Source organism: Oncorhynchus clarkii, chromosome 4 (genome assembly GCF_045791955.1).
Source record: "Oncorhynchus clarkii lewisi isolate Uvic-CL-2024 chromosome 4, UVic_Ocla_1.0, whole genome shotgun sequence".
NCBI lineage: Eukaryota > Metazoa > Chordata > Actinopteri > Salmoniformes > Salmonidae > Oncorhynchus > Oncorhynchus clarkii.
The window spans coordinates 18,700,459-18,831,112 of NC_092150.1; the positions used below are offsets into that span (position 1 = coordinate 18,700,459).

General features: G+C 43.2%; 7 protein-coding genes across 14 annotated transcripts; 4 read left to right on the forward strand and 3 right to left on the reverse strand.

The window, feature by feature from the left end:
• Positions 1-362: 362 nt before the first annotated feature.
• LOC139406536 (transmembrane protein 59-like) lies at positions 363-23,836 on the reverse strand. The gene is made up of 8 exons (XM_071149220.1): positions 23,463-23,836; positions 21,773-21,878; positions 21,272-21,366; positions 18,087-18,239; positions 5,496-5,601; positions 4,783-4,903; positions 4,545-4,662; positions 363-2,805 (listed from the first exon to the last, which is right to left on the reverse strand). Exons 1-8 carry the CDS (start codon positions 23,625-23,627, stop codon positions 2,647-2,649), a joined length of 1,023 nt encoding a protein of 340 aa, XP_071005321.1. The 5' UTR covers positions 23,628-23,836; the 3' UTR covers positions 363-2,646.
• Positions 23,837-25,170: 1,334 nt separating this feature from the next.
• Positions 25,171-44,681, forward strand: LOC139406537 (cytokine receptor-like factor 1). Of its 3 annotated transcripts, none has more exons than XM_071149221.1 (8): positions 25,171-25,484; positions 27,354-27,629; positions 28,503-28,632; positions 28,967-29,136; positions 36,097-36,254; positions 36,598-36,766; positions 37,818-38,003; positions 43,759-44,681. In XM_071149221.1, the coding sequence occupies exons 1-8, from the start codon at positions 25,427-25,429 to the stop codon at positions 43,914-43,916; spliced, it is 1,305 nt and encodes a 434-aa protein (XP_071005322.1). In that variant the 5' UTR covers positions 25,171-25,426; the 3' UTR covers positions 43,917-44,681. The 3 variants fall into 3 exon arrangements, with proteins under 3 accessions (XP_071005322.1, XP_071005324.1, XP_071005323.1); XM_071149223.1 differs by lacking the exon at positions 43,759-44,681 and adding an exon at positions 40,024-42,030 and having other exon boundaries at positions 27,351-27,629; XM_071149222.1 differs by lacking the exon at positions 43,759-44,681 and adding an exon at positions 40,024-42,030 and having other exon boundaries at positions 27,351-27,629; positions 37,818-37,999.
• Positions 42,027-57,488, reverse strand: LOC139406540 (required for excision 1-B domain containing). 4 transcript variants are annotated; one of them, XM_071149227.1, is made up of 5 exons: positions 57,223-57,267; positions 56,053-56,135; positions 55,744-55,948; positions 42,745-42,833; positions 42,027-42,310 (listed from the first exon to the last, which is right to left on the reverse strand). In XM_071149227.1, the coding sequence occupies exons 1-5, from the start codon at positions 57,250-57,252 to the stop codon at positions 42,238-42,240; spliced, it is 480 nt and encodes a 159-aa protein (XP_071005328.1). In that variant the 5' UTR covers positions 57,253-57,267; the 3' UTR covers positions 42,027-42,237. The 4 variants fall into 4 exon arrangements, with proteins under 4 accessions (XP_071005328.1, XP_071005329.1, XP_071005330.1 ...); XM_071149228.1 differs by lacking the exon at positions 57,223-57,267 and adding an exon at positions 56,802-56,922 and having other exon boundaries at positions 56,053-56,136; XM_071149229.1 differs by lacking the exon at positions 57,223-57,267 and adding an exon at positions 56,783-56,921.
• On the forward strand, positions 56,059-60,117 carry LOC139406539 (HAUS augmin-like complex subunit 8). 2 transcript variants are annotated; one of them, XM_071149225.1, is made up of 10 exons: positions 56,059-56,172; positions 57,505-57,605; positions 57,688-57,749; positions 57,856-57,988; positions 58,140-58,250; positions 58,340-58,446; positions 58,559-58,717; positions 58,916-59,057; positions 59,199-59,340; positions 59,585-60,117. In XM_071149225.1, the coding sequence occupies exons 1-10, from the start codon at positions 56,114-56,116 to the stop codon at positions 59,709-59,711; spliced, it is 1,143 nt and encodes a 380-aa protein (XP_071005326.1). In that variant the 5' UTR covers positions 56,059-56,113; the 3' UTR covers positions 59,712-60,117. The 2 variants fall into 2 exon arrangements, with proteins under 2 accessions (XP_071005326.1, XP_071005325.1); XM_071149224.1 differs by lacking the exon at positions 56,059-56,172 and adding an exon at positions 57,109-57,240.
• A 6,148-nt stretch (positions 60,118-66,265) lies between these two features.
• Positions 66,266-119,819, forward strand: LOC139406541 (C3 and PZP-like alpha-2-macroglobulin domain-containing protein 8). Of its 2 annotated transcripts, XM_071149231.1 has the most exons (43): positions 66,266-66,572; positions 75,346-75,497; positions 76,318-76,340; positions 76,849-77,014; positions 77,261-77,313; positions 77,866-77,883; positions 78,569-78,623; positions 78,724-78,837; positions 81,112-81,196; positions 81,327-81,435; positions 81,568-81,795; positions 81,940-82,110; positions 82,483-82,611; positions 87,274-87,466; positions 87,685-87,860; positions 90,078-90,227; positions 90,329-90,490; positions 90,582-90,724; positions 90,968-91,030; positions 91,819-92,050; positions 92,647-92,800; positions 93,567-93,706; positions 93,837-93,888; positions 94,044-94,342; positions 95,768-95,993; positions 96,338-96,514; positions 96,730-96,811; positions 103,386-103,542; positions 103,702-103,776; positions 105,296-105,461; positions 105,617-105,703; positions 105,853-105,989; positions 106,213-106,368; positions 108,463-108,525; positions 111,486-111,739; positions 111,988-112,075; positions 113,932-114,006; positions 114,119-114,224; positions 114,443-114,553; positions 115,342-115,554; positions 116,625-116,699; positions 118,277-118,460; positions 118,899-119,819. In XM_071149231.1, coding segments are annotated over exons 1-43 (5,577 nt in total). In that variant the 5' UTR covers positions 66,266-66,495; the 3' UTR covers positions 118,900-119,819. The 2 variants fall into 2 exon arrangements, 1 of the variants encoding a protein (XP_071005332.1); XR_011634002.1 differs by lacking the exons at positions 111,486-111,739; positions 111,988-112,075; positions 113,932-114,006; ... (4 more) ...; positions 118,277-118,460; positions 118,899-119,819 and adding an exon at positions 109,678-110,328 and having other exon boundaries at positions 108,463-109,603.
• A 1,304-nt stretch (positions 119,820-121,123) lies between these two features.
• LOC139407604 (CIMAP1 family member D) lies at positions 121,124-123,963 on the forward strand. Its single transcript, XM_071151430.1, has 5 exons — positions 121,124-121,237; positions 121,338-121,418; positions 122,200-122,310; positions 122,866-123,003; positions 123,376-123,963. The coding sequence occupies exons 2-5, from the start codon at positions 121,370-121,372 to the stop codon at positions 123,858-123,860; spliced, it is 783 nt and encodes a 260-aa protein (XP_071007531.1). The 5' UTR covers positions 121,124-121,237; positions 121,338-121,369; the 3' UTR covers positions 123,861-123,963.
• Positions 123,964-124,062: 99 nt separating this feature from the next.
• Positions 124,063-125,830, reverse strand: LOC139407606 (CDC28 protein kinase regulatory subunit 2). Its single transcript, XM_071151432.1, has 3 exons — positions 125,619-125,830; positions 125,048-125,175; positions 124,063-124,647 (listed from the first exon to the last, which is right to left on the reverse strand). Exons 1-3 carry the CDS (start codon positions 125,675-125,677, stop codon positions 124,604-124,606), a joined length of 231 nt encoding a protein of 76 aa, XP_071007533.1. The 5' UTR covers positions 125,678-125,830; the 3' UTR covers positions 124,063-124,603.
• Positions 125,831-130,654: the final 4,824 nt, after the last annotated feature.

Consider the following 130,654-nt stretch of genomic DNA (forward strand, 5'->3'; position numbering starts at 1 on the left):
TCTCTCATGGGAGTGCAGAGACTGAAATAACACACAAACACAATGACAGTCTGGGGAGATCTTGTACATGAAGCGTTTAGTAGGTTTTTACAACCAAAAAAGAACAATAGTGAATTAACAAATCGAAAATACTAGTGGTGTATGACCTACAAGTATGTGATTATATTGATCTCTTGTTGATATTTAATATCCTTCATGAACTATTTGAATCTATGGAAGGAAGTGGAAAGATGTTTCTTACATTAATATGGTATAAGAACATCTTCAATCTTAATGCAACTACCAGTACAAGTCATTCCATAATTGATCATGCATAGATGAGATACATGTGTACTGACATAAAACCCACAAAGTAATCTCCATTATGTTTAACATGAAAACACTTTATTCGTCATGTCGTATATCATTTCGTTGAAAACAAATCGATAAAAAGGAACCGTTACAGTTTGAAACTCCTATCACTAGCTACATGAACTTTCACTTGAACCAGGACTGATATTGAATGGTTTATAGATATATCCATCTTGTTTCTTTCCCAAACTTAAATCAAGAGATTATTATAACATTCTATACAACATTTAAATAGAAACACAAAAACCACAAGTCTATATTAGTTTCCTGCTACTGAGATGGGTGGTTTAATGTAATGTGTTGTAGCATACTGCATGCACTGTGACTAGGCAAAATCAAAATATAGCTCATTGACTGTGTAACTTGAAAACAAAGGTCTATTCTAAAAGCCTTGCATTGCGCATCACATTGGTCATCCCTTCATTATGAGCTCGTATAGAATACAGAACCATCAACTCCTAGAAAGTGCATGACACATTTCAGAGCTAATAGGTGTAACTCTTGAGGAGATACAATAATAACACAATAATATTAGTCTTAATATTAGTCTCTTTTCAAATCTGGAAAAAGGGCTACAATGTTTTATTACAGTCATAACAATAGGAAACATTTGGATAGATGAGCATTTACATAGCACTTCAATTACACTATCAAACAGGTACTTTATGCTATTGGTTCTGAATAAATACACAAAGGCATAAATAAATAAATACACCAAGTACTGTTTTGATTTTCCTCAAACACACGCAAATGCGCGCAAATACACACACACACACGCGCTAATAGACACACACACACACACACACACACACACACACACACACACACACACACACACACACACACACACACACTTAGCTGTGGGTGACCCAGCCAACATAATTTGAGCACAATTCCTTTGTCTGCCAAATGTCTGAATTCAATGAAATGGAGTGTTCAAAACTTCTTCAGGATTGGTGGGTCCCCTGCGGGATGGTTGAACTAATGTAGGCTAGTGCGAGAAAATGTTCAAGGACATAGACATATCTGATATTGGCAGAAAGCTTATATTCTTGTTAATCTAACTGCACTGTCCAATTTACAGTAGCTATTACAGTGAAATAATCCCATGTTATTGTTTGAGGAGAGTGCACAGTTTTGAACATGAAAAGTTATTAATAAACAAATTAGGCACATTTGGGCAGTCTTGATACAACATTTTGAACAGAAATGCAATGGTTCCTTGGATCAGTCTAATACTTTGCGCACACACTGCTCCCATTTAGTGGCCAAAATCTAAATTGCACCTGGGCTGGAATAATACATTATGGCCTTTCTCTTGCATTTCAAAGATGATGGTACAAAAGGTTTTTTTTCTTTCTTTGTATTATCTTTTACGAGATCTAATGTTATATTCTCCTACATTCCTTTAACATTTCCACAAACTTCCTTTTGTGTGTTTCCTTTCAAATGGTACCAAGAATATGCACATGCTTGATTCAGGGCCTGAGCTACAGGCAGTTAGATATTGGCATGTCATTGTAGGCAAAACATTTTAAAAAGTGGCCAATTCATAAGAGGTTTTAATCTGATATGAGAATTCTCTTTCATTCAGTGTGAGGAAAAGAAGATGTATTATGTATACTTGCTTCTCACAGTTGACGTCAGTCAAACTCAAACACATCAAACACAGCATCAAAGGTGAACACTGGTAGCTATTGTCTCCTGCAGCGTTCACAAGATACCTTTCAAAGCATTTTGAACATCTCAATTGCTTTTATTTCTCTGCAAGTCACAAATTCATTCCAAAAGTATGTAAGAGCATGAGGAAAACAGTTATTCACCTTCAATTTGAATCCCTGTGTTCTTTCTCTATCCCCTTGTACATCAAAAGCTTGGAAGGCTTTCAGCGCTCATTCACCTGTTCTCCTTAACTCTCTCACAGGCAGATCTAAGTAGTTACATTTAATAGTTAAACTGTCTATTAAATAAGCCTTAAGCAATTGCAGTGTCAAGTATAAAATGATAGGTACAAAAAGGTGGTGACAATTTGATCTTGAAGCTCTTAGTGAGGTTTAACAATGGACAGCATGAATCTACAAAATCAGTATTCTACACAGACAAGCACAACAGGGTAACATCTGATGGGCAGACTCGCTAGAGAAAGACAAGACAAACCTGTTGTGAAGGGATGGTGCCATGCATGTATAGAAAATCTGGTGTGAGTGTTGGTGTGTTTCTGTTCTCCATCTTTTACTGAGGGAGGTTTTACGAAAACGTTACCCCAGAAAGCACTGATCCTATCCCATTGGTCCCCTAGAGAGATGTCTTGTTGATGTCAACCTTGACTGGAAGTGGTCCTGCCTCCTCGCTCTCCTCTGGTTGGTCGATGGCTACAGCAATCACAGGGGTCAGATGGTAGGGGTTGACCTTCTGGACGTCATCAAGAAACTCCTTGTCTCCGTTGATGCTCAGCTGGAAAAAGGAATCAGTTATTCATTCAAATCTATAGAAATGTTCCCATTGTCTCTAGGAGTAATTCCCGCACAGGTAAACACATGTCAATTAAGATAACACTTGAGTGAGTTAACAATTAAAGATGCAGTCCGGGATCTTAAGCACTAACATATCATAAAATGTTTTTTGTTTTTTTGCGAGACAACATACAGTGGCAAGAAAAAGTAACTGAACCCATTAGAATTATCTGGATTTCTGCATAAATTGGTCATAACATTTCATCTGATCTTCATCTAAGTCGCAACAACAGACAAACACAGTCTGCTTAAACTAATAACACACAAATTATTGGATTTGTCTTGTCTATATTGAATACAAAATTTAAACATTCACAGTGTACGTAGGTTGGAAAAAGTATGTGAACCCCCAGGCTAATGACCTCTCCAAAAGCTATTTGGAGTCAGAAGTCAGCTAACCTGGAGTCCAATCAATGAGATGAGATTGGAGTTGGTTAGAGCTGCCTTGCCCTAGAAAAAACACTCACCAAATTTGAGTTTGCTAGAAGAAGCATTGCCTGATGTGAACCATGCCTTGAACAAAAGAGATCTCAGAAGACCTTAGATTAAGAATTGTTGACTTGCATAAAGCTGAAAAGGGTTACAAAAGTATCTTTAAAAGCCTTGATGTTCATCAGTCCACGGTAAGACAAATTGTCTATAAATGGAGAAAGTTCAGCACTGTTGCAACTCTCCCTAGGAGTGGCCGTCCTGCAAAGATGACTGCAAGAGCACAGTGCAGAATGCTCAATGAGGTTAAGAAGAATCCTAGAGTGTTAGCTAAAGACTTACAGAAATCTCTGGATCATGCTAACATCTCTGTTGACAAGTCTACGATACGTAAAACACTAATGAAGAATGGTGGTCATGAGAGGACACCACGGAAGAAGCCACTGCTGTCCAAAAAAAACATTGCTGCGCGTCTGAAGTTCGCAAATAAGCATCTGGATGTTCCACAGTGTTACTGGCAAAATATTCTATGGACAGATTAAACTAAAGTTGAGTTTTTTGGAAGGAACACACCACACTATGTGTGGAGAAAAAATGGCACAGCACACCAACATCAAAACCTCATCAAACTGTAAAGTATGGTGGAGGGAGCATCATGGTTTGGAGCTGCTTTGCTACCTCAGGGCCTGGACAGTTTGCGATCATCTACGGAAAAATGAATTTCCAAGTTTAGCCTGACATTTTGCAGGAGAATGTAAGGCTATCTATCCGCCAATTGAAGCTCAACAGAAGTTGGGTGATGCAACAGGACAACGACCCAAAACACAGAATGAAATCACCAACAGAAGAAAATACACCTACTGGAGTGGCGCAGTCCTGACCTCAACCTAATTGAGATGCTGTGGCATGACCTCAAGAGAGCGGTTCACACCAGGCATCCCAAGAACATTGTTGAACTGAAACAGTTTTGTAAAGAGGAATGATCAAAAATTCCTCATGACCATTGTGCAGGTCTGATCCGCAACTACAGAAAACGTTTGGTTGAGGTTATTTAATGGAGGGTCAACCAGTTACTAAATCCAAGGGTTCACATACTTTTCCCACCCTGCACTATGAATGTTTCCACGGTGTGTTCAATAAAGAGACAAAAACATATAATTGTTTGTGTGTTATTAGTTTAAGCAGACTGTGTTTGTCTATTGTTGTGACTTAGATGAAAATCAAATAAAATTGTATGACCAATGTGTTTACCTGTGTTTTGATGTGCTGTTCAGGTGCAGTGACAAGGCTGGCACAGCTCAGCCACAACATCACCATGATGGACAGGAAGAGACAGGCAGCCAAGATCCAACGAGGCAGCCCAGAGCGCCTGAGAGAAAGGGGAGGATTAGGTAATGACACAGGCAATACAACTCAGAGGACCTCTAAATCAGAGGGCCCAAATGGGTTGATATGGGCAGATGACTATTCTTGTTCAATATCTCTTCACCTTGACATGCATCCCAGGAAGTCATGTTCAGCGGTTAGGTCTTCCGTATGTTGCTGGACTGATGGGTGCTTGCCCTTGCCTCCCGCCTTGGCTGCTACCTTCTCCCCATGTCCTTTCACACCTGCACAGAGGTGAATACTAATGAGCAGCAGACTTTATGAGGAAGTGTAACAAATGTAACCTAATTTCACCCCTCTGGAGATCAATAAAGCATAATCAATTCAATGTAATCATCCTTTAATGCATTGTATACTATATATTCTACAGCAGGGGTCCCCAACTACATTCAGCTGCGGGCCCATTTGTCTTCAGCAGATGATCCGGGGGCCGGAACATAATTTTCAAATCATTTGTACACTGCAAATTGACTGCAAGAAGCACAAACGGATATAGTATTTGACAAAAACATTATACTTTCAAACGTTGTTTACATTGGGATACGATCACGTCTCTATTTCTGAGTGGAAATACTTGAGAACAGATTTCCAAAGTTAAAATAACTTGGAGCTGATTTCCTGGTGTTTTGACAGTCTTTTATGTCCAACAATGACAAACGAGTTTTGTTTTGGCAAATTAAACAAATAAATTCACCCCAGGGCCAAATTCGGCTCACAGGCCACAAGTTGGGGAACCCTGTCCTACAGGTCTTATGATGTTTTGTACATTATGGGTGTCAGTGTGTGACAGAGCTGCATGCCACCATGGGGTCTCACCGTGGGGTCTCTGTGTGTGGGAGTGAATCTGTGGCCAGGGCTTGTCTGCCACATTGGAGCGGGGGGCCTGCAGCTCCGGCAGAGTGTACTCGATCTCCGGCTGGCTCTGGGAGGAACAACAAACAAAGTCAATTCAGGAACTAGTAATTACATGCAGTAATTTCACTGAGAAAGAGACAGAAAATGATCTGTTTAACACAGAGAGGTTAAACCATAAAGAAGCCTGGACTAAGAATACTAAATGAACAGCTAAACGACAGAGAGAAATAGACATACCTATAGACTTAGGTATAGAGAATACTGCCAAATTAACTCAAACAAAAAAGGGGACTTGCTCATTATAGGAGAACATTGTATTTTCACATAATGTGTTCTGTTGCAAGCCAGGCACTGTATACCTCAGCCATCTGTAAAATGAAGACAGATGAACTTCCAAACGGTACAAAACTGTAATAATCTATTCACACCTTATAATGGCAGTTCAGGTGTAGATTCTAATGAGCAGATTGTATTGATTGTTCTTTGGCACACCAGTGGAGTTTTAAATCAGTATTTCTCTCTCTCATTAAAGGACACCCTTGTTGCCCATTGCAGAGTCTGCCGGTTGGCTGCTCAAGAGCACCACCATTTACCCTCTCTGAGGGGAGTGAAAAGGCCACTTGACTGGAGAAAGTGTCTGAAAAGAGGCCTTAAAAACAGTGTCCTACAGTACGTGAGCGAATATGCATCCCTTGTGTGAAGACAGACTTAATCCCTGTGTGTACACACACAACTCTCTCGGCAGAGGCATTATTGTGCCTTTCATTATGGGGACAGTGTTTTTGGCTTACCCTGGAGAACTCATTAAAATCGGATTTTGGTTACCCTCTACTGAACCTTTCCCAACAACAAGACACAGGCAGCATCAGCGCTCAGCGCTCTCAGCAGAAGGAGGACTGCAAGGGGATCGATGTATGCATCGGCGGCTTGATGTTGTTTTCTTCTAAACGGACGAAGAAGGCGTTTAGCTGGTCCAGGAGCGAAGTGTCGGTGTCTGGCCTTCCCTTTATAATCCGTGATTGTCTGGAGTCCCTGCCACATACTTCTTGTGTCTGAGCCGTTGAATGGTGACCCCACTTCGTTCTTGTACTGCCGTTTTGCCTCTTTGATTGCCTTACAGAGGTCGTAGCTGCACTTCCATGTTCCCAGTCACCTTGAATGCGGTGATTCACACTTTCAGTTTTGTGCGAATTCTGCCATCTATCCACGTTTTTTGGTTTTGATAAATTCTAATCGGCAGAGTGGGAACAACATCCTCTATGGAATTCCAGATAAACCCAGTTACCGAGTCAGTGTAGAGATTAGAGGTCGACCGATTATGATTTTTCAACGCAGATACCGGTTATTGGAGGACCAAAAAATGACGATACCGTTTAAATCGGCCAATTTTTTTAAATGTATTTGTAATAATGACAATTACAACAATACTGAATGAACACTTATTTTAACTTAATATAATACATCACTAAAATCAATTTAGCCTCAAATAAATAATGAAATATGTTACATTTGGGTTAAATAATGCAAAAACAAAGTGTTGGAGAAGAAAGTAAAAGTGCAAAATGTGCCATGTAAGAAAGCTAACGTTTAAGTTCCTTGCTCAGAACATGAGAACATATGAAAGCTGGTGGTTCCTTTTAACATGAGTCTTCAATATTCCCAGGTAAGAAGTTTTAGGTTGTAGTTATTATAGGAATTATAGGACTATTTCTCTCTATACCATTTGTATTTCATTAACCTTTGACTATTGGATGTTCTTATAGGCACTTTAGTATTGCCAGTGTAACAGTATAGCTTCCGTCCCTCTCCTCGCTCCTCCCTGGGCTCGAACCAGCAACACAACGACAACAGCCACCCTCGAACCAGCGTTACCCATGCAGAGCAAGGGGAACAACTACTCCAAGTCTCAGAGCGAGTGACGTTTGAAACGCTATTAGCGCGCTAACTAGCTAGCTATTTCACATCGGTTACACCAGCCTCATCTCGGGAGTTGACAGGCTTGAAGTCACAAACAGCGCAATACTTGACGCACACCGAAGAGCTGCTGGCAAAACACACTAAAGTGCTGTTTGAATGAATGCTTACGAGCCTGCTGCTGCCTACCACCGCTCAGTCAAATACTTGTATGCTTGTATGCTTGTATGCTCAGTCAGATTATATGCAACGCAGGACACGCTAGATAAACTAGTAATGTCATCAAGCATGTGTAGTTAACTAGTGATTATGATTGATTGTTTTTTTAAAGATAAGTTTAATGCTAGATAGCAACTTACCTTGGCTTACTGCATTCGCGTAACAGGCAGTCTCCTTGTGGAGTGCAACGAGAGGCAGGTGGTTATTGCGTTGGACTAGTTAACTGTAAGGTTGCAAGATTGAATCTCCCGAGCTGACAAGGTGAAAATCTGTCGTTCTGCCCCTGAACGAGGCAGTTCACCCACCGTTCCTAGGCCGTCATTGAAAATAAGAATGTGTTCTTAACGGACTTGCCTAGTTAAATAAAGATTAAATAAAGGTGTTACAATATATATATATATATTTTTTTTAAAGTCGGCCAAATCGGTGTCCAAAAATACCGATTTCCGATTGTTATGAAAACTTGAAATAGGCCCTAATTAATCGTCCATTCCAGACCTCTAGTAGAGATGGGTTAGCTGACAAAGTCACGAAAACGATGCGCAAAAGTTGTTTTCTGGAGGACTAGATAGCTAGCAACAATGACAATAAACTGCCATGTGGGGAATCGCAAGTGACTCGTTTCATCTTGTTTTGAGGTGTTTTGACTGATTTCATGTCAGTGCTAATATGTCAAAAACCACTAGCTCGCTAATTAACAACTGTAAAGATGTATTTGAGACAAGTGCTCATTGTGCAAATGTCTTTATGTTTTCAATAAACATTGGAGACAATGTTAATGAACAAAAATAGAAACACAACATGGAACAATTTCAAAGATTTTACTGAGTTAAAGTTCAAGTAAGGAAATCAGTCAATTTAAATAAATTCATTAGGCCCTAATCTATAGATTTCACATGACTGGGAATACATGCACCTGTTGGTCACAGACACCTGAAAACCTGAAAACTAATGTAGGAGCTTGAATCAGAAAACCAGTCAGTGTGACACATCTCGTTCACATAGAGTTGATCAGGCTGTTGTGGAATTTGGAACGTTGTCCCACTCCTCTTCAATCGCTGTACGAAGTTGCTGGATACTGGCGTGAACTGGAACACGCTGTCATACACATCCATCCAGAGCATCCCAAACATGTTCAATGGGTGACATGTCTGGTGAGTATGCAGGCCATGGAAGAACTGGGACATTTTCAGCTTCCAGGAATTGTGTACAGATCCTTGCGACATGAGACTATGTATTATCATGCTAAAACATGGCACGACAATGGGCCTCAGGATCTTGTCATGGTCTCTCTGTGCATTAATATTGTCATAGATAAAATGCAATTGTGTTCATTGTCCGTAGCTTATGCCTGCACATACCATAATCCCACCACCACCATGGGGCACTCTGTTCACAACAGCACACTGCTCACCCACACGACGCCATACGCCATCTGCCTGGTACAGTTGAAACCGGGATTCATCCGTGAAGAACACACTTTTCCAGCGTGCTAGTGGCCATCAAAGGTGAGCATTTGCCCACTAAAGTCAGTTACAAAGCCTAACTGCAGTCAGGTCAAGACCCTGTTGAGGATGACAACCATGCAGATGAGCTTCCCTGAGACAGTGTCTGACAGTTTGTGCAGAAATTCTTCAGTTGTGCAAATGTTTCATCAGCTGTCAGGGTCTCAGATGATCCCGCAGGTGAAGAACCCGGATGCGGAGGTTCTTGGCTGGCGTTGTTACACGTGTTCTGCGGTTGTGAGGCCGGTAGGATGTACTGCCAAATTCTTTAAAATGACGTTGGAGGCGGCTTATGGAAAATTAAATGAACATTAGATTCTCTGGACGTTCCTGCAGCCGGCATGTCAATTGCACACTCCCTCAAAACTTGAGACATCTGTAGCATTGTGTTGTGTGACAAAACTGCACATTTTAGAGTGGCCTTTTATTGTCCCCTGCACAAGGTGGACCTGTGTAATGATCATGCTGTTTAATCAGCTTCTTGATATGCCACACCTTTCAGGTGGATGGATTATCTTGGCAAAGGAGAAATGCTCACTAACAGGGAAGTAAACACATTTGTGCATAAAATGTGAAAGAAATAAGCTTTTTGTGCATGTGGAAATGTTCTGGGATATTTTATTTAAGCTCATGAAATATGGTACCAACACTTTACATGTTGCGTTTATATTTTTGTTCAGTGTAGTTTACATGTTGTCAACAATCTAAGCCAAGGGTGTCTGTTTTGCCCCATAGTTGCATGCTCCGTTGATACTATTCTCAGAGGCGACCTGGAACATTTCCCAGTCCGCATGATGAAAACAATCTTGAAGCATAGATTCCGATTGGTCAGACCAACGTTAAACAGTCCTTACCACAGGAGCTTCCTGTTTAAGTTTCTGCCTATAGGTGGGGAGGAGCAGAATGGAGACGTGATCTGTTTTGCCGAAGGAAAGGCGGGGGAGGGCAATGATCCAGTAAGGCTGCCGGCCCAGAAGGCATCCCAAGCCGTGTCCTCAGAGCATGTGCAGACCAGCTGGCTAAAGTGTTTACGGACATATTCAATCTCTCCATATCCAAGTCTGTTGTCACCACTTGCGTACCCAAGAAAGCAAAGGTGTCACGTCCTGACCATTGAAAACCTGTATTTTCTATGGTAGAGTAGGTCAGGGCGTGACTAGGAGTTTTTGTTCTAGTTTATATTTTCTGTGGGGTTCTAGGTTTGATTTTATATGTTATATGTTCTTCATTAAAAGATGTGGAACTATACTCACGCTGCGCCTTGGTCCGATCATTATTACGAACGACGGGACAGAAGGTAACTGAACTAAATTACTATTGCCCAGTAGCTCTCACTTCTGTCATCATGAAGTGCTTTGAGAGGCTAGTTAAGGACTATATAATCTCCACCTTACCTGACACCCTAGACCACTACAAATCGCATATCGCTCCAACAGATCCGCGTACAACAGTCACTATTGCATTGCACTGCCCTATGTAAGAATGCTGTTCATCAACTACAGCTCAGCCTTCAAAACCATAGTGCCCTCCCAGCTCATCATTAATCTCAGGGCCTTTGGTCTGAACCCCTCCCTGTGCAACTGGGTCCTGGACTTCCTGACGGGCTGACCCCAAGTGGTGAAGGCAGGTAACAACACCACCACACTGATCCTTGACACATGGGCCCCCCATGACTGCGTGGCCATGCACGTCTCCAACTCAATCATCAAGTTTGCTGAACAGACTGGTCACAAGAAAGAACCGTCGATTTCGGACGTTTGAAAAGGTTATGAGGATGTCAATATATGGCTCCCCCCAACCCCCAAAAATGATGGCAGAGCACTAGGCTCAGAGCCAGAGTGCGCTGCTTAGACGATTACGCCACAGCAGTTTACAATTCTCTAGCAAGCAGGGAGAGTACTTGATGTTTTAAGCCTTCCCCAAACCATAGCCCTAACCTTAACCACTCAGAATTAATACCTAAACTTAACCCTTTGAGTTGTTTCTGTAACCACGCAGAATTAACACTGTAACCAAGCTGAATTAAAGTGTAAAAAGAAAAGGCAAGTGCCTAAGTGAAACTAGAAGATCAGGTTGTGGTGACGACAGTGGTAGGCCTGATTGTAGCTCCCTCCAGTAACCAATACCTCATTGGCTGATTATTACAGAAGGGAGGGAATCAAACTTCACACTTCTTATTCCTGGCATAAATTCACACTTCATATTTAAATGATTATAACGTTACCATCCTAACATACACGTTTCAACCATTAGGAACTACACCGAAGACACGAAAAACCTAGCTAACACAGCGTGGGATTGCCTTCACTCCAAAAGTGTGTTCCTACGATAATAATCCCTGTTACAACAGTTCTTAGCAAGTTCAGCTTGTCTTACCATTTCCCCCGCATAGCGAACACAGAAACAATTCAAACAAAAACAATGACAGACTGACAGGTTAACTGTTTGTTACACTGACTACCAACAACGATGAGACAGCCTACTGGGAGGAGGTGAGATCCCTGGTGAAGTGGTGCCAGGAAAATAACTTATCCCGCAACGTCAATAAAACGAAGGAGCTAATTGTGGACTACAGGAGACCGCAGAGAGAGCACACCCCCATCCACATGGGGCCGCAGTGGAGACGGTCAAAAGCTCCAAGTTCCTAGGACTCACATCACTGACAACCTGAAATGATCCCTTAACACAGCGTGGTGAAGAAGGCGCAACAACTCTTCTTCAATCTCAGGAGGCTGAAGAAATTTGTCTTGGACCCTAAAACCTCAAACTTCTACAGATGCACCATTGAGAGCAGCCTGTTGGGCTGTATCACCGCCTAGTACAGCAATTGCACCATCCACAATCGCAGGGCTCTCCACCTCTATATCAGGAATCAGAGGAAGGCCCAAAAAATTGCTGAAGACCCCAGCCACCCAAGTATAGACTGTTCACTTTGCTACCGTCTGGCAAACAGGCTCCAAGACCGCTTCAAGCCATAAGACTGATAAATAGTCAGACTGGTAAAAATAGTAAATTAATGGAACTCGAACTAGAGTAAATCAGTGCAGCTATCTTGCACTGACCCTACACACACTCACTAGCGCAGGGCTATCCAACCCTGTTTATGGAGAGCTACCCTAATGTAGGTTTTTGCTCCAACCTCAACTGTAACTAACCTCATTCAACTAATCAACCAAGTAATTATTAGAATCAGGTGTGCTAGATTAGAGTTGGAGCGAAAACCTACAGGATGGTAGCTCTCCAGGAACAGGGTTGGAGAGCCCTTCACTAGATTATATATACACACACCATATACACACTCACTCACACACATTAAATTGACACTCCCACACAAACCCACACACATTTACATACACATACACACACTCATCATTTCACACACATTAAATTGACACTCCCACACAAACCCACACACATTTACATACACATACACACACACACACATAACACACACACACTTTTACACTCATCATTTGCTGATGCTACTCTGTTCTTTGTTTTACTCTTATTATTCTCTATCCTGATGCCCAGTCACTGTACCCTGGGCAGTGACTGGCTCGTGGTAATTCTATTTGCTCTGTTCTAGCCATTATTATGAGCCGCTCTCCCTTCAGTAGCCTCCTGTGATATCTACCTGAAATACCTCGTTCCTCTGCACATTGATCTGCTACTGGTACTCCCTCTATATAGCTCCACATTGATCTGGTACTGGTACTCCCTGTATATAGCTCCACATTGATCTGGTACTGGTACTCCCTGTATATAGCTCCACACTGATCTGGTACTGGTACTCCTTGTATATAGCTCCACATTGATCTGGTACTGGTACTCCTTGTATATAGCTCCACATTGATCTGGTACTGGTACTCCCTGTATATAGCTCTACATTGATCTGGTACTGGTACTCCCTGTATATAGCTCCACATTGATCTGGTACTGGTACTCCCTGTATATAGCTCCACATTGATCTGGTACTGGTACTCCTTGTATACAGCTCCACATTGATCTGGTACTCCCTGTATATAGCTCCACATTGATCTGGTACTGGTACTCCCTGTATATAGCTCCACATTGATCTGGTACTGGTACTCCTTGTATACAGCTCCACATTGATCTGGTACTCCCTGTATATAGCTCCACATTGATCTGGTACTGGTACTCCCTGTATATAGCTCCACATTGATCTGGTACTGGTACTCCCTGTATATAGCTCCACATTGTTCTGGTACTCCCTGTATATATCTCCACATTGATCTGGTACTGGTAGTCCCTGTATATAGCTCCACATTGATCTGGTACTGGTACTCCCTGTATATAGCTCCACATTGTTCTGGTAGTCCCTGTATATAGCTCCACATTGATCTGGTACTGGTACTCCCTGTATATAGCTCCACATTGATCTGGTACTGGTACTCCCTGTATATAGCTCCACATTGTTCTGGTACTCCCTGTATATATCTCCACATTGATCTGGTACTGGTAGTCCCTGTATATAGCTCCACATTGATCTGGTACTGGTACTCCCTGTATATAGCTCCACATTGTACTGGTACTCCTTGTATACAGCTCCACATTGATCTGGTACTCCCTGTATATAGCTACACATTGATCTGGTACTGGTACTCCCTGTATATAGCTCCACATTGATCTGGTACTGGTACTCCCTGTATATAGCTCCACATTGATCTGGTACTGGTACTCCCTGTATATAGCTCCACATTGATCTGGTAGTCCCTGTATATAGCTCCACATTGATCTGGTACTGGTACTCCCTGTATATAGCTCCACACTGATCTGGTACTGGTACTCCTTGTATATAGCTCCACATTGATCTGGTACTGGTACTCCCTGTATATAGCTCCACATTGATCTGGTAGTCCCTGTATATAGCTCCACATTGATCTGGTACTGGTACTCCCTGTATATAGCTCCACATTGATCTGGTACTGGTACTCCCTGTATATAGCTCCACATTGATCTGGTACTGGTACTCCCTGTATATAGCTCTACACTGATCTGGTACTGGTACTCCTTGTATATAGCTCCACATTGATCTGGTACTGGTACTCCTTGTATATAGCTCCACATTGATCTGGTACTGGTACTCCCTGTATATAGCTCCACATTGATATGGTACTGGTACTCCTTGTATATAGCTCCACATTGATCTGGTACTGGTACTCCTTGTATATAGCTCCACATTGATCTGGTACTGGTACTCCCTGTATATAGCTCCACATTGATCTGGTACTGGTACTCCCTGTATATAGCTCCACATTGATCTGCTACTGGTACTCCCTGTATATAGCTCCACATTGATCTGGTACAGGTACTCCTTGTATATAGCTCCACATTGATCTGGTACTGGTACTCTCTGTATATAGCTCCACATTGATCTGGTACTGGTACTCCCTGTATATAGCTCCACATTGATCTGGTACTGGTACTCCCTGTATATAGCTCCACATTGATCTGGTACTGGTACTCCTTGTATATAGCTCCATTCTTGTGTATTTTCTTTTATTCCATTCTTGTGTTACTTTTATTTTTAAACTCTGCATCGTTGGGAAGGGCACGTAAGCAAGCATTTCAGGGTAAAGTCTACACCAGTTGTATTCGGCGCATGTGACAAGTCAAATTTAATTTGATTTAATTTGACACTTTCTGCACTCCAGGACATCTACAGCAGCAGGAAGGCCAAGAAGATTATCAAGGACCTCAGGCACCCGACCCACGGCCTGTTCACCCCACTACCTTCTAGAAAGCGGATACAGTACAGGTGCGACAAAGCTGGCACCGAGAGACTGAGAAACAGCTTCTATCTCCAAGCCATCAGACTGTTAAAAAGTCACCACTAGCCGGCCTCCACCCAGTACCCTGCCCTGAACAGTTCTAGCCGGCCTCCACCTAGTACCCTGCCCTGATCTTTATACGACACCAATAAACATTTATTTTATTTTATTTGTATTGGAGTTAAGAGGAGACTCTTTGCAGGTGAGTGATTCTGACATATCAGCTGATCAATAGAAATAGCCTTTAAGAAGTTGTAATGTCTCACTGTAGCACCAAAACAAATCAGCAAAGTATCTGATCAGCCTATCATCTCTTCATTGATGGAAAATAGATCAGATTTAATGACATAAGTCAATAGTTATGAAAACTGAAAAGAAAAATTACCAGTTTGACTAGTCTACAGGTCAATGAAATTGAGTTCATTAGAGTCAAAACACATCTCAAACAAAAAAGAGAAAACGAAACAAGCAGAAAATAAATTACACCCGATGTAGTTATTTAACGATGACATGCAGTAAGTATGTCATCCCTTTTGCCATCAGAACAGCCTAAATTTGTTGGAGCATGGTGTCGAAAGCATTCCGCAGGGATGGATGCTGGCCCATGTTGACTCCAGTGCTTCCCACAGTTGTGTCAAGTTAGCTGGATGTCCTTTGGGTGGTGGACATTCTTGATACTACGGGAAACTGTTGAGCATGAAAAACCCAGCAGCGTTGCAGTTCTTGACACAAACCGTTGCGCCTAGCACCTACTACCATACCCCGTTCAAAGGCACTTCCCATGTTTTCTTTTAACCTTTTGTGTCTTGCCCATTCACCCTCTGAATGGCACACATACACAATCCATGTCTCAATTGTCCCCAGACTTAAACATCCTTATTTAACCTGTCTCCTCCCCTTCATCTACAATGATTGAAGTGGATTTAACAAGTGACATCAATAAAGGATCATACAGTAGCTTTCACCTGGATTCACCTGGTCAGTCTATGTCATGGAAAGAGCAGGTGTTGCTAATGTTTTGAACACTCAGTGGATGTGTTTTGTACACTCAGTGGATGTGGTAGACAATAAGGCTTGGTCTTACAAAAGGTCATAGATATTCAGACAAAACTATTGTTATTTTCACAACCAGTTTTATCTGTTGGATCCAGATGTAACATTGGGAGGAAAGGCAAAAGGAAGAGAAGAGTGAACATCTAAGAATGTTAGTAATTATTGGCTGCCGACTGGGGAGATCTTGCCATCAGTAAAAGTAGGCCTGCCTCCTGATATACATCTGTCATGCATTATGGCACAGAATGTCAAAGGTGCTCTGGTTATAGAGACACAGAAAGCAACAGGGAGGAGGGATCCTTTTCCAAATGAACAATCTCCCTTCCCTTATTTGGCATTTTTGGGTTATTTGGGGGCACTTTTTTTTAGGAAGGGGGATTTCATAGATTTACATTTCTCCCTGTTTCCTTCAAGGGGGGACCCTGCATAGTGTGCATATTGGACACTGAAAGAATTTAAACAAGACTCCAACCCCATTTCCAAACAAGCGCTCTTCCCCAATCAGTGATGAGAGGGCCACATCGGCTGTGTTTACTCCCGCTCAGCCCAGAGGAAACCGCTTGATTCTCCCTGATTACCTTGGAGGAGCACTCCTGAAACACTCGGAGGCTGGGATGGCATGAATAAGTGTGATTAAGAAGGAGGCTGCCACTTAACCCAAGTCAAATGTGGGCAGGAGAGGGATGGATGTTCCCAGAGCTGGAACTCAGCCCACTCTCTGAGAGACAGCTAAAGGGAGCTGAGGAAGGGAGAATCTGCCGCTTGCGGGACTGGGACTCAGACTGCCTCCCTCAGACACAGGTGGCTTGCCTGGAGCAATCAGAGAAGCTGCTCTTATCACAGTTGCATCCAAATGCACAAACGTTTTGGAAATATGAGTGTTTATCCCACATTGATATAGAACCCAGATGGTCTTTGTGTGCTATGTTAGCCCTCGGAGCTAATTCCTAAAAGTAATAGACCAGGTATCAATCTCCAGACGTTTGTGTGACTCAATACCACATTAGCCCTGTATGCTAAAGCCTAGATAACTCTTGGAAATAGTGTTATTTTGGGTATTACCTTAGCAAAATACACCTACATTTGCTGCTTAATGAAGTAAAAGTCATATTTTCTCAAATGACTGATTAACTTAAGGAGAGCACAAGTAATTCCACTGTGAACTAATTCAAATAGAAATCCCTTTGCCCAAATAAACTTCATACTGAACACTGCATCAAGCGCCATTCATTCCACAAGGTGGCTCTCTAACCAACTCTTAAACTCAGAGGAACTTGATAATCAATTTGTTTTGGTCCGATTCACTTCAGCTCCAGTAGTGCACTGTGTTGCCTTGTATGGCCCTCTTTGGGAACGTACTAAAACTGCTACATAACGTGGATAAACTGCTACCACAGTGGGTCTCTTAACTTTTTCCTGTTTGTTTTGTATCACGCCTAAGGCTACGAGTCACCGTGGTCCTCTTAACTGAGTCCATACACCCTGACTTCCTACCCAGCCCTCTGCTCTGCAGAACCCACTCGTTCTGAACATCTGCAGTAGTGATTAGTATTGCAGCGGTGGCTTGGCTTCTCTTTCAGCTGTCCCTCAGCCTTTTTTGGTTTCTTTACCCCCAGTTAATCTGTCAAGAGGGTGGCAGTCAGCCAGATGCCCACTAAACGCAGGCCTGTGGCAGCCAGCTCAGAGCCTGTGATGCCCACTAAACACACGCATCCATCCATCACCCCTAAGGCTAAAGAAAAATAATCATGAAGACTGTTGTTTTCATCATTTCATGTTGTCTCACCACGTCTCTTTTTATGACTGGATTTACAGATCTCTGTAGTCCTTCTATATTCAGCCAGCCTGTCTTGACTTAGCCGTCACCGATAAAGTAAATATGTAGAGTACTGATCCCACACCCTTTCCCCCTAATGCCTGAGGCAAGTTCACCTTTGTAGCCCCCGAAGTTTGAGTTACAGCTGTACCCTGGAGTGAAAGACACTCCCAAAACTAATCCCAGCACCCCTAAGAGTCACTGAGTTGTGTGTAACTTGAGTCCTGTCTGCCGAACCCTGACAGTGTCTTACCTGGAAGACGAGCACCTTGCCATCATCGGCCTGCAGGTAGAAGGTCCAGGTAGAGGAGATGAAGCTCTGAGCAGAGCTGACAATGTCGTTACACCAGCTGGACACGGTGTCCATGACGGAGGGGGGCATGGGACGGTGGGCCATGGCCTTCAACTGCAGGTAATAAAAGGTGGAACTGTTGAGTTTAGGTGCATTTATTTAATATGGCAAAGTCATGTGAAGTGAGAGTGTGAAGGTGTGTGGGGGGCAAAGGGGAGCGTGTAAAAGTGGATGTGAAAGAGAGAGACCGTGTAAATCCAATGCACATTCCTCGTCGTTTGAGGGGTGCAAAATCCATTTGTCACTTAAATCTCGCTAGATGAATTACTTACATTTTATTGTTGAGACTCTTTCATACTCTTGTTTGTGCCTGTCGTTTTTTCCCGTTAACCTTACGACCGTGTAAATGTTTCTAAATAACCTATCAAACACACCACAGTAATGGCTGAAATAGGCTCAGTGGAATACATTGTCTTTCTGTTGAATCTATAAGAACGCTGGGATTTAACGTACCGTCTCAACACTTACATTACAAGAAAGAGAAGATCACTTTATTTTGATGAGTGTTAATTTTTTGTGGGATTTAAAAAAGTAATAATTTAACAGTTGAAATGTTTACAAATTAAATGCAATGAAATAAAAAGCAATTTCCAAAAATGAACACACATATTATAGTGATATTATGTCTGATCTTGCAAACAATGTAACGTATGTTTAGATACAGTGCATTCGAAAGAATTCAAACCCCTTGACTTTATCCACATTTTGTTACAGACAATTCTAAAATTGGTTAAATAAATAATGTCCTCATCAAACTACACACAATACCCCATAATGACAAAGCAAAAACAGGTTTTGAGAAATGTTTGCTTATTTATTCAGACCATTTGCTATGAGACTCAAAATTGAGCTCAGGTGCATCCTGTTTCCATTGATCATCCTTGAGATGTTTCTACAACTTGATTGGAGTCCACCTGTGGTAAGTTCAATTGATTGGAAATTATTTGGAAAGGCAAACACCTGTCTATATACAGTGGTGTAAAGTACTAAAGAACAAATACTTTAAAGTACTACTTAAGTAGCTTTTTGGGATATCTGTACTAAACTTTACTATTTATATTTTTGACAACTTTTACTTTTACTTCACTACATTCCTAAAGAAAACCATGCGCTTTTTACTGCATACATTTTCCCTGACACACAAAAGTACGCATTACATTTTGAATGCTTAGCAGGACAGAAAAGTGGTCCAATTCAAGCACTTATCAAGAGCACATTGCTGGTCATCCCTACTGCATTGGATCTGGTGGACTCTAAACCTAAACACACATGCTTAGTTTGTAGATGATGTCTAAGTGTTGGAGTGTGCCCCTGGCTATAAGTACATTTAAAAAACAAGAAAATTGTGCCATCTGGTTTGCTTAATCTAAGGAATTTTAAATGATTTATACTCTTACTTTTACTTTTGATACTTAAGTACATTTTAGCAATTACATAGACTTTTGATACTTAAGTACATTTAAAACCAAATACTTTTAGACTTTTACTCAAATAGCATTTTACTGGTTGACTTTCATTTTTACTTGAGTCATTTTCTATTAACTATATTTACATTTACTCCAGTATGACAATTGGGTACTTTTTCCACCATTGTCTATATAAGGTCCCACAGTTGACGGCGCATGTCAGAGCAAAAACCAAGCCATGAGGTCGATGGAATTGTCCGTAGAGCACCGAGACAGTATTCTGTTGAGGCACAGATCTGGGAAAGGGTACCAAAAAATATCTGCAGCATTGAAGGTCCTCAAGAACACAGTGGCCTCCATCATTCTTAAATGGAAGAAGTTTGGAACCACCAAGATTCTTCCTAGAGCTGTCCGCCCGGCCAAACTGAGCAATCTGGGGAGAAGGGCCTTTGTCAGGGAGGTGACCAAGAACCCGATGGTCGCTCTGACAGAGCTCCATAGTTCCTCTGTGGAGATGGGAGAACCTTCTAGAAGGACAACCATCTCTGCAGCACTACACAAATCTGGTAGAGTGGCCAGACAAAAGCCACTCCTCAATAAAAGGCACATGAAGGCACACTTGGAGTTTGCCAAAAGGAACCTAAAGACTCTCAGACCATGAGAAACAAGATTCTCTGGTCTGATGAAACCAAATTGAACTTTTTGGTCTGAATGCCAAGTGTCACGTCTGGAGGAAACCTGGGACCATCCCTTAGGTCATGGCCCAGCCAGTTCCCGGACTTGAACTCAATCGAACATCTCTGGAGAGACCTGAAAATAGCTGTGCAGTGAAGCTCCCCATCCAACCTGACAGAGATTGAGAGGATCTGCAGAGAACAATGGGAGAAACTCCCCAAATACAGGTATGCGAAGCTTGTAGCATCACACCCAAGAAGACTCAATGTTGTAATCGCTGCCAAAGGTGCTTAAACAAAGTGCTGAGTAAAGGGTTTGAATACTTATGTAAATGTGATATTTACGGGGGGTTACATAGACAGGTGTGTGCCTTTCCAAATCATGTCCAATCAATTTAATTTGAACTCCAATCAAGTTGTAGAAACATCTGAAGGATGATCAATGGAAACAGGATGCACCTGAGCTCAATTTCGAGTCTCATAGCAAAGGGTCTGAATACTTATGTCATTAAGGTATTTCTGTTTTTTATTTTGTAATAAATATGCAAACATTTCTCAACCTGTTCGACCTATCAATTTTGAGATGTGTTGGTATTTTGGTCCATTATTAGTATTAGTATTTTCTAAACGTAAAAACAAAAATGTCAAAATCTTGATAAATGTATATTTTCTTTAGTTTACCATACTACCGTCATCAAAATATTTATGAATTTTAACCACTTTAAAATGGACATGCATCAATAATGAGACATCGCCACATTTGCATACTTTAATTCAATGTTTCAGAAACATTTTAATATAAAAACGTATATTATTTGTGTCTACATTCAACTGGTAAAAGCTGATTGTGATATAATTAAGATTTTTTTTTTATTATCCCTATTAGTGTGTGGTACCTGGCCTTAAAACCGTCTAACAATTTTGATGACCGTTGCTAGTGTGAATGTATGAGGGTGTATACGGGTGTGTGTGTGCGTTTTACTGAATTCCTAGTGACCATGCTCACCTTCCTCCTCTTGATCTCAGGTTCAGAAGGCTGGCTGGCACAGCCGGTGCTGCAGGCCTCCTGCTCCAGCAGCTTGCTGTACGCTTCCTGGCAGGCTACAGAGAAAGAGAGGCGGAGAGAGATAGGGGGAGAGAGATGGGAGGGCACAGGAGAGAAAGGACAGAGAGACAAGATAAACAGATAGGGAGAGAGAAAATACAGCATCTGTCATTGCATCCCTATTCACCCCTCCCTACAGTCATCCATATCAGAACATTTGGGCAACTGCTGCCACATGGCACATGAAACGCCTACTAGCAAATTAGGCGTGTTTTCTGGCTTTGAAGCACAGCTTGGGATAGTTCTCTGCAAAGATAAAACCCAGGGTCAAAGTTATGTAACAGTACTATAACAACATCTTGAAGTGGATCACAGGTAGGACCTCTGCTCTTGGTGATAGGCTGCCCTGTAGTATCTACCTGGCTTCATTGAGACCCCGCCCTGTGAGTCAGGCTGCCTTACCTCCTTGACACTCCTCTCTGCTGGTGTTGAAGCCGGCATTTCCATTCACAAACTGGCAGATGGAGTAAAGACGGCAACCACGGTGACAGGCATTCAGAATGGAGTCCTTCAGGATAACAATAAAAACATAGCAGCTAAATATGCTATGACCACAGAAATATTTATATTGTCCATGACAATGTACTTTAAGCAAATGTATAACTTGATACAGGGATTTTAATTGGATTTCAGTTTTTCTCATATATATGTCAAATGAGTTAAGGTGTTATAAGGCACAAGTTGAGGCACAAGATGGACTGAGAAATGTGGTTGTCTCATCTAAGCTATGAATGCACTAACTCTAAGTTGTGTCTGCTAAATAACTAAAATGTAAATGTAAAATATTGCAAATGCCTGGGAATGTGATGAGTGAAGAATTACAATCACTTGGTCACTGTTTTCTACAAGCCTGGTTCTAATACAGAAGAACTAAACAGCGTCCCCAAGCGACTGACACGGGAACGTGATAGACAAAGAGATCCCCCTGTCCGACGATTTACTTTACAGGCGTATTTACAGTATCATGCGAATAATCGTTTCAATTAACTGCTTTATTCCGTGTTCATTGTATGTCTAGCGGGACATTATTCTGACCAAGGATTTACGGTTCCTTTGTATAGGTATTTATTTGCTTACTCCACAGTGGCAATTACAGTCCCATCATGAATAAAATAAACATCTGTTCAAGCACTATTTGTCACTACGGTTCTTATCTGTTCCAATAATATGCGCACATCAAAGGCATACATTAGGGCCTATAGGCTGGTGCAGTGTTCTGAAAACAGGTCATTCCGCATAGTTCATGGTGATCCATTTTGCTGCTCTGCTCTGCTCCGCCCTGCATGATGTCTGAACCACACCTGAGCAGAGCTGAGGCGATGAGTAGGTGGGAAAATAACAACCTTGCCAAGAGACAGACACTAATCCATTACTAAGCTACAATCATTTTTCAAAATGCACATAATTTAAGTTGTTTTAAACATGGATATTGTAATAATTTAGCTATTATTTACATATCCTGCATATTGTGGTTCATGGACAAATACATATTTCAGCTCACAATGAGGCAACCAGGAAATCATGCGAGTGCAATAGACTCTATTAGAGAATAGGCTACCATCTGCTTGGTCGGGTGCCCTCACAGCGATTTTATGACTTGATTTAATATAAACATCCAGGCATTATCTAATGAATAGACATTTGTGTAAATAAATCCTGATGAAGTAGGTGGAGTAGCCATGCTATTTTGATAGTGGAGGACCAGAGCTGTGAGAATGCGTCATAAAACGATCATTTCGGCCTAACTGTCCAAGATAATTTCCACTCAGTTCTTGAAATGAAGATAGGTAGCGTTGCGTACTGATGTTGCAATATTAGGATAAGCATGCCAATTAGTAAAATGATGGGCCTTCGTTACGGATAGGCCATATTACATTTACAAGTGATTGCCAGAATTGAAAGATTAAAGGGACATCTATCGATATTCAATATACCGTATTCAATTTCGTATACAGTCGTCGAAATGTAAGCACTTACTATGGCAGTTATTCAAGCACGAAAATATACTTTTCTGTCACATTTATATTTAACCTAATATATTCTGCTATTCATGAATTATGTATTTAGCCTATAGTTTCCAAGTATCACTTACTTTAGCTGGGCTTTTGTTTTTGACGGTGATCTGGCATTGCTTTTTGCAGTAATTGATGTCGCCTAGTTGATTGTCAAATAGATCAGAAGACGCAGCTGCCAGCCCCGCCAGAAGCAGCGAGACGACAGCGGAGACACCGCACACCCTGCAGCCGAACTGAACCATTTTAAAGCCGGATTTGATCACCACAGTCTGGGCGAACACTGGCGCTTTTAGTGGACTCTGAGCTTCTCAGTTGGATGACGCTTCAACCCGATTTCTATCTGCTTCCGTAGGTAATATTGTGCTATGGTTTTGTGGTGTCGTCACTCCAAAAATCATCACGCTCACGCTGCTGCGCGCCCCCTCTTTGTGCGCTCTGCACTCCACAGTGCAAATTCACTGCAGCGCATAGGCCCACTGCTAGCATTCATACATTGTATGATGGAATGTCTATATCATGGGAAAATAAAAATATACAGTAGCCTATTTTCACTTAGATATAGTCTATCTGTTATTTAACCAGTCTGTAAGATAATCGTTATCATTCCTTCCCCTTTTTTTACAAGGCCTCAGTAAATACGAGAAGGCGATTCAATTATTGCAGTAATGATCCTATTGTCTAATGACATGGAAAATAGGCCTAACAATGTTTAATGTAGGCAAAACATCACAATTCAACTGGTAACTAAAACATCACAATTCAACTGGTAACTAATTAATGCACGAGGGGGTGTGGTATCTGGCCAATATAAGATGGCTAAGGGCTGTTCTTTGGCATGACTCAACATGGAGTGCCTGGATACAGCCCTTAGCTGTGGTATATTGGCCATATTTCACAAAACCCCGAGGTGCTTTATTGCTATTATGAACTGGTTACCAACGCAATTAGAGCCAAATCAGTATTCAGGGCTCAAACCACCCTATTTATAAATACAATTATAAACTGGATGGTTCCAGCCCAGAATGCTGATTGGCTGACCGCTGTGGTACATGAAACCTTATACCATGTGTATGACAAAACATTTGTTTTAACTGCTCTAATTACTTCATTAACCAGTTTATAATAGCAATACGGCACTTCTGGGGTTTGTGGTATATGGCCAATGTACCACAGCTAATGGCTGTATCCAGGCACTCTGCGGTCCAGGCACTCTGCGATGCGTTGTGCATAGTTAGGCCTACTAATATGGCCTAACTATGTAGGCCTACAACTTTTATAAGTTTGAATAACACAGTAAAGTTATTAACTTAATGTAAGAAACCCCTTACAATTTAATGTGATTTTGTCAGTGAACAGTGAACAATAACACTTCTGCATAACAGCTTAACACTTTGCTTTTATATAAAACATCAAAATAGCATCTCTTTCTATTCCATGTTTCTAATGAGTGCTTGATAGGCTAAATCTTGTACATAAGAATGTGCCAGGTGGCCTGTATGAATTAATCTTCTATTTTGAGTATAGGGACTTTCGAGAACTCTAACCTGTCCCTATGCTGTTTTAATGAATCAATTCAGTCACTTGCCTTGACGATAACCATGAAGTAGACCCAACTATACAATTAGAGATGGAATGTTATAGAATATACGTTTTTTTCTTATTCTTTGGAATGGATGAAACGTATACAAAATGAAGAGCAATAATGACTTGAGACCGTGTGGGAAGACAAGGGAGGGGCTTATAAAGTATCAACTTCAATGTTTTAGCTTTTGAGGCGTGCACCGAAGCAAACCCTCACTAAACCCTTAGGTTACTTTCATACAACCACTATTTATAAGCTCATCCGCATTTTTAGCCTACACACGGAGATCTGACGTTCTTCGTTGGAATTAGACTGTTGATTCAACGTTGTTGGAGAGCTGGGTTTCAATTCCTGCATTTTCTCCCGCAAGATTGTGTTTGAACCTTTACTGTTCCCGAACCCACAAGTCTCGGAGCCAGAACGTAGGAGGGAAAGGACAAGAAAAAGGCTATCTGAAACATGCTCTCATTGTTGTGCCTCATGCTGTTTGTTCCACGTGTGTTCTCCTCATCGACACGTAAGTAGCCTACAAAAAGAGTGATATTGTGAGAAGCCGACTACCAAGTTTGTCATAAACCTGTTTCGACAGATTTGAATGGGAGGGACGCTCACCCTCTATTAGTCAACAAAAAAGTTACATTTTATGTACATGTTACAATTCTCAACAATGTGTTAGATACATTGTATGTAAAGGTAAAGGTACAAAATACAAAACTCACTGTCTGATTCACAGGTGTCCAGACTGTCCACATGTGTACTTGCCAGATTATTATAAAATACCTGTATTATGAACTGGGTGATTTGAGCCCTGAATGCTGATTGGCTGAAAGCTGTGGTATAACAAAATGTATAAACTGGGTGGTTCGAGCCCTGAATGCTGACTAGGTGACAGCCATGGTATATCAGACCAAATACCACGGGTATGACAAAACATTTATTTTTACTGCTCTAATTATGTTGGTAACCAGTTTATAATAGCAATATGGCACCTCTGGGGTTTGTGATATATGGCCAATATAACACAGCTAAGGGCTGTCTCCAGGCATTCCATGTTGCGTTGTGCCTAAGAACAGCCCTTAGCTGTGGTATATTGGCCATATACCACACCTCCTCGGGCTATATTGCTTAAGTATACCATGAGTATGACCCCAAAATATATTTTACGGTTCTAATTAGATTAGTAACCAGTTTATAATAGCAATAAGGCACCTTGGGGGTTTGTGATATATGGCCATGTATCCAGGCACTCCGTGTGGCTTCGTGCATAAGAACAGCCCTTAGCCGTGGTATATTGGTCATATACCACACCCACTCGGGCCTAAATTCTTAAATAAAGCTCACATAATACAATAATACATGAACAGATTATGAGTTATATTTCAAGATGTCTGTTTTTTTTAATGTCCAAAATATGGGCATAATGTTTGGTGGATTTGAAGATTAATTGTAAGTAAATTCGTAATAACTACTTACTTATAATGCAACAAGTCTGCATAGGAGATTATGGCATTGTACACATTTGTGCATGAGTAATTGTAAACTATTCTTCATATACATTTCACCTATTGAAACCAATATCCTGTGAGAATGTTCCAAAGCCTGTTGGATCATTTTATTTTATGGTAATAATATCCTATGAAAACCGTAACCATGTGCCTAACAGCTAAATTGGATTTCTTTGTAGTGCATTGTTGAACTAACAGAGAAATAGGCCACAGAGGTGATTAAGTTCAAAATTCAAAAATTCATCTGAAATTCCCAAGTTGAAAATTGATGCAATGTTGCTGTGAAGCAAACAATTAATTTACCCTATTTGTGTATACGTAAAGTGAAAATATCAGTGGACACACTGGGTTCGGCACATCTCACACCAAGTCCTCTTTAGTCCGGTCAGACTCATAGCGCGTAGCATATGGCCACATATGTTAGATAGCTTGTCTACCGCCCACCAACAGCACACTTAATAAACCTCCTCACATTAACCCTTGAATCTCCCCCAAAGGAGCCAAGTGCTAACACATTCAAACAGGAACGCTTCTCAGGGCATTTCTAATGAAGCATCCATCATAAGATGAGTCAGAAGAGTAAAGGAATAGTGGGGATGGAAAAGCATTCAGGAATTTGACCAACAACCTTGTCGGACCTCTCCAAGTGATCTCCCAACAGTTTCAGCACAGGACCCATAAATCCACTTCATAACTCTCAGGTTCCCCTGAGTGTTTGCACTCAGAAAGATTCAGTATCTATTAACTCTGAACATATTAATATCAAGAACAAAAATGTTCAATCAAATCAAAGTTTATTGCCGTACGTGTTAAGCCATCATCAACTCCAGGAGTGAAGCCCATTTAAAGTAGTGTGTTTCAGTATGTCTCTCCCCCAGCAGTGGCTGGAATCTTCCCCCAGGACCCGGCGTTGCGGATGGGCTCCAGCCTGACGGCCACGTGCACAGTGAGCCCCGAGCGGGGGCTGCATGCCAACACTATGTACTGGACCATGAACGGGAAGAGACTCCCTAGTAGCACGTACGACCTGCTGAGCCCCAACTGCCTCAGTGTCACTCTGCACCACCTCAATGGCTCCCAGCAACAGTCTGGGGACAACCTGGTGTGTCACAGCGGAGATGGACATGTCCTGGCTGGCTCCTGTCTCTACGTGGGCAGTAAGTGTCAGACTGGCCCTGGAGGCCTCAACCACTTCTTCTGGGGACAGGTTTTCAGAACATTGAATCCAAATCCAAATGTATTTCCTCCTTGAATTTGGGTGAAAATGACAAAAACTTCTCGGATGTTCTGAAAACTAGATTGTGGTCCTTAAACTGTCTGTGCTCAAAAGGACAGCGCTGGGGTGTAACAAGCAGCTCAGGACAGTGCATTTACAAAATATTGTTTTTTTGTTTGTTTAAAAGCATTTTGATGATAAGCTGTGTGTTTGCTATGATTTTAAAGCCTGATATATTACTGCACTCTAATATCTAGTGTCTCCCAGCAGTGGCTTAAGTACAGGGGATAATTTATTATACATTACATGTATTGACAGAAGCAATGTTTCACTCATGCAGAAATCTTTGCAAACAAAGAAGAGAGCCCATATGAAAATAATAGTTATTCTATTAAAATTGTAACGTACAGAGCCTATTCTGTCTGTCTTTGAATCATACAGCCAGAGCCTCAGTTTAGCTGCTCAGTGGGTTGTAATCAGCATCACTACTTTGCTTCTGTGTCGAACTATATCTGTGTTTGATAGTCTATCATGGAGAGGAAATGAGAGAGGAGCTGAATCCTCTAGCCTGCTGTCTGAGGTTAAGCAATGTGCCAGTTTGTCATTATGAGATTGAGTGATCATTATTACCCATTGTGAAATAGGAACTACTATACTGATGTATTTGTTTGTGGTACATAAGCACTTTGTTTAATGCATCATTTTAATGTCCATTGTGATACTAAGGTGTTTATAACAGCTTTGTATAATACACATTGCACAACCACTCTTGTAGCCATTAAGATAACCATATATTTTCACTGTTAATGTGCAGTGCCCCCGGAGAAGCCGGTCAACCTAACCTGCTGGTCCCGAAACACAAAGGACCTGAGCTGCAAGTGGACCCCTGGGGGTCGGGGCGAAACCTTCATCAAAACCAAATACACCCTCAAGTACAAATTGAGGTGAGAGCCACAGATGTCCAGCATCTCCCAGGTGATCACCCAACCCACCATAATTTCTGCCTAGAAACAATGATCGATGCATCACCTGGAACACAATTACTTTCTTTTACTCACTAAATGTCTATGTAATTCTGATGATACATTGCAAAGACTGTAACTTCTGCTTTGTTGTACTGCAGGCATTCATTTGACTCTTAATGCTGTTTACACTGTTAACATTTCAAGGTCCAGTGCACAGTGAAAATGTTCCGCTTTACTGGTTGTTGGCAGTACATTATATTGAGAATTTTGTTACAGATATGAGTGACTTTATGTTGCTGTGTGTTCTGTGCAGGTGGTACGGGCGAGAGAGGGAATGTGAGGACTACAGCACGGGGCAACACTACACGTGTTATATCCCCCGGGACTTGGCCCTCTTTACTCCCTACGAGATCTGGGTGGAGGCGTCCAATCAGCTGGGGACTGCCACCTCTGATGTCATCACTCTGGATATCCTGGATGTGGGTAAGTAGAGTGAGCCTTTTGTCCAGTCTCCCTCCTGCTCCCCACCCCGCTCCAGACCTGCTAGGGTGGTTATGCCATGAAAATGTCCCGTCACGACGGTAGGACGTGCTAAATGCTTCCTCTCTCCTGTGTTACATGAGTCCATCGTGATCTCATCCTTTCCTTTTCTCTCTTCCTCGCCTCACTTCACTCACTAACTCACCGCCTGATCTCCTGCATATGGCTAACACACTTTCATATGAGAAAGGAATTTTATGGATTCCCAATCAATCCCAATAACAATATAATGGATTATGGCTGTGATTATTAAAGATAAACTGAACTGTACTAAATGTTCACCGAACTTCAAGAATTTGGAAAAAGTGATACACTTACAAAACACAATGAGGATGGGTAGATAATGTTGAGGACATGAAACTAAATATCACAAAATGTCAACATTTAGCTTGGCCTACATATTGGTCTTGTATTACAATGTTGCAATATGCCAGTTTACCAGACTAGTTTATGATAAAACTATAATCATCAGTCATATGTTGTATGCCCCTCCCTACCTTCAGGCTATGCTCAAACCCGACACCCCAATCCCTCCCTATCTTCAGGCTATGCTCAAACCCGACACCCCAATCACTCCCTACCTTCAGGCTATGCTCAAACCCGACACCCCAATCCCTCCCTACCTTCAGGCTATGCTCAAACCCTACACCCCAATCCCTCCCTATCTTCAGGCTATGCTCAAACCCGACACCCCAATCCCTCCCTACCTTCAGGCTATGCTCAAACCCTACACCCCAATCCCTCCCTACCTTCAGGCTATGCTCAAACCCTACACCCCAATCCCTCCCTACCTTCAGGCTATGCTCAAACCCTACACCCCAATCCCTCCCTACCTTCAGGCTATGCTCAAACCTTACACCCCAATCCCTCCCTACCTTCAGGCTATGCTCAAACCCTACACCCCAATCCCTCCCTACCTTCAGGCTATGCTCAAACCCTACACCCCAATCCCTCCCTACCTTCAGGCTATGCTCAAACCCGACACCCCAATCCCTCCCTATCTTCAGGCTATGCTCAATCCCGACACCCCAATCCCTCCCTACCTTCAGGCTATGCTCAAACCCTACACCCCAATCCCTCCCTACCTTCAGGCTATGCTCAAACCCGACACCCCAATTACTCCCTACCTTCAGGCTATGCTCAAACCCTACACCCCAATCCCTCCCTACCTTCAGGCTATGCTCAAACCCTACACCCCAATCCCTCCCTACCTTCAGGCTATGCTCAATCCCGACACCCCAATCCAAGCACTCTGTTCTGCCACCTCTGGTCTCTTGGCCCTCCCACCCCTACAGGAGGGCAGCTCCTGCTCATTCCAGTCCAAGCTCTTCTCTGTCCTGGCACCCCAATGGTGGAACCAGCTTCCTTAAGCTTGGACAGCAAAGTCCATGCCCATACTCCGAAAGCACCTGAAACCCTACCTCTTCAAAGAGTATCTTAAATAATGGCCAGGTCGCAGTTGTAAATGAGAACTTGTTCTCAACTAGCTTACCTGGTTAAATAAAGATGAAATAAATAAATAAATAATAATAATAATAATCCACCTCGACCCCCCCTCCCCCCAAAAAACACTTGCTCTTCACTCCCTCCCCTTTCTAAATCAAATCAAATCAAATTTATTTATATAGCCCTTCGTACATCAGCTGATATCTCAAAGTGCTGTACAGAAACCCAGCCTAAAACCCCAAACAGCAAGCAATGCAGGTGTAGAAGCACGGTGGCTAGGAAAAACTCCCTAGAAAGGCCAAAACCTAGGAAGAAACCTAGAGAGGAACCAGGCTATGTGGGGTGGCCAGTCCTCTTCTGGCTGTGCCGGGTGGAGATTATAACAAAACATGGTCAAGATGTTCAAATGTTCATAGATGACCAGCATGGTCGAATAATAATAAGGCAGAATAGTTGAAACTGGAGCAGCAGCACAGTCAGGTGGACTGGGGACAGCAAGGAGTCATCATGTCAGGTATTCCTGGGGCATGGTCCTAGGGCTCAGGTCCTCCGAGAGAGAGAAAGAAAGAGAGAATTAGAGAGAGCATATGTGGGATGGCCAGTCCTCTTCTGGCTGTGCCGGGTGGAGATTATAACAGAACATGGCCAAGATGTTTAAATGTTCATAAATGACCAGCATGGTCGAATAATAATAAGGCAGAACAGTTGAAACTGGAGCAGCAGCACAGCCAGGTGGACTGGGGACAGCAAGGAGTCATCATGTCAGGTAGTCCTGGGGCATGGTCCTAGGGCTCAGGTCCTCCGAGAGAGAGAAAGAGAGAAGGAGAGAATTAGAGAACGCACACTTAGATTCACACAGGACACCGAATAGGACAGGAGAAGTACTCCAGATATAACAAACTGACCCTAGCCCCCCGACACATAAACTACTGCAGCATAAATACTGGAGGCTGAGACAGGAGGGGTCAGGAGACACTGTGGCCCACTCCGAGGACACCCCCGGACAGGGCCAAACAGGAAGGATATAACCCCACCCACTTTGCCAAAGCACAGCCCCCACACCACTAGAGGGATATCTTCAACCACCAACTTACCATCCTGAGACAAGGCTGAGTATAGCGCACAAAGACCTCCGCCACGGCACAACCCAAGGGGGGGGCGCCAACCCAGACAGGATGACCACATCAGTGACTCAACCCACTCAGGTGACGCACCCCCTCCAGGGACGGCATGAGAGAGCCCCAGTAAAGCCAGTGACTCAGCCCCTGTAATAGGGTTAGAGGCAGAGAATCCCAGTGGAAAGAGGGGAACCGGCCAGGCAGAGACAGCAAGGGCGGTTCGTTGCTCCAGAGCCTTTCCGTTCACCCTCCCACTCCTGGGCCAGACTACACTCAATCATATGACCCACTGAAGAGATGAGTCTTCAGTAGAGACTTAAAGGTTGAGACCGAGTTTGCGTCTCTGACATGGGTAGGCAGACCGTTCCATAAAAATGGAGCTCTATAGAAGAAAGCCCTGCCTCCAGCTGTTTGCTTAAAAATTCTAGGGACAATTAGGAGGCCTGCGTCTTGTGACCGTAGCGTACGTGTAGGTATGTACGGCAGGACCAAATCAGAGAGATAGGTAGGAGCAAGCCCATGTAATGCTTTGTAGGTTAGCAGTAAAACCTTGAAATCAGCCCTTGCTTTGACAGGAAGCCAGTGTAGAGAGGCTAGCACTGGAGTAATATGATCAAATTTTTTGGTTCTAGTCAGGATTCTAGCAGCCGTATTTAGCACTAACTGAAGTTTATTTAGTGCTTTATCCGGGTAGCCGGAAAGTAGAGCATTGCAGTAGTCTAACCTGGAAGTGACAAAAGCATGGATTAATTTTTCTGCATCATTTTTGGACAGAAAGTTTCTGATTTTTGCAATGTTACGTAGATGGGAAAAAAGCTGTCCTTGAAATGGTCTTGATATGTTCTTCAAAAGAGAGATCGGGGTCCAGAGTAACGCCGAGGTCCTTCACAGTTTTATTTGAGACGACTGTACAACCATTAAGATTAATTGTCAGATTCAACAGAAGATCTCTTTGTTTCTTGGGACCTAGAACAAGCATCTCTGTTTTGTCCGAGTTTAAAAGTAGAAAGTTTGCAGCCATCCACTTCCTTATGTCTGAAACACATTCTTCTAGCAAGGGCAATTTTGGGGCTTCACCATGTTTAATTGAAATGTACAGCTGTGTGTCATCCGCATAGCAGTGAAAGTTAACATTATGTTTTCGAATAACATCCCCAAGAGGTAAAATATATAGTGAAAACAATAGTGGTCCTAAAACGGAACCTTGAGGAACACCGAAATTTACAGTTGATTTGTCAGAGGACAAACCATTCACAGAGACAAACTGATATCTTTCCGACAGATAAGATCTAAACCAGGCCAGAACATGTCCGTGTAGACCAATTTGGGTTTCCAATCTCTCCAAAAGAATGTGGTGATCGATGGTATCAAAAGCAGCACTAAGGTCTAGGAGCACGAGGACAGATGCAGAGCCTCGGTCCGATGCCATTAAAATGTCATTTACCACCTTCACAAGTGCCGTCTCAGTGCTATGATGGGGTCTAAAACCAGACTGAAGCATTTCGTATACATTGTTTGTCTTCAGGAAGGCAGTGAGTTGTTGCGCAACAGCCTTTTCTAAAAATTTTGAGAGGAATGGAAGATTCGATATAGGCCGATAGTTTTTTATATTTTCTGGGTCAAGGTTTGGCTTTTTCAAGAGAGGCTTTATTACTGCCACTTTTAGTGAGTTTGGTACACATCCGGTGGATAGAGAGCCGTTTATTATGTTCAACATAGGAGGGCCAAGCACAGGAAGCAGCTCTTTCAGTAGTTTAGTTGGAATAGGGTCCAGTATGCAGCTTGAAGGTTTAGAAGCCATGATTATTTTCATCATTGTGTCAAGAGATATAGTACTAAAACACTTGAGCGTCTCTCTTGATCCTAGGTCCTGGCAGAGTTGTGCAGACTCAGGACAACTGAGCTTTGAAGGAATACGCAGATTTAAGGAGGAGTCCGTAATTTGCTTTCTAATAATCATAATCTTTTCCTCAAAGAAGTTCATGAATTTATCACTGCTAAAGTGAAAGTCATCCTCTCTTGGGGAATGCTGCTTTTTAGTTAGCTTTGCGACAGTATCAAAAAGGAATTTCGGATTGTTCTTATTTTCCTCAATTAAGTTAGAAAAATAGGATGATCGAGCAGCAGTAAGGGCTCTTCGGTACTGCACAGTACTGTCTTTCCAAGCTAGTCGGAAGACTTCCAGTTTGGTGTGGCGCCATTTCCGTTCCAATTTTCTGGAAGCTTGCTTCAGAGCTCGGGTATTTTCTGTGTACCAGGGAGCTAGTTTCTTATGAGAAATGTTTTTAGTTTTTAGGGGTGCAACTGCATCTAGGGTATTGCGCAAGGTTAAGTTGAGTTCCTCAGTTAGGTGGTTAACTGATTTTTGTCCTCTGGCGTCCTTGGGTAGACAAGCTCCTCTAGCTCTGACTTTGCTGATAACTACTTTATTGAGGAAAAGTTGACTTACTATGCCTGTGATATGTGGTTGTCCCACCTAGCTATCTTTAAGATTAATACACTAACTGTAAACTGCTTTGGATAAGAGCGTCTGCTAAATGCCTCAAATGTTAATGTAATGTATAGCCTAAGGATTGAGGTGTGTCCCTGTGGTTAAAAGGGAAAGCGATTGACCTTTGTGTTGCTCTGCTATGTCCCTCCCTACTATACTGGACACACCTAGAGACTACCGGTAGGTTGGTCTGAAGGGAGAGGAGACTGGTCGGCAGGAGGGAGGATGCCTATCACATGACGCATCAAATAACCTTATATTTCTTCAACTCCGCAGCGGAAAACACAAGCTGTGGAATTTTTCTGTGGAATCTTCCTTGATTTTCTGCTCCCCTGGGGGGGACGAACTTGATGAAACCAATAAAGTGCATCAGCACACAAACAACAAGTCAAACAGGAAATTAATGGAGCAAAAGACTTCTCAAGAAGAAAATCACAAACTGTCTTCTGACATTTTTATATGATTCTCTCTCTCTCTTTCCCCCTCTATCAGCAGCATCAAAGTACTTGACTTCTTTGAGAGCCTTACTGCAGTGGGAAACATGTTTTTTTAATGCTGGAGCGTGTGCCTAAATCATCAGACTGGGGAGAGAAAGCAGAAACAGACACTGACCTGCTTACCCTGCGTCCATAACTACACTCATTCTCAGGACTGGGAGAGAAGGAGAGCGTCAGAGAAAATGAGAGGGGGGGTGGAGAAAGAGGAGAGAGAGGAGGGGAAGGAGATCGAGCATGAGACAGGAAGAGAGAAAGAGAGGGAGAGAAAGAAAGAAAGAAAGAGAGAATGAGACCGGGAGTGAGAGCAAGAGTATAAAATGTGGAGGATACTGTGAAATAAAGTGAACTTAAGGAGAGAAGCAAAGTGTTCTGTCAGAGTAGATTAGATAGACAGCATTGGTGCTGGACAACAGTACAGCCCAGGCCCGACACTGAACATTCATGACCGTGTTTTATTCAAGCATGGAGGCTGTGATATCTAGATATAGCTGTAGTGTCTGTACAGTGTGGTACAATATTTACCAAGGGGTTTCTCAGAGTGGAGAGTGTGGATGCTGCCTCATCTCAGTCCGCTACTTGTTCAGGGCAGAAATATAGAACATAATAATGTACTGCAAAACCTTCAACAACAAAGAGAACTATTTTTATATATTTTTGTGCTCATGAAGCATTGCTAAGGGTATACTCTATTTACTGAAATTAGCAGTGATGGAAAAAGTACCCAATTGTCATACTTGAGTAAAGGTACCTTAATAAAAAAGTCACCCAGTAAAATACTGAGAAAAAGTCAGAAAAAAAATGTTTTAAATTTACTGTAATTGCTCAAATATAATTACTGTAAGTATTAAAAGTAAAAGTATAAATCACTTCACATTTCTTGTATTAAGCGAATCAGACGGCGCCATTTCCTTGTTATTTGAATTTACAGATAGCCAGGGGCAAACTCCAACAATCGAAGCCTTTGTGTTTAGTGAGTCCACCAGATCAGAAGCAGTAGGGATGACCAGGGATGTTCTCTTGAGAGGTGAATAAATTGGACCACTTTCCTGTCCTGAGTATATTAGGTGTCAGGTAAAATGTATGGAGTAAAAGGTACATTATTTTATTTAGGAATGTAGTGAAGTAAAAGTAGTCAAAAAATATAAATAGTAAATACAGATACCCCAAAAAACAACTTAAGTAGTACATTAAATTATTTTAACTTAAGTACTTTACCACTGGAAATTTGTATTGAGTTTTTTGTTCCGTAGGCTTAGCACACGTAGGCTTAGCACACGTAGGCTTAGCACACGTAGGCTTAGTCATTACACAGCTTTGTGACCAACCGGTGTCTACATCCCTGTTGTTTCAGTGACCACAGACCCTCCAGACAATGTCCATGTGAGTCGTGTGGGGGAGCTTGAGGACCAGCTGACAGTGCATTGGGGCAGCCCCCCGGCACTCAAAGACTTCCTCTTCCAGGCCAAATACCAGATACGCTACCGACTGGAGGACAGCACTGAATGGAAGGTAGAGCAGTAACGTTACTCCAGCTTTGTTTCAACATTCATTCACATTTTTCTCTCTCTCCCCAATCTCTCTTTCTGAGGTACAGTGCCACGTCTATGGCATCTTATATCTGTGTAAATATTTGAGATGTATGAGTGTCAGGTACTCTCGAGGGATTACAGAGCTGTATTTTGGCTTTCAAACCAAGCTTGTGCAAGCCGAACTTCTGTTTTTACTGAAAGATAGGTGTGAACGTCTGATTTCTGCTACTTAACGTGTTTTTGTCAGGAATGTGTGCATGTGTGTGTGGTTAATAGATTCAATATGAGAGCATTTTAAAAATATTTTCTTTGATGTCTCTCAGGTGGTGGACGATGTAGGTAACCAGACATCGTGCCGGCTAGCGGGGCTTAGGGCAGGGACGGTGTACTTTGTCCAGGTGAGGTGCAACCCAGTGGGGATCTACGGCTCCAGGAAGGCTGGGATTTGGAGTGACTGGAGCCACCCTTCAGCTGCCTCCACACCCCACAGTGGTGAGTAAAGATTTACATAGCACTTTAAGAGGAAGGATAGGTTTCATAAGGTGTTATAACACTGCATTAGGATTTATTTACAACAGACATAAGCTTCCTGGGGCATTTATGACATTCGTGAGCACTTGTTGATCTTCAATAGTGCACATTGAAGATTTTATGGGAAATCTTGTAAAGTTTAATATTATTATGGCTCATGATGAGCCATGGGACATTAAATTGTCCTCTAATAATCAACCTTTTATTGCCAATTAAACCAAAGAAACAATAACCTCATCCCAGATTAGTCTTCAACATCCTGGGAAAATGAGATTCAAACCGTATGTGACCACAGAACGCCAAACATCAAATTACACGATAGAAATCTTTCATCTGAGGATTAAAATAACTCAAGCTGAGATGGCAAAGAGCTGAGGGAGACATCAGATAGATACACTTTTTTTTCTCTTTCGTTAGGCAACTTGAAATGCAGTCTGTCAGTTGCACACAGGGCATTAACACCGAGTGAAAACAGATTTGGGGAGTACAATGGCAGATAATGGGTTACAAAGGTTATGTGGTATTTACTTAGAAGGGGGAGGAAGTTGGTATCAGACTCTGTTTGCCATGGGATATTGGTTGTGGCCAGCTTTATATTGGGAGTGCACCAAATCAATTTTGTGAATGCAGTCATATCGAATCTATTGTAATCAAATAATCTCAATACTCAAGAGAATGACCTTGCACATTAGCCAGAGCCCAGAGGTCATGCAGAGTTCCTAGCCCGTGTGAGCCACTGACCGCTCGTCTCCAGCTGATTTAGTTGTAGGAGAATATTAGGTTCCATTCAATCAAACCTGCATTGCAGTTATGCGACAGCGCTTTTCCACATGGTCAAATAAAATAAAAAAATGACTACGGGGTACTGCAGGAAGTGTGTGGACGGGGAGGAGTTTGTACACAAAGGCACTGCGTAAACACGGCTGTGGCAGGTTCAATTGAATTGGAGCCAGTGTTCCTCTGAGCAGTCCTCTCTGACTAACCTTGTTCACACTGTCTTCTCCCTGGGCAGAGCGGCTGCAGAGTGGGTCATGTGAGCCCAAGCCAGGCGAACAGAACTCCACCCTGCGACGGGAGCTCAAGCAGTTCTTTGGCTGGGTTCGCAAACACGCCTATGGCTGCAGCGGAATGTCAATCAAACTCTACGACCAGTGGCGGGTGTGGCTGCAGAAATCGCATAAAACACGCAACCAGGTAGGTAAGAATAATATCCCCTTTATTTCTGTTCCAACTCAGTCATGGTACATAACTGTGAAGCCTATGCCATGTACCACTAGGCTACTGTAGCTCCTTATCACAACATCCTCTGTTGTCAAAGTGTTGAACTCTGCATACACCCTGATTTTCTGACCCTCTTTGTCCTGAATTTAACTTTTGCGATGTGTTCAGTGTTGTGGAAGCACACAGAACCATCATTGCCCTAGAACTTGTTAGATTTCTGATGTCTTTGTCCGTTTTATGCTCAGGTATGTGTGCGGTTTCCACTTTATCAGCACAGAGTACAGCTTAATGTTGATATCCACTCAGTTTTCTGAGTCATGCAATGTCATTTTATTATTTTAATGGCACAGATTTGATTTTCAGTCGATTACCACAACAAAGAGAAATGAGCATGTTAATATAATTAACAACCACTTTAATGTGTTGCTTTTGTGTTCTCTCTGTGACGTGAGGAGCTTGTTTCACAACATTACTCACCCCAAATGGCAGCCAGGAGGACTGAGCTCACCGCTAAGCCACATCCTCTGTACGCCCCCTGAACCTAATCGTTGGTTGTTATGCTACTGAGGACAAGAGAACTGACTGACATGTTTAGCTCACCTGATTAGTGTGGCGTATCCTGAATAGTGTCTGTGTTTAACTGCTCTGAGAAAAAAGGGCAGTTCAACTGGATGTTACCAATACAATATTCAACTTACAGCTCAGACACCCATACATACCCCACAAGACATACCACTAGGGGTCTCTTCACAGTCCAAGTCCAAAGAAAATTCACGGCAACTCTCAGTATTATATATGATCGCATGGAACTCCCTTCTCCAGTTTCTAAAGTAAACAGCAAAATGACCTTAGACAAAACAGATTAAAACTGCTACGGGATCGTTGTCTCCTCCGCGGGACGGTTGAGCTAACGTAGGCTAATGTGATAAGCATGAGGTTGTAAGTAACAACAAAAAAATTCTCATGACAGACATATCTGATATGGCAGAAAGCTTCAATTCTTGTTAGTCTGCACTGTCCAAATTACAGTAGCTATTACAGTGAAATAATACCATGCTATTGTTTGAGTGCACACTTATGAACTTGAAAATGTATTAATAAACCAATTAGTCACATTTGGGCAGTCTTGATACAACATTTTGAACAGATATGCAATGGTCCATTGGATCAGTCGGAAACTTTGCACATGCACTGCTGCCATCTAGTGGTCAAAATCGAAATTGCACCTGGGCTGGAATAATACATTACGTAATTTCTTGTATTTCAAAGACGAAAAAAAACAAACTTTGAAAACACATGTTTTTTTTCTTTGTATTATCTTTTACCAGAACTAATGTGTTATATTCTCCTACATTCATTTCCCATTTCCCAAAACTTCAAAGTGTTTCCCTTCAAATGGTATCAAGAATACACATATCCTTGCTTCAGGCCCTGAGCTACAAGCAGTTAGATATGGGTATGTCATTTTAGGCGAAAATTGAAAAAAAGGGTCAGATCCTTAATAGGTTTTAAACACCTTAAAGGCACAATAGTGACTGTGAAATGACACACACACACAAATAGGCACACTAACACACAGTATTTAGTTGTATATCGTTGTATTTTACATTTGTGTGACTGTCTATCAGTGTAGCAGTGTTTTGTTACTTGTGATGTTTTATATTTTTTCGTGGACTCCAGGAAGAATAGTTGCTGCTTCGGCAAAAGTTAATGGGGATCCAAATAAACTAAAAACCAATACGCAATTAGTGTCAGTATGATAAGGAATAGGAATTACCGTTCAATTGAATTACCCCAATATTAAACATTTGTTTTCCCTTTCAGATTCTATAAGGCGATAAATCATAACACATCCTAAAACATCATTGAAATATTTAAGCAACATTCACAACAGCAACTGAGAAACTGTCAGAAGGCCACTTTGAGGCCTCTCGGTGAAAGCGATCCAACACTGGATATTCCAGCATTTGGTCACACACAACAACTCTTCTTTGTAGGAATCCATGTGGAACAGAAAAAGAACTGACGCAAGACGCCAGCGTGTTACATTGCTGTCTGCAGCCCTGGATTAAAATAGAGTGGAATCCCATCTCTAAGAACTTCTCCTCTCCATCCCCTCCTCTCCACACAAACACACTCTTACACTCACATCTCCTGGGAGTGCCAAAGTGGAGAGCCTTTTTCTGAGCACATTTCAGACCATCGCTGAGTGGGAGCATGGAAAAGTTTCTTAATGCAGCATTAGTATGTGCTCGACTCAGATGGCCATAAATCATCTTACAGACTACCGTCAGATCAGACACATAGTGGCCACCATCACAGGCTTTTACCACAGACACAAGGGCATTATGCAATCTTGCTGGAATGTCATATACAATATAAAGAACTTCACTAATTCAGCTCCTGTTCTGGAAACTCAATCACAGAACATGTCAGAATTCAATAAGATGAAGTTATTTTCATAATGTATTTCCATTCTAACAACTTTAATAGCCACACAGTTGTCTAAGCCACACTATATATAAACAAAAGTATGTGGACACCCCTTCAAATGAGTGGATTTGGATATTTCAGCCACACAGGTATAAAATGGAGCACACCGCCATGCAATCTCCATAGACAAACATTGCCAGTAGAATTGCCTTAGTGAAGAGCTCAGTGACTTTCAAAGTGGCACCTTTCATTTGGTCAAATGTCTGCCCTGCTAGAGCTTCCCCGGTCAATTGTAAGTGATGTTATTGTGACATGGAAACATCTAGGAGCAACAACATCTCAGGTGCAAAGTGGTAGGACACACAAGCTCACAGAACGGGAACACCGAGTGCTGAAGTGGGTAGCACGTAAAAAAATTGTCTGTCCACTACAGAGTTCCAAACTACATCTGGAAGCAACGTCAGCACAAGATCTGGCCGTTGGGAGCATCATGAAATGGGTTTCCATGGCCGAGCAGCCGCACACAAGCCTGAGATCACCATGCGCAATGCCAAGTGTCGGCTGGAGTGGTGGAAAGCTCACCGCCATTAGACTCTGGAGCAGTGGAAACGCATCCTCTGGAGTGATGTATCACGTGTCACCATCTGGCAGTCCGACTGGGTTTGGCGGATGCCAGGAAAACGCTACCTGCTCCAATTCATAGTGCCAATTGTAAAGTTAGGTGGAGGAGGAATAATGGTCTGGGGCTGTTTTTCATGGTTCAGGCCCTTTAGTTTCAGTGAAGGGAAATCTTAGCACTAGAGCATACAATGACAATCTAGACGATTCTGTGCTTCCAACTTTGTGGTAACAGTTTGGGGAAGGCCCTTTCCTGTTCAGCATGACAAATCCTTTGTGCACAAAACAAGGTCCATACAGGAATGGTTTGTCGAGATCGGTGTGGAACGCTGACTGCGAGCCTGGCCTAATTGCCCAACATCAGTGCCCATCCTCACAGCTGAATTGAACCAAGTCCCTGCAGCAATGTTCCAACATCTAGTGGCAAGCCTTCCCAGAAGAGTGGAGGCTGTTATAGCAGCAGAGGAGGGGGACCAACTCCATATTAATGCCCATGATTTTAGAATTAAATATTTGACAAGGAGGTGTCCACATACTTTTGGTCATGTAGTGTATGCATTAATGAATGTAATTGCATAGGTCTTTTAATTACAAAAACTTGGTTGGTATGCTCATACACCATTTTGTAGATCGGCTGGTGTATACAGTCATAGCAATTGAACTTCAGATATTTCTGCAGTTTGTTGGTCATGTGGAAGTGTTCTGGTTCTTTGGGTTTGTACTACTATGGATTCGTTTTGTTGAAATAAGTGGCATAAATGTTTAAGTGTATATACTGTGTCTGAGTGACTGTGCAGATGAGGACATTTTTATATTGCTTATATTTTTGTATATGAATATTTAAGAAATTCTAATTAATAATTTCCCTCATTAAGTTATGTTCAGTTATCAATGATAAATATAACTGTCAAATAGTTTGTCTATAAAACAATAAAGGAATAACATTTGCCTTGGAATGTTTTTTTTATTAAAAGAGCAAATTATCAAACAGGCGCACATGCAGAGATAAGCAGGGTACGGAATGACCCTGGGCAGACACTGCCGCAGTCAGGTGGAGCCAAGGAAGGATCAATAACTTAGGCAAATGAATAAAAAGGGGGAAGTTGCAGCAGAGGAGTCCATCAATCCCTGTCTGGGCGGCAACCTCCTGGGAGTCCCCATCACACAGACTCCTCAGAGTCGTATTTAAAGTCCTGCAGGATGTCACTCAGGGCCTCCTTATTCTTTATGATGCTGCAGCAGGGAAGACAGATGGAGGCATTAGAGCAGGGCTCTCCAACCTTGTCCCTGGAGAGCTACCGTCATGTAGGTTCACTCCAACCCTAATCTAGCACACCTGATTCTAATAACTAGCTGGTTGATAAGTTGAACCAGGTTTGGAGCGAAAACCGAACTGGGGTTGGAGCGAATACCTACAGGAGGGTAGCTCTCCAGGAACAGGGTTGGAGAACCCTGCATGCATTCCCTGTGAGTAGTCTGCATGCAAACAGCAGGTTGGTCTAATGAGAAATGACATCAGAGATTGCACACAGCAATGGAGCAACTTAACAAGACACTGAGCTGCCCCTGCAGCTTCAACACTCAGCAGTTTGAGTCAGCACATAGAGGGAATGAGTTGGTTAATGGGGAGACAAAGCCCTGAAAGGAAGAGTGAAATCTGCTCTTACTCCTGCTTGACCTCCTGGATCTTCTCCTGACAGCCCTCGTCTTCTGGGTGATCCTGAGCCTTCTGCTTTGCCAGCTGCAGCTTAGCCGTCTGTGGACAATGAGACATGTGTAAACCATTTATCAGACGTGGAGCTGGAGCAATCAAATGTTAACAGCAGCCTGGACCAGACTAGAGACCAATCCTCAAAAAGGGCTTTAGTTTTTGAGAAACCCCTCCCCCACGTAGAACAAAACACAACCATATTTTTTCACATCTCTTATGTCTCCAATTTATGAATTGGATGGTTGTGTAAAAATATCTGTCTGCAAAGTGGTTAATTTGATAGATATTGTGACTTAAACTTTTTAAAAACTGCAGAATAATGCCTGGCTGGAGTGGGGGGGGGCACATAAGCTCATGTAACGCAATATTGCAAGCTCTGATATTGCTCAAATTTGGAACAGAAGTAGTCTGTAATCGGTCCTTCATATACCCACAAACATAAGGATAGCATAATGCATCTTAGACCTGTAAACACAGAGATACAATAGGCGGAAATATATATGTAAATAAATATATTTATGATGCATGTAAGCCTTCCTTTTTTAGTAGCTGATTAAAAGGACAGCTTTCCAAATAAAATCTACTCTTATTCAGTGCTGTATGGTTCTGCCTGACACAAACACAGTTACAAGTGTTTTGATGTTGTGGCTATTGTAATCTAATCAGCTCCAAATAAGACAAGTGGGCTCAGACACTGAAAACTGTATTTTTATTTGTTCAGCCCCTACTCTTGCAGTTACATTAGGGACACCCCTAGATGTGCCTCCTTTTCCAATATGGCGGCCAAAATTCCATTAAATGGTGGTTAAATCACTTGTATATAGAGATATTTTAATTTAGACATATTTCAGATGTGTACTGTTCTTATGACCTGTACTGAAGACTATTTTGGTGCAATTCAACTTAGTTGGGAATTCAATATGCCTTCCATAATTACTCAAATCTTTGTCTGGATATTTTTTTTTTAAAGGCTACAGACTGCTCGGCATGGCAACACCAAATATTCCAAGTTACAAGCCTCTGAGGATCAATGAGACAACTGGGACCTCCAACGAAAGGGAAGAAAATCCAACCCTGGACTCAGACACCCTCTCCCTAACTCTAAAACGTGCCCCTGCTGTTTGTTAAATTGCCCCTCCAGGATTGGGCTCTTAATTAAGTCACCTCCTTATCATTTAGAAGTGAGCTTTGATTCATTGATAATCCAATACGGCTGCCTGAATCGAACATGACCTTACGCTGGCTCACTGCATTCGTGATCCACATTAGGATGTACAGGTGCACTCTGAAACTGTTCAGGTTAAGCTGACTCATACATTGTCTGGGAAACTTTGCAGTAATCCCAACATCTGTTTAAGGATATATGCCATCTATGGCAAACAAGAGGCCCCTTAGAATGGTCAAATATAAACAAAGATGCTGTATGTCATCGTTTACAGTAGCTGGGGATTGACTTCGTGGCCTTTGCGCACTTTGCTTAACAAGCTCCACCTCCTCTGCAAACCCTCTACAGTCCAGGGATCATCTTCAAATGTATATGGAGCTGTGCTACATCCCACATAATGCTTCTTAGTCAGTCTATGACCTACAAAAGTAACCTCTAACCTGAGGCCGCCTCACCGGTTCAGTTACTCTCATCTCCTTCTGGGCCTGCCTCAGACCGCAATCACAGCCAACTACTCGGTTAATATCAGCCAAATTATCATCCAAACCGACTTCCAAAGGACTATGTAGGACAGAACTGCAGGACTTTTTGCCACATTCCACATAAAATAAAACTCACCCACAGGCTAATTAGGCATGAAAAATCAACTTAAATACCCTCCTCACCCAATGTGGTGTGGATCTGTTTTTTTCTAAAGTATTTTTATTTACCTCAGAACTGGAATCCCCCAACAGAGGCAGGCCACCTCACTAGCTAGTAGTCAGCTAACCACTGCTAGCGGTCATCAACTGACCTTTAGCTCGGAAAGCTCTCGCCAGTTCGTACAACGCGACTCAAACCAGAGCATACCATACCTATTTTCTCTCCATTTCCCAGGTTCCTACTGCAAGCTCTGAACCTTTTCACCTGGATCGTCGCAGCTAGCTAGCTGCAATCAGAGTTGCTACTCCTGGTTAACTGTTAGGAATTTTATGAATAATGACTAAACAACATCTACATTTTAAATAGAACTATAACTAATGAAACTTACTCTTAAATCTGATTAACAATATTAATTCATAAGGAAGGGATTGTGGAGCATGAAACGGGGTAATTAAATAAAATAAATACCATTCCAGCCAGGTTGGAGAGGACTGGAATTGTGGGTTTTTAAGTTAGCAAAAAGGGTTGTTAACCTATGGTTGAACCGACTCAACTTAGCTCTGGGATGTTTAGATAAGGCAGAGAGTGTTTTCCTGGGTTTTCCATTATCTGGAACTGTCTTCTAAATAGTGATGGATGAAGGTGAAGATTCCAGAAGTTAATCTAGATAAGTGTGTGTCTGGGGTGAGCGAGCTAGTGGGTTGGAATAAACGCTTGAACTTCTCTGGTCCTGGTTGATAGGAGGAAGGACGTTTTATAACCTATGACGTCATATTTTGTATTTAAACTGTTGTTCGTGGTTACATGGCAGAGAATAAATACTATTATCTAAGACTGGTCTGTATATTTTATGCAAATAGGCATCTTAATTCTTATAAAATAGACTGAGTGATTTAATTAATGAAAACATATTGGAATTATGAAATTCCAGTGACACTAACGTCTGTCACAAAACAAAGCACCAATTAGCCTAGAGCTGAAGAGGCCCATCAGCCCCTCCTGGGCTACAATACCCGGACCCCTTCTACTGCCAGTACAGGGCACGGAACCCCGCCGATCCTTCACGACTTGACTACGACGTAATCTGCTCGAGGGGGTACTCAACTGGCCCCTACATTGCAACGTCGCCTGAATGCCCATCTGCTATCCGCAGCCCGCTAGCTGTCTAGAGCATATTGGACTGTTAGCTGAATATAATAATTCATCACGACTGGTCTTTCAACGTCACCGCACGTGGAGGCTAAAACAGACTTTCCTTCGTTGAGACCTCCCTAAGGCCCTTCTGCTAGCTGTCTGAATCGCCGTGTCTCCAGCCAGCCCAACCACTCACTGGACCCCTATGATCACCCGGCTACGCATGCCTCTCCCTAATATCAATATGCGTTGTCCATTACTGTCCTGGTTAGTGGTGGTCTTATTTCACTGTAGAGCCTCAAGCCCTGCTCAATATGCCTTACCATTTAGTTCCACCTCCCACATATGCGGTGACATCACCTGGTCTCAAGAGACAATCTCTCATCATTACTCAATGCGTAGATTTACCTCCAATGTACTCACATCCTACCATACGTTTGTCTGTACATTTTGCCTTGAATCTATTCTATCGCACCCAGAACCTGCTCCTTTTACTCTCTGTTACAAACGTACTAGACAACCAGTTCTGATAGCCTTTAGCCGTACCCTTCTGTTCCTCTGGTGATGTAGAGGTCACTCTGCAGTGCCTAGCTCCACTCCTACTCTCCAGGTGCTCTCATTTGTTGACTTCTGTAATCGTAAAAGCCTTGGTTTCATGCATGTTAATATTAGAAGCCTCCTCCCTAAGTTTGTTTTATTCAATGCCTTAGCACACTCTGCCAACCCGAATGTGCTACCACCAAAAACCCTGAAGTTTCCATCCCTAACTATAACATTTTTTTCCGACAAGATAGAACTGCCAAAGGGTGCGGTGTTGCAGTCTACTGCAGAGATAGAACTCTGCAGGCTGTCTTACTATCCAGGCCTGTACTAGAGGTCAACCAATTATGATTTTTCAACACCAATACCGATAATTGGAGGACCAAAAAAAGCTGATACCGATTTTTATTTGATTTATAATAATGACAATAACAATACTGAATGAACACTTATTTTAACTTAATATAATACATCAATAAAATCAATTTAGCCTCATAAATAATGAAACATGTTAAATTTGGTTTAAATAATGCAAAAACAAAGTGTTGAAGAAAGTAAAAGTGCAATATGTGCTATGTAAGAAAGCTAACGTTTCAGTTCCTTGCTCAGAACATGAGAACATATGAAAGCTAGTGGTTCCTTTTAACATGAGTCTTCAATATTCACAGGTAAGAAGTTTTAGGTTGTAGTTATAGGAATTATAGGACTATTTCCCTCTATACCATTTGTATTTCTTTAACCGTTGACTATTGGATGTTCTTAAAGGCACTTTAGTATTGCCAGTGTAACAGTACAGCTTCCGTCCCTCTCCTCGTTCCTCCCTGGGCTCGAACCGCAACACAACGACAACAGCCACCATCGAAGCAGCGTTACCCATGCAGAGCAAGGGGAACAACTACTAGATGCCTCAGAGCGAGTGACGTTTGAAACGCTATTAGCGCGCGCTAACTAGCTAGCCATTTCACTTCGGTTACACCAGCCTCATCTCGGGAGTTGAAAGGCTTGAAGTCATAAACAGCGCAATGCTTGAGACACAACGAAGAGCTGCTGGCAAAACGCAAAGAAAGTGCTGTTTGAATGAATGTTTATGCGCCTGCTTCTGCCTACAACCGCTCAGTCAGATACTTGTATGCTCAGTCAGATTATATGCAACGCAGGACACGCTAGATAATATCTAGTAATATCAACCATGTGTAGTTAACTAGTGGTTATGATTGATTGTTTTTTATAAGATAAGTTTAATGCTAGCTAGCAACTTACCTTGGCTTACTGCATTTGCGTAACAGTCTCCTTGTGGAGTGCAACGAGAGAGAGGCAGGTCGTTATTGCGTTGCACTAGTAACTAAGGTTGCAAGATTGGATCTCCCGAGCGGACAAAGGTGAAAATCTGTCATTCTGCCCCTGAACGAGGCAGTTAACCCACCGTTCCTAGGCCGTCATCGAAAATAAGAATGTGTTCTTAACTGACTGACGTGTATATATAAAACATTTAAAAAACGATCCACCTTTCCAGAAACAAGTCTCTCATCGTTGCCGCTTGCTATAGACCACCCTCTGCCCCCAGCTGTGCCCTGAACACCATATGTGAATTGATTGCCCCCCCATCCATCTTCAGAGCTCGTGCTGATAGGTGACCTAAACCGGGACATGCTTAACACCCCGGCCATCCTACAATCTAAGCTTGATGCCCTCAATCTCACACAAATGATCAATGAACCTACCAGCTACAAACTCAAATCCATAAACACGGGCACCCTCATAGATATCATCCTAACCAACTTGGCCTCCAAACACACCTCTGCTGTTTTCAACCAATATCTCAGCGATCTCTGCCTGCATCCGTAATGGGTCTGCGGTCAAACGGCCATCCCTCATCACTGTCAAACACTCCATAAAACTCTTCAGCGAGCAGGACTTTCGAATCGACCTGGCACGGGTATCCTGGAAGGATACTGACCTCATCCCTTCAGCAGAGGATGCCTGGTTATTCTTTAAAAGTGCCTTCCTGGGCCTCCCGGGTGGCGCAGTGGTTAAGGGCGCTGTACTGCAGCGCCAGCTGTGCCATCAGAGTCCTGGGTTCGCGCCCAGGCTCTGTCGTAACCGGCGACGCACAATTGGCCTAGCGTCGCCCGGGTTAGGGAGGGCTTGGTCGGTAGGGGTGTCCTTGTCTCATCGCGCACCAGCGACTCCTGTGGCGGGCTGGGCGCAGTGTACGCTAGCCAAGGTGGCCAGGTGCACTGTGTTTCCTCAGGCGCATTGGTGCGGCTGGCTTCCGGGTTGGATGTGCGCTGTGTTAAAGAAGCAGCGGCTTGGTTGGTTGTGTATCGGAGGACGCATGACTTTCAACCTTCGTCTCTCCCGAGCCCGTACGGGAGTTGTAGCGATGAGACAAGATAGTAGCTACTACAACAATTGGATACTACGAAATTGGGGAGAAAAAGGGGTAAAATTCAACAAAAAAAAACAAAAAAAAAAGTGCCTTCCTCACCATCTTAAATAAGCATGCCCCATTCAAAAAATGAGGAACCAGGAACAGATATAGTCCTTGGTTCTCTCCAGACCTGACTGCCCTTGACCAGCACAAAAACATCCTGTGGCGTTCTAGATTAGCATTGAATAGCCCCCGTGATATGCAACTTTTCAGGGAAGTTTGGAACCAATATACACAGGCAGTTAGGAAAGCTAAGGCTACCTTTTCAAGCAGAAATGTACATCCTGTAGCAAACTCTGGGACACTGTAAAGTCCATGGAAAATAAGAGCACCTCCTCCCAGCTGCCCACTGCACTGAGGCTAGGAAACACTGTCACCACCGATAAATCAAGTATAATTGAGGATTTCAATAAGCATTTTCTACGGCTGGCCATGCTTTCCACCTGGCTACCCCTACCCCGATCAACAGCCCTCCTCCCCCCACGGCAACTCACCCAAGCCTCCCCATTTCTCCTTCATCCAAATCCAGATAGCTGACTTTCTGAAAGAGCTGCAAAATCTGGACCCCTACAAATCAGCAGGGCTAGACAATCTGGACCCTCTTTCTAAAATGCTCTGCCAAAATTGTTGCAACCCCTATTACTAGCCTGTTCAACCTCTTTCGTATTGTCTGAGATTCCAAAAGATTGGAAAGCTACCGCGGTCATCCCCCTCTTCAAAGGGGGAGACACTCTAGACCCAAATTGCTACAGATCTTTCCTACCCTGCCTTTCTAAGGTCTTTGAAAGCAAAGTCAACAAACAGTTTACCGACCATTTAGAATCCAACCGTACCTTCTCCGCTATGCAATCTGGTTTCAGAGCTGGTCATGGGTGCACCTCAGCCATGCTCAAAGTCCTAAACAATATAACTGCCATCGATAAGAGACAATACTGCCGTATTCATCGACCTGGCCAAGTCTTTCGACTCTGTCAATCACCACATTCTTATTGGGAGACTCAACAACCTTGGTTTCTCAAATGATTGCCTCGCCTGGTTCACCAACTACTTCTCTGATAGAGTTCAGTGTGTCAAATCAGAGGGCCTGTTGTCCGGACCTCTGGCAGTCTCTATGGGGGCGCCACAGTATTCAATTCTCAGACCGACTCTCTATGATGTTGCTCTTGCTGCTGGTGATTCTCTGATCCACCTCTACACAGATGACACCATTCTGTATACTTCTGGCCCCTTCTTGGACACTGTTAACTAACCTCCAGACGAGCTTCAATGCCATACAACTCTCCTTCCGTGGCCTCCAACTGCTAATAAATGCAAGTAAAACTAAATGCATGCTCTTCAACCGATTGTTGCCCGCACGTCCAGCATCACTACTCTGGACGGTTCGGACTTAGGTATTTGTAGTTGTCCACATATTCTAGGTGTCAGCTAAACTCTCCTTCCAGAATCACATTAAGAATCTCCAATCCAAAATGTAATCTAGAATCTGCTTCCTATTTCGCAACAAAGCATCTTTCACCCATGCTGCCAAATATACCCTCGTAAAACTGACCATCCTACTGATCCTCGACAATGTAATTTACAAAATAGCCTCCAGCATTCTGCTCAACAAATTGGATGCAGTCTATCACAGTGCCATCCGTTTTGTCACCAAAGCCCCATACACTACCCACCACTGCGACCTGTACACTCTCATTGGCTGGCACTCACTTCATACTCTTCATAACCTACTGGCTCCAGGTCATTTACAAGTTTCTGCTAGGTAAAGCCCCGCCTTATCTCAGCTCATTGGTCACCAATGTGGTCACCAATCTGGAGCACCCACCTGTGGCACGCGCTCCAGCAGTTATATCTCACTGGTCACCCCCAAAGCCAATTCTTTCTTTGGCCGCCTTTCCTTCCAGTTCTCTGCTGCCAATGACTGGAATTAACTGCAAAAATCACTGAAGCTGGAGACTCATATCTCCCTCACTAACTTTAAGCATCAGCTGTCAGAGCAGCTCACATATCACTACACCTGTAAATAGCCCATCCAACTACCTCATCCCCATACTGTATTTATTTTGCTGCTTTGCACCCCAGTATCTCTACTTGCACATTCATCTTTTGCATATCTACCATTCTTGTTTAATAGCTATATTGTAATTACTTTGCCACCATGGCCAATTTATGACCTTACCTCCCTTATTTGCACATACAGAATATACTTTTTTTACTATATGTTTGTTTATTCCACGTGTAACGCAGTTGTTGTGTGTCAAACTGCTTTACTTTACCTTGGCCAGGTAGCAGTTGCAAATGAGAACTTGCTCTCAACTATCCTACCTGGTTAAATAAAGGTGGGGAAAAAATTAGATCATCCAGGGTCCGGTTTCCCAAAAGCATCTTAAGGCTAAGTTTATCATTAGAACCTTTGTAGGCACATTGTTAAGTCGCTGAGTTGTTTCCCAAAACCATCATTAGTAAAGTTGCACTGAAAACGCTTGTTATTTACCAACTGACTCAGACCACTCGTGGATCAGCTAAGTGCGTTAGATTTTTTGCTGTTCCGCATCACTTTACACACAGAAGATCTCTGATAAACATACAGTTGGAGTCAGACGTTTACATACACTTAGATTGGGGTAATTAAAACTCATTTTTCAACCACTCGACAAATGTCTTGTTGACAAACTATAGTTTTGGCAAGTTGGTTAGGACATCTACTTTGTGCATGACAAGTAATTATCCCAACAATTGCTTACAGACAGATTATTTCACTGTATCACAATTCCAGTGGGTCAGAAGTTTACATACACTAAGTTGACTGTGCCTTTAAACGGCTTGGAAAATTCCAGAAAACGATGTCATGGCTTTAGAAACTTCTGATAGGCTAATTGACATCATTTGAGTCAGGTGTACCTGTGGATGTATTTCAAGGCCTACCTTCAAACTCAGTGCCTATTTGCTAAAAATCATGGGAAAAATCAAAAGAAATCAGCCAAGACCTCAGAAAAATAATTCTAGACCTCCACAAGTCTGGTTCATCCTTGGGAGCAATTTCCAAACTCCTGAAGGTACCCGGTTCATCTGTACAAACAATAGTACGCAAGTATAAACACCATGGGACCACGCAGCCGTCATACCGCTCAGGAAGGAGACGCGTTCTGTCTCCAAGAGACGAACATACTTTGATGCGAAAAGTGCAAATCAATCCCAGAACAGGAGCAAAGGACCTTGTGAAGATGCTGGAGGAAACCGGTACAAAATGATTTATATCCACAGTAAAACGAGTCCTATATCGACATCACCTGAAAGGCGGCTCAGCAAGGAAGAAGCCACTGCTCCAAAACCACCATAAAAAAGGCAGACTACGATTTGCAACTGCACATGGAGACAAAGATCGTAGTTTTTGGAGAAATGTCCTCTGGTCTGATGAAACAAAAATAGAACTGTTTGGCCAAAATGACCATTGTTATGTTTGGAGGAAAAAGGGGGAGGCTTGCAAGCCGAATAACGCCATCCCAACCGTGAAGCACGGGGGTGGCAGCATCATGTTGTGGGGGGTGCTTTGCTGCAGGAGGGACTGGTGCACTTCACAAAATAGATGGCATCATGGGGAAAGAAAATTATGTGGATATATTGAAGCAACATCTCAAGACATCAGTCAGAAAGTTGAAGCATGGTCACAAATGGGTCTTTCAAATGGACAATGACCCCAAGTACACTTCCAAAGTTGTGGCAAAATGGCTTAAGGACAACAAAGTCAAGGTATTAGAGTGGCCATCACAAAGCCCTGACCTCAATCCTATAGAACATTTGTGGGCAGAACTGAAAAAGCGTGTGCCAGCAAGGAGGCCTACAAACCTGACTCAGTTACTTCAGCTCTGTCAGGAGGAATGGGCCAAAATTCACCCAACTTATTGTGGGAAGCTTGTGGAAGGCTACCCAAAATGTTTGATCCAAGTTATACAATTTAAAAGCAATGCTACCAAATACTAATTGAGTGCATGTAAACTGACCCACTGGGAATGTGATGAAATAAATAAAAGCTTAAATAAATAATTCTATACTATTATTCTGACATCACATTCTTAAAATAAAGTATTTTTACTAGGATTAAATGTCAGGAATTGTGAAAAACTGAGTTTAAATATATTTGGCTACGGTGTATGTAAACTTCCAACTTCAACTGTACAGTCAAGCTGTTTATCCGTCTCACTCTGAACACCGATAACTAAGTTGACTACAAATACAAAGTTCCCTATAGAGTACCACATTATAATACTAATAAAACCTAGCATCAAACAAGGAAATGGTTCCAATCGTTTTTCCACCATTCATTTTTCCCATAGGGGACTTTAGAAACACTTAAAAATAAGGTCTGGTTCAGGTAGCCATACCCTGGAGCAACATTTTGATATCAGTGTAAATCTCTTGGACAAGAAGACATTTTTTTTTCTTGACAAAAGTAGTAGTCCGGTATTAGCAGATCGATATAGCTGTCTGTAGCGCGGACATAAAATGTTTTCCCAGCGTCGCCCCCATGACTGTCAGAGGGGCATCACGGTCTTTGGTGGAATGGTCAAAGATGATCCATTATATTGACAAGATGGTAGAGTGACCACTAACAATGGAAATACATATCCTGAAAGATGGCAGGCGGGACGAGGCGAAATCAGGTGGGACCAGTCTAACCAGATACGCGTGAATAACAAGCACAACTCTGATATAAAGATGAGCTTGGTTGTCTTCAACCTCCTGCATTTTATAGCGAAGGTATTTCAAGTTCGTCGACCTCATGAATATGCATAGTTCATCTTGAATTTCAATGGATTCAGCTCGACGTTTATCCCACTCTAGAAACATTTAAACATAACATTAACCTCAGGAACATAAGAGGGTGTTCAGTACACGTCCCGGTTTGGTGCAGTATAACCTTTATATTAAAAAAAAGGTATTTTTATGTCCATTAGGGCACTTTATAAAAAGGGTTTTATTTGGTTCTGATAGCATGTTATCCATGAGAAGTTCAATGACCACAATGGGACGTCGCATGATGGTCCCAAGGGAACATTCTCTGGGTGACCTTTGCCTAGTTCCCTGTAAGCTTCCAGGACGTAACGGAGGACCTTTTAAGGACGTTCTCAGGACTTCAACATAACTAGTCATTAGGACGTTGCATGATGTTCCCAAGGGAACGTCCCTGCAAACAATGAGTCATAAGGACGTCCCCGGAACGTCACAAAATGGTCGCCTGCTAAAGTGGTTCGTACGCTGTGTCATGGTCCCCTGGAGGTTTTGTCTAGTCCCTGGTATATTCCAAAGGACATTCTTGAGATGTGGTGTCATGGTCCCCAGGATGTTTACACGTTATTTAACCTCCATAAAAATGGTACTATGGCAGCCATATTGGATTTGACGGCATATTGGAATTAAGGTCAAATCCATCGTGGCCCCAAAGACAATCTGTGACTTAATCACAAGAGTAGGGGCTAAAGTAACAAAATCCAAGGAACCTTGGACCCCCAATAATCTAATTCTGATTTCTGAGCCCACTTTTTTTCCTTAGAGCAGATTACAATAGCCACATCAAAATCCATGTGTCCCTGTATGTATTCTTGTCAGGCAGGACCATACAGCACCGAATTAGAGCAAATTTCACTAATCAGCTACCAAAAAGCAAAGCTTACATTCATCATAAATACTCATAGTTGACATTGTATCTTTGTGTTTACAGGTGTATATTCCCAAGATGCATTAAGATTGTTCATGTAGGACAGACAAGTGCCTACTTGTATTACATTTGAGCAATATCAGCTCTTGCAATAGTGGGTTACATAAGCTTATACAGCCCCCCCCCCCCCCCCCCCCCCCCCAGCCAGGCATTATTCTGCACTGAGTTTAGGGGGGTGTCTCACAATATCTATCAAATTAACCACTTTTGCAGTAAAATACAACAATCCATTTAATGAAATGGGAGACATTTGGGATGTGGGGTAGGGCTATCACAAAAATGTGGGGGCCTTGCCACTAGCCTAGATCCAGAAGAAGGAAAGTCAATGCCAGACTTCTGACGTTATGAAAATTGATAGTATGGAAAATGTAAGACATGATTTAAATCTTGTTAAATTCCCATTTTTACTGACAGATTGAGCTTCACATTACAATTGTGCATTACAAAGCATGATCATTAAAATATGTCTACTATGTGTCAATTGTTGCACAATTGCTTCTCTCTATTGATGACGAGGTAAATTCATTATTGTTATATTCAATTGCTGAACAATGAACACTGATGAAGCAGGAAATACCGGATGGGATACATTCTCAGAGGAGAAATCTGACCCCTTGTGGCTGATTGATGGAAGTCTGATGATGAACCTTGGAGGTGATGCAGTATTGCAGAAACCTCAAAACAGGTCCTAGAGAGCCACTGGGCGTGCAGGTATTTGTTCCAGCTCTTCAGTAACACACCGGATTCTGCTAATCATGGCCTAGAGTGTGAAGATCATGATTTGAATCAGGTGTGATATTGATGGTCTAGAATAAAAGCAAGCACATCCAGTAGATTTCCAGGACTGGAATTGCAGAACACTGCACTGCAAAAATATGCATGTTCAACTGAAAACTCATAAGCTATATAAAACTCAATGCTTGATATCCATATGTAATCCCTAAGCGCCAACATCAGTCAACTGAGCACTGTTACAGCAACAGAGGCAGCATTTAGATTCATTCCCACTAAACCTGGTGTAAAAAATATGCTACACAATTAATTTTGCCCATGTTTACACCGATACAATCCTTCAATTTGGGAAGAGCGAGCAAGTGCACACTGGGGGCCTGGTCCCAGATCTTGCCAACTCCATTGTTCATAGTCAAGCAATGTTTGGCATGACAATGAGTGACAAGAAGATGGAAGGATAGCACAAACTGACTGGTACAGGCTAAAATTTGGTTACGGTGTTGGTTACGATAAGTTCAATTTCAGTTAGTCGTTTTACAGGTCAGGAGTTTCCTTAAAGCATATCTCAGGTCAGTGTACTAGGTAAGAGAGTTGTTACCAGTTCAAGCTTCTGCTTTTCTTTTTTCTGCAGCTTGTCAATGTGTTCGGAGAGATCTGGACGGTCGAAGTCTTGGTGCAGCCGCTCCTTTATCTCTAGCACCTCCTTTGAGAGGCCACAGAAAGCCTGCGTTATCTCATGTACCAGCTGCCTGTAGTGGTCAAAGTCATAGTGGGGCCCTGTCCTCAAGTATGCTTCATGGCCTCTGGAGAGAAATAAACATGTTAGTCCATCTTTACCTACTTTAAGTGAACAGAAAGGCAGGAAGTGCATCTATGCATCAACTGAAAATAATGCAGGCCTACTTACTCGTCAAAAAGCCTGTACGCTTCAACCCTTTCAGCTTGAACGGCATAAAATCGATGGACCAATGCTTGAAAATCTGTGGGTACCTAGGATGGAGAGAATGGGAAGACAAAAAAAAGACCTGTGAGTGGTGAACAACATTAGCAAAAAAAATAACTACAGTAATAGTTTATTTTATTAGCTGGTAACAGTAGTTTGTCTCAGTTAACTTGCTAATAGCGAACTATTTTGGGGAGGTGGTGTTACACTGACATGGTTACAAAATGTTTTGAAGAACCTGACAACATTTTTAGCTAGCTATGTTTACTACCTAGCTAACTTTATACATGTATTTTTACTGCTCTAATTACATTGGTGTAGACCATCATTGTAAAAAAAGAATTAGTTCTTAAACTGACTTAACAAATTAAATAAAAGGTTACACAACCAGTTTATAATAGCAATAAGGCACCTCGGGGGTTTGTAATATATGGCCAATTTACCACGGCTAAGGCCTGTGTCCAGGCACTCCTCGTTGCGTCATGAAAAGAACAGCCCTTTGCCGTGGTATATTGGCCATATACCACACCTCATCGGGCCGTTGTGCTTAATTATAACTAGATTCTTGTCCGGTGTCGCCTATGTTGTTCAGGTAACCCACACGAGGCAAATTAGCGTTAGCCAGCTAACTAGCTTTCATATACAAACTGCATGTTGTTGTCTCAAACAAATGTATTGCAATCAACAAACTTACCATGTCAATGTTTTTGAAAATGTCGCTGTGCAGTTTGGTTAATAAGCGAGGTGTAAAACAGTAGCGCGTATCGTTTTGGCTTTGTTCATCATGATTCAACTATTTTGAAGACAAGTAAATGTGCTTCCTGTTTATGTGCATCCTTCAATTCTGTCCGATGGTACAACTAGAACCCGAGAGGTTTCTAGAAAATGTAGCATAAAAGTAACGTTAATAGTGGTCCATATTTATTGTACATAAATCTAAACGAGTTCATAAGTACATTTTGCATTTTTTATTTCAACAAACAATATTGTATTTGTTGAACAAGTAACACAGGCTAGAACCTCATCCTAGGATTTGTTTCAAGCCGAACATTAACGTTGTTGTACACGCGGTTCACTTGAAAGTAAAATGGCGTCAAGAAGAGTGTCATCGGTTCCTAAAAGTCAGAAACTTACCATTGGAGATTCAAAAAGGTAGCTGAACATGTTCTTCGTCAATGTAGAAAGCTAATATAATTGTATGTTTACAAAATCTGAATCAAAATTGATGCAATTTTACTGATGTAACTGTGTGTGATGGTGTGATCAGCTGCTAGCTGTATTGACACGTTACTATAAAATCTGTACAAACACGGATACGTAGCTATGTGCTGTCATTATATTGTGGGTCTCATAATCAACTTTTAGCAGCTGCCTTTACCCTTAGGCTACGTGTGTACGTTTTTATGTTATTTTCAGTTCCAAAGCTGTGATTGAAAACAGCAAGAGCAACAGCAGTGGAACTGGAAACCCCAGCAAAGCCAAAGGAAACAGCAGTGGGAATGGAAATAAAACAAAATGTAAGTTAGAAAGAACAATTTAAATGACACATGAAACCTTGTTTTACAATTATCAATGTTACAAATAACATCCTTTTTTCAGCTGGTGGTACAATAGTGAAGTCTCGATATCTACAACCTGTTGAAAAGGCACCTCTAACCAAGGTAGTGTTATGAGTTCATGTCAATTGCTGATCTCTGTATTCAATTTAATAGTTAGTTAGTTCTCTCAAAATGAATTAACAAATTTCACCCCTGTACCTTTCCACAGAACAATTCACTCACCAATGAGTCCACCCTTGTGCCACCAAGGCCTGCCTCACCTAAACCGGTTAGTGTTAAACCACGGGTGGGGTCTCCTGCAAGGCGTTCCATGGCTCCTCAGTCACTTCGCAATCCTACTCGTAAGTGCTTCCAGTGATTAGTGAGATGTTTGGCTGTACTCTACTGTGGCCAACCTGTTTATTTTTCCAATGTCTTTGGCCATGTGGAGTTTAGTGTAGAGAGCCCTGAGATTATATGCGTACTTACTACTTGACACTTTTTATTCTCCAGCAATGATGTCCAGTGTCCTTGAGCCTTCACAATTAGGAAGAAGTATTCTGCAATCCACAATCTTAGATGGTCACTGTCTTCGCCCTGACTTTGATGTCTCTGCCATTAAAGGTAAACTGTCCTTTTATTCAGATCATGTTGATAACAAACCAACATTTGGGAATCAACAGTTAAGATGCTATGTCTCACCTATATTACAGACAAGACAGTGTTACCAAATGCAGCAGTAGAACCTGAAAGAAACGATGAACACGAAAAGAGACTCCTAGAGATGCAGACCTTCTTGTTGGCTTACCTCACAGCCAAGGTAACTATTATATTTGGTATATTTCTTAATCACATGTTTTATTGGTATTTCACCCCCTAAGGTTAACCTTTTTTTTCCCTCTTTAACTACTCTGATGGTTCTGCGAATTCAGATGGAGAATAATAGCCAGAAATTGAAGGCGGAGGCAGAGGGGCGTATTATAGCCGTGATGGACGAAGAGGAGCTGCTACGGAAAGAAGTCCACGAGAAGAAGCGCCAGTACCTCCTCCTGGAGAAGAACAAGCAGCTGGACGACCTGCTCGATTTACAGGTCAGAAGTCATTTCTCTCCAAATACAGCCTAAACAAACTTTGATTGATGTAAAAACAATTTGTTATCCTGTGTTTTTTTTTTTGTGTTATCATTATGGTATGGTTGTTGATATGAATTCTAAAAATACAAATTGCTTGTTGTAAAATAATCTGATCTATGATTTGATTTGGAATAATCAGACATTTTATATTTTCAGATCACAGCACTAACTCCTGTGGCTGATGCCGCCAAGCAGTTCACACAGGAATACAAGTATTTTGCCACCGCAGTTGACACCACACGACATGAGCTGCCAGTGAAGAACTTCTACATTGACGGGGATAGAATGACATTTCTGGGTTGGTATTATTCCGTTCAATTTGCCACATTACTGGAAAGTGAAGAGAACCTTGGCGTTAGCTGGATTTACTTATTATGCATAGGATTCCCCCCCCAATGAATGTGTTTGTATACAAAAACCGTGGTTCCTACCCATTCAGATAAAGCCACTGCTAGCCTGAAGGAGAGTGAGGAAGTGTTGCTGCAGTGCACCCAGGGAGCTCACCATGGCAATGAGAAATCTGCTGAGTGCCTGAGAGGGATGAAAACTGCTGCACAGGACATCAGCAAGCAGCTCTCAGGGTAAAAACATAGATTACAGTGACTTAAGACATGTCATATTTAGTTTAAGTCTTTTGAAACCATTATGAATGATCAGCTTGCTCTTTGCCTGGTGTATTTGCATTCACGCATAAGGGTACGTGTTTTAAACCGCTCAAGACCAATCACTTGAAGACACTTATGTATTCCAAAGATATGATTGACAATAAATGAATGAACATGTAGTGGGTTTGTTTTGGTGACCATAGGATTTACTTCTTCACAGGGGGTTTTCGGAGTTATTGGAGCTGTCATCATTGGTCAGTCGCCAGACGGTTCAGATTCAACAGGCCTTGGAAGAGGAGCAGCTTGGATTGACAAGAGTTCAGGAACTCTATTGCCCCAAACAATGAAGCAGCATCGAGAACATTGTGTAGAATGTCTAGCCTGAAGTTCAGGAATAAGGCCCAATGGGTGCGGTATATGACCAATATTCCATCACTAAGGGCTGTTCTAATGCAATGCGGAGTGCCTGGATACAGCCCTTAGCCGTTGTATATTATCCATATACTACAAACCTCCAAAGTGCCTTATTGCTATTATAAACTGGTTACCAACGTAATTAGAGCAGTAAAAATAAATGTTTTGTCATACCCGTGGTATACGGTCTGATATACCACGGCTGTCGGCCAGTCAGCATTCAGGGCTCGAACCACCCAGTTTATAATTTTTGTTAACATACAGTAGTTAAGTTACTTGAATTACTGACCATGGGAATTATTTTGTGAAACTTTTTATTAAATTGTATACATCAATATTTAATAGCTGTTCAAAGACCTTATTCTTGGAATACCTTTCTGTTTCCTCTAAGAGTTAATTGTAAACATTTGTATCCATATGAAGTTTCTGCAAGTATACATTGTATCACCATTATGCCTCTATCACACTGACGGCGTCATTACGTTTTGCTACACCAGAAGTACAGTACATTAATTTCCAATGGAACAATGTGTTTTCCTTGCAGCATTGCGTTGCAGTGCGTTCTATGTGGTGCATATGTTGGAGTTATCGAACGTACAGTATGAATCAAATTGCATGCGTAGACAGCATGACCGAAATAATAGCAGAAGGTGAATGTTGAACGTTTTTTGCAATCATATCTAGATGATGCTGCTTAGCATTTTGAGCAATGATGGTCTAAGTGTGATTGAGGCGTTACGCCTCTGAGACCGACAGCATCACTGCATTAATATTTTTTTTTACTGGATGTGTGTACAACAAAAGTTGAAACATTCCCCTTTTGCTACTGTTTGTGTCAAATCTAAGCATACAATTTGATGCATAAGTTTATGCACCACACAGAACGCACTGCCTCTGCAACACAATGCTGTAAGGCAAATGCAGTGTTCTATTGGAAATTAATGTACTTCTGGTATACCAAAACGCAATGACGCTGTCGGTCGGCTCATTTTACATGCTAGTAGGAAACTTGACATTTTCGACTTGATGATTCGTTAAACACGGCACGTGTATAACTACATTTAGCAAGTAAATGACTGGTACATGAGCACAGCAATGTTTGTTGCAAAACATCAGTTTGCCAGATGTGGACTGTCCATACCACCCTCTGTAGCGCCATGCGATCGAGGACAGTGCTATTGCCATACCAGGCAGTGATGCAGCCAGTTGAAATGCTCTCAATAGTGCAGCTGTACAACCTTTTGAGGACTTGAGGGCCAAATGTTTTCAACCTCCTGAGGCGGAAGAGGCGTTGCCGCGCCGCCTTCACGACTGCACGTGTGTTTGGACCATTTTAAGTGTTTAGTGATATGGACACCAAGGAACTTGAACCTCTCGACCTGCTCCACTGTGGCCCCGTCGATGTGGATGGGGGTTTGCTCGCCCCCCCCCCCCCTCCCCTCCCTTCCTGTAGTCCACGGTCAGTTCCTTGGTCTTACGTTGAGGGAGAGGTTGTTGTTCTAGCACCACACTGCCAGGTCACTGACCTTCTCCCTGTAAGCTGAGTCATCATCACCGGTGAGCAGGCCTATCACCGTCGTGTCGTCAGCAAACTTGATGGTGTTGGAGTCGTGGGTGACAATGCAGTCATGGGGGAACAGGAAGTACAGGAGGGGACTAAGCACAGGGTCAGCGTTGCGGAGGTGATGTTGCTTAAACACATAGATGCAAGACAACCTGGGTGGGTCCTAGCTAGTTTTTTTGACTAGTAAAAGACACTGAATAGGTAGATAATTGCAGTGTTCATTCAGATATCTGACATACAGAGCACACCTCTTAAATATAATTGTATCACAAGAACAAACTTACATATTTCACAACAAAGAAAGAGAACGGGGGAGAGAGATTGGAGGGATACAGATAGGTATAGGTAGGCATGTAGGCCACCAGGCAGACAGTCAGAACCATGCATCGGAAATGTCAAGAGGTTGGCTATAGCTATCACAATGCTGTATTTCACAATTTATAGGAGTGCAATGCCTCATGCAATTTCACTAAAATAGGGGCAATCAATGAGTAGGCTGAGCTATTCTACACTCAACAGACTGAAGACCAAACACACTAGCGTGTTTCATAGCAAAGAAAAAGAAGAGCAGGTGAGGGAGACAGTCAGTACCATGCGCATAGGCTACAGTGCATTCGGAAAGTATTCAGACCCCTTGACTTTTACATAACCTGAAATTTGACATTTAAGTATTCAGACCTTTTACTCAGTACTTTGTTGAAGCACATTTGGCACTGATTACAGCCTCAAGTGTTCTTGGGTATGACGCTACAGGCTTGGCACACCAATTTGGGCAGTTTCTCCCATTCTTCTCTGCAGATCCTCTCAAGCTCTGTCAGGTTGGATGGGGAGCGTCACTGCACAGCTATTTTCAGGTCTCTCCAGAGATGTTTGAATGGGTACAGGTCCGGGCTCTGGCTGGGCCACTCAAGAACATTCAGAGACTTGTCTCGAAGTCACTCCTCCGTTGTCTTGGCTGTGTGCTTAGGGTCGTTGTCCTGTTGGAAGGTAAACCTTCGCCCCCAGTCTGAGCGCTCTGGAGCAGGTTTTCATCAAGGATCTCTCTGTACTTTGCTCTGTTCATCTTTGCCTCAATCCTGACTCGTCTCCCAGTCTCTGCCACTGAAAAACATCCCCACAGCATGATGCTGCCACCACCATGCTTCTCCGTAGGGATGGTACCAGGTTTCCTCTAGATGTAACGCATGGAGTTCAGGCCAGAGTTGAATCTTGGTTTCATCTTGTTTCTCATGGTCTGAGAGTCTTTAGGTGCCTTTTGGCAAACTCCAATCGGGCTGTCATGTGCCTTTTACTGAGGATTGGCTTCCGTCTGGACACTACCTTAAAGGCTTGATTGGTGGAGTGTTGCAGAGACGGTTATCTTTCTGGAAGGTTCTCCCATCACAGAGGAACTGTAGAACTCTGTCAGTGACCATCGGGTTCTTGGTCACCTCCCTGACCAAGGCCCTTCTCCCCCGATTGCTCAGTTCTTCCATTTTTAAGAATGATGGAGGCCACTCTGTTCTTGGGGACCTTCAATGCTGCTGAAATGTTTTGGTACCCTTCCCCAGATCTGTGCCTAGACACAATCCTTTCTCTGAGCACTACTGAAAATTCCTTCCCCCTCATGACTTGGTTTATGCTCTGACATGCACTGTCAACTGTCAAATCGCCAAATGCATCAGTTTAATTAGGCCTAAATGTGCAATAAAAATTATTGCCCATAGCTTATTTAATTAAACCCTGGCTGGCTGTTGGTTTCTTAGGTCAGGCCTCTCCAAACCTGTTCCTGGAGAGCTATACATTCCTGTAGGGTTTCGCTCCAACTCCAGTTGTACCTAACTTGATTCAGTTTATCAACCAGCTAATTATTAAATCGAATGCGCTATCGAATGCGCTATCGAATGCCAGATGTGGGCTGTCCATAATCGAATGCGACTAGGATTGGAGTGAAAACCTACAGGTTGGTAGCTCTCCACAAACAGGGTTGGAGAGCCCTGACCTAGGCAATAGATCGCAAAGCAGCATCCCCGCTTAACTTTTTTAAAAATGGCAAGTTCACTTTCTCGCCCATAAACACAGCCAAGTGCAAATATGGTTTAGCAGCTCAAATCAGCAGGATGTAAAGCATTTTTTATTAGGAAGGACGTCTACCATGGATGGATCGCTACAGTAATGATTATGATCACACTTCATTTACTTAAATATTAGGTGGAAGGGAGACCTATACATTTGGCAGTCAAACACGAGGTATCAGTGTAGCCTAATATCGCCTAGACATGACGTTGAAATATCTCCACGCCTTCAATAAAAACCTCCAAGCTTCCGTCGTAACAGTCTATTCAGTTGGGGGAAAAATAATTACAGGTGGCAGTTTGTAACAACGAATCCTTTGTGAATCGTCCTCTGGAGTAACGCACATGCTTGGATAATAATTACAAAACCAACGTCTCTAGTTATACCCATAACGTGTCAAAGAATAGGCTTATCTGCATAGAGTGCGCCGCATCATCCCATGAGATCTGTCAAGCCTGCACACAGCAGAAATATCACTGAAATATTCTAGTTCCTACACATCACCTCCTGTATTCAAACAAAATAGACCTTTTATAGCCAAATGGCCAGCATCATGCTCATGTCAGTCCTCTAGAACGCTAATGTAGTCTTCCTAGTACGACTCAGCAATAATGAGGTGGTGTGTATGTGTGCGCACATTCGTTTCGAGCAAGAGTCCAAAATTCGTGCACCACTAGTTTTTATAGGCATGAGTCCATAAATGTTTCATATTGACTGCCAATATGCCAACATTCCATTCAAACACTTCTATCTAGACAAGTTGTAAATGCAACAACTGATATTGTATCATATAATAGCACTCACAGCTTTCCAATAAATCTGATACATTTGTATAAAACCTGTATAAATTATTTATAATCATATGACAATATTTTTAGGTCGTCTATAATTCCATTCCCCAATTTCTGATACATCACATGCCTTACTTTTATTTTACTGCATACAGTTCATATAAGGAAATCCGTCTATTTAAATAAATAAATAAATAATGCCCTAATCTGTGGATTTCAAATGAATGCGCAGGGGTGCAGCCATGGGTGGGCCTGAGAGAGGCCACTGGGGACCCAGGCCCAGGCCCAGCCAATCAGAATTAGTTTTTCCCCACAAAAGGGCTTTATCACAGACAGTAATACTCCTCAGATCCCACATGTGAAGGAGCGATGCTTCGTGGGTGTCAGTTGTTGATGTGTGCAGAAGGTCCCTAGTTCGCGCACGGGTATGGGCGAGGGGACGGTTTAAACTTATATATACTGTTACATACAGAACCAAACAAATTATGTTTTATGTACCCTACATACATTCGGTATATATATGTTTTACTTCTGCTGCCTATGGTTTTCCAAATCAACCATTTTCGAAGAATTTTATCTGTTTCCTTTAATTTATTTTTAGTTGACTACTCTGCCAGCTCTATTGATATTTGAGTGTGTGTTGCCTCGGAAGTCAGGCTTCTCACACTCTTCAACGAGACGACATTTGGAAGGATGAACACGCGAGGCTAGAGTGGGTGTGACAGGCTGCTTCCCTTGTGAATTGTGTAAAGCTCCGATCGACTGTATGGAAGTATGCAAGTGCTCATTCAGGGGAGATGAGTGTACCGATTTCTATTACAGTTGTCAGTGCTGACAGTTTGCCACTTGAGGGGGCCAAAGGTTTATCTGAGCAGTGTGAACACTCCACAAGCATTGAAACCCAGATTATGAATTTGACAGGTTAATTTGAAAGAACCTGCTATTTATTCTAACACTATTCCTTATTACACATCCCCATGTTAAGAGGTTTTTCATGCAATATTGCATGCAAACAACGTTAAATTAAATTCATAGTTGGCGCTATTATTTCAGATTAATCAAAGATCATGCCTGGGTTAATTAGGCTGCTAAATAAACTGAACACTGATTCGTACAAAATGTAATGCCAACTGCCAGGAGATCTTACTCTTGACTAGACATTCACCTGATGGAAAGGAGTTTAGCTGTACTTTATTGGCGTTAAGGCCACCGAGGCCAGGGCAATGAGTGACTTGTCTGAACTGTTGAGTCTGCATGAACTAGGCTACTAGGAGCAGTTCTGACTCGCACCAGCAGGAACAATAGCTTTGAAAAGCAGGAACAAAAGCTTTGGAACTTCAAAGAGGCGAGGAGGCACAGTTGGAGACGAGAAGGAAAGCAGGCCGATAAATTGATAAACATGATCTAACATCTCTTTTCTGTCGTGAGACATTTGAGGGGGTGGGAGGACACTAATAATCTGTAATGCTGAAATATGAGAGAACGGAATTGAGGCAGATGAATAAAGCAAGCAAAAAGAGGACTATGTGCATTGAGGTCTGCAGAAAAAGCAGTGGTGTAAAGTACTTAAGTAAAATACTTTAAAGTACTACTTAAGTCATTTTATGTGGTATCTGTACTTTACTACTTATATTTTTCACAATTTTTTACTTTTACTTCACTACATTCCTAAAGAAAATAATGTACTTTTTCCCTGACACCCAAAAGTTACATTTTGAATGGAAAATGGAAAATAATGGTCTAATTCACACACTTATCAAGAGAACATGCCTGGTCATCCCTACTGCCTCTGATCTGGCAGACTCACTAAACACATGCATCGTTTGTAAATCATGTCTGAGAGTTAGAGTGACCCTGGCTATCCGTAAATTTAAAAAACCTAGAAAATATGGCCGTCTGTTTTGCTTAAAATAAGGAATTTGAAATAATTTATCCTTGTACTTTTACTTTTGATACTTTTACTAAAGTATAATTTTACTGGGTTACTTTTACTTGAGTCATTTTCTATTGAGGTATCTTTACTTTTACCCAAGTATAACAACTGGGTACTTTTTCCACCACTGGAAAAAAGCCAATTGCCCCAAAACGGGATTTCTAGAAGTGGGATGATAACTTGATCCTCGCTTGCCGATTCGAGGCAAAAATTGGCGCCCACACATCAGTGCTTCAATGGATAGGCTACGTAAGAATGATAGGCTGTTCGAAGCTACTGTACATTTGAAGATTTGAGAAAAAGTTAAGTCTGAACTCCCGAGAGCGACTTTATAACCCACCCCACGGGAAACTGAATGTAGGCTACTATTGAAAATGTTGAGGTCCTACTGGACAGCGTTGAGTCTGTCGTGGACTTTATTAATCTGCAGAAGTTATGCACAAGAAAGACAGTAAGTGGTTGACCTAATTTTATTGTATATTAATTAACATGTTGCCATTTTTACTGTAATAAGCAAAACCACCATGCTTCATCTCTGTTCACACCAAGTTTAACAGATCAAACACTGCCTAGTGTGTTACTTTTACAAATAGTATTGTTTTGTATTTCTATCGTTTTTTATCATTAACGAGAAGCTGCATTTTGCATTTAAGGAATGAATACTGGGTTGTTGGAATGACATGCATTTATCAAGGGTGTTTGTTCGTTCTTCCATGAATGTGAAACAATGTATTAAACTCACTTTACATGTTCAGAGCCCTAGTTGCGGTTGGTTTGATGGTGCTGTCCGCCCGTTTTTACTTGGAGTTAAAAAAATAAAGTCGTTTGTATATAGGTCCCTATGACTGCTCTTCTACTGCAAGAAGTGTTTTAGAGCTCATTTACAAAAAGATAGTCAGATTTGCAACTTTTCTGTTTACATTAGCCTTGGATGTGTTTCCACTAGTTACCGCAGCCACAAGTCAAAATAGGCTATATCCTAAAAATTCCTGAAAACAATTAGCTCTTTTTTTGAAAGGTTAGGTTAGACATAATGTTAGCAGTGTGTTAGTCAGTGCTAGACTTGGACTGAAATAGGTGCCGGTACACATTTTCGTGCAGGAACTCCACAATACTTTTGAGCTAATATTCTATAAAACGAAAAGTCGCTCAAGCAGTTGATCATTTGAGGTGTCGGTACTCCGCTCCAGTGAGCTCCTGCCCAAGTCGAGCACTGGAATTTAGAGTTAAGGTTAGGTTTAAAATGTTATTTTAAAAAGATAAATTGCAAAAATAGGTTTAGCCATAATTATGACTTTGTGGCTATGGTAACTAGTGACGATCCTTGTATATGGTGCGGCTAAAAACGAATTCCTGCTTCATTTGAGTGCAGCTATAAGCATACCGTAAATACCATAGTAAAAAGACAAACAAAATAAGGATAGAAATTCTAACTATACAGGAGCTTCTCATTTTTAAACCATTTTGCACATGGTTTTGCACACTTGATTAATGCAATGATTCACACACGTGTGGGTATTTTAAGCCTTTAACTTTCAATTACTGGTATTGAGTTAATTATCTCAGGGACATCTCTATGTATTGGCCAATGACAGGCTTTGAAGCCACTGGTCGGCCATATTGGCACTACTCAGAAAAAGCAGTCCTCCAAATCAAAGTTTATTGGTAGTGTACATAATTAAGCATTTTTCTCTGCACCCGCTACAACATCTGCTTATGTTACTAGCTCCTTACAATGCTGTATAATGTCAAACAAGTACACACATAATAAAACATTTACTTAAATAAATCTAAGAAATAAAGAAATGTCGGAAATGGTCCAATTATCAACCCAAATAGCACTGCAACAGTAATCTAAATGTAATCTATACGTACAGTGCATTCGGAAAGTATTAAGACCCCTTTACTTTTTCCACATTTTGTTACATTACAGCCTTATTATAAAATGTATTACATATTTTTTTTACTCATCAATCTACACACAATAGCCCACAATGACAAAGCGAAAAAAAAGGTTGAGACATTTCTGCATATTTATTACAAATAAAAAACAAAAATACCTTATTTACATATGTATTCAGACCCTTTACAATGAGACTCGAAATTGAGCTCAGGTGCATCCTGTTTCCATTGATTGTTCTTGAGATGTTTTTACAACTTGATTGGAGTCCACCTGTGGTAAATTAAATTGATTGGACATGATTTGGAAAGGCACAAGCCTGTCTATATAAGGTCCCATATTTGACAGTGCATGTCAGAGCAAAAACAAAGCTTTGAGGTTGAAGGAATTGTCCGAGGAGCTAAGACAGGACTGTGTCGAGGCACAGATCTGGGGAAGGATACCAAAACATTTCAGCAGCATTGAAGGTCCCTAAGAACACAGTGGCCTCCATCATTCTTAAATGGAAGAAGTTTGGAACCACTAAGACTCTTCCTAGAGCTGGCTGTCTGGCCAAACTAAGCAATAAAGGTAGAAGGGCCTTGGTCAGGGAGGTGACCAAGCATCCGATGGTCACTCTGACAGAGCTCCAGAGATCCTCTGTGAAGATGGGAGAACCTTCCATAAGGACAACCATCTCTGCAGCAGTCCACCAATCAGGCATTTATGGTAGATGGCCAGACAGAAGCCACTCCTTAGTAAAGGCACATGACAGTCTGCTTGGAGTTTGCCAAAAGGCACCTAAGGATTCTCAGACCATGAGAAATAGGATTCTCTGGTCTGATGAGACCAATATTGAACTCTTTGGCCTAAATGCCAAGCGTCACGTCTGGAGAAAACCTGGCACCATCCCTGAAGCATGGTGGTGGCAGCATCATGCTGTGGGGATGTTTTTCAGTGACAGGGACTGGGAGATTAGTCAGGATCGAGGCAAAGACGAACGGAGCAAAGAACAGAGAGATCCTTGATGAAAACCTGCTCCAGAGCACTCAGGACTTCAGACTGGGGTGAAGGTTCACCTTCCAACAGAACAACGACCCTAAGCGCAGGCTCCCCATCCAACCTGACAAAGCTTGAAAGGAACTGCAGAGAAGAATGGGAGAAACTCCCCAAATACAGGTGTGCGACGCTTGTCGCGTCATACCCAAGAAGATTCAAGGCTGTAATCGCTGCCAAAGGTGCTTGAACAAAGTACAGAGTAAAGGGTCTGAATAAATGTGATATTTCAGTTTTTTATTTTTCATAAATTTGCAAAAATGTATTATAACCTGTTTTGGCTTCATTATGGGGTATTGTGTTTAGATTGATGAAGGAAAAAAACTATTTAATTAATTTTACAATAAGGTGTAATGAACACGATGAGAGACAGGGACCTGGTTTCAAGCACAGGGCGCAGCAGGTGTTTATTTGTACAGGACCACAGGAGGAGGCAGGTAGCTGGGTCCAGGGGCAGGCTGAAGGTCATACACAGGAGGTCCAAAAAGGCAACAGTACAGGCAAGGAAAGGTTAGTAACGTCGTCCGGGAGATCAGGCAATAGGTTGATAACAGGAAATCCAATAGGCTAAAGTACTTAACACCATAGTACCCTCCAAACTCGTCATCAAGCTAAAGACCCTGCGTCTCGACCCGCCCTGTGCAACTGGGTACTGGACTTCCTGACGGTCCGCCCCCAGGTGGTGAGGGTAGGTAACAACATCTCCACCCCGCTGATCCTCAACACTGGGGCCCCACAAGGGTGTGTTCTGAGCCCTCTCCTGTACTCCCTGTTCACCCATGACTGCGTGGCCATGCACGCCTCCAACTCAATCATCAAGTTTGCAAACGACACTACAGTGGTAGGCTTGATTACCAACAACGACGAGACAAGGAGGAGGTGAGGGCCCTCGGAGTGTGGTGTCAGGAAAATAACCTCACACTCAACGTCAACAAAACAAAGGAGATGATCGTGGACTTCAGGAAACAGCAGAGGGAGCACCCCCCTATCCACATCAACGGGACAGTAGTGGAGAGGGTAGTAAGTTTTATGTTCCTCGGTGTACACATAACGGACAAACTGAATTGGTCCACCCACACAGACAGCGTGGTGAAGAAGGCGCAGCAGCGCTGAAGAGAGGGAGTACAGAAGGGGACTGAGCACGCACCCCTGAGGAGCCTCTGTGTTTAGGATCAGCATGGCGGATGTGTTGTTACCTACCCTTACCACCTCAGGGCGGCCCATCAGGAAGTCCAGGATCCAGTTGCAGAGGGAAGTGTTTAGTCCCAGGGTCCTTAGCTTAGTGATGAGCTTTGAGGGCACTAGGGTGTTGAATGCTGAGCTGTAGTCAAAGAATAGCATTCTCACATAGGTGTTCCTTTTGTCCAGGTGTGAATGGGCCGTGTGGAGTGCAATAGAGATTGCATTATCTGTGGATCTGTTGGGGGCGGTATGCAAATTTGAGTGGGTCTAGGGTTTCTGGGATGATGGTGTTGATGTGAGCCATGACCAGCCTTTCAAAGCATTTCGTGGCTACAGATGTGAGTGCTACGGGTGGGTAGTCATTTATACAGGTTACCTTAGTGTTCTTGGGCACAGGGACTATGGTGATCTGCTTGAAACATGTTGATATTACAGACTCAGACAGGGAGAGGTTGAAAATGTCAGTGAAGACACTTGCTAGTTGGTCAGTGCATGCTCGGAGTACACGTCCTGGTAATCTGTCTGGCACTGCGGCCTTGTGCATGTTTCAGTGTTACTTGCCTCGAAGCGAGCATAGAAGTTATTTAGCTCGCCTCGTAGGCTCGTGTGACTGGGCAACTCTCGTCTGTGCTTTCCTTTTTCAATCTGTTATAGTTTGCAAGCCCTGCCACATCCGACGAGCGTTAGAGCTGGTGTAGTACGATCCGATCTTAGTCTTGTATTGATGCTTTGCCTGTTTGATGATTTGTCAGAGGGCATAGCGGGATTTCTTATAAGCTTCCGGGTTAGAGTCCCGCTCCTTGAAAGCGGCAGCTCTACCCTTTAGCTCAGTGCAATTGTTGCCTGTAATCCATGGCTTCTGTTTGGGGTATGTATGTACAGTCACTATGGGGACAACGTCCTCAATGCACTTATTGATGAAGCCAGTGACTGATGCGGTGTTCTACTCAATGCCATCGGAAGATTCCCGGAACATATTCCAGTCTGTGCTAGCAAAACAGTCCTGTACTATAGCATCTGCTTCATCTGATCACTTTTTTATAGACCGAGTCACTGGTGCTTCCTGCTTTAATTTTTGCATGTAAGCAGGAATCAGGAGGATAGAATTATGGTCAGATTTGCCAAATGGAGGGCGAGGGAGAGCTTTGTACTCGTCTCTGTGTGTGGAGTAAAGGTAGTCTATAATTTTTTTTCTCTCTGGTTGCACATTTAACATGCTGATAGAAATTAGGTAAAACTGATTTAAGTTTCCCTGCATTAAAGTCCCCGGCCACTAGGAGCACCACCTCTGGGTGAGCGTTTTCCTGTTTGCTTATGGGGGTATACAGCTCATTGAGTGTGGTTTTAGTGCCAGCATCGGTCTGTGGTGGTTTGTAGACAGCTACGAAAAATACAGATGAAAACTCTCTAGGCGGATAGTGTGGTATACAGTTTATCAACAAAACCTTGAGACTCCCTTAGATATTGTGCATCAGCTGTATGCATAGGCCCCCGCCCCGTATCTTACCAAAAGCTGCTGTTCCATCCTGCCGGTAGAGTGTATAAACCTCCAGCTGTATGTTGTTAACGTCTTCGTTCAGCCACGACTTGGTGAAACATAAGAAATTACAGTTTTTAATGTCCCGTTGGTAGGATATACGTGCTTTCAGTTTGTCCCGTTTATTTTTTCCAGCGATTGAACGTTAGCTAGCAGGATGGAAGACAAAGGCAGATTAGCCATTCGTCGCCTGATCCTCACAAGGCTCCCTGATCTTTTTCCGCAAAATCTCAGTTTTCTTCTCCAGCCTATGACAGGGATCTGGACCTGGTCAGGTGTCTGTAATATATCCCTCCCGTCCGACTCATTGAAGAAAAACTCTTAGTCTAAACTGAGGGGAGTAATCTCAGTTCTGATGTCCAGAAGCTCTTTTCGGTTTTAAGAGATTGTAGCAGCAACATTATGTACAAAAGAAGTTACGAACAACGCGAAAAAACAAACAAAATAGCATCCCCTCGCCATCACTGACTCACACCTGTATTTGGGGAGTTTCTCCCATTCTTGTCTGCAGATCCTCTCAAGCTCTGTCAGGTTGCATGGGGAGCGTCGCTGCACAGCTATTTTCATGTCTCTCCAGTGATGTTCGATCGGTTTCAAGTCCGGGCTCTGGCTGGGCCACTCAAGAACATTCAGAGACTTGTCCCGAAGCCACTCCTGTGTTGTCTTGGCTGTGTGCTTAGGGTCGTTGTCCTGTTGGAAGGTGAACCTTTGCCCCAGTCTGAGGACCTGAGCACTCTGGAGCAGATTTTCATCAAGGATCTCTCTGTGGGCCTCCCGGGTGGCGCAGTGGTTAAGGGCGCTGTACTGCAGCGCCAGCTGTGCCATCAGAGTCCCTCCCGGCCGCGACCGGGAGGTCCGTGGGGCGACGCACAATTGGCCTAGCGTCGTCCGGGTTAGGGAGGGATTGGTCGGTAGGGATCTCCTTGTCTCATCGCGCACCAGCGACTCCTGTGGTGGGCTGGGCGCAGTGCGTGCTAGCCAAGGTTGCCAGGTGCACGGTGTAGCCTCCGACACATTGGTGCGGCTGGCTTCCGGGTTGTATGCGCGCTGTGTTAAGAAGCAGTACGGCTGGTTGGGTTGTGTATCGGAGGACGCATGACATTCAGCCTTCGTCTCTCCCGAGCCCGTACGGGAGTTGTAGCAATGAGACAAGATAGTAGCTACTACAACAATTGGATACCACGAAATTGGGGAGAAAAAGGGGTAAAATTCTTTGCTTTCCCTCAATCCTGACTAGTCTCTCAGTCCCTGCTGCTGAAAAACATCCCCACAGCATGATGCTGCCACCACCATGCTTCACCGTAGGGATGGTGCCAGGTGTCTTCCAGACATGACGCTTGGTATTCAGGCCAAAGAGTTTAATCTTGGTTTCATCTGAACAGAGAATCTTGTTTCTCATGGTCTGAAAGTCTTTGGGTGCCTTTTGGCAACTCCAAGCGGGCTGTCATGTGCCTTTTTCTGAGGAGTGTCTTTCGTCTGGCCACTCTACCATAAAGGCCTGATTGGTGGACTGCTGCAGAGATGGTTGTCCTTATGGAAGGTTCTCCCATCTCCACAGATGATCTCTGGAGCTATGTCAGTGACCATCGGGTGCTTGGTCACCTCCCTGAACAAGGCCCTTCTACCATTATTGCCTAGTTTGGCCTTGACGGCCAGCTCTAGGAAGAGTCTTTCTTGGTGGTTCCAAACTTCTTCCATTTAAGAATGATGGATGCTACTGTGTTCTTGGGGACCTTCAATGCTGCTGAAATGTTTTGCTACCTTTGCCCAGATCTGTGCCATCAAAACAATCCTGTCTCGGAGCTCTACGGACAATTCCTTCAACCTCATGGCTTGGTTTTTGCTCTGACATGCACTGTCAACTCTGGGACCTTATATAGACAGGTGTGTGTAGAAACATCTCACCGGAGCTCAATTTTGAGTCTCATAGCAAAGGGTCTGAATTCTTATGTAAATAAAGTATTCGTTTTTTTATTTGTAATAAATTAGCAAACATTTCCAAAAACCTTTTTTTGCTTTATCATTATGGGGTATTGTGTGTAGATTGATGAGGGAAACATTTATTAAGGCTGTAAACGTAACAAAATGCGGAAAAAGTCAAGGGGTCTGAATACTTTCCAAATGCACTGTACTGTGGGAGACATCTTTTAAATAGAGATTTGAATCTAGATCCGTCTCTTTACACTACACACGTATCTCTCCTGGACCTAGTTTGTGCTGTCAAAGTGATGTAGTGTGAAGAGGCCCTGCTGTCAACAGTATTCCAGAGACTAACTGTGGAGAAGTCTGCTGTGTTAATAATTTCAAAGGGTTACAAGCTGTGCTGCAAAATGCTCCAGAGGGGAGCCCAGCCCACCACACCATTGAGATCGCTATGGGACTAATACCAGCTTTCCTAACAAAAGAACGTCAGTCCTCAAGCACTTGAGACTGAGCTCTGAGGAGGCATGCAGAAACCACTGTGACGTTCAATGCATCATTAAAATAAGCATGGTCCTCAGCACCTGACGCAAGCTTATCAAAAAGCTGCTTGAACTTGCTGCAGATCAAACACTGAGAGTCAATTTCCTCCTATTATCTTTCTATTCCCAAAGCCCCATTTTCCAAGGGATTTTCTCATGACTCTGTGTGACTTAGATTGCCTCTGGCCCCCAAGCACTGTAATGTTAACCACCTGATCTGATACTAAGACATGCAATTGGGTTGGTGGATTCAATGCTCATTCTAATTTGGTTGATCCTGAGGAAAGTTTAAAATTGGAGATCCCATGTCTGGAAAACAAACTATCACACCTGAATGACACAGATTACTTTTTGAAAATGTTTTTGTTAATTTTAACTCGTGAAAAAAGGGAAATAAGCAAGTAATAATGCAGTAGTAACAGTCATGTAATAGTTTGATTAAAGTTCCATATGGAACCTTAGTATGCCTCCAAACTAAGGTCAGTGAACTTCTGGAACTCTTTAAAAACTGCCAGTGAACCCCTTGCGCCGCTCTCATTTACGGTGGTCCTCAGCCAACCAGTGGTAAAAATGCAATTGTACTTTCAGAATGTTTTATGTGCTTCTGCAGATGACCTTTGGCCTCCGACCCTTCTGACAGCCGTCTTCCCTTGACTAAATGTCAGAGTTGACTTTTTTTAATCTTGGTCATTATGTTTAAAAAACAACTAGGTTACATCAGAAGTGGTGCCAGACCACCCAACGAGAACACTAGAGCAGAGCTCTTTTGGCTGACAGGTACTGTGTCCCTACTATCCTCGCAATTAAACCTGATCTCACTTTGCAAATCCCTTGAGGACTCTGTGTGTGCGTGTGTGTGTGTATATCGATACTGTCTTGTGTAACATCATAAACAGCCATATTTGGAGGCCAGGAGGAGGGTGAAGTTGGGGCCGATGGTGTGTTGATATTGGGTGTTGCTGCTTGCTCGAAGCATACTGGAATAAGAATGATCTACCTATCAGAAAATGAAAAAAAAACAGCAAACACCAAATTTGTGAACCCCTGGCTGTAAGTTTCTATGATGCACTGTCTGTTGACCAACACCCCTCTCATTCCTGGACACTAGGGGTTACCTAATCGCTGCTCCCTCAGTGTTCCGCGCTGGTGTGGAGGAGGCCTTGAGTGTCACAATCTTCAACGCTGTAGAGGAGACGCACGTCCAGGTCCAGCTCTCTGTGAAGGGTGAGACAGTGGCGTACAGCCATGGCACAGTGCTAGGTGAGGACCCCCCCCCCCCCCACACACACAAGCTAACATAGGAGCACACACCACCATTTCTTACACTGAGAGTGCACACACACTTACAGGGGAACACACAGCATGAGGCTGATTGACCTGTCGGGTGCAGTGTATATTCTGACCTCACAGGGCCCTTAACGGATGTCGCTTTTGATATGGGGTTTATTGTTAAGCCTGGCTTGTCTAACCAGGCTATTGTGTATCTATGTGGGATTTGTTTGACAGCAGTACAAATAGATGGGACTTCAGCGCTTCATTGAAAGAGCCTGCAGCTGTATCTCCTGCAGAGAGTGCATCACTCCAGTTCCACTGGTCTTTCTTTACTCTGGCAATTAATTGATATCCTTGATTGGGTTGTCACTAGTTACGACAGTCATAAAGTCAATATTGGCTTTATCGTAAAAATTCATGATGTTTCCTTTTCAGGGTTAGGCATAAGGTATGCAGTGTGGTTATGGTTTGGTTTAAAGTCAGATTTTATTAATAGAAATTGTAGAAATAGGTGGGGTTTAGCCATAATTATTAATCTGTGGCTGTGGTAACTAGTGACGACCCCTTGATTGGCCAGAGATTCAACAGAACTGTTTATTGTGATGTATCAAAGGTTTAACCGGGCAGTATATAACTATGGTTCTTGATTACTGTAAACTGCAAGGACGGAAACCAGTATACACTGTGGCACTCAAGGCCCGGTGTTGATGTTCCTTGATCAAACCACACAATCACAAGAACTCAAATCATTTTGATCGGAATATTTTGCCTTGTTTTGTGTGATTTTATTCATTTTTTTCCATTTCAGACAAAGGCACAATCAAATTAAAGGTGAGAGCGACGTCATTGTGTTTAATGGCATTTCTGTCTATCGTTTGTTAATTGATTTTTATCTTTGTTGTGTAGTGTTGTGAATAAAAACATAATTGTTGTTTCAAGAGTGTAAAATGGTTGTGGCTCCAGCTGCACAGTAGTGAGATCCCAGTCAGTTTGACCATATTCCACAGATGACATGCAAAACAAAACTAACATAATTTGTATGTGAACATCTGCCTTTTTGCACATTCATTTGGAATAAGGTAATAGCCTCAAATATAATATGGAACAGCTGTTGATGTGCATGTAAGGGTCTGCAGGCCCCAAAGGCTGGAATGGATCAATCCAACATTCACAACTTGATTCCTCCACTCCTCTAACCCCCACCCCTGTCTTTATCAAATATAGTCTCGTATTGTCCATTGTGGTTGCTAGGCACTTTAGCAAGGGGTTTGACACGGGTCTGTGTGGTGTTGTGTTAGGTACCGCATTCTGAAGATATATGTGCCCTTCCTGGTTTCAGGTCCCTCGTGGTCTGAGAGGTCAGGCCCATCTGAAGGTGTGGGGGAATCGCCACATCACTGAGCGGGGGTATATCTTCCACAACTACACCACTGTCACTGTGGACAGCAAGGGCACAGCCGTCTTCATCCAGACGGATAAGCCAGTCTACAAGCCCAAACACAAAGGTCTCAGCCTTCCAGGCCCTTCCAGTAGCAGCCATTGTCCTACTCATAAACCTCTACTGTAGATAGATTTATTCATCGGCCATTGTGTGTTGTAAGAAGCCAGTCTTAATAGCAGCCCAGGAGAAAGCTAATGAGGATGTGAGAGGGACAGAGAGAGATTGAGAAGAGAGAGAGATGGATTGTTTATTGCACTCTACATTAGAAATGCATTGAAATGGGTAATAATCTGTGCCTCTCTCAACCCAGTGCTCATCAATGTGTACTCTGTCACTCCGGATCTGAGGCCGGTCAATGACAAGGTAATGCACCCAGTCTCTCACATCAAAGCCAAGACATCACACCCACTTACAGGAAATTAATGGGATATGAAATATGAGAATCAGGTGTGTTGACCTAATGTTTATCAGTGGGCCTTGATTCCAGGCAGCTGGCCTCCTCTCCTTTGATGTGTTATGGCTTTAAATGAAGGGTGGCATCAAGCTAGTTTTCACACACCTATTTTTCCAACATTCTGTCAGAGGGTAGTGAAGTGGGGGAAACCTGGCCTGAGCCTGAATGCACACTAAATGTACAGTAACCTATTTACCGTCACAAACCTTGCCATTTCTGCTACAATTATTTAGAAATGGCTCCAAATATATAGTTGCCGCTGTGTAGACAGTGTGTTTATTGATGGCTGGAGCTATAAAGGTCTGCTGCTGGCAAAGGCCAACGCTCGCACTCACAGATGGATGATTGTTGGAGAGGGGGGAGGAGGTGTAGATATTTTGCCATGTGGCTGTGCAGTTTGTCTAATGTGTGTGCTGTCCTTGACACATTTTTTTTTACTCTTCTTCTTCTCCTGGTTGCAGATTGAGGCCTACGTTTTGGTAAGTGGAGGGAGGGACCACCTGGACCTAGAGGGAGGGCCACGGGACATTGGGGGTTTAGTCTCCCAACCCCAGGCAGGAGATTACAGGGCAGGGAAGGGCTCAATTTGATAACAGGCCTGGGCTTTGAGTTCCAGCCTGGCCCTTACATCTTGCCCAGCTAATGATGTACACCTCCTCTCTATCTCTTCTCCATCTCTCTCTCTTCTCAATCTCTCTCTGTCCCTCTCACATCCTCTTGTGCTCTGTCTGCGGTATCTTTACTGGGCAAATATGCTGCTTGGTGTTAAAATGTCTGAGGAAGCTCTGGAAACGGGCTCAGCTCAGTGACTAAGAAACTGTGTAGCTGTTTGTGTTATTCTGTCACTTGCAGCCTGCAGTCCCGTGCCCCTCTTGGTCAGGGAAGTGTCTGTGCGAGTGGCTGAAATTAACTGATTGACAGCCGTTAGTGTTAGTTTTTCCCCTTGAGTCAGAGCCAGGTCAATGTATGTAAGAAGTAGCTTACTGTAGGATTTCATCACGCAGGGGTTACCCCCAATATATTTATTAGCATAACCCTTACATAACTTTACTCATGAGTACTTATGTAAGTTCACATCTTTCAGGTAGGGAGAAACAGAGTAATGCATACTTTGATGAAAGTAGAATCTCTCGATCAACTGTGTATTCATACTCTGGGTTGCAGGACCCAAGAGGGTCTCGGATGGTCCAGTGGAAAGGGCTTAAACCCCTCTGCTGTGGTGAGAAACTCCCTATGTCATCATTATCATCATCTACTGTGTAGTGACTGCTGTAGTTCATGTGGCGTTGATCTTTTTTGACCCCTGCTTCTCTCCTCAGGGGTCATCAACATGAGTTTCCCTCTCTCAGACCAGCCCGTGTTTGGAGAGTGGTTCATCTTTGTAGAAGTGCAGGGGCACACCTACAACAAGTCCTTTGAAGTGCAGAAGTATGGTGAGTTGCTACTTGCTACCTGAAAGTGACCATTTATCAAATCAAACAACATTTTATTTGTTGCATGCTCCGAATACAACAGGTTTACCGTGAAATGCTTAGTTACGAGCTCTTTCCCAACAATGCAGAATTTAAATGAAAGAATGCATTTTTTTTCTCGCAAATAACAAGAAAAAGGAAATAGTAACACAATAAAATAACAATAGCGAGGCTATATACAAGGAGTACCGGTACTGAGTCAATGTGCAGAGGTACGAGGTAGTGGAGGTAATATGTACATGTAGGTACATCTAGGCTATTAGGTAGCAGCTGCAACAGCGTTTGTGTCTATATGTGAGTGTGTTTGTGTGGCGTCAATATGCGTGTGTGTTTTGTGTGTGTGAGCGTATGTAGTGTGTGTGTGTGTGTGTGTGTGTGTGTGTGTGTGTGTGTGTGTGTGTGTGTGTGTGTGTGTGTGTGTGTGTGTGTGTGTGTGTGTGTGTGTGTTGGAGTGTCAGTGTAGTATGTGTGTGCATAGAGCCAGTGCAAGAATAGCGGGTCAATGCACATAGTCCGGGTAGCCATTTTGATTAACTGTGTTGGTGTGTTTGAACCATGATAGGTCCTTAGTGATGTGGACACCGAGAAATTTGAAGCTCTCAACCCGCTCCACTACAGCCCTGTCGATGTGAATGGGGGCATGCTCGGCCCTTGGTTTCCTTTCATCCATGATCATCCCCTTTGTCTTGCTGACGTTGAGGAAGAGGTTGTTGTCCTGGCACCACACTGCCAGGTCTCTGACCTCCTCCCTGTAGGCTGTCTCATTGTTGTCGGTGATCACTCCAACCACCGTCGTGTCATTGGCCAACTTAACGATGGTGTTGGAGTCGTGCGTGGGGCATGGGGCAACAAGGAGTACAGGAAGGGACTAAGTATGCACCCCTGAAGGGCCCCCGTGTTAAGGGTCAGCGTGGTGGATGTGTTGTTGCCTACCCTCGCCACCGGCCCGTCAGGAAGTCCAGGATCCAGTTGCAGAAGGTTTTTAATATCAGGGTCTTTAGTTTAGTGATGAGCTTGGAGGGAGCTATGGTGTTGAACACTGAGCTGTAGTCAATGAACAGCATTCTCACATAGGTGTTCCTTTTGTAGAGGTAGGAAAGTGGATTGCAATAGAGATTGTGTCATCTGTGGGTCTGTTGGGGTGTTATGCGAATTGGAGTGGGTCCAAGGTATCTTGGATGATGGTGTTGATCTGAGCCATGACCAGCCTTTTAAAGCATTTCATGGTTACAGATGTGAGTGCTATGGGGCGATAGTCATTTAGACAGGTTACCTAGGCATTCTTGGGCACAGGGACTATTGTGGTCTGCTTGAAACATGTAGGTATTACAGACTGGGTTAGGGGCAGGTTGAAAATGTCAGTGAAGACACTTGGCAGCTGGTCAGCGCATGTTCTGAGTACGCGTCTTGGCAATCTGTCTGCCGCCCTGCGGCCTTGTGAATGTTAACCTGTTTACAGGTCTTAGTCACATTGGCTATGGAGAGCATGATCACACAGCCGTCCGGAACAGCTGGTGCTCTCATGCATATTTCAGTTTTTGCTTTCCTCGAAGTGAGCATAGAAGGTAAACTACATGACCAAAAGTATATGGACACCTACTCGTCGAAAATCTCATTCCAGAATCATGGGCACTAATATGGAGTTGGACCCCCTTTGCTGCTATAACAGCCTCAACTCCTCTGGGTAGGCTTTCCACTAGATGTTGGAACATTGCTGCGAGGACTTGGTTCCATTCAGCCACGATGCATTAGTGAGGTCGGGCACAGATGTTGGGCGATTAGGCCTGGCTTTCAGTCAACGTTCCAATTCATCCCAAAGGTGTTCGATGGGGTTGAGGTCAGGGCTCTGTGCATGCGAGTCAAGTTCTTCCACACTGATCTCGACAAACCATTTCTGTACGGACCTTGCTTTGTGCACAGGGACATTGTCATGCTCAACAGGAAAGGGCATTCCCCAAACTGTTGCCACAAAGTTGAAGGCACAGAATTGTCTAGAATGTTGCAGCGTTAAGTTTTCCTTCACTGGAACTAAGGGGCCTAGCCCGAACCATGGACCAACTCCATACTAATGCCCAGGATTTTGGAATGAGATGTTCAACGAGCAGGTGTCCACATACTTCTGGTCATGCAGTGTATGTTCAAAGACCCTTCTGTTTGAGGTGGTATTTATAGGTTTGAACTGGGACTGTATAACCATGTTGTGGACCCCTCTACCTATTCCTCTACTCCACACAGTGATGCCCAAGTTTGAGCTGGTGATAGACCCTCCACGGTACATCCGGGACCTGAACATGTGTGAACAGGCCACCGTGAAGGCCAGGTGAGTGACTAACTCACAGGATTCACCTCATTCTAATGTGATGCTCTAACACATACTGTTCTTTGAGCATTCGAGAGGCAAAGTAGCAGCTCTACTCCTGTTTGAACACAAATGACTTTTCTCTCTTTAGGTATACCTTTGGGAAGCCTGTGACCGGGAAGATGACACTGAACATGACTGTGAATGGAGTTGGGTACTACCGACATGAGGTGGGCCATCCTGTGGTCAAGACCATGGAGGTGAGTCAACCCAGCTCTAGTGTTGAAGAATCTAAAACAGGAAAATGGAATCACATTCAAATCTGCTGAGTTTCCCCTTTTTAGGATTAATTTAAGATATTTAAGTCTGTCTGTTTCATCCACTATTATTAGATCAAAGGCTCAGCATCCTTCAGCTTGTGTGTCAAAGACATGATGCCCCTGGATGTGGCTGATCACTTCCGGGGCACGGTGAGCATGTGGGTGTCAGTGACCAGCGTGGACGGAGGGAGGCAGACCATGTTCGATGATTCCACCCCAGTTCACAAGCAGCGTATCGACATCAAATACTCAAAGGACACTCGTAAACAGTTCAAGCCTGGTCTGCCCTACAAGGGAAAGGTAAGAGACAGCCAAAGGTATTCATACCACTGACTTCACATGGCCTCTATCAAGGGAAGCTGGACTGTACAAGACTTGGGTTCACTTATGCGTCTCCATGCGAGAGACCTGACTGTCTGTCCACCCTGTCCTTCTGTCCACCAGGTAGAGGTAACCTATCCTGACGGTAGCCCAGCGGATGGGGTGCGGGTGCGTGTGAAGGCGGAGCTGACCCCTAAGGACAACGTGTACACCAGCGAGCTGACGTCCAGGGACGGCCAGGCAACATTCGAGATCCCCTCCATCCCCACTGCTGCCCAATACGTCTGGCTGGAGGTCAGTAGACCTTGGAGATGGAGAGTTTGAGGGAGAGAGAGGTGTAAATGAACATGGTTAGGGCTTAGTTAGCTTCTCATCATTTTTTATTGATTTATTTAACCTTTATTTAACTAGGCAAGTCAGAGCTTTTCATAAAACTGAGCGCTGGAGAGTTGGTTATGATTTGCGAGAACAGAGAAATGTGAAATGAAGATGCAGTGAAATGTCCGTTAAAATGTTTGTAAACAGGTGCTAGTCAACAAAGTTGAACAATTTATCAGCTAAGCTTAGTGGGCTGAGGCTGTTAGGTGCAATCAGGATTTTGTTTGATGTCATAGTCTAGAGACCGGAGTGTATTGCTGGGTTAAATCCTGTGGTGTTGTGCCCCAGACCAAGGTGACAGCTATAGATGGCCGTCCGGCTGGAGACCAGTACCTCCCCAGCTACCTGTCTATCAGCAGCTGGTACTCCCCCAGCAAGTGTCACATCCAGATCCAGAGCCTCAGTGCTCCTCTGAAGGTAGGCACACCACTCACTCTACTATCATTACTTTACTATCCACTTTACTCCACTTTACTATCATTACTTTACTATCCATTTTACTGCACTTTACTATCATTACTTTACTATCTACTTTACTCCACTTTACTATCATTACTTTACCATCCACTTTACTATCATTACTTTACTATCCACTTTACTATCATTACTTTACTATCTACTTTACTCCACTTTACTATCATTACTTTACTATCCATTTTACTGCACTTTACTATCATTACTTTACTATCTACTTTACTCCACTTTACTATCATTACTTTACTACCCACTTTACCATCATTACTTTACTATCCACTTTACTATCATTACTTTACTATCCACTTTACTATCATTACTTTACTATCCACTTTACTCCACTTTACTATCATTACTTTACTATCCATTTTACTATCAATACTTTACTATCCACTTTACTCCACTTTACTATCATTACTTTACTATCCACATTATTCCACTTTACTCCACTTTACTATCCACTTTACTATCATTACTTTACTATCCACATTATTCCACTTTACTCCACTTTACTATCATGACTTTACTATCCATTTTACTGCACTTTACTATCATTACTTTACTATCTACTTTACTCCACTTTACTATCATTACTTTACTATCCACTTTACTATCATTACTTTACTATCCACTTTACTATCATTACTTTACTATCATTACTTTACTATCCACTTTACTCCACTTTACTATCAATACTTTACTATCCACATTATTCCACTTTACTCCACTTTACTATCATTACTTTACTATCCACTTTACTCCACTTTACTATCATTACCGTACTATCCACTTTACTATCATTACTTTACTATCTACTTTACTCCACTTTACTATCATTACTTTACTATCCACTTTACTCCACTCTACTATCATTACTTTACTATCCACTTTACTCCAGTCTACTATCATTACTTTACTATCCACTTTATTATCATTACTTTACTATACACCTTTACTCCACTCTACTATCATTACTGTGCTATCCACTTTACTCCACTCTACTATCGTTACTGTACTTTCCACTTTACTCCACTCTACTATCGTTACTGTACTATTCACTTTACTCCACTCTACTATCATTACTTTACTATCTACTTTACTCCACTTTACTATCATTACTTTACTATCCACTTTACTATCATTACTTTACTATCCACTTTACTCCACTTTACTATCATTACTTTACTATCCACTTTACTATCATTACTTTACTATCATTACTTTACTATCCACTTTACTCCACTTTACTATCAATACTTTACTATCCACATTATTCCACTTTACTCCACTTTACTATCATTACTTTACTATCCACTTTACTCCACTTTACTATCATTACCGTACTATCCACTTTACTATCATTACTTTACTATCTACTTTACTCCACTTTACTATCATTACTTTACTATCCACTTTACTCCACTCTACTATCATTACTTTACTATCCACTTTACTCCAGTCTACTATCATTACTTTACTATCCACTTTACTATCATTACTTTACTATACACCTTTACTCCACTCTACTATCATTACTGTGCTATCCACTTTACTCCACTCTACTATCGTTACTGTACTTTCCACTTTACTCCACTCTACTATCGTTACTGTACTATTCACTTTACTCCACTCTACTATCATTACTTTACTATCTACTTTACTCCACTTTACTATCATTACTTTACTATCCACTTTACTATCATTACTTTACTATCCACTTTACTCCACTTTACTATCATTACTTTACTATCCATTTTACTATCAATACTTTACTATCCACTTTACTCCACTTTACTATCATTACTTTACTATCCACATTATTCCACTTTACTCCACTTTACTATCATTACTTTACTATCCACTTTACTATCATTACTTTACTATCCACATTATTCCACTTTACTCCACTTTACTATCATTACTTTACTATCCATTTTACTGCGCTTTACTATCATTACTTTACTATCTACTTTACTCCACTTTACTATCATTACTTTACTATCCACTTTACTATCATTACTTTACTATCCACTTTACTATCATTACTTTCCTATCATTACTTTACTATCCACTTTACTCCACTTTACTATCATTACTTTACTATCCACATTATTCTACTTTACTCCACTTTACTATCATTACTTTACTATCCACTTTACTCCACTTTACTATCATTACTGTACTATCCACTTTACTATCATTACTTTACTATCTACTTTACTCCACTTTACTATCATTACTTTACTATCCACTTTACTCCACTCTACTACCATTACTTTACTATCCACTTTACTCCACTCTACTATCATTACTTTACTATCCACTTTACTATCATTACTTTACTATCCACCTTTACTCCACTCTACTATCATTACTGTTCTATCCACTTTACTCCACTCTACTATCGTTACTGTACTATCCACTTTACTCCACTCTACTATCGTTACTGTACTATTCACTTTACTCCACTCTACTATCATTACTTTACTATCTACTTTACTCCACTTTACTATCATTACTTTGCTATCCACTTTACTCCGCTCTACTATCATTATGTTACTATCTACTTTACTAGCATTACTTTACTATCCACTTTACTCCACTTTACTATCATTACTTTACTATCCACTTTACTCCACTTTACTATCATTACTGTGCTATCCACTTTACTCCACTCTACTATCGTTACTGTACTTTCCACTTTACTCCACTCTACTATCGTTACTGTACTATTCACTTTACTCCACTCTACTATCATTACTTTACTATCTACTTTACTCCACTTTACTATCATTACTTTACTATCCACTTTACTATCATTACTTTACTATCCACTTTACTCCACTTTACTATCATTACTTTACTATCCATTTTACTATCAATACTTTACTATCCACTTTACTCCACTTTACTATCATTACTTTACTATCCACATTATTCCACTTTACTCCACTTTACTATCATTACTTTACTATCCACTTTACTATCATTACTTTACTATCCACATTATTCCACTTTACTCCACTTTACTATCATTACTTTACTATCCATTTTACTGCGCTTTACTATCATTACTTTACTATCTACTTTACTCCACTTTACTATCATTACTTTACTATCCACTTTACTATCATTACTTTACTATCCACTTTACTATCATTACTTTCCTATCATTACTTTACTATCCACTTTACTCCACTTTACTATCATTACTTTACTATCCACATTATTCTACTTTACTCCACTTTACTATCATTACTTTACTATCCACTTTACTCCACTTTACTATCATTACTGTACTATCCACTTTACTATCATTACTTTACTATCTACTTTACTCCACTTTACTATCATTACTTTACTATCCACTTTACTCCACTCTACTACCATTACTTTACTATCCACTTTACTCCACTCTACTATCATTACTTTACTATCCACTTTACTATCATTACTTTACTATCCACCTTTACTCCACTCTACTATCATTACTGTTCTATCCACTTTACTCCACTCTACTATCGTTACTGTACTATCCACTTTACTCCACTCTACTATCGTTACTGTACTATTCACTTTACTCCACTCTACTATCATTACTTTACTATCTACTTTACTCCACTTTACTATCATTACTTTGCTATCCACTTTACTCCGCTCTACTATCATTATGTTACTATCTACTTTACTAGCATTACTTTACTATCCACTTTACTCCACTTTACTATCATTACTTTACTATCCACTTTACTCCACTTTACTATCATTACTTTACTATCCGTTTTACTATCATTGCTTTACTATCCACTTTACTCCACTTTACTATCATTACTTTACTATCCACATTATTCCACTTTACTCCACTTTACTATCATTACTTTACTATCCACCTTTACTCCACTCTACTATCATTACTGTACTATCCACTTTACTCCACTCTACTATCGTTACTGTACTATCCACTTTACTCCACTCTACTATCGTTAATGTACTATTCACTTTACTCCACTCTACTATCATTACTTTACTATCTACTTTACTCCACTTTACTATCATTACTTTGCTATCCACTTTACTCCGCTCTACTATAATTATGTTACTATCTACTTTACTAGCATTACTTTACTATCCACTTTACTCCACTTTACTATCATTACTTTACTATCCACTTTACTCCACTTTACTATCATTACTTTACTATCCATTTTACTATCATTACTTTACTATCCACTTTACTCCACTTTACTATCATTACTTTACTATCCACATTATTCCACTTTACTCCACTTTACTATCATTACTTTACTATCCACTTTACTATCATTACTTTACTATCCACATTATTCCACTTTACTCCACTTTACTATCATTACTTTACTATCCACTTTACTCCACTTTACTATGATTACTTTACTATCTACTTTACTCCACTTTACTCCACTTTACTATCATTACACATAATCAGGGCTCCAACACCACCATTGAAACATGGGGCACATATCATATATGGATTGTATGTTAAGAGTAATAACAGAGTACTACTTATACTATTATAATCATTATGATGCCCATATTGTAAAGGTTTATTCTGAATGTTGTGTTTAGATCGGTGAGGAAGCTGAGGTCACTCTGAAGTCCACCTGTCCCTGTAACTTTACCCTACACTATGAGATTGCCTCCAGAGGGAACATTATCCAGTCTGGCCAGCAGCAGTCCAACGCTACAGCCCAAAGAAGCAAGAGGGCAGCGGTCACCTTCGACAAGAACATCCACACAACCCAGCAGCCCAGTGGCTCTGGTCAGTACTAGAGTCCCAGATGAGAAGTCTATTTTGTTCCATAATGAAGAGCGGAGTATTTTGACTAATTGACACAATGTTTGTACCAAATGTTCCAATACATTCTGCTAAGAATACATAGAGGATAGTTTGTCAAACTCTGTATATATGGCTCTGAATCCCCCCTCAGTCTCTTCTCTCCCTCTTCTTCCCCTCTTTCTCTTCCCACGCCCCTCCAGATCCGGCGGCCTCCTCCCCACAGGACGAGACAGACAGCTGTATGTCGGTGCTGCATTTCCCCGTGACCCACGCCATGGCGCCGCTCAGCCGCCTCCTGGTCTACTACGTGAGGGAGAATGGAGAGGGCGTCACTGACAGTCTACAGATCCCTGTACAGCCCAGCTTTGAGAACCAGGTACCCTAACAATACCTCCATCTCTCTCTGAGTCCTTGCATCCCTCACTGTGCACTGTACACAGTCCTGCCTGTACACACAGTCCTGCCTGTACACACAGTCCTGCCTGTACATAGTCCTCCCTGCACACACAGTCCTCGCTGTACACACAGTCCTCCCTGTACACACAGTCCTGCCTGTACACACAGTCCTCCCTGTACACACAGTCCTGCCTGTACACACAGTCCTCCCTGTACACACAGTCCTGCCTGTACATAGTCCTCCTCCCTGTACACACAGTCCTCCCTGTACACACAGTCCTGCCTGTACACACAGTCCTGCCTGTACATAGTCCTGCCTGTACACACAGTCCTGCCTGTACACACAGTCCTGCCTGTACACACAGTCCTCCCTGTACACACTGTCCTGCCTGTACAAACAGTCCTGCCTGTACATAGTCCTCCCTGTACACACAGTCCTGCCTGTACACACAGTCCTGCCTGTACACACAGTCCTCCCTCTACACACAGTCCTCCCTGTACACACAGTCCTCCCTGTATACACAGACCTCCCTGTACACACAGTCCTCCCTGTACACACAGTCCTGCCTGTACACACAGTCCTGCAGTCCTGCCTGTACACACAGTCCTGCCTGTACACACAGTCCTGCCTGTACACACAGTCCTCCCTGTACACACTGTCCTGCCTGTACAAACAGTCCTGCCTGTACATAGTCCTCCCTGCACACACAGTCCTGCCTGTACACACAGTCCTGCCTGTACATAGTCCTGCCTGTACACACAGTCCTGCCTGTACACACAGTCCTCCCTGTACACACTGTCCTGCCTGTACAAACAGTCCTGCCTGTACATAGTCCTCCCTGCACACACAGTCCTGCCTGTACACACAGTCCTGCCTGTACACACAGTCCTGCCTGTACACACAGTCCTCCCTCTACACACAGTCCTCCCTATACACACAGTCCTGCCTGTACACACAGTCCTGCCTGTACATAGTCCTCCCTGTACACATAGTCCTCCCTGTACACACAGTCCTGCCTGTACATAGTCCACCCTGTACACATAGTCCTCCCTGTACACATAGTCCTCCCTGTACACACTGTCCTCGCTCTACACACAGTCCTCCCTGTACACACAGTCCTCCCTGTACACACAGTCCTGCCCGTACACACAGTCCTCCCTGTACACCCAGTCCTCCCATTCTCTGTGAGAATGATAGGTAGGTCTATCATGGTTGCCAGTCTGCCTAACCCCAACTCCTGCCAGGCAACAAAGGACATGGCTAAACAGAAACACACAGGCAACCAGACCACGTTCAGTTTGGGATGACAGAGACGTTGCCCACTATTTTTGTGCGGTTTCCAGTTGACTTGAGTACCATAGTTGACTGAAGTCCCATTCTATACTACAGTGGGATCCCCAGTGCCAGTGAGTTCCTGTAAACAACCAGCTGTGTTGGCCCATGAGCTCCCTAGTTGCTGGCTGCATTAGGTGGGGTGTGTTAAGTCCTTCCCTGGATATTTTACTGCAACCTGGTATGCAATCAGTGAGGTAGGGGGAGGTGTGTGTGTGGCTACCTGCATGGACATGATGAGACAGAGACTGTGTGTGTGTGTAACAGTATAACTTTAGTCCGTCCCCTCGCCGGGCTCGACCCAGGGACCCTCTGCACACATCAACAACAGTCACCCTCGAAGTATCGTTACCCATCGCTCCACAAAAACCGCGGCCCTTGCAGAGCAAGGGGAACCACTACTTCATGGTCTCAAAGCGAGTGATGTCACCGATTGAAATGCTATTAGCCCGCACCACCGCTAACTAGCTAGCCATTTCACATCCGTTACACGTGCGTGTGTGCGTGCATGCGTGCGTGTGGCAATGAATGGGGTCATGACAGGCAGGATGATGAAGGGTTGGATTTGGAGACCAGTGGAACACATTACCAGGGCTAATTTGGGCTAGTGTGTGAAAACCGGTTTGGGGTGTGACAGTTTAGGGCTGTCATTCTCTGTCTTCAAGCCCTGCATTTAACTGTTGACACCTGACCATAAAGACATCACATCACGGCTTCAGCTATGGTTCTCACAGGAGCACTCACAGTTCAGTTGAAAGTCTCTGTGGATGATGTCTCCAATCAAACAAGGCATTTCACTGTACTTGTGCATGTGACATTAAAATGTGATCTGTATATTTTTTTTGTATCGCCTATTTTCTGTAGGTGTCTGTCTCTCTGTCCACCAATGAGTCGATGCCAGGTGACCATATCAGTCTGCGTGTCAGTGGTGAGAAGGGCTCCTGCGTTTGTGTCGCCACCGTGGACAAGAGCCTCTATCTCCTCAAGCCAGACTTCCAGCTCAGTCCAGACAAGGTCTGTCTCCCTCCATCTTACCTTATATCTAATCTATAGTACAACTAATCTATATTCAGACAGGAAATGAATTGAAGCCATCCATGTCCACTGTTCTGTAGGTGTTTAAAGAACTGGCAGACTTTGACGTGTCCGATGCCTTCGGAGTCCCCAAAGACGACGGGCACTTCTGGTGGCCCGGGCTGTCGTCTAGCCGACGGAGGCGTTCTTCAGTGTTCCCATGGCACTGGGACATCACTAAAGATGCCCGCTTCGCCTTCACGGTAAGGGCAATACTCCGTCACCAATCAATCACCTGATGTGGCATAAGATCTTCAGTGTAGATCGCTTTTACAATGTGTGTCTGTGTAACAGGAGACTGGCCTGGTGGTGATGACTGACATGGTGAGCCTGAACCACAGACAGAGTGGAGGGATGTACACGGACGAGGCCGTTCCCGCCTTCCAGCCTCACACATCCACGCTGGTGGCAGCCATGAACTCTCGCACCATGCCCAGGTAGCTACAGGCACAGAGCCAGGTTTCTGCCCCCTGGAGCTAACCACTGTGCCCCACTAGTATCTGAAGTAGAAACTGGCCCTATATCTTTAATCCTCCAGATAAACATTATACACACGGTGTGCCTTAACACATGTCAGCAAGGGTTTAGAGACAATCCATTTTCCAATTCCGGGTTATTGCATCCAGTTCCATAATGAAAGGCCTTTATTGATGTCAGGTTGTGTTGTGTTTTGGTTGCAGAGCAGAGAAGCGCAGACGGACATTCTTCCCGGAGACGTGGGTGTGGCACTGCGTCAATGTCAGGTACTGGAATAGCTACATCATCTGTGCGTGTGTGTGCGCGCGTGTGTGTTTGAGTGAGTGGGTGGGGATGGTCTCAGCTGCATCAGATTGTGGGGATTTGGTGGCGTTCCAGATCTGTAAACTTGGAAGATGGAGGAGTGGGTGGGGAAGGAGGGGTAAGGGAGTACATATTTGAGAGGGGATATTTCACCACTCGTTGACTGTCCATTATTTTCTCCCAGTGGGTGTGAATGTGGCTCATTTAAGCAGGGTTGGAACACACACCGGCTTTCTCAACAGCTCCTTCCATTCATTTCCAGCCAATATAAATGAACTGGCCATATGTTTCCATATGCTTGATTCCTTTGGTCAGAGTTGTGTTCTGCCTAATTTCCTATTCAATCCAACGCTTTGATTTTCCATATTGAGTGTATCAAAGTAGTTTTTGGGTGACTTTCATCAAAAAGAAGGGCATTAGTCATTTCCGAGAACGTTTATTATGCTCTGTGAAAGCTGGCCAAAACCAACGTCAGTATGAGTAACAATGATCTCACCCATCTATACCGAACACCTAACTGCCTGTTTTTAAACCTATGTATTGCTATGGGCAGAACATTACTTAGTTACAGCTGTTGTCCTAATAAGACACATACGGTATTAGATCAATCCCATTAGTGTCGTAATGTTCTTGTTCCAAACATTCGTCAGAAGCACTGTTTGCTATGGGGTCATGCTTAGAGAAAATTGCTTTGTTGGAATCTTGCATTATCGTCTGTGTTTCAGTTTTTCCCAAAAATCTGTTTTAACAGTGATGTCACTGGGGAAGCTGAGTTGCGATTGGACGTTCCAGACTCCATTACCACCTGGGTGACGGAGGCCATTGGCTTGTCAGAGGAGAAGGGGCTGGGCCTTTCCAAGAGGGTGGAGCTTCGTACCTTCAAGCATTTCTTCGTAGACTTCACCCTCCCCTACAGTGTGATACAGGGGGAGCAGACCAAAGTACCGCTGACCGTTTACAACTACTTGTCTAGCTGCGCAGAGGTGAGGGGCTGAGGAAAGGGGCGGATCTAAACCATGACCATCAAATAGAAATATTTACGCTTGGAGCAGAGCAATCCAGTCCTAATATGACCATAAGTGTGTCCATCCTCCATCATGGTGTTGGCAGATGAGCCTGTTAAAGTGCTGTGCGTGCTGCTCTGTAATGTCATGTTAGGTGATTATGTGGGCCAATGGAGCCCTCGCTTTGATGTCCGCCTGAACATGTGATTCTTATATTTCCTGGAAAGTTATTTACGACTTGTGGCATGTGGATAATGAACAGTGAAACGATCTGACAGCATTACCGGGTCCTCTGCGAAATTTGGACAATGACTGGAACTTAATCCTTCAGGGAGCCTGAGAGCAATGAGTCAGTCTGCATGGAAAATGTGCAATGTGATTAGAAAATTCCCCAAAATCCTTTAAGAGCTTTGAGGAGGTCACACTGCATGAAAGAACGGAGCGTAGAGCAGATATGATGCAATCATGTCCTGTCAGAAAAACTCCACCTCTGTTGTGTTAACGCAGGATCTTCATGTCTCTCTCTCTCTCTCTCTCTCTCTCTCTCTCCCTCTCTCTCTCTCGGACTTCCTCAGGTCCATGTCAAAGTGACCGTTCCCAAAGGCATCAAGTTTGTGGGCCACCCCGGGAAGCATCACCTCACCAGGAAGAAGTGTGTGGCTCCTGGAGAAGCCACACCCACATCCATAGTGTTGTCCTTCACTGAGCTGGGTGCTGCCAACATTACAGGTTATTCCAGCTAGTCAATTACTGGGGAACCCCCTGGGAAGAGTTCCAAGTTCTCTCATAGTTATTCAAGTTCCTGAAATCCTCAAAGTTTGCTGATGTTTTAGGCGTCTTGCTAATAGCTCTTGAAGTTTTGGATTTGATTTCTAGGATATTGCAGGTTGGTATGGTACACTGCCCTGTTGTTCCATGGTGTAGGAGTAACACCTGCCTTTTGCCTCTCCTGTCCAGCCAGTCCATGAGGCCTTTAAAGTCTGTACTGTATGTCTAAGACGTTCCATGCTGCTGAAAGACCTGATGCGTATGTGATCTGGTCATCCAGCGATACAAACAGTCCCCTCAAAAGTACATCTGGGAACAAAGCAGGCCACCAGCAGGGGAGCAGCCAGGGCCTTGCACTGACACTCAGTGGCATGTTGATGAGTTTTCAGGTCACTGGCAATAAATGGGCCCCCCGCGGCTCTGGCCCCTAGTCGTTCCCTCTCACTAGACACACACAAAGAGAACACATTGGCTCACAGCCACGACTCCAATGTGCTTCTCTGCAAAGGGAACTACATGTTCTTTGACAAACATGTTTTGTGTTGTTGTGCAACGTGGGATTGTGTTGTTGATAGATGTAAGGTGTGTTTGGTGGTTTTATATGTACTTTAAAAAACATTTTCTTGAAATAGCATTCTAAGTCCTGCTTAGTGGGAAATTACAAGCAAAAAAACAACAATGCTGATATTTGGTGAGGTGAAGTGTATTTCTGTTTTTCCTGCCATAGCACGGGCCATTGCATATAGTGAACCAGGCTGCTGCTCAGATGGACTCCAGTCAACGAAAACAAGCAAAAACACAGATGACCTAGAGGATCGAAGGAGCCCCATCGGCCTTGACTATGTCCGGAGGAGTGTCCTGGTGGAGGTATGAGAAATGGGAGAGAGACTGCCTGGGAAGAGAGCTGAGATGGGGAGCAGATGCTCGCTGTACCTTGTGCTGTCATTAGTAGAGTGATGTCAGCTCTAACATGTTTCTCTCTTTCTCCCTCCTACAGCCAGAGGGCCTGCCCAGACATTACACCTACAGTGTCTTCTTCTGCCCCAACGGTCAGTATAGACTTATATGTTGTACTATAATACAACACAGGTCTCAGAGCAAATACATTTTGACTGTTACCCAACACCAATCTGCCTCTATACAGTCTGATTTATTTTCCTCACTGGGCCACAATTTAATGTAAATCTGACATTTCCATTTTCAGAGCGGATCCACATCTCTACACCCAACAAGTATGAGTACCAGTACGTGAAGAAGCCGGCCAAGATGACCCACTTTGAGGTGGCAGTGAAGACCCACAACGACGCCCACTTTGCCCTTTCACCAAGCCCCCACGACAGTGCTGAGATGCTGGAGATTGTGCTGGGGGGCAGACAGAACACTGGCTCCTGGATCTCCCTGGGCAAGATGGGCAAGCCAGTGGTCAGCGCCCCCACTCCGGGCATCCTCTCCTGGGATGAGTTCCGAAGCTTCTGGGTCAGCTGGAATGGTGGTGGGGTGCAGGTGAGAGTAGGGTGATGGTCAAACCTAGTTCTCATTTGGATATTGGAGCATCTATTCTACATAATGAGTTCTGGGATTTGTGTCCTCTTATGAATCCTATACAGATCCACCGTGTCATCTTTAACATAGAGCCCCAGTCAGTCAGCCAGTCAGTCAGTCAGTCAGGGCATGAGGTAGAGTATAGTAATGAGTTGGGGTAGTGACAGAGTTAAACAGGGAGCATTAGACTGGGCAGGCACAGGGGCTGTGTAGTCAAGAGGACTGGCGCCACTTTTAATGACATGCCTGTGAGGTCACGCTTAACTGGCTGATGTCAGCGAGGACACTCAGTGATCCGTGGCGTCCGCATGGCGCTGCCTGGCACACAGGCCTGAACCCTGCATTAGCCTCGCACCATTCACCAAAGGGAGCAATTAAAAGCCTGCTCTAGAACCCTGTATGGCCCAATAAGATTAATGTATTTTTCTAGTGACCGATTGCATTTTGGTTTGATGAGCCATGTTCATCTCGGCATGGTCTTTGGTTTAATGTGATTAAAAAATGCTTAGCAATACCCAGGGGGCAATCTGTTCATTTGCATGTGGAGTGGATGTTGGAAATATGTGATGAAGACTGCTCATGCCAACTCTTGGTAATGGACTTTATGTGTGCCTCGGATTTGTACATGCAAAATCAACCCAAACAGCTTTTTAAGTAGAATCCTATTGGGTTCTAGTATTTTACTATTGACAGGGACTAGTCACAGGGACTTCTTCTGTACAGCATGAGCGAACACCTTTTTCAACCATTTTCTCATTAGATCAGTCTTCTGATCAGTAAGAAATTCAGGACCACATTTATATTGTATCAGGCTTCTATTGGAACCTTGCGAAACCTAAGGCACATTTTGTATTGTTTTGTAATATTGTATTTTACTTATTATTTTTTTTATACAATAAACAAAAAACATACATAGAAAAAAACAATCGACAACTTAAAATATGCATGGAAGAATCAAATGCTTTATTATTGAAATATTGAACAAAATCTGGCTACAGACAGAAACAACACAACACAATGTGAAGCCATATGAGGCAGAGTCTTACAAGCATTGGAAACAACATTGGGTGTGGATACGGTGGGAACGTGAGTCTGAACAAGTGTGATGTCATTCATGTTTGTTGAAATGTATGTATGTATGTATGTATGTAAAATGTTAAGCACTGCACATTGTTTTAACTACTATAAATGAGAATAACAAAGTGCTGGGTCTATTTCTCTAACCAGCACTTGAGCCACAGATCTCAAATCACATACTCTACTCCCGATCCTAATCGTAACCGTTAGGTCAATGAAAGACATCTGACCCTGTATCAGTGGTTAGGGACAACTTCACCCATTTACTCTAGTCAAAAACCTCTAATCTCTCGTATCAATCATTGATAGGTCGGACATGGCTTGCAGCCGTCCAATGAGTCGGTGATCCTGCAGTGGTCCAGCCCCCTCCCTGGGCAGGTGCGTCACATTGGTTTCTCCACGGGCTGGGGCTCGGTGGGTGAGTTTAAGATCTGGAGGAAGGAGGACTCTGATGAGAACCACAACGAGGCCTTCACACTGGGCGTTCCTCACAACGTTGTGCCTGGCTCTGAGACTGCCACTGCATCCATGATAGGTGAGGAGGGACACCATTTATTTCTCATCCATTTCTCTTCCACTTCCATTTCATAGCTCAATAATTTTCATTATCTGAATGTCTGCACCCATGCACTCTGAAAACATCCTGTTCACTTTGACATACAGTACCTTGTCCTTGTGGTTAATCATAGTAAGCATCGCCAATTTCCCTCTAAATTACATTTGATGATATGGTCATAGTCTATTGCAATCCTGTTGATCCTGCAGCTAATTTATTTTAAGACCAATTCTGTTTTTAAAAAGAGATTGTAACTCAATAAAACTACCTTTATGCGAGGAAGTGTTGCTGATCTGTTTCTGCGCTGTGCTTTGTGATTTCAGGGGATGTGATGGGCCCCACCCTCAACAACCTGGACAAGCTGCTACGGCTGCCCTTCGGCTGTGGGGAGCAGAACATGATCCACTTTGCCCCCAATGTCTTTGTCCTCAAGTACCTGCAGAAGACAAGTCAGCTCAGCCCTGAGGTGGAGGCCGAGGCCACAGACTACCTGCTGCAAGGTAAACCACCAATGGTTCAAGGGCTTTGAGACCTGTCTTGAGATTTTCCTGCGAGTTATGAATCACATCTCAAGTGGCCCCTATTGAAGATCACTATACAAAATCAATCCATTACTATTCACTTAGATCTAAATCCACAGTGTACACCTTCTCTGATATTCACCTAGTCTAGATAGCTTCCACCCACTGATCCCCTCTCCCCTGTACCTTCCCAGGGTACCAGAGACAACTGACCTATAAGCGCCAGGATGGATCTTATAGTGCCTTTGGAGAGAGGGACTTCTCTGGGAGCATGTGGTAAGTCCTCTTCTCTTCCCTTGAATTACATCCCTCAGTAAGTCATCTGCTGTTCCTTTAAGTTTACATCCCATGTCAGTTAACTCTGTATGGTACATAGATTAAAAATGCATATTGCAAGGCCTCCCGGGAGGCGCAGTGGTTAAGGGCGCTGTACTGCAGCGCCAGCTGTGCCATCAGAGACTCTGGGTTCGTGCCCAGGCTCTGTCGTAACCGGCCGCGACCGGGAGGTCCGTGGGGCGACGCACAATTGGCCTAGCGTCGTCCGGGTTAGGGAGGGCTTTGCCGGTAGGGATGTCCTTGTCTCATCGTGCACCAGCGACTCCTGTGGCGGGCCGGGCGCAGTGCGCGCTAACCAAGGTTGCCAGGTGCACAGTGTTTCCTCCGACACATTGGTGCGGCTGGCTTCCGGGTTGGATGCGTGGTGTTTAGAAGCAGTGCGGCTTGGTTGGGTTGTGTATCGGAGGACGCATGACTTTCAACCTTCGTCTCTCCCGAGCCCGTACGGGAATTGCAGCGATGAGACAAGATAGTAGCTACTAAAACAATTGGATACCACGAAATTGGGGAGAAAAAGGGGTAAAATTTAAAAAATTTAAAAAAACTGCATATTGCATCTCAATTTACCCTGGCCGGCATGTTATTGGCAGAAACAATGAAGCTCTTATCAGTAACTTTGAATACATATGGTCAACATTCATACCCTCATAACCCTGTGTTTAATTCGGCTGACTTAGGCTCGCTGAGTGTTTATTTAATGTTTACACATCCCTGGAGGCAGGCAAGAGGCCACAACCATGTCATAATATTTGGAATAGTGAATACGGACGGAGCTTATGAGAGGCTCCAATGTTCCGCTTGCATATTCGGGCCGCTTGCATACCTTCAGTGTGATTTATTAGTTGATGTGGGTATTATGATATTTAATATAGCTCAGACTGTGAAACAGCAGGTTAAATATACCCAGGAGAATCATACACAAACTCGTAATTGGTTCCCCCAGGCAGCAATGGGGCTCCAGTGAGTTATTTGCTGTTAAAGCGGGTTAATGCACTCGGTACAGAATGGCCCCTGGTTGTTTTGGCCCCATGGGCAAGGCACCACCTCTGTATGTAGACTACATTACACCCCCTCTGTCCTCACACCCACACTACCACTGGAGACAGAGGAGCTTGCTAGGCTCCAGGCCACTTAAAGGGCAATTCCGCCACTTCTCAACCTGATATTCATTATCTCCATCATACCATTATCTACATATGTGAAAACAGAGCGTTTCAATGATCTGTGGTTAAAAGGATTAAGATCCTAAAAAATGCAATGCAATGCGTTTCTAGCCAGTGGGAAAGTATTTTTTTAAACCTGCAATGTGTTTCTAGCCAGTGGGAAAGTATTTTATTTAAACCTGCAATGCGTTTCTAGCCAGTGGGAAAGTATTTTTTAAACCTGCAATGCGTTTCTAGCCAGTGAGAAAGTATTTTTTTAAACCTGCAATTTTTTCAATTTAAATGTTACCTTTATTTAACTAGGCAAGTCAGTTAAGAACAAATTCTTATTTTCAATGACGGCCTAGGAACAGTAGGTTAACTGCCTGTTCAGGGGCAGAACGACCTTGTCAGCTCGGGGGTTTGAACTTGCAACCTTCCGGTTACTAATCCAACGCTTTAACCACGCTCTAGCCAGTGGGAAAGTATTTTTTTAAACCTGCAATGCGTTTCTAGCCAGTGGGAAAGTATTTTTTTTAAACCTGCAATGCGTTTCTAGCCAGTGGGAAAGTATTTTCTTGCTCCCCACGTCACTGCGAATCTCATAGTGTTTGAAAAGGACTGTTTGTGAAATATTTAAACTTTTGATGGTGGCAGGTAGCCTAGTGATTAGGAGCCTTGGGCCAGTAACCAAAAGCTCTCTGGTTTGAATCCCCCAGTCAACTAGGTGAAAAATCTGTCTGTGCGAGTGCTTAATTTGAGTCGGATCCTGCCAGAACAGCATCCGGCACCTCTCAGTTTTGGACTGTTTAGATCCTATTTGCCAGGATCCGGTACCTCTCGTGGCATGAAACGTAATTTTTGCTGTTTGCAATGTAAAAATTGGAATAAAAGTGAGAGTTAATTTGAGCTGCCTCCTCTGTAATTGTCCTGCCCCCTAAAAAAAACTTTGCCTATTGTGAAAATGTAGATTTTCATCCCGCACCTGGTATTTTAAGAATTGATTCAGGTTGGGCCTGCCCGAGTTTATGATTTGCACAACATTGTATCCTAGAGACCAACTCGTGGCAGGTGCTGTGGTGTGAGAGACAAGCGTGTCTGTAGCCTATCTCTCACAGGCTCCTGCTTAAACAAAAAAACGTATTTGTCTTCCAAGTAGGCCTATTAAGCGAACGGAATTGTTTTTACAAACTAAAACTAAAACAAGAGAGATAGGCTTTTGGCACGAGAGCATTGGCCATCGCCGGTGAGTAAGCTGTGCATCATTGGTTGAGTCAGGGAAACTGGAAGCTTTTTAGGACTTTAATTTCCTCATATTGTACAATATGTGTCTCCACACACCTAGGCCTAGGCTATTGATGGATTCAAGACGAGGTCGTTTTGAATGATCTCACATTCTCAGTTTGTCAGTGTCAAAGTAGCCTGACAATGTAATCATTTGTGCGGTATTAAAAAAGATTATGCTAAAGTCTCTAGTCATATATAATGACAGAATTGCATGAAATGCATTTATAAAAGGCACAATTTTTCCTGGATCCTAGGCTACAAAAATTGTCTCTACTGATCTAGTCTAGACCACTACGCAAATGCGATGATATGCATACAATGCTTTATTATAAAGGTGATTTTCCGGGAGCTCAGAGATCCCCAGGTCACCCCCGTCTCTCACAATTTACAAATTAAGCACTGCTGCCCTTGAGGAAGGCACTTAACTCAAATTGCTCCTGTATGTTGCTCTGGATAAGAGCATCTGCTAAATGACTAAAATGTAAATGTAATGTCATCGTATATAACTTTTTTTTCACATATGATACACTGTTATTGTGCTGGAGGTAATGAAAATGAAGTTGAAAAGTGGTGGAATTGCCTTTTAACGGAAAATGTGTTGTGCCTTTCGACATGCCCTACAAACTGGAACTGGGGCATGTGTTTGGTATTTTATTAGGATCCCTATTAACTGTTGCAAAAGCAGAAGCTACTCTTCCTGGGGTCCACACAAAACATGAAACATGACATAATACAGAACATTAATACACAAGACAGCTCAAGGAAAGAACTACACCAATTTTAAAAAGTATAAAAAATAAAGCAATTTAATTACTGCTCCGGTGTAATTAGTGATAACATTAAACTTTTACATAAAAACCCTTCAAACCTCTGTATGCAGGAAGAGGATATTAAGACGAAATGAAGTGTAACGGCCATAATAGTGTAAGCATTGGTTTTGGAGCCACGGGCCACATGGCAGGACCCAGATGTTAAACCTTATGTAAACCTGTAGCAACATGCACTGTTTTAATCCATCAGCTTGGTGTTTATATGTCAGAACAACCCACCTTTTGTTTGGCCTCCAGAGTTAATCATTAGCATAGGTCATTTATGGGTAGGTTGACAGTGCTCTTAATGCAGTGTTAATGTATTCCAGCTTGTAAAAATGTATCTGAGCGGACATTGCAGGGCCTAATGAAAAGATTGTACATAATGACACAGGCTCGGTCCGCTAATGCCTGGTCTGGGTGATGCCAAGGCTTTTAGCCCTACTCTGCTCTGCTCTGGTCTCTGTGTATGTCCCTGTGGGTTGAATATTGGGACACAGAGCTAAGGATGAGGATGGGCTGGTTTTCATCACTACCCCCTGCCTGCCTCTCATGCAGACTCAGATGCTCTGTGTGTGTGTGTGTGTGTGTGTGTGTGTGTGTGTGTGCGCGCGTGCGTGTGCGTGTGTGTGTGTATGTGTGATTCTGTTTGTGTGTGTGTTATTGTGAGTGCTTGTGTCTCTGTGTGTTTAGTGGAGTGGTGTTGGGATATGTCAAGATGTCTTTGCAGGGTTGGGGGTGGGGGTGCTGTGGTGGGCCCTGGACCGGACCTGGCAGCCCCTCTTCCGGCATCGCTCGCATACCAACCTCCGTCTGGATCCAATGAGAGCCACATGCTGGTGTAATCTGCAGAACCCCTGCCACCACCACCACCGCCCCTTCAACCCTTCAATCCCTGTAGCCTACTTAATATCCTGGCCTGGGGTAAATATGTAGCCTGATGGAAGCTCCATACTCTGGGCCTGTTAGTGGTGCCTGGTTAGATACACACGGGACATGTTGAGGCTGGCATGAAGTGGAACTGATAGCAGAGATTGAGAGAACTAATAGAACTAACTAATACTGTGTTGTGTTAAACAATCGATTTCTACTCCAATGCCAAACAGGCATGGTAAGGAACGAGGGTGAATATAGCAGGAATATGGTGTTTGTATCAAGTCAGATCTTAGATTGATTGATAGATTGATAGATGTTTACATGTTGAAATGGAGAATGGTTGTTATCGCTATGTGTTTGGACATGGTAACCCCTTCTCTTCCCTCTCACATAGCCCTGGTGTGTGTGTGTGTGTGTGTGTGTGTGTGTGTGTGTGTGTGTGTGTGTGTGTGTGTGTGTGTGTGTGTGTGTGTGTGTGTGTGTTTGGACTTATTTAGAAAACCTCTGTCTATTTGGACTCCATATGACCAACTTTTTGCAAGTACTTCCCAAACAATAAATCCATTATTAAACCTGCATCAAAATAACCAGTAGCCAGGGAATTTATCATGTTGTGGCGTTGTTAACATGGGACTTACTTGTCAGGAAGTCTTGGTCGTTCCTTTAGGCAATTATAAAAAACCTTGGTTCCAACTTCTATTGACGTTCCAGGATCCAGCTCCAATGTGCTGTTCTGAATGACCTCTGTGTGCTATCCATAACAACATGTCAACAACTTCCTCAAAGTCCAGTGAGGGAGTGGAAGCCCACAGGGAGGGAGGGAGTGACTTCAGCCAGCCAGAGTGGAGGAAGCAGCCCGGTCTCTGGCGTTTACTCGCCCACTAAATCATCTTTACGCTACCCAGCAACTCTCTCTGGGGCCTGGCAGTTAAAGCCGGTGACACAATATTACTTAACATTATAAAAATTCTTGCTGCCTCTCTGGGGAGACATAACTTCCAGGGCACAGCAATAGAAGATTTAATACCGTGGTTTATGGGAGAGATGTTTTTCTTACTCTCTCTTGGCTTGTTCCTTGAGTTACGGCCCAAATGTATGTTTGGAGAAAAAAAACATGGTTTATTTATTTATTTCCCCTTTTTTTATGGTAAGCAGCTTGTCTCATCATTTGGCTGCTCTGGGGAGGATGCTGTAATGGAATGCCGGTCTGTAATTAAAGAGCATTGGCCAGAGTGTGCATGTTTCACTAAGGGCAGTTGTTTATGTATGACCGTGTGTTTATTAGCCTAGACGGGTCCCTCACCATTGGCCTCTCTGTGAATCTGGGGTTTGATTCCCACTGTGATTCCAGTTCAGAAACTCCAGGTCATACACTGTTTCTGGACATTAGAAATACCTACCCTGGGGATGACTGTTTTTTATACATTCAGAATGTTTATATTCCAGCATGCAGAAACATACTTGATTTGGCTTTGTGAAAGTCCTCGTTCTTGACACTGAAAAGCTGCTGGATCCTGTGGTGACTATCTGCGTTTTACCCACTCCTCCTCCATCTTCCATCTTCATCTTAATCTGCTCTCCCTCGCTCTGAACCACCCACTCTTCCTCCATCTTCATCTTCATCTGCTCTCCCTCGCTCTGTACCACCCACTCCTCCTCCAGCTTCCATCTTCATCTTCATCTGCTCTCCCTCGCTCTGTACCACCCACTCCTCCTCCATCTTCCATCTTCATCTGCTCTCCCTCGCTCTGTACCACCCACTCCTCCATCTTCCTCTCTTCCATCTTCATCTGCTCTCCCTCGATCTGTACCACCCACTCCTCCATCTTCCTCTCTTCCATCTTAATCTGCTCTCCCTTGCTCTGTACCACCCACACCTCCTCCATCTTCCTCTCTTCCATCTTCATCTGCTCTCCCTCGCTCTGTACCACCCACTCCTCCTCCATCTTCCTCTCTTCCATCTTCATCTGCTCTCCCTCGCTCTGTACCACCCACTCCTCCTCCATCTTCCATCTTCATCTTCATCTGCTCTCCCTCGCTCTGTACCACCCACTCCTCCTCCATCTTCCATCTTCATCTGCTCTCCCTCGCTCTGTACCACCCCTCCATCCCTCTCTCTGTCAGTCTGTTTTTGCCTGACAGGATTTTTATGTAGTTTGATTTTCTCACCATGACGTAGCATGTAACAGCTGCCATCTCACTCAACCTTGTTTCTGTTTAGAGATTTAAAATGTGTGACTGGTTGGGGAACATTCCACCCCATTCAAATGGTTTATGTGAACTCTGATGTGAAGTTTGATAAGTATTTTTGAACGATATGTCAGCACATGCTTGAAAGAAATCCAATCCTCCCTCCCTCCCTCCCTCCCTGTCTCTTCTCTCTTTCTCACTCCCCTCCAGGCTGACAGCGTTTGTGTTGAAATCCTTTGCTCAGTCTCGTGGGTTCATCTTCATTGACCCAGAGGAGCTGCGTGCTGCCAAGGCCTGGCTCATCAACCACCAGAGAGAGGAGGGCTCCTTCCCCGCCATGGGACGCATCCTCAACAAAGACCTGCAGGTGCGTGCGTAGGTGTATCTGTGTTGTGTAACAGGAGACTGGCCTGTGGTGATGCCTGACATAGTGACCCAGAACCATAGACAGTGTGGAGGGATGTACACGGACGAGGTGTGTGTGTTTTCATAGGCACCATTAACCAGTGTTATTCTCCATCTAAAGGGAGGAATCCATGGAAAGATCTCGTTGACAGCATACGTGGTTGCAGCCCTCCTGGAGACAGGAATAACTACAGAGGTAAGAGGAACAATGGGTGGGACCATGACCTTTCCTACCAATCAGCCTCACCTCCTGAACAGCATTATTTAGCACAGTGAATCATAACCTGACATTTATATGTGGATGTAAATTGGACTTTCAGTGAATCTTTCAAACTCAGACCTAATAACAGAATATGTGTGTGTATGTGTGTATGTCAGAGAAGGCTATTGGGAGGAGTTATAGGCAGACGGGCTGATTGTAATGGCTGGAATGGAATCAATGGAACGGAGTCAAACATATGGTTTCCATATGTTTGATATGTTTGATGCTATTCCATTCCAGCCATTACGATGAGCCCATCCTTCTATAGTGCCTCCCACCAGCCTCCTCTGGTGTGTGTGCGTGCGTTACTGTGTGTTTGCCGGTACATTCCCATCAGCACAAAATATGGATGTTCTGGCACGGCGCCCCCTCATATTTTTTATGCTCCAGTGGCAGTAATCTAATATCTAATCCCTGGCTGACTGCATCAAGATATTTATGAGGAGGACATGCAGAGACAATGATGCCTGTGGAAGGTAGTACACCTCGGCCACATTCCTGTCATGGGGTACCTCGCCATGCTCTTACCCTGGTGCTGAACCCGAGACTACGTGCTCACCGGCCAGTTAAACCCTCTGTAATGTTTTTTGAAGCAACACCTTTGAACACACTGGCAGTGACACTGACATTTTGTCATGGTCGCTCTAGTAAAAATATATATTTGGATATTGAAAGGTAGCAGTGTCCTTTATTTTAAGTGCGGTAGGCCCTTTATCTGCCAAAGTCATTGTTGCAGAAGAATGTTGCTGTTTATGTGTTCAGGGAGCGAGTCCATGTACTGTTTATGCTTTGTCCTACTTTGAGCGTGTTGCCAATACCAATGTTAAACCCCAGATTGTTATTGTGTCAGCTCTCAATTCATTCATGCACAGCTCTGCACAAGGTATTCACAAAGTATTTCTTCACTCTGGCTCCCTTCCATCCATCTCCCTCCCCCTTCACAAAACCCCCCTTTTCTCTTCCTGTCTTCCTATATTTCCCTATCTATCCTGAAGGGCTCTCCAGAGAATCAGGCCTTTTAAAACTGATGCCAACTATAAAAGGATACTTGACATCAAAGCAAAACTCCTTCCCTCTTACAAATTCAGTTATTTAAAAGATGACTAGGCAGACTAAAGTGAGTGGCTGCTGAAGTCATATCTGAGAGCGCTCAAGAAAATGGGGCACATCTGGAAAATATGAAAGTGCTCCTACCTTTAATGGCTCAGAGAATGTTTATTTGCCTTTTGATAAGCAGCACATCTGAGTTGAGGAGTTTGAGTTGGAACAGTACAGATCTTGAACATTCAGCAAAGATCAAATATGCCTGACTTAAGCGAAAGATGAATACGGATGGAGGGAAGGCGTTGTGGAGAGAGGTGTATCCATTTCTCGTGCGAAGGTTTTGTCTGTGTGTGCAATGTGTTAGCGCACGTGTGTGTGTATTTATATAAATATGTGTACTCTTCCCCAGGAGGAGAAGATTGCTGTGGCCAAGGCAAAGGGTTTCCTGGAGAGTAACACATACACAGCTGATGACCCGTACACCACAGCCCTGTCTTCCTACGCCCTGGCTCTGTTACGAAGCCCCTACGCTTCCCACGCCCTCCGACGCCTCAACCACATGGCCATCACACAAGGTACTCAGCTGTAAGGAACTGATCTCATATCAGTTTGGTTGCCTACCAATTCATATTAAACACAAAACTAACATGACACTGTTCTTTCTCACATTGTTCCTTACACTTTCCTTTCTCTCCATCACTCACTGTTCTTTCTTCTCTGTTTCAATCAGACGGCTTCACCCACTGGAGTCTGACGGGCAGCAGGGTGACCGATGAGGACACTTTCATGGGCTTTAGTGACGGTCTTTCTCAGTCAGGTAGACACACACACTGTCTCGCCTCCTGTGGCCACAGCTAGACTATCCTCTATGACTGATGATGTTCTCACATCTTGACTTTTAGTATTAGTGTGAATGTCTGGTGGCTGTCTAGTGTTTGCATACTAATAGTCTCCTTCATGTCCCAGTGGTGTCAGCGGAGGTGGAGATGACAGCATACGGCCTGCTGACCTACACCCTACTGGGTGACGTGGCCTCCGCCCTGCCTGTGGTCAAGTGGCTCTCCCAGCAGAGGAACGCCCTCGGAGGCTTCTCCTCCACACAGGTACCCCTCACAAACCTCTCCGCCTCTTTGTCCAAAGCATTCTCCAAAATGTGGTTGTATTTTTCCTTTATTTTACCAGATTAGCCTCACTGACATTTCAAATCTCTTTTAGAAGAGATAACCAGCTCAGCAAAGTATATTTGAAACAACTGGTAACTGTTCATCTGGTCAGACTGTGTCCAAAGCATCCTTCTAATAACTGTGTGTCTGTCCTCTTTTCTAGGACACGTGTGTAGCTCTTCAGGCGTTGTCTGAGTACGCTATCCTGTCATATGTGGGAGGAGTCAACCTGACCATCTCTCTGGCCTCTACCAACCTGGACTTCCAGGAGAGCTTTGAACTGCACCGCGACAACCAAAAGATCCTGCAGAGCGCCTCGGTAAGGAGTATGGTCACGTTGCCCTTAGATTCTCATAATGGTTAAGGTTAGGATTGGAGGAAGGTATGATCCTAGATCTGTGCCTAAGGGTATCTTCTTTCTGAGGTAAACACTCTTGCTCAAGTAGTTAAGGGACCCCTACGATACCAAGATACACACTACACACAGAAGCAAAAATGACAGAATTGTCAATTTTCAATGATGGGTATCTTAAATAACATCCACTAAGTCAATGCAGTTGAGGATAACTAGGAGACTTTATCTAAGCAATGGCATGAATAAACCAGTGAGTGTGTTCAGGCTGTACTACATTTCCTTCTCATCCCCACAGTGAGGGAGTAGCTCAGGTAAGGGCTTGAACTTTTGTTCCCTCTGCCAGGCATGTAATTATCTGCCTTAATTAGCTGTGTCAGTTTAATTGGGGGTAATTTAGCTATGCTGGTTAGTGGCCAGGCTATTTGACTGCTGCTGCTTACATCAACAGCATTCAAATCAAATTTTATTTGTCACATACAACAGGTGTAGTAGACCTTACCGTGAAATGCTTACTTACAAGCCCTTAACCAACAATGCAGTTTTAAGAAAATAGAGCTAAGAAAATATTCACTAATATATATATATATATATATATATATATAAAAAGTAACACAATAAAATAACAATAATGAGACTATATCAGTGGAGGCTCCTCAGAGGAGGAAGGGAAGGACCATCCTCAGTGAATTTCATTTTAAAAAATTGTAAAACATTCTAAAATGTATAATTTTTAGATAAAATTATACTAAATATGTCAGCAAATAATTGTTTAAAACACACTATTTTGCAATGAATGGCTACAGTAGCCTCAATAGCACTCTGTAGGGTAGCACCATGGTGTAGCCAGAGGACAGCTAGCTTCCGTCCATCTCTTGGTACATTGACAATACAAAACCTAGGAGGCTCTTGGTTCACACCCACATCCATAGACTTACATAGTAATTATGACAACTTCCGGAGGACGTCCTCCAACCTATCAGAGCTCTTGCAGCATGAACTGACATGTTGTCCACCCAATCAAATAATCAAATAATTAATCTAGTTCTGAAAGCATAAGCTACAGCTAGCTAGCACTGCAGTGCATAAAATGTGGTGAGTAGTTGACTCAAAGAGAGAGAAAGATAATAGTTTAACCGTTTTCAACAAATTAACCTCTTCAAAAAAGAAGAAGCAAGAGAGAGAGATATTTCATCTTGGCTTTTCACTTTCAGTTTCACTTACTTCCAAATGCAGCTAATGTTAGTTAGTTTAGCCTACTGAAACACCCTGCTCAAACAGAGGGATGCTATGTTAGCTAGTTGGCTATGACTATCCAACACAACACTGGAACCCTTCCATGTAAGCTTTTGGTTTTATTCATTTATTGCCACCGGGGCCTGCGGTGTAACTGCTAAACTGCTTACTGACTGTACACTGTAACGTTACTGCATGATTGGAGCAGTTTATTAACACATTAGTGCTATTACCTATGTTGACTAGGACATTACTTTAGCTAATATGAGGACAATGATGACAATTACGTTCGGTTATCTTTAGTTGTTGTTTTTTTGTGTTCTTTTGGTGTTCATTCAAAGAAGATGTACACTTTCCACGCTGCGCTTTGGTCTCATTCCGACAACGGACGTAACACTTGGCCTCGCAGCCTTGTGAATGTTGACCTGTTTCAAGGTCTTGCTCACATCGGCTACGGAGAGCGTGATCACACAGTCGTCCAGAACAGCTGGTGCTATCATGCATGCGTCAGTGTTGCTTGCCTTGAAACGAGCATAAAAGGCATTTAGCCCATCTGGTAGGCTTACGTCACTGGGCAGCTCGCGGCTGGGTTTACCTTTGTTGTCCGTAATAGTTTGCAAGCCCTGACACATCCGACGAGCGTCAGAGCCGGTGTAGTAGGATTCAATTTTAGTCCTGTTTTGACTCTTTGCCTGTTTGATGGTTTGTCTCTCTAACCGCCTCTGTCACCTCCCTCCCACCCCTTTTCTCTCTCAACCCTATTCTCCCTTTTTTCCTCTTTCTCTCTCGCTCTGTCTCTCTCTCCCTTCCCTCCTCTCGCTGCAGATTCCCAGTATTCCTACAGGGCTGTTTGTCAGTGCTAAAGGCGAGGGCTGCTGTCTCATGCAGGTACGTTACTTCTGATTTCCCCCTTCTATAATTTTATCTTTCACTCACAGAGAATCCTCCAGAGGGGAAAAGCCAGTGCATTCCCATGACTCATTGCTCTAATGCCCAAATTCCTGACTGTAAATCGGAATGATCTTGTAAAACGTAGGGAATTGTTCAGCAGGGACTGTTCGTTCCCCAATTACACTGGATAGGATGCTGTTTTTCCTGTACCTTGTCACTAAAACAGAAAGCTATTTGAGGCCAGGGTGCATAAACAACTACTGGGGGAGTTTCTCTGTTCAGCTTCCTGCTCTAGATAGAACACAGCGTTCCTCCTCTCCTCACTTTGCCTTTCCGGCATGTTTAGAAGAGCCTGTCAACCTTAACCCTCTTCACATGACAGGTGATCATTATACTGGCCTCAAATGGGTTCTGTGATCCTTCAGATAACACTAACAGTTATTGGATCCTTTGAAAAAAGACAGAAATCTTATAAGCATAATTCTGCAGGTAGCCTAGTGATTAGAGCGTTAGGCCAGTAACCGAAAGGTCGCTAGTTCGAATCCCTCGACAAGGTGAATTATGTTAATGTGCCATTGAGCAAGGCACTTAACCCTAATTTCTACAGGGTTGCCATTGATAATGGCAGACTGGTCGTGACCCCACTCTCCAAGGGTGTTTCAGGGAGAGTTGGGATATGCAAAAAAAATAATAATTCCAATTCACACATGCGTATTAATACACATTTGTACATGTGTAAAATAGGACAGGTATAAGTGCCCACCAAATTATTATACATTTTATTATTACATATATACACTGGGGTATAGCCCCAGTATCCTATGATGGTGCCACCTTTCCAACAAGTCAGTTCATCAAATTTCTGCCCTGCTAGAGCTGCCCCGGTCAACTGTACTGTAAGTGGCGGCAGGGTAGCCTAGTGGTTAAAGCGTTGGGCTAGAAAGGTTTCAAGTTCAAATCCCCGAGCTGACAAGGTACAAATCTGTCGTTCTGCCCCTGAACAAGGCAGTTAACCCACTGTTCCTAGGCCGTCATTGAAAATAAGAATTTGTTCTTAACTGACTTGACTAGTCAGGTAAAAAAAAAAAGTGCTGTTATTGTGAAGTGGAAACATCTAGGAGCATCAAGGGCTCAGCTGCGAAGTGATAGGCCACACAAGCTCACAGAACGGGACCACAGAGTGCTAAAGCATGTAGCACGTAAAAAATGTCTGTCCCTTGTTGCAACACTCACTACTGAGTTCCAAACTGCCTCTGGAAGCAAAGTCGGCACAATAACTGTTTGTCGAGAGCTTCATGAAATGGGTTTCCATGGCCGCACACAAGCCTTAGATCGCCATGTTCAATGCCAAGTGTCAGCTGGAGTGGTGTAAAGCTTGCCGCCATGGACTCTGGAGCAGTGGAAATGCATTTTCTGGAGTGAATCACGCTTCACCATCTGTCAGTCCGATGGATGAATCTGGGTTTGGCGGATGCCAGGATAACTTTACCTGCCCGTATGCATAGTGCCAATGGTAAAGTTTGGTGGAGAAGGAATAATGGTTTGGGGCTGTTTTTCATGGTCCGGTCTAAGCCCCTTAGTTTCAGTGAAGGGAAATCTTAACGCTACAGCATACAATGACATTCTAGATGATTCTTGGCATCCAACTTTGTGGCAACAGTTGGATGCCCTTTCTGGCCCTTTCTGTTTCAGCATGACAATCAAATCAAAGTGTGTCACGTGCGCCGAATACAATGCTTACTTACAGGCCCTAACCAACAGTGCAATTTTTAAACAAAAAAATAGGTATTAGGTGAACAATAGATAAGTAAAGAAATAAAGAACAACAGTAAAAAGACAGTGAAAAATAACAGTAGCGAGGCTATAACAGTAGCGAGGCTATATACAGTAGCGAGGCTATATACAGTAGCGAGGCTATATACAGTAGCAAGGCTATATACAGGCACCGGTTAGTTGGGCTAATTGAGGTAGTATGTACATGTAGGTATGGTTAAAGTGGCTATGCATATATGATAAACAGAGAGTAGCAGTAGCGTAAAAGAGGGGTTGGTGGGTGAAAGGCACTTCAATCTTCTGTCTTGCCCATTCACTCTCTGAATTGCACACATACACAATCCATGAGAGGAACCTAGAGATGAACCAGGCTCTGAGGGGGGGGGGGGGGGGGGCAGTCCTATTCTGGCTGTGCCGGTGGAGATTATAAGAGTACATGGCCATTAAGGCTAGATCGTTCTTCAAGATGTTCAAATGTTCACAGATGACCAGTAGGGTCAAATAATAATCACAGGGGTGATAGAGGGTGCAACAGGGCAGCACCTCAGGAGTAAATGTCAGTTGGCTTTTTCATAGCCGAACATTGAGGTCGAGACAGCAGGTGAGAGAGAGAGAGTCGAAACAGCAGGTCCAGGATAAGGTAGCAGGTCCGGTGAACAGGTCAGGGTTCCATAGCCGCAGGCAAAACAGCAGAAAGTGGATCAGCAGCACAACCAGGTGGACTGGGGACAGCGACAGCGAGAAGTCGTCAGGCCAGGTAGTCCTAAGGCATGGTCCTAGGGCTCAGGTTCTCTGGGAGGGGAGAGAGGGAGAAATGGGAGAATTAGAGGGTTCAGCCTATCTCTGTCCCCCTTCTCACTCCACACATTCCTGCAAACCTCTACACATACACCACTTTTCCAGCTTTCACACCTCTCCCTCCCTCAGCACATCCCTCTCGCCAGTCTGCTATTGCCTGAGGCCTGGAGCACCTGGGCTGTAATGAGATGACAAGATAGGCATGATTAAAGAGAGAGTGTGTGTGTACATGCATACCTATGTGCAGGAGCGCGTGCTTGCGTGTGCGTGTACTAGCTTCCACACTCAATGGGTTTGCTCTACAACATAGGTTCTCTGCACTTTCTATTACCTCCGGAATCGGGAATAAATTCTCTCTCCAAGCTCTGCTTGTGTTCTCGCCTCAGATTGATGTATCCTACAACGTGCCTGACCCCGTGGCCAAGCCAGCCTTCCAGCTTAAGGTGGACCTGAAAGAGCCCAGGCAGGAGCGCCACCCGCCAGCCCCGCCCTCCCCCCGCCACGCCAGCCCTCGCTCGCGATCCCGTTCCGACAACCGCTCGGAGCTGAGCCGCAAACGCCGGGCTGCCACCGACGATGAAGACCCCGCAGCCCACCAAGACGACCTAGACTACCGTATCACCCTGGAAGCCTGCGCCAGGTACTGCAGAGACTGCAGCAGCCTTTTAGCCTAACTAGCATTTAGCCTGGTAGTTGGCCTAGTTCTGCTAGCATCTAGCCTGGTAGTTGGTCCAGATCTGCTAGCATCTAGCCTGGTAGTTGGTCTATTTCTGCTAGCATTTATCCTGGCATTTGGCCTAGTTCTGCTAGCGTTTAGCCTGGTGGTTGGCCTAGTTCCACTAGCATTTAGCTTAGCATCTAACTCTCTTAGCATTTTTCTCTCTTCAGGTGGCTCCACACAGGTTCTTCCAACATGGCTGTCTTGGAGGTCCCTCTGCTGTCAGGTTTCCGTGCCGATGTGGAAAGTTTGGAGAGGGTAGGACATAAACATACACTCACATTACAATGTCATACAGATAGACGGCATGTAGCATAGCGGTTAGAGCGTTGGGCCAGTAACCGAAAGGTCACTTGTGCGAATTCCGACAGTCTGTAGATGTGCCCTTGAGCAAGGTACTTAACACAAATTTGCTGTACTACTATGGCTGATCCTAATACAACACATTTCACTGTGTATGTGACAATAAAACAACCCCCCCCCCCCCCCCCCCCCCAAAAAAAGACAAAGACAGACACGGCTCACATCTGAAGGCCATTTCAGAGGTGTGGTGTGGAATTGATCAGTCCCCTTCTGTTTTGCTCAGTCCCCTATGCTGCTCATGCTTCTTCCCCTGTCTCAGAGAGGTGTTTGTGGACGTGTGTTTATTAACGGAGGAGGACATTGAATGGCTCTGCCATTGTGCTGCTACTCTTGGCAGATATAGACAAAACATTTGTGCCACTGTACTGAGTATCCGCTCTGCTTCTCTTGTAAACACAGGGGTCATGCTGAATGTTACTGGGAATTGTGCACTGTGTGTGTGTGTGTGACTGGGTGTGTGTGTGTTTGTTTATACAGCAGTGGGGTAATCACTATTGAGAGGGTATTTTTACTGCAGTGTCTGGATGAGGGCCAGCTCTGGCCCAGTGATGTTACTGTTTCTATGGGGCTCCACAAGGAGCCAGCACAAACCCTCACAGACCCTCTCTGGGGCTATTACCCAGCCACCAGGGAAGGGCTGGGCCACTGGGGGTTGCCATTGTTTATTCCAACTACCCCACTCTGAGAGCCAGGGGAGAGGGACCCAGGGACGCATGGCAGACATCTTAGAGAGGGGGGTGAGAGGTTAGTTGAAGTCACCTCCCCAGGCCCTCTTCAAAACACTTGTCTCCCTCATTTCTGCAGAGTTATGGGCCCCAAAATCAAACTATCCACCTTCGTAAAGACCTACCTCCCTGGGGGGACAGATTTACACCCACTCACACACACACACACACTATCTCCCTGAGACTTGAGGGAGTCGGTGCTGACCTGTATATTGAAGTGGCTTACAAGCTCCGTTTACAGAGCCAGCCCTGCTCGCCTCCCTGCTGTACGACTGCCTGGCTGCCCTGACCAGCAGCATTCCTCACATCATGAGACGGAGCCTCGCTTATGCAGTCATGTCTTGTTGTTTTCATAGATGTTACTTGGAATCCTTACACAACATACTTTGGCCTCTATTGCTCTTTTTATCCATAAAATGAGCTGAGCTGAATGGAGCAAAATGCCTTTCACACTATGCTACCTACTTTATGTTACTTTAAGTGCTCAGAGAAAGTGAATGGAATACATTTCAAGTTGTTACTATAATTATAGTTATTGTCAAGAGAGAAAACAACACGGCCAACACACAGCCTACTTACACACACACACACACACACACACACACACACACACACACACACACACTATCAAGCTCTCTCTCCCTCTGTGTGTGTGTGTGTGTCCCAGTGGCGCCAGCTCAGGCTGAGCACCTCATAAACTTAATCTGTCCGTAGGACTGCCACCTTTTAGAGAGCCCTGTGGGAGGAATTACACCCCCCCCCCCCCCCCCCCCCCCCTCCAACCATACTTCCCACAACACCTATCCCCTTAGGCAGTAAACAGAAACTCCCTCGTAGACAGTCGACACAGGTACTGTTATTGGAAGCTGGCTCCCTCCCTTTGGCTTGTAAACAGGCTTGGCTTGACCTACCTACAACTGGACTGAAAGGTCACCAGAATTCTCACTGGCCATCAGTGAGACAACAGAAAAGCTTAGCATTGAGTCGGACTCTTGAGTAGTTCATCCCCCTTTTCCTATCATAAAGCTGCTGCTGGACAAGAGGGTTGGTCTGAAGAGGTACGAAGTGGATGGAAGGAAGGTCCTCTTCTACTTTGATGAGGTAAGTTAGCCATACCGGTATATCACAATTGTAATCTGTGGTGTACTGTACTGTGATCAGTTCTAACTGTTTTACATGTTTGCCCTGTCTCTGTGCTTGTCCCACAACGCAGATCTCCAGTCAGTGTATGACATGTGTGGCCTTCCAGGCTGTCAGGGAGTACATAATGGGCAAGACAGCGCCTGTTCCGGTCAAGGTGTACGACTACTACGAACCAGGTGTGCCTCTGACGTGATGAATATTTTTAACAGCACCTCACTTTGCGAGCAAGAAAACCCTCCTTCGTCTTCACAATGATTAACTGACAGCCTTCTCTCAGAGGAAATTGGAATTCTCTGGTCTGTGGTTTAAAATGCAAGTACAGAGTTGTTTTGTGGAGAGACTTGTCCACTACTCCTACAAAGCTGTGTGTTCCTGTCTCTCTCTCGCTATACAGCATTTGAAGCCACCCGCTTTTACAATGTGAGCGAGAGCAGTCCCCTGGCCCGCAAGCTGTGTGACGGCACCACGTGCAACGAGGTGGAGAGCTCAACCAATCAGTGGATAGGTAAAAGTTACAACACTCTACTGTATGTCCATTAACGGAACTACCACATTCTCTTTGTGTTAGTCCCCATTTAGCCCAGCTAATGAAACAGTGAGAGAGAGAGAGCAAGTGAAGGTGTGACTTGTTTCTGACGGGGCTCCTCTGTAAACCTCCATTTCCTGTCCCTTGACTTCTAAGAGCTTGTGTGTCGTGCCTAAACTGTTATTGGCACGGGCCGATGTTGGGAAGAGAAGAAACAGAAAAGCAGGCCCACACAGGAATGCCCACTGGCCCTGGTTGTCATCGTGCCGAGTGTTTCCGTTTCAGCGACACATACACACACTCTCATTAGCGGGGACCGATGTTGCTACAACAAATGGCAAAGTTTGCCCCTGTCACCGTGGTGACGGGTGGATGACCCTGTTTGTGTTGATTCTGTGTTTTGCTGGCTTGGCTGAGAGAGAGAGAAGTTGAGGGGCTGGGACCCCCGTGCAGCTGGAACCAAGGCCATGCCCAGACCCTGGGGAACAGCGCTCATCAACACACATCCTCTCACACACATAATCTTTTTCTCTCTCTCGCCTAACACTTTCCCTCCTATGAAAGATGTCATCTCTTTATTTGCCTGACCCATGTTTGGAATATATTTTTTTTGTCCTGTGTATTTTACTATGAAGTAATTATGGTTGCATTCCACTACTAAAGTCACACAATGTTGATACACATTGTTAGAAAAAAGCAAAAGTTCAAGATCCCCAAAGTTGAAAAATATATAATTTCTCCTGTCCGGTGTTTTTCCTTTGACCCAGGCTTTGTCCAGGGGAACCAATGTAACAAGGTGTTTGGCTGTCTGGAGGAGGAGCAGTTTGAGCGTTGCACCTGCTACAGGGACTGTGGCTATGACGGAGAGCCTGTGTGTGGCTCAGACGGACATCTCTACCAGAACCAGTGTCAGATGGAGGTCTTCGCATGCCGCAACGGGACCCTCATAGAACAAATGCCCATGTCCCAGTGTCCTCAGAGTAAGACTACTCTACTAGGGATGGGCTCCATTCCATTTGAAATTCAGTTAATGAGTTGAAAAATCCTCAATGACAGTAATGGCCAATTAATCAATTCATGAGTTTGATGTCAATTCATCCCCTGAATTATTGAAATGAAAGCTGCTACAGCTGTGCCACCACACCCACTGGCTGCTCCTAACACTAGCATGCCAGGCTCTGAACCCCTCCCAGTGTCTCTGCCAGCCAGGGTCACATGTGGCTCTGATTTATCGGTCAGCTACCACACCTTGAAGAGCTAAAAACACGATATACTTCATAGTCAAACATTACATCCACTGAAAAAATGTCTCCAAAATGTTTTGATTATGAGAAACACCCTTTGAGTAATTGAAGAGAGGACGTGCTGAGAAGAGAGTGCAGGGTAGCCCAACTTGCACGTGCACATACTCTCTCACACATGCACACACATGCACACGCACACAAGCAAGTAGGAGTAGAAAGAGTGAGGTGTGTGTGTGTGTGTGTGTGTGTGTGTGTGTGTGTGTGTGTGTGTGTGTGTGTGTGTGTGTGTGTGTGTGTGTGTGTGTGTGTGTGTGTGTGTGTGTGTGTGTGTGTGTGTGTGTGTGTGGCTGTGGCTGTGGCTGTGGTAACAGCTGTTCAGGTGCAGGCTGATTGCTGGGTGAAGTTTGTGAGGAGAGCTTCTCTCCCCCCTCTGCCCAGCGCTACTATATTACAGGGAACCCCAAATGACAGAGTGCTTTTGTCCAGGCCTTTGAAAATCCTGTCACATTCCTTTCTGACGCACAAACCAACAACAAAGGAGCCTTCTTGTTGTGGAGTGGATTGGGAAAAAGCACATACCAAAACCTGTGTGGGAAAACGAGGCTGCCTGCGCCAAGTTTACAGTAGATTATCAAAGGACCGGATCCATATTTAGACCTTCCTCTCATTGTTTGTGTATGTCTGGTTAGGAAATAAGCACCCACATAGGAAATACGGGAAAGTATATAATGCTTTTACCCTAACTGTACAGTACCTGGTCTGTGTAACATTGGCTTGTTGTGATTGTGTTGTGTCTGTTCACACAGTGGAATCCACCACGGAGGACAGAGAGAACACAACAGGCGAGGAACATGAGCAAACTCCTGTGCCTATACACACAGGTAAATACAGTGCATGGTAAAACACACACCTCTTCTCCCCTCTATACCCCCGCACTAACCCCTATCTTCCCATCTCTCATTGGTCGCCAGCTGTTCCCGGCTGCAGGAGTGTGTATATGTGAGGAGTGTGAAGTCTGTGTGTGTGTGTGAGTGCCAGTCAAAGGCAAGAGCTGGAGAGTTCACCTCTGGCGTTGACGTGCAGGCATGTGAGGAGGTTCATGCACTGCTCTGCTCCGTTCCCTCTCTGAGACACTGTATACAAGTCTGACAGATGAAGACCAGACCTCTAGTGCCCACTGTAAATATGTCTATCTGCATACATCCATGGATCTGTATTGTATGAGGGATTGGAGATTACTCCAGCTCTGAGAACATCCACATACAGACTGCCTCCAATAGTTTGCTATAACCTATACCCACTGTGAGGTCCACCACCATGCGTCGGCTTCTTCTTGCTTGTCTGGATATATACAAATAAGTATAAAGAGTTTGATCGCAGTTGTAAATGAGAACTTGTTCTCAACTGGCCTACCTGGTTAAATAAAGGTGAAATAAAATACATTTAAAAATCCGTGTTGTAGAAGAGTTGGAGGTGTAGATGAAAGAGTAATTTGCTTGAAGGGGATATTTGTTGCTCCACCACAGGGTTCACGTAGATGTCATGCTTAAATAACTTGCTGTTACAGAACTCCCGGTAAGATGTATCACTCTTTATGTTGGTTTGTAGCAGGAGTCGTGGCTGTGGTAGGGTAGGCTCACGTCGATGCGTGTGTACTTCCGTGCGTGTGTGTATTTGATGTGGCCTATGCCTGCGCTGACTTGTTCCCTGCCTGCAGCTCACTGTAGCTGTAATGGAGTTCCACAAAGGTCAAAGGTCTCCTCAGTACAAAGACTGATGCTTCACAGTGGAAAAGACCTCACCACAGGAATGCCATTAAAACTGGACTGCGGTACACACATACAGAAAACATGTATCATACCAGATTATTACACTCAATGAACAGCTGTGTATTTCTGAGCTAATAAATGTTGTTGAGCTGAGCTCCACTGAGCATTAGGTTAGGTAGAATGTGATGGATGTGATTTTGTGTGCCAAGAATCTGACAGCATTCTCAACAGCTTTAGTAAAAACATTGAGGCTTTGGAATCAGTTTCTCTGTGGACATGTCCCTTAGTGGTGAAATGGCATCAGAGCTGAGGGCATGATTAATTCAACAAAACACACTTGTTTTGATGAAATTAAATGGAGTGTATTGTGTGTATTCATCTGCAATGTATGATTTCCAAAAGGAGCAGTGTGCATGCAGTGCTTTACATGAGGCTGAACATTAGGACATAGTGACCCCTACTGGTCACCTTGTACAATTAACTATTTTGGTAGATACTCTCAGTGGAAACATATTGTTATGCCCCTTGACTTTTCAGCCAATGTTAGTGTTCTCATAAAAATAATTGTTGTGAACAATTGTCTCATCTTATTTCTAAGGATATTTCTCACCATCCCACCTGCCCTCCATCTCTCTCTGTCTCTCTCACTGTCACTCTCTCTCTCTCTGTTCCTCTTTCTTGTGCTGTAGGCGAGGAAGAGCAGGGTTCCATGGCTGAGGTGTCCTACTACTCCTATGAGTATGACCCAGAACCCTTCCCTGCAGAGGGAGAGGACCATTTGGAGCTGGAGGCAGGGGAGCAGGGGGGAGAGCAGGAGAGTCCATCAGATATCCAGTTACCCACACTAGACACAAAGGACCCCCCTGAGCGATGGTACGGCCCTCTCACCTCTCTGTCTCTATGAACAACAACACTGAGTTTGAACCACAGGAGGCTGCTGAGGGAAGAGTGGCTAATAATAATGTTCAGAACGGTGCTAATGGAATGGCATCAATCACATGTTTGTTGTATTTGATACGATTCCATTGATTCTGCCCCAATCATTACCACGAGCCCATCCTCCCCAATTAAGTTGCCACCAACCTCCTGTGGTTTGAACCATTAACACTGTGGTAATGTGAATAGGGCTTGAAATTAACTCAACTGTGACTTTGTAACCTCAAACCTGTGTCAGTTTATATCCACTCTAATAACAAAGTGTATTCAGATACCTCTACATCAAAGATAGCATATCTGTACCTATCTATCTGATTGCAATGAAGAACCTTATCAGAGATCTTATTAAGTGTCCTGCTCTCCTCTCCTCCACAGAAACTGCCCCTGACAGCATCACCAGCCAGATCTCCAAATTGTACATTGTCTGTGAATATGTTAGTGAGTGGAGAGAGAAGGAAGAGTGGGGACTGCAGTGTGTGTGTGTGTGTGTGTGTGTGTGTGTGTGTGTGTGTGTGTGTGTGTGTGTGTGTGTGTGTGTGTGTGTGTGTGTGTGTGTGTGTGTGTGTGTGTGTGTTACTAAGCTAGTCCCCCTCTAGCCCTCTTTGTTTTTCTCTCTTGTATAACTCCTAGACACCAGTTGACACCATAGCGTCTTTGATATTCACTGTAGTGCCTTAATGTTTTTATGTCATCTCTAATCAAGTATTTATGTTTGTAATTACACCTGAGTTAAAACAAATGTTTTGTTGTTTTTTCTATCTGTGGTATTTATTTGTAGCTAGTGCTTTTGTTTTATTTGTTCCAATGCTGCCCCCTATTGCCTTCTTGTCCTGTCACCTACACCAATATCTTCATTTAATTCATCAAAAATAACCAGATGTGATGCACCTATTATTCTTATTCAGAGGAAGCCTTAGCTCAAACACTGAGGTGTACAGTTGATATCTTTATATACTTATTTGGTGTTTAACCTGCTAAAGATCGAGACTGCATTTCTGCAGCCTTAAACTGGAGGTTAAGATAAGCTCAATAATTCTAGATATTTTACCAAGCTAGCAATATCTCCACATAATAAGTCATATTTAGGTATAGCTGACTCCTTACTGTTGAACACACAGGGATTTGATTGTACAGTGCATAAGCTATTTTGTTTTGTTAAATTTTGACTCTTGATATCCTAAAACAAGAATAAAGGTTTGGAATTGCTGTACATTTACCATATTTAAACCAGTGTAACCCCATATCCATTTCCAATACAATTGCTTTTGAAAAATAATAAACTTTGTATACAATCCATGTCTCTGTTTGCAGTTAACTTTTCATGCTACTATCTCTCCCCGGGTAGCAGTAACTCTATTCCCTATATGTTTAGCCTATATGTTACATAGGAAACGAGGAGCAGACCTGGTGATTAAGGAGTTGTGTTGGTCCATTTCCTTTGCAACTGTAGTTTAGCCTGAGGAGAATTTCCTGTCATCCTGTAAGCAATGAGCTGTGTTACTGTCAAACACTGTGGCCCTTCAGAATGCCCTCTGTGACTGTGACCCCTGGCATGGCTGTGTGCAGCGGGGCTAACGTGTGTTTGTCCCTGTTAACAACTCACTCAGGTTACCTAAACAGCAGCCAGGAGAGAGTTAGAGCCTGTAAATGTTTAATGTTTGTTTTCGGCAGACCATGGTTAAGGCACTTGTCGACATTGTCAGTTACCGTATAGCTTCTGGCAACTTTTAGTGTGTTCTTCTGCTGCTGTTTTAAAATGACTACGTTCCAAACAGCCCATGGATATGTCGTTTCAATGTAGAGGTTATTGAGAGGGCAATGAGTCCTATGATCAAACTACAGGAGTGGTGGTGGAAAACTGTCAGATAACGTGTCTTACATGTCTTATGATATGCATAGTCTTTCTCGCTTTCAGTGTATTACCATATACTGCACTATGTCAAGAAGGAGAATATTTGTTCACTCCATTGCTTTGCTGGTCTCTGTAAGGGACACTGTTAGTTCTGATATACAGTGTGAATGGGATCTGTACAGTATGAGAGGAAGGTCTGTTGTATGAATGGGGAAGGTACTGTAGGGACAGAGAGAGAACACTCGCTTCGCTGACCGAGCGATGCGGGAGACCTGGTTGCTGAGACTGAATATCCTGGAACGTCTCCCTGGCAACTGCATGCATGGTTGAAGTGTGATATTCTGCCTCCACGCTGCGATGAACAGAGAGTGAAAAGAGAAAGGCGGGAGAGGGGATCTTGGTTTCATGGATTGCTCTGTGGAGATATTGTTACATTAGAGTGAATCCAAGTAATGACATGGTTTCTAAGCACCAGGGATTGAGCTCCTCTGGCTGAGCTACTATTTAACTGGCTGAGATGATGGACTAGTTGGACACAGTTGGTGTGAGATCCAACATTTGGTCCTTTAAGGGGCTTTTCTAACCAATAGGCTAAATGTTTATGGGTCTTTGATGGTAGTGGTTCTTATTTTGGAATGTGTAACTGCGCAGGCTGTTAAGGTATGCATGACTGAATAGGCAAACTCCAAACTGAATTTCACTCAGGACTTGGGAGATGATGGATGGATAAAGGAGGGCCATGCTGCTGAGTGGAGAGCTTGAATTCATCTGACACAGAAGATCACCTCTACCACACGGAGGAGAGAGGAACCTGCTGGCTATAATGCATTGCTGGAGCCTGTTTGTGTCCACATTTACAGTAGTATGCTTCCTACCTGTGTTTTTGTACATACTGTATTGTCAAATTCCCTCTTATTATTGATTGAATTCATTGTGTAATGATTTGGAAGATGTTTTTGTAGGACGACTTGTAGGACCATACATTTATTTGACCATGGGGGAGGAGGTGAAAAAGCGCCCCATCATTGCTGGCAGAGAGAAAGGTGAGCTTCCTGAATGGAACAACCTTTGCGGTACTTATTCAATACAGATATATCACTCATCTATTCTGAATTGAGTAAATGTAACATGTCTAGCTAATAATTGAATGCATTATCCTGTCAGAGAGGGGACACTGACTGGAGGAGTTGATTGTTTCTCAGAGCTTGGACTTGCCAGGACTCGCATTAGTAACTTTGCTTGTGCAGTGTGCACAGGCATCTGACAATGTGAATGCTGATGTAATGTCAAATCAAAATGAAAAAGGACATGCACCGAATACATCTGGTGTAGACTTTACCATGAAATGCTTACTAACGAGCCATTTCCCAACAATGCAGTTAAAAAGGTTTTAAAAAAGGCTAAATAAGGCAATAGTACCACAATAAAATAACATGAAAGTGTGTGTTTTGTGTGAGTGTATATTATGTGTGTTGGTGGAGTGTCAGTGTAATGTGTTGGTAGAGTGTGCATAGAGCTAGTGCAAGAGAGCTGGTGCAACAACAAAAAATTAAACTTTCCAAAAAAGTCATTTCCCAGGTTGTATCTTAGTGCCGCACTGTCTCTGGCTGTGAAAGTCAGCTGTTTGGATGATCTAGCATGTCTAATTTGCACCAGCCAGATGTAAATATGTCGTTTATATCCTCAGGCACGTCTTTATGAACCTTTTCAGCTTATTCATCACTACACCATAATGTATATAATGTAATATGTGTGAAGTAGCCCAAATCCTTCCATGTGTACACACAGGTCCTCAACCTATTGTGTTAAATATCTACCCCACAGGGCCAGGACCGGGGCGTTACGCTCTGCCACCAACTATTGGTTTCATCGGCCATGACTTCACCAAGCCAACCAGCCCTGCTTACTCCTTCCACGGCAGAATGAGCAACAACTGTGAGTGCTACAACAGTCACTAAAGAGCCCCCAAGATTTGAACATGACACACTACTCTAATGGTCAATGGAAAACTACCTCAACTAGTATTAGTTGATCATGAAAGGGAATATTGAATGTTGTAATGTAACTGTAAAGCCACTGGGGGGAAACAACACCACAAATACCTGTCACTAGTTGTGGACGCTGTTACTACAGTACAGTATACAACTTATCAGCCAAATGTGACACTGTCCTTAGGATACTGGCAAACTTACTACAGTAGGGAAAGGGGGATACCTAGTCAGTAGAAATGAATGCATTCACCTGAAATGTGTCTTCCGTATTTAACCCAACCGATCTGAATCAGAGAGGTGCGAGGGGCTGCCATAATTGACATCCATGTCTTTGGCGCCCGGGGAACAGTGGATTAACTGCCTTGCTCAGGGGCAGAACAACAGATTTTGACCTTGTCAGCTCTGGGATTCGATCCAGCAAACTTTCAGTTACTGGCCCAACGCTCTAACCAGTATTGTATGTCAGTTATTTGATTGTTTCTCTTGTTTGGTTGTGCAGTGTACGGTGTTGACTCCAGTCCTGGGCCTCGGTATTACATTGATGCAAAAATCACCCGTTTCGGCAGGGATGGCAACCCCGCATACTCCATGTTGGGCAGAGTGAGAGGATCATCAAGTAAGTTCCCACCAACTTCAGGTAAATACACTTTCAATTCAGAGCTGATCATGTTTTAATGTGCCTATAAAGTTGTATTAAAATACTGTTTTTATATGGTCAAATACCAAAAGCTCATTACTAGACGTGAAAATGTTGATTTTCTTAAGAGACGTTAATTACACAGGGACCTTGTGTGTGGCAGTTTGTAAGCCACTTACAGCAGTATGGCAACAAGACTCTGGATGTGACAGCTCAAGCCTTGCCTTCTGCTGTCAGCTGTTGCAACTGAATTTCATGAACACTCCACAAATATGCATACACTCTAAATTGACAATGAATCTACTGCATTCCACTTATGAATCTTGCTTGTTCACATAAAGCCAAAGCTAAATACAGCTTTCCCACTAGCAGGGCTTTTCCAGACTCCTGGACCTGGGGCATACAGCCCTGAGAATGCTCCTCCATGCAACACCCAGCGCAGACCCCCATCCTACACTATGGGCTCCCGCACTCGCTACCGTACCATCGACTCAGTCCCTGCCCCCAACAAGTACTGTCTCCCTGCTCTCATGGGCCCCCAGGTTCCCACCAAGCCAGCCAGTGCCAGCTACACCATGTCAGGGCACTGCAAATTAGGGGGTCCCTCAGAAGACCTGGCCAAGACCCCAGGCCCTGGTAGATACAACAGTACAGATCCAAGTGTCTACCTGCCCAGGCAACCAGCTTTCTCCATGCTAGGTCGCCATGGCTTTCCCAACGATGCCACTCTGAAGCCTGGCCCTGGAACTCATAATCCTGAGAAGGTGACTGTCCACAAGCCCCGGGCTCCTGCCTTCTCTCTGGGCATCAGACACTCTGAGTTTGTCACCCCACTGGTGGTCAATGTAGCTGACTGAAAAGCACTTCTCACAACTATGTTCCTCTGTCATATGGGACTAGGTTGGATTCATCTGCAAAACAAAGAACTTGAGATGACAATAGAGAACCATTTCTACTGCTGTGCTGGCTTAATATTAAATATGAAATGAAAGACATTTAGATACACAACACATAAACTTCCACACAGAAAGTAAAGAAATATATTTTATTTACGTTCTGTCCTGCAACAAGTGTTGTTTAGAATTAACAAAAATGTGACTATTCAGTCCAAATGTATACTGTCTGATACAAATATATATATACACAGAGGAAAGCAGACAAAATAAAAAACATTTTCAGAACATGCAAAATTATTTATTTTGAATAAAATATTCCACATTCAAGAAAGAAAAGTCTATTTGACCACTGTTCATTAACCCAACATATTGATAAGTAAGTAAACATCAATAAAAGTGTAGCAAGTGTTATTCAAGCTCTGTAAAGTCTAATGAATGAGAAATTCCATATCCACATTGTTGCCATGTACCAATAAAAGCAGAACTGCTTATCATCTGGTAGTGGGGGCCGAGCCTTCCAGCACTCAAGTCTGCTTCTATCATACCTCCAACATTTTGGGGAGGGATTTAAAAAAATAAAAAATAAACTTTAAGGGTCTATTCTATACACCAAAACACATGGAGAGATGTACATCTTGTTAAGTCAACAAAGACCATACAATTCAACTAAGGTGGCTTTCAGGGATGTTGAAGATGATTTCCACTCAATCCTTTGGAAGAGGTCTTCGGAAAAGCAATATATGCGGCTCTAGATGTAAAACAAAAAGTAGCTAATTCAGTACTGACTTCAAGCTAGTAGAGATGGCTATTATTTTCAAACATGCAGATGGCATAACAATGGCTTTGCATATGTAGGGATGTGATCAGGACAACATTGAAGATTGGGGAAAATAGGTCATTGGTGTGGGGCAAAGTAATGTAATAGGCAATACAATATATGGCCTAGAATAGAAAGCTAGCTAGTAAATTTAAATTATGTATGAAAGAGGATGTCAGAAAAGCAGGAATTCCTGATGTACCGTTTCATAACCAGTCACGAGAAGACTTGAGACATAAGTAAAAGCTTTAGAAAATGTTTTTTGTATGAAACGTTAGTCCTCGTTAGTCCTTGTTGAGACTGGATTGCTAACTTTCGGTCAATAGCTCACCTGGCTTGTGGATCATGTAGTGGATCCAGCCCTGGCTCTGCTGCACCCCCAGACCCCTCCATTCATCTTCTGTCATCAAGTGAGAAGTGGGCACCAGCTTTGATAACTGTTTCGGGAGCATAACATGCCTGTGTAGGAAAGGGACATTGAATTCACCAAGTTAACGTAGCTATCTAGTTAACGTCACTAACTAGAAAGTACTTTACTAGTAGATGTAACGTTAGCTAGCTAGCACCAGTAGGCCATATAACTTTGAACATGTTGTGGCAACACCAGCTGATAGTATTAGCTTACGTTAGCGGTCGTTAACAAAGTCACATGATACAGTTCGCTAGCCCACTAAACAAATTAATCCTGCAGCCTTCAGTTGCCAGCCAACAAATATAATAACAGTATTAATATTATTCTGCCAAATACAGTATTATGGCTAAAGCTAACGTTGGCTAGTTAACCAACCAGGGGAGTTGGGTGAACTTGCGTTCCGTAGCAAAGCAAGTTAACGTTAGCTAGTAAGCAAGCATGTTAACAGTATTACAGTAGTAGCTAACGTTACAACTTCAACCTAATTTACCTGTACTCAAATGCTTCATCTGTGTACTTGTCAGAGTAGTAAATTTGTTTCTTCGACATGTTTAATCGAACAGAAGTATATAACACAATATTCTGGATACGTTTTTGTATTCTCAGATAGCTGTCTGTTTTGACAAGCGAAAGCTGGCTAGATTTTTATAAACACAAAACAAATTGTCATCTGCAGTGTGTCGGCAAATTTTAAACTCAAACCGTCCCTCTCTTAGCCGGGATTGGTGAAGCCGCGCGTGGGCAAAACAAGCTAAATGCGTGGCGCCCCGCCCCCACCTTCTGATTTTGACAGCTGTACACATGGTGAGTTATTTCTACAATATTAGACTTTAGATTTTTCCATTGGTTTGCTCGTTGAGTTAATGTCAATGACCATTTGTCGTGCTTCTTTTGTCCTACAATCATGAATATTCGTTGTCAAATGCCTGAATGTAACAAAAAATAGTATATAGCCCTAATCTAAGGGATTCGTTTTACTGGGGGTGGTCGTGCAATGTAATTATGTGTACGAGCACAAAAGTCCACATCTGTAATTTTAGTCACGTCCGAATCTGCCATGGAAGTATTTTTTTGCATGACAGGAGAGTAACAATTCCAGCTAGAATAACCTACTGTTTTTTGGAAAACTCCAACAAGTATAGATATCACTGAAAACCCCTTTAGTAATAGTGGCTTTTGTTTGCATGGTGGTATTGTGAAAGTGGGGTGTAAATTTGACTTGATCATCAGGCACTATTCTTAATATTTAGAGTGTGCAATTCGGGGCCGTGGTCAATGTGGGCGGGGTCAGACGTTTGACCCCGCCCATGTTTGACCCCGCCCACTTTGTGTCCATCAGGTTTGACAGTCACACACTGAATTCAAACACACGTTTGCGCAAGGCACACGTTGAACACAAACGTATTTCATTTTTGAAGATGTAAGAAATATTATATAAAGTGGTACCAGCAGATGAGTTGTAACACTTTTTGCTTCATGCTATATTTGAGACAAGCTACTGATATTGTTGCAGCGAACAACAGATGTATGTCATGTAGTGTTAAAATTGTGTTAATAAATATTATAACATTGTCATTATATTATTTAATTGAGCATATATACAGATATACAGTTACTACCTATCCTGATTTATAATGCTATTTACTTTGTTCATGAGAATGGAGACAGACTATACCATATAGACATACTGACAAGCTGAATGTGTTTTGTACATGAAGTTATACCAGCTCCAGTACAGAGATCAGAGACTCGGGTGACTTTACATCATCTATACTAAACAACACAATTAACAATTAAAACAATTAACACAGCAGACAAAAACAAGGTTTGACCACTCCTCAAAAATGGCTTCACTCCTGCTCCTCAAGAGGCAGACAGTCATTTTCTTGTTGTCAACTGCCTCCACATAGATCATCTCATAATTTGTCTGTAACAGGAATGGTTCCTTGAGGAGAATATTTTCCTCTTCATCCAGGCCATCATACAACCATAGTTCTTTAAGTATTGTAATGCGGTCTTCCCCTTTCATCCCAATTACACTAGGGAGGGAAACAGTTCCTTAAAATGTTTGGAGTTCGCACCACCTTGCTGCCTCTAGGGTGTCCCTTAGAAGAACATCTGCTTCCTTGAAGAAAAAGGAAGAATAAATATTAAGAGTAGTGCCTGATGATCAAGTCAAATTTACACCCCACTTTCACAATACCACCATGCAAACAAAAGCCACTATTACTAAAGGGGTTTTCAGTGATATCTATAACTTCTCAACAAGTCATCACAACTTATATCTTGCCATGTATCAATCAACTATGCCACTCATCATATGAGAGGGGTGGGTTTAAGTCTTTAAACATTGGTTTAAGACTATACCACTCATCATATGAGAGGGGTGGGTTTAAGTCTTTAAACATTGGTTTAAGACTATACCACTCATCATATGAGAGGGGGGGTTTAAGTCTTTAAACATTGGTTTAAGACTATACCACTCATCATATGAGAGGGGGGGTTTAAGTCTTTAAACATTGGTTTAAGACTATACCACTCATCTTATGAGAGGGGGGGTTAAAGTCTTTAAACATTGGTTAAAGACTATACCACTCATCATATGAGAGGGGGGGTTAAGTCTTTAAACATTGGTTTAAGACTATACCACTCATCATATGACACCTCCTACCTGTAGTGTGTTTTGTTTTCGCCACGCCTTTTTCCATCTTTCAACCTCACTTCTTCAGACCTTAGTGAGTGAATGACACATATTACATACATTCAATATGAACATATATTTTCAGATCAGTCTGGCTACAGTGAAACAAGTGATTTTAAGGATGCAAATGAAAGGTTTTATAATGTTCAATACTTACGGCATGGGAAAGTTCTGCAGGAGAACTAGGCACCACCCTCGTCTAATTTGCTGCATGTTTTCCTTTGAAAAAGAAAATCACACATTCGGGGATCCCAAAGAACAATTATATCCACTAGTGATGAGAAATTCATAATTTATACATACCTCAGTGAAATCACACTGTGCTTCCATTGAAATGTACAGGGCATACTGTAAGTTAAGAAAGAATAGGTTGTTAAGTTTGATAGTTATGATAACAATAATAATAGTAAATAATAATAATACCACTCCGCCCAGGAATATATTTCAGGATGTAAAAGACAGTCCCTCAAGAATAACAGAAAATAACAGAAAATAGGACTAGTATAATATACTGAATAGCATATTACCATCAAAACAAACACCCCACAGTTGTTTGAGAAACCTTGCTTTGGTAGGCCCTGTGGTGTGAACAAGGTACCATTTTCAATACAGGAATGACAATCAAATGGTACAGTTCAGTGGAATCATATAAAGGAATATCCAACCTGAACATCATCCCCACCAAAAGTCCTCCAAGGTCCAGGGAACAAGATCTGAGCAATGTTTCTGTGAACACAGTGTATGTGAAAGTGAAGAAAATGTACAATTCAACAGCATTTTATACTCCAGCATGCATAACAGTTTTGAACACAGTTGGAACTGAATTAGCCCAAGTATTTTTCACAACATGTATGGGTGTTGCTGGATCAGAAAATGTATTTTTCGAATGCAAATACACCATTTCTCACATCAATGCACTCACATGCCAAAAACCTTTCCTTGGACACTGTTTCAAAGCAATGTGTAGGCTTTCTTCGTAAATATGTTTTGAAGTTTTTCTTATTTAACTTAAGTTTGCAGTGTGGACAAGTTACAATGATTTTTCTTGACTTGCCATGTATGTTGGAACCAGGTGATTTCATTATTGTATTTAATATGTGTAGGCCGTGTAGACTCGCTATGTGTAACTAAGGGAATGGCATTAACAATACGCATTTAGAGCCAACCAAACACAACAAGCCATACATTGAAGAAACACAGAAAATCAATGAACAAATCGATTACATAACTTTACTGTAAACCTAGGCTTACTGCTCAAGTAGGCAAATTTGCCCAAATAAGATTCCCTCATTGTAAGCAATTAGCTAGCCCACATGCAAAAGGGTGCTAATAACGCTATGCTAACATCGGTGCGGTAGTTGGTCATATAAAAATATACCACTGCACTGGTATATAACATGAATATTACAAAGTACATTATGCATGATGACAGTCTCACTTACTTCCATGGTTTATATTTGTATCCATATAGGTTAGGTTCGATTAAGATTTTCTTTCGTTGACGTTGATACCTTCGACGTTTACCTCAACTTGGGTGACCTTGAAGGAGACGGGAAGAGTTTGGGTTAAATGCGTTTGACTCCACCCACATTGAGCCCGGCCCGCCGTTTGACTCAGCCCACATTCAAATCAAATCAAATCAAATTTTATTTGTCACATACACATGGTTAGCAGATGTTAATGCGAGTGTAGCGAAATGCTTGTGCTTCTAGTTCCGACAATGCAGTAATAACCAACAAGTAATCTAACTAACAATACCAAAACTACTGTCTTATACACAGTGTAAGGGGATAAAGAATATGTACATAAGGATATATGAATGAGTGATGGTACAGAGCAGCATAGGCAGGATACAGTAGATGGTATCGAGTACAGTATATACATGAGGTGAGTATGTAAACAAAGTGGCATAGTTAAAGTGGCTAGTGATACATGTATTACATAAGGATGCAGTCGATGATATAGAGTACAGTAACATTATATAAGGTAGCATTGTTTAAAGTGGCTAGTGATATATTTACATCATTTCCCATCAATTCCCATTATTAAAGTGGCTGGAGTTGAGTCAGTGTCAGTGTCAGTGTGTTGGCAGCAGCCACTCAATGTTAGTGGTGGCTGTTTAACAGTCTGATGGCCTTGAGATAGAAGCTGTTTTTCAGTCTCTCGGTCCCAGCTTTGATGCACCTGTACTGACCTCGCCTTCTGGATGATAGCGGGGTGAACAGGCAGTGGCTCGGGTGGTTGATGTCCTTGATGATCTTTATGGCCTTCCTGTAACATCGGGTGGTGTAGGTGTCCTGGAGGGCAGGTAGTTTGCCCCCGGTGATGCGTTGTGCAGACCTCACTACCCTCTGGAGAGCCTTACGGTTGTGGGCGGAGCAGTTGCCGTACCAGGCGGTGATACAGCCCGCCAGGATGCTCTCGATTGTGCATCTGTAGAAGTTTGTGAGTGCTTTTGGTGACAAACCGAATTTCTTCAGCCTCCTGAGGTTGAAGAGGCGCTGCTGCGCCTTCTTCACGCTGCTGTCTGTGTGAGTGGACCAATTCAGTTTGTCTGTGATGTGTATGCCGAGGAACTTAAAACTTGCTACCCTCTCCACTACTGTTCCATCGATGTGGATAGGGGGGTGTTCCCTCTGCTGTTTCCTGAAGTCCACAATCATCTCCTTAGTTTTGTTGATGTTGAGTGTGAGGTTATTTTCCTGACACCACACTCCGAGGGCCCTCACCTCCTCCCTGTAGGCCGTCTCGTCGATGTTGGTAATCAAGCCTACCACTGTTGTGTCGTCCGCAAACTTGATGATTGAGTTGGAGGCGTGCGTGGC

Bases quoted from the DNA above. Each gene is read 5' to 3' on its own strand.
- LOC139406536 (XM_071149220.1), bottom strand. From the start codon at position 23,627: ATGGTTCAGTTCGGCTGCAGGGTGTGCGGTGTCTCCGCTGTCGTCTCG. The intron at 4,904-5,495 runs GTGAGACCCCAT...ACCTCTGTGCAG, and splicing joins CCACACACAGAGACCCCACG to GTGTGAAAGGACATGGGGAG. The intron at 2,806-4,544 runs GTAAACACATTG...TCCTTTTTCCAG, and splicing joins AACAGCACATCAAAACACAG to CTGAGCATCAACGGAGACAA.
- LOC139407604 (XM_071151430.1), top strand. From the start codon at position 121,370: ATGGGGGAGGAGGTGAAAAAGCGCCCCATCATTGCTGGCAGAGAGAAA. The intron at 121,419-122,199 runs GTGAGCTTCCTG...TCTACCCCACAG, and splicing joins CATTGCTGGCAGAGAGAAAG to GGCCAGGACCGGGGCGTTAC. The intron at 122,311-122,865 runs GTGAGTGCTACA...TTGGTTGTGCAG, and splicing joins CGGCAGAATGAGCAACAACT to TGTACGGTGTTGACTCCAGT.
- LOC139407606 (XM_071151432.1), bottom strand. From the start codon at position 125,677: ATGTCGAAGAAACAAATTTACTACTCTGACAAGTACACAGATGAAGCA. The intron at 125,176-125,618 runs GTAAATTAGGTT...TTTCCTACACAG, and splicing joins GATGAAGCATTTGAGTACAG to GCATGTTATGCTCCCGAAAC. The intron at 124,648-125,047 runs GTGAGCTATTGA...TTTTACATCTAG, and splicing joins CTACATGATCCACAAGCCAG to AGCCGCATATATTGCTTTTC.
- LOC139406537 (XM_071149221.1), top strand. From the start codon at position 25,427: ATGCTCTCATTGTTGTGCCTCATGCTGTTTGTTCCACGTGTGTTCTCC. The intron at 27,630-28,502 runs GTAAGTGTCAGA...GTTAATGTGCAG, and splicing joins CTCCTGTCTCTACGTGGGCA to TGCCCCCGGAGAAGCCGGTC. The intron at 28,633-28,966 runs GTGAGAGCCACA...TGTTCTGTGCAG, and splicing joins ACCCTCAAGTACAAATTGAG to GTGGTACGGGCGAGAGAGGG.
- LOC139406541 (XM_071149231.1), top strand. From the start codon at position 66,496: ATGTTGAGGTCCTACTGGACAGCGTTGAGTCTGTCGTGGACTTTATTA. The intron at 78,838-81,111 runs GTGAGTTGCTAC...TACTCCACACAG, and splicing joins CTTTGAAGTGCAGAAGTATG to TGATGCCCAAGTTTGAGCTG. The intron at 92,051-92,646 runs GTGAGGGGCTGA...GGACTTCCTCAG, and splicing joins ACTTGTCTAGCTGCGCAGAG to GTCCATGTCAAAGTGACCGT.
- LOC139406540 (XM_071149227.1), bottom strand. From the start codon at position 57,252: ATGTTCAGCTACCTTTTTGAATCTCCAATG. The intron at 56,136-57,222 runs GTAAGTTTCTGA...TCTCCATCCTAG, and splicing joins ACCTTTTTGAATCTCCAATG to GTACCCACAGATTTTCAAGC. The intron at 42,834-55,743 runs GTAACAACTCTC...CATTGTCCACAG, and splicing joins AAAAGCAGAAGCTTGAACTG to ACGGCTAAGCTGCAGCTGGC.
- LOC139406539 (XM_071149224.1), top strand. From the start codon at position 57,176: ATGGCGTCAAGAAGAGTGTCATCGGTTCCTAAAAGTCAGAAACTTACC. The intron at 57,606-57,687 runs GTAAGTTAGAAA...TCCTTTTTTCAG, and splicing joins GAATGGAAATAAAACAAAAT to CTGGTGGTACAATAGTGAAG. The intron at 58,718-58,915 runs GTCAGAAGTCAT...TTATATTTTCAG, and splicing joins ACGACCTGCTCGATTTACAG to ATCACAGCACTAACTCCTGT.